Source organism: Anser anser, assembly GCF_964211835.1.
Source record: "Anser anser genome assembly, chromosome: 6".
NCBI lineage: Eukaryota > Metazoa > Chordata > Aves > Anseriformes > Anatidae > Anser > Anser anser.
Window position 1 is genome coordinate 25,159,477 of NC_139726.1, and position 144,179 is coordinate 25,303,655.

At 41.2% G+C, this 144,179-nt stretch overlaps 1 protein-coding gene and 2 long non-coding RNA genes across 17 annotated transcripts; 2 read left to right on the forward strand and 1 right to left on the reverse strand.

The window, feature by feature from the left end:
- Window positions 1-20,464: 20,464 nt before the first annotated feature.
- On the reverse strand, window positions 20,465-32,523 carry LOC310901597. The gene is made up of 5 exons (XR_014585929.1): window positions 32,109-32,523; window positions 31,072-31,130; window positions 25,556-25,704; window positions 23,785-23,942; window positions 20,465-20,754 (listed from the first exon to the last, which is right to left on the reverse strand). It is a non-coding gene; the product is annotated as an uncharacterized lncRNA (long non-coding RNA).
- Window positions 32,524-32,946: 423 nt separating this feature from the next.
- UBE2E3 (ubiquitin conjugating enzyme E2 E3) lies at window positions 32,947-93,980 on the forward strand. Of its 11 annotated transcripts, none has more exons than XR_014585926.1 (7): window positions 32,954-33,185; window positions 34,276-34,478; window positions 36,637-36,687; window positions 59,813-59,837; window positions 88,064-88,196; window positions 89,953-90,100; window positions 91,468-93,980. XR_014585926.1 is itself a non-coding variant. In XM_083841468.1 (7 exons), exons 3-7 carry the CDS (start codon window positions 34,285-34,287, stop codon window positions 91,563-91,565), a joined length of 624 nt encoding a protein of 207 aa, XP_083697594.1. In that variant the 5' UTR covers window positions 33,268-33,328; window positions 33,596-33,656; window positions 34,276-34,284; the 3' UTR covers window positions 91,566-93,980. The 11 variants fall into 11 exon arrangements, 10 of the variants coding, with proteins under 10 accessions (XP_083697595.1, XP_083697596.1, XP_083697598.1 ...); XM_083841468.1 differs by lacking the exons at window positions 32,954-33,185; window positions 59,813-59,837 and adding exons at window positions 33,268-33,328; window positions 33,596-33,656; XM_083841467.1 differs by lacking the exons at window positions 32,954-33,185; window positions 59,813-59,837 and adding exons at window positions 33,278-33,313; window positions 33,575-33,656.
- Window positions 93,981-116,298: 22,318 nt separating this feature from the next.
- LOC310901769 lies at window positions 116,299-141,488 on the forward strand. Of its 5 annotated transcripts, none has more exons than XR_014586125.1 (4): window positions 116,299-117,646; window positions 120,566-120,663; window positions 121,904-123,224; window positions 127,155-141,488. It is a non-coding gene; the product is annotated as an uncharacterized lncRNA (long non-coding RNA). The 5 variants fall into 5 exon arrangements; XR_014586126.1 differs by having other exon boundaries at window positions 116,300-117,646; window positions 121,904-127,309; window positions 127,408-141,488; XR_014586127.1 differs by having other exon boundaries at window positions 116,300-117,646; window positions 121,904-127,309; window positions 130,615-141,488.
- Window positions 141,489-144,179: the final 2,691 nt, after the last annotated feature.

Here is a 144,179-nt window from a genome sequence, read left to right on the forward strand (position 1 = left end):
GCCAAGGTTTGCACCACACCACTTAGACTTTCATTTTTTTAAAGCACAGTCCTCAAAACCGTATAACCAATAAATAAATTGGTCAGTGGCTGTGAGCATACGCAAGGAGAGATTAATAGCGAAAGAGAGAAAAAGAGGTTGCAAAGGGATTTAAGGAAGGAGAATCTCAACAGGGATACGGAAACATAGACACTCCATTAAAATTTCCTTTTAAAATGGTAATAAATGATATTAAGTATAAAAGTGCTCTAAGGAAACAATGCAAATATTAAGAACAAAGTAGCAGCTAACCTTCAGGTTTTGGATTAACGCCTTAAAATTCAACAAAGTCTGTGAAAGCCCATCAACTCCAATCTCTATTCCTTCCCTTTCTCCAGGTCCACGTTTCACAGGACAATTTAATGCTCAGGCTAAGAGGCTTAAGTATTGGCTTTTACACAATGTTACCACTTTTCTGTCATTGGGGCTACAGCTATAACTATTGCTACTACTGGTAAAGAAATAAAAGTTCAGATTTTGCTAAACACTTTGAAGCACTTAAGAAGAAAATAGAGACAATTGAACAACAGCAACAAAATCAAAATTTTCTCCCAAGGAACATTACAGAAAAATCTATCAAAATTCAGCGAAGAGCAACACTTTATAAACAGATGACATACAATTTTATGGATATGACAGAAGAATGGACTGATAAAGCAGAAAGTTCAGAAATGAGAAATATATTTTTGTTCAGATAAACAACAATTTCTGATAGGAACATGGGCACTTAGGCAGTACTAGAACAGAATTATTCACATTTTTTTTCCCAAAGAGAAGAAAAAAACATTTTAAAAGAAAAGTCCAGGCAAGAAAATAAAAAAATTAATTGTCTCCACTGATGGTATTTAAGGCTTTTTGTAACTAAATTTCAAACTACTGTTTAGAGAGTGATCATCACTATCATCTTCATTTTATAGGCACGGAAATTGCTATACATGATCTGAACAAGTAGATTACGAAAAAATATATCCAAGAAATTGCTACCACTGAAGAACAGATTGTGTAACCAGCAGGCAAATTGATATAAAGGAGAGAGAGAGTGCACACAGAAGTCATACTAAGCAGCCCCCGTGGTTGCTGTTCGTCTATTATCCTATGTACATACAATGAACTCTCTTAGAGCAAAAAGGTAGCCAGACAAATCTGTATCTGTTTCTCTCATTGCACAGAATTACTTTCCTTTATTTGATAAAACAGATTTAAATTACTGCTACATTTTCAGATTATGTTTCTCTGGCCTACTTTATCAAATACATTGGCTAAATCTGTGTCAGATGGCAATTTTGCCTGCTTGGATTTACTGTAACTGTCAGACATATAGGCCATTTCACTAGAGCATCTCTAAGTATGTAGGACCATTTCAAATGCCCAAATAGCTGTCAAGTGCACAAAAGATGTATTTTCAGTTCAGCAAACTTGCTACCATCACTTCTGCTTTCTCTTTATTATGCGAACCCAACAGCATTCAGTATTTCTGTACTGTTGATAATTGCTAATTATGGAAGGAAAAGTTATCTGATTGTCAGCCATAGAATCAAATGAATTGAAAACATTCCATCAAGAATTTAACAAAAGTGCAGGAAAAAGACTGACAAAAAATAACAATGAGCATGTTCTCTGCATTGAAAGATCATTGGCAGAAGTAAATCACACAAAATTCAGATCCTTATTGCTTAATCATCTCACATTTCATTAGCCACAGCTGACAATTGTCTTGTGCAATATGAATTGCTTTTCATAAAAAAAAAAAAGTTTCTTAGGCTGGAAATCATTTCCACTAAGATGCAATATTGGAATGCAAATATTCATTTCTGAATTAATTTGTGACAGAGGGCTTGGCCAACCTGAGCTAATCACACCCCTGGGGTCCTATAATCCTCTAAAGCTGATTATCTCATGATTGTCACACCCACTGGGAGTTCCAATTGACATGAGCAAATTCAAACTGCAGTTTCAGTTTTTGGTTTTTGTTTTTCTTTAAAAAAAAAAAAAAACTTTTTTTGATGCTAAGGTTGGGTGGTGAATAGCAACTCCAACTCTAATCCTTTGGCTAGCTGACAGGACAAAACGCACTCTAGTATGTCTCATTGCTTCTTCAGAATTACTAGTCAGAGAGAACCAGAAGCTAGCAAGGCTGGTGACAAGATTACATACTGATAAGACAGCTTTGTATCTCCACAGTTAAAGTAGATGCCAATAATAAATACATGCTTTTTATTATTATTATTATTTTAAATCCTCAGTTTTATCTTTGAGAGTGTGCCTGTTTGGTTGGCAAATTTATATCAAGTCATGAAGAAATTTGCACAACATAAATTGCAAATATGTTGTATGGCACACATTTCATTATGTTCTCTTCAAAATCTGTCTTCTACCAAGATTGCAAAAGTTGCAGGAGGAGCAAATAAGTTCAGAGCATACATGTGAAAGAACTGCTAGTGAACAGGTGACATCCTTTTCAAGCAGGCACTTCTTGATTCTATATATTAAACCATACCAATAGAGAACTAAAGTCAAGGTTTAAGGTTTACAGACGACCAACTGATGGAGCTATTATACATGCAAGCTTTGCAAAACACAGTTTGCACATTAAGCTAAATTGTGTAGAATGTCTCTGTGAGATAATTTTCATTTATTGAATATGAGTTTTTTATGCTGTGAAACTTCTGTTGTACAAACGCTATAAAATTTGCATTTGTGTCAAGCTAGAAAATTGTGCAGGAATGCTTGCACTGAGTGTATGCTCTGAATTATTCATTATACTTGTTGAATTTGCATTGTTTGTTACCAGTATTACTAACCTGATGAAATTTGCTTGATACATTAGCTAACTGCATGTAAATGTATTGTAGTGGCTTTCCACTTCCTAATCCAAACACTACTTGACTGCCATCTGGACTACTTGGATTTCTCATGACTCTGTCTTTTTGCAATTTTTGTCTCTCTTTAAATAAATAAATAAATAATATAAAGAAATTGCAGGTGGGCAGATGTGCGTGTACACTTGCAGGTGTGGGATGTACAAGAATGTAAAAATCAATGAATTTTTGCAGCTGGTATACGAGAAAATTGCTGGTACATGTTTGATGTTCCTAGAAGTACTAGTATGACATAATCTCATGTCATTTATTTTGACTCTATCCATATAGTTAAGGTTTCACTCAGCTGTAGAGCGTCCGATCTATTCTACATAGTGCAGATTGTCTTGCTCAGTGAAATTCATACTGATCCTCCGAAGTTTGTGTTACAGGATTTAGCACTCTTTCTCCATGAAGCTTTTAAGCAGCAACATAACGTGTATTTTCTGAAACATAAGATGTGACACGGAATGTACGGAACTTGGCTCATAATGTTCCAGCAACATAAAGGAGCACAAGATCTGCTGTAAAAGATGAATCGTGTGGCTTGTGATTAATTTGATGAGCAGCATGAAACTTACGCTACTAATTTTTTTTTTTTTTGAATGGGCTGTGAAATTGTTATCGTTCAACTTAAAATGTATTACACTTTGCATATTGAAAGCCTGTTATCTGTCTATTATGAAGTTGTTACCACATGCATACTGCCATTTATGTGAATATTTGCACTTCCCTCAGGTGTGCTGTAGGGACTGTATTAAATGCTCCAAATTGCATAAGCATGCTGAGAAATGTGAGCTACACAATGAGAAAATTTCACTGAGTTTGCCGTGAGGCTAGCACTTATCTCTCCCCCAAGATTTTAACAAAATGTGTATTCTATGAAAATTTCACTGTAAACAGGAGATCAGATTTTAGCAAAGCAAAGGAAGGTAGCACTGTAGTACAAGCATGTGCTTACTACACAGACTCAGATGCACAAACAGACAGAATAATCTTGGAGATTACAGAATTTATCAAAACTCTACCTACCTACAACCGTAGCAAGATTTTTTCTTCAAATCTTTATATGATTTTGCATGAAATTCCACATGGAAATATACTTTCACATAAAAGATTTCATGTACGTTTCTGTTAGAAAGTTTTTACAGGCTTGACAATCATAATGACAAATTTATTGAGATTATTCTGGAAATTCATATTGTAAAAACTTATCTCAAACACAGTGCTGCCAATTCTCAATATTCACAAGTGTTAATATGTATGATGTTTTCACACAGCCCCAACTCCCTGTAGCAAATACTCATGGGAAGACTTTAAACTTTAACTTCAACAAATTATTCATGTTAAAATTACAAAGCAAGAATTGTAAATGTAAGGCTTTTTGCACTTGGACCAAATAAAAATCAGCCACCACTAGAGAAAGCTCATTTCTTTCAACTCCTTGACAATGACATTAAAGCTTCTACACTGGAAATTATGGAGAAATGTGAACTACTAAAGTCATTAAGTTAACAGTCATTATAACTCAAACAAGTTACCTGGCTATTCTAAAGAACAATTTTAAGTTTGCTTTTCCCATCCAATTTCTAGGGTAAGTTAAAGTAAAAAGCTGGAAAATTTAAACCTCTAGGATCGTGTAAGAAACCCATATCAGAACAATTATAATAAGGATTTGAAATAGCCTAAATTTTACCATTAGTAGCAGTTTCTTAATCTTATTTTTAAAGTTTCAAGCAAACGATTGAAACATTGGATGCAAACTTTTTTAAAAATCATATCAGGTAATACAGTGTGAAACTCCCATGGTGAATGCTAACATATAGACTAGCATCATAGAACAGCAAAAACAATTGAGTTGAAAGAACTGAATTTACAAATCTATCGAAGAACCAAAATCTTGCTACATACTTGTCTGTGTTTTGAGTCTGCTTCCACTTTTATTGCAAAAATCATTATTTTCCTGATCACTTCAGAATCTAAATCTTCAAACTGTTTTGATCATTAAAGCTTTTAAATAACTCAGTAATTCTTCAAAATGTTACAATGCAAGCTTAGTTTTCTAGCGGATAAATGCACAATGTGTGCGTGCATGCATGTATACATGTGTACATATCTTCGTCAATGTGTTACCAATAAAAGGAACTGTTTGTCTTATGAAGCATTACTTACTCCAACCTAACTATAGCGTAGAAAAATGGAATTAAAAAAAAAAATCCCTCTCACTTATTTTAAAAACTACCAATATAAAAAACAATATTTTAGCATTGGGAGAGGAAAGAATTTTCATAAATATGACAGATATAGCCAAGACACTTTTTTTTTACTACAGATCTTCAGAAAAAACTTTGCTCAGTATCACTGCAGTGCTCAACATCACCTGTTTGGTATTGCAGACAACTGACCTGGAATCATCTCCAACAGTTCATGGGTAAGCATGAAGGGATGGACATATTGCTCAGCTAAGACGTGACATTTTGTCACAATATGCTTCATGTAACGAAAAGTCTGGTGACAAAACTGAAACATGTCAAAACTGCAGCAGACTGCACGAGTCAAATAGAAATCAGGTGGAAAGAAAGACATCTTCTAAACCTGATATGCACTAGTCACATGTACTTATTTTTACTGTGATAAAACAGGGGCCTTACCAAAAAAATCAGGTGTACTGTGCAAGACAGAAGAAGGGAAAAACAAGTTTTTTGACATCAAAGGAGATGGAACGCTTGATAGCTTATATTGCATATTTTATAGGCAATTATGTGGACCCTATTGGCTTCTATAACATTTTGAAAATGCATTCACAATAATATTCTATTTCTACGCCAGCAATGTCAGTGGGAGTCCTGGTAGTACGTTATTTAGGCACATTGAGAAAATAATAGGATTTACAATAGCTGGCAATTTGTTTTCTACTGCCACAGTGCATGCTTTTTCTTACAGTCTTCATAGCTGTTAGAAATTTCTTTCTGGCTATTCTGTTCATCTTTTCCACAGAAATATTTCTTCAGTGTGAATCACTTTAGTATGAATTGGACTGGTTTTGCTGTCAAAGGTTTTCATTATTAGACTTAATATAAATAGTGCAAACGTTTTTCGAGGAATAGTCATTCACATTTTTAATGTTTTCTAGTTCTGTTTGTAGGCCTGATATATGGCCTTGCCAGCAGCACTAAAAAACTGTTTCAGAAGGTAGTAAATATTGGCATTAAATAGCGGTACCATTTTTTTTAAACCTTAAAAAATTTAGATATAAAATTAGATTTTAGGGGGGCTACCTTTATTTTTATTTTTTTAATCTACCTGCACTATAATCTTTGTTCTGTGAAGTATACTTATTCATTCAGGGAAAATACGCAAGAAAGTTTGACTCTCATCAAAACTAACCAACAAAAAAAAACATTTCAAACACTGACAATCAGATTGGTTGGCTGCACTATTTGCAGAATTCAATGAAAAAAATACTGCCAGTAATCAACATATTAAAGACATTAACAATATCTGATTGGCTGAAGTCTTAGCACATGTTGTAATCCAGTAAAATTGTTCACTCAAATTCAGTACAACAAACGGCCTGGAGATTTGTGTTTTTCAGTCGAGCAATTTTTGTGTAGCTGTACGTCATATACTGCAAAGAAGAGTATTTCCCTGCTGTTCTCAGGTTTGTATATCATCACATATCTATTCATAATTACTCTAAGTGTTACAACTTGCTTTTGATACTCCAAACTCCAGTGTAAATACCACCAGATCTGGAAAAATATTATGCTTTGTTATACTGTAAGTATCCATAATAGAAAACCTTTGTATTTGCTGCAGGGGAAAAGCCAACATTCAATTATGAAAAAAAAAAAAAAAAAGATACAGACAAGTACATTAAAGCTGTTACGAATTATGTGTTGCACGTTGAATTAACTTGGATTACACAGGGAGTAAGAAACTTAAAGCATAATAAACTGGCAAGATAAAAATAATTGAGTTCTCACTTCAGCCTTCTGATACATACACAGTTATGTCCCAGTATGGTGCAATTATCTCATTCAAATATAACTGTATGCTTATAAATTTTTGTAATAAGTTCATTCAATATTGGTTATTTATTTAACTTGCTAATAATAGCATTGCCTAATATTTGCCATGTACCTTTGATCTAGTTCTTCCACCTCCCCCATGCTGTTTCTCTGGATTATCACCTACTGCAACTGCCCCAGACATGTAAATACACAAACATAAAAAGAATAGGACCTATTAAAATACAACTTTTCTACTTTAGCTTACCCAGTAACAATCTGGCAGATACTGAATGGTGAAGGTAATGTGCTCTTCCTTAATCATTCCCAGCTATTGGAGGAAGTCTAGCCATCAGGTTTTCCTTCACCTGCTCCCAGACCATTTGGGGAATTCTTGTCTTTTATATGTTAGTTAGAAGACGGTGTGTGGAGAAAGAAGAAATATTACTTCTTTGTCATATCCTAAATAGAGAAATATAGTCCTAAATTTCTTTTTGAAAGTCCATCCAAGTCCCATAGTTTTGGGATGGAGTGTTTGCTCTGGTCACCTACCACACAAGGATAACACTAATTAATTTTTTAATTGCTAACCATTTCGTTCGGGTTAGTCAGTCAGACCTGCGTTCCCACATATGTTTGCTGAATAATTATTAATATATTCTGTTCTCATATTCTTTCATCCTTGCCGACTGCTAGAGATAGTTCTCCTGCTTTATTCTCTTCCATAGCATTTTAGTTGAGACTAAAGTCTCCTCAAGAAAATATTTTTTTGTCATATCTTCCATTGTCTTGTGAAATTCCAAATGCTTTGTTCTCCTGTCCTTCAATTTTGGGACACCAAAGATTTCAAGATGGTAATCCACTAATTGCACAAGATACCCTCTTTGCCATTACAATTTAAGCACTTCACATACAGACTGTATGCCTTTCAACATCTGCAGTTGACTTTATCCCCCAAGCCATGTGAAATTTCAAAATGGACAATTGTACAATATAATTAGAGACAGGCTTCTCTATTATATTACTGTTTGTCAGTGAAAGCCCTTCACCAAACATGAGCCAGACTTGTGGCCCATCTGCTGCTGTCCACTCCTTCACTCAGTTCCCAGAATGATGCCCATTTCTCTTATGTCCCCAAGATGCATAGCTGATCATTCACAGATCTCATCTCTGGATAGCACAGCTTCCTTCTCCACTGATGTCAGAGACTGACAGCTGCCTTGCAGAGAGAACTAATCATGTCTTCATCAAACACACAGATTTATCTCCTGTTAGAAGGGCCTCCTTATTTTGAATGAATTAACACACTTGACAAGAGCTCACTAGGTCATGTCCTTTCAATGTATGCACTAGACAGAACCTTTTCAACAAGCAGAATCCCAGCTCCCCAGGGAATACCCTCTGGCACAGAAAAATACTGAAATCCCTTTCCAAGGAAATGAATTTCTTTCCTTAAAACAAAGGAAGATGAACTGTCCCCACAGCCTTGGCATTATTCTGTTTTTATATATATATATATATATATATATACACACATATATACACACATACATGTATGTATATAGGGCAAATGCCAGCTTTTTCTCTCTTTTCTCCTACCTCTTCATCATCTGCTACACAGAGAAGGTAAAGGAGAATCAGAATAACTTTACATGTGTCCATAATTTGTGAAAGGCACATCCAGAAGACAAACTCCAACTAGACATTCCTCTTTCAGAGGTTCAAAGGCTTTAGCACACAGTACATGTCTGCATAAGGAAGAGACACTTCAGTATGTTTAGATCTTTCTACAAACTATACTACAAGATCTTAAAGCCCCGGAGCAGAAGATAAATCCAAAAGTGGATGTTTTCATACTCCACATTACTTTGCTGAAAGGTTAGGTTACTAACACTGAATGGAATCTGTCCACAATGACAGGAAAAATAGAGATTTCGATAAAGAAGTTGACACTGTTGGAAAGCTCCCATCTACTAGAAAGCATACTGGTTTTCGTCTGTCTTAGAACTAAGTGTTTCAAAAAATCACCACAGCTGGATTGTTAGGTATGAATGAAGGGACTGGAGAGACTGAAACTTTAGTCACTACACATGAAATGATGTTTCATGCCAAATATACACCGTTATAGAACTCTGAAAATCTACTGTAATCTTGGGAAAAGAAGGATTGTTTGAGATCTGATTTGTAGATCTTTTTGTGCCTCCCCATGCAAATAAGTCCACTCCATCAAAAATTCTCAATGTGAGTAATGCTACTTACACATAGAAGTAGTCTACTTGAGGCTAGATATTATGAGCGACACCATGTTTTGAACTAATCTGATTCTTATCATTTTCTTAACGTCACAGCTATATAGGGGAATGCATTTTCTGGGCCTTAAGGAAGTGGCTTGGTCTCAACTCTAAATGTATTCTTTAAATGCATTCCTAAGTTTTTGAAGTATATATAATATCTCTGTCCTCTTCCTCTAGCCATCATGTTTACAGTTGCTATTTTAATTACACACGAGTTAGGGGGAAGTACAGTCTCTCACAGATATGAAACAGAGACATTGAGTGTTTGATGACAGATACCTTACCTGGTTCAGCACCAACTGACTTCTGTCAAGAATATAGTCTGTTTTAAAAGGGCCTGAATAGCCAGCTTAAGGTCCAGACCTGCAGGGGTCATGAGGCAGTTACCACACATCCTTAAGCCCCTACAGAAGCTGATTAACTATGTATCTTTACATTCCTATAAAGCCCACTCCAGAGCCCAAGCCCTGGGGACTTGGCTAGATTTTGGGCGAGCAGGAGCTACAGCATTAGTTTTCATGCGTCTGTTGGAAGGCACTGTGATATGATCAAGTCTGGTATCAGAACCTATCAACTGGGCAGGTATAGGCTGAACAAGCAAGGATTGCACATAAACATAAAACAAACTGGCCTATGGCTGGATTCAGGAGACACCCAATTTGCCTAAAGGCTGACCTGACATAGACTTTTGGGTAGAACTTCCTTCCCAGCATGCAGAGGTCACTGAAATAAACAAGGATGGCATTCCATCCTGTTCTCCTCCAGCTGGGAGAACTCACTAATTTTGTTATCAACAGAGAAGAAACCTCAGTAAGGTCCATTTCAACAGTGAAACCATAGTACATGTGCAGATCGGTGGGCACATGGGCAGGAGCTCTGATGAATTCTGGAGTAAAAGGAACCAACCCAGTAAGTAATACACCAGTTCCATGGCAAGACTCCATGGGTTTCATTGGATCCAGATGGCTTCCTAGACTCAGCAGGACTTTAACGCATGGATCCACAGACCTAGTCTCAAACTCAGACCCATCAAACTCCATATGCTGACCAAAAAAACGTAGTTGGTGCCTGACTCCTAAAGGTGTGTTTCACTCTGTGGCCTCACCATCTGACTCACCAACCAATTTTTCAAGCCGAGTCTAGAAGAAGCCAAACAATTAGGTGCAAGGCTGAATTCAGGAACAGTCAAGTCAACCGAAGTTAAGACAACACCTAAGTGAGTTAGCACCATGGGACACAGCATTTGGTTCCAGAGCTGGGGTCCAGACAGGGGTCCCAGGGGCACAGTTTCAGTAGCGTACTCTGTGGACTAGGGTTAGTACACTTAACACTTTCTGTCTTTTTATACTCAGATCAGAAGATACAAACACATTCAGTAAAAGATGATTATTAAAGGTTAATTTGCTGTATTTTTTTCCTGCCAAATTACCAATTAATGTAGCTGGAAATAAATATTTTACAGATCTATAATCAAGCCCAGAAAGAAACTGAAGCTTCAGTTAGAGCCTCTAACTATTAATGTATTAAATTATCCTGATATATCTTCAGCTGATTATATCAAGCACTCTTCCAGAATTTGAGAGAGTAGTAATATATTAAATGATAAATGAGTATTGATTATTTTTATTTTTAACTTATGTTCCTCTAGATTTTCATATGGATATTGCCAACTGTTGCTGAGCCACAGGGAATGGAGGAAGTGGTTTCAAACATTAACTGTGTAATAACTGAATATCAGGGTTGCATTTTTTCTTTTGTTATTTCAGAGGTGCTCTAATGTTAAGTAATGATACATTGTGGCTACTTTTTTAAGTCACATATGTATGCATATATCCATCACAGAAAGTTGAACTGAACTGGGTTTTGTTCACCTGTTAAGGATGTCCAGTGGGAGGTACAGAGGAAGCAGAGGAGAATCACAGAAGTACTGTCTCATAGATTTTCATGTCTAGTTGCCACACCATGCCCCTTTTGAGCATCAGACCCTGTCCACCTATTACCAGAGGAACCAGTTAAGTTTTCAAGATAATTAAAGCTTAAGTAACAAACAGTCAAACAAACAAAAAAGGAACCCTATTTCACCTTCTCTTCCCTCATTTCCCTCACTCTCTGACACCCACAGAACAAGCATGTAAGATGCAGGAAGTATGTTCTTTCCCTTATGTGAACAGCACTTGTTACAAAGGGAGCATAGCAGCTAGGTATGCCTGTTTCATTTAAAAAAACTACTACCCGCATAGAACAGTGTTTGATCAACATACATGCTAACAGAGTATGCCTGCATATATACATTTATATAGGCACAACAAAACAATGGCTAGGATTGTGTTTGTCAACATTTAAAGATTTGGAAGTCAGAAATGCCATTGCCAACTCTTTTTGTAATGTGTGATCACAAAAGATTCCTGAAAATGCTACTATTGGCACACAAGTCATGTTGGTAACATTATCCTACACAAAAGAAATATTGTTGTAATCAGCAATTTTCTAGATGCCAAGTGCTTTTTGTTTCAAAAGCATTTTGTTTTTCTATGCAAAATTGCTACTGACAGTAGTTTTTCTTTAACATAAAAAAATTACTAGGAGAGATAATAGCTGCTATGATATCTAAAAAGTAATATTCATATTGAGTACAGTAATTCTAATAAATATACCGTTTCCTAACAATTTGTGGCATAATAAATTCAGTCATTTTACAGCATATAAGAATGTTTTATTGGCCATTACAAAATTCCATTTCCTACCAGATAGCTCCCTGCAGTTTTGTCTCCCAATTACAGAAATATCCTTGAATGCCTTTTTAGAGAATCACAGGCCAAACTACATAAAAAAAAACCAGCCGCAGACCAGCACAGAATCTCTAAAAGCTGTCTGTTGAAAACTTCCAACTACCCATTTCAGTTTTCCTTAGTAAATATAGCCTGGAAATGCAATCCCCAATTTAGACCCCACCAAGTATCGCAATATTGTACTTATCCCAGGGTGTACATGTAATCAACTTTTGATGAGAAAGGAGATGCAGATGCAGAACATGACCCACACTTGAGAGATCTATGTGGCCCACACGGCATCAGAACACTTCAGAGAGGCAGTGGAGCAACTATAGTCGCCACACCAATAGCAAACAGATACAGAGTCCTCCTACAGACTTCACTATTCCACTATCCTTAGTGCAGTCCAGACACACGGTTTTGGCTGCATTAGGTGCTTGCATATAATCAGCTGAAGGATGCAGATGTATTATGACTGGAAATGAAAATGCAGAGGGTTCTGAAATAACAGTGAATGAGTTAATTATATTAAAGGATAGGAATTACATACACTGTGAGTGAAGAACACGTAGGATGCAGCTGGATAGAGCAGTCATTCAGTTAAAATGGAAACAGTTTATGAAGGTTGATCTCTAAAATAAAATCCATTTTGCTGTCATTAAGGGAAGCTTGAATATTAAGTCTGACAAAAAGGCTAAGCAAAGTCAGCTGGAATTTGATATCACGTATACCAGGTCAAATTACACATTACAAATAAGATTCACTATAAGGTTAGCATTCATGAATCATTTGTGAACAGATTTTCTGTATTTGTAGGCATACAGTAAATTACTTCTATGTAAGCATGCCACAATCTTCTGCATTGTTTGCAAATTGCTCATATTGACTATTCATAGTACATAATTGATCATTTAGTTCACAAGCCAAAATTTCTGATCTCAAAGGATGACTTGGAATCTCCAAATAAAATAGAAATGAAATAACAAAGAAAAATACACTTTTGACATGCATGTCCAGATGAATACTCATATCTTTTCAAATGTGTGAAATTTTAGTAAGTCTTCAGAAACTGTGCAAATATGAAGACTGAGAAAAAAAGTGAAATTGAATACACTGCAGTGCTCATCAGCTAAGTCAATAATTGACAACTGATTTTTTACCTCTAATTCTCTGAATTTCAAAAGAAAAAAGAATGACAAAGTATTTAAATTGCCCCTGAATTGCACTGAAGGTAATGGGTAACCTTTAGATTAAACAGTAACTGAAATATGACTTAATTCCATGGAGAAAACAGCATCATAAAAAAGCTTCATGAAAAATGAAAACACACAAAGCAGAATAAAAACTTAGGCAAATCAAGAGAGAATGAACTTAACTGCAATTTAAAATAATTAAGGCTCCATAACATAAATGACATACCTCATAGAAGTGATCATATAAGCAACATCTTTTTCAAAAAGATCTGCCCTCGAGAAATGAAGAAACTACAGAGATTAGACAGAGGGTGCGGAAAACCAACTGAACAAAGATCTAAGAACACACAAGAGCAATTCCCTGAGCACTAGGAATTTTATCTGAACCAGAATCTACTGATAAACCAGGATTATTAAATTTGTAGAAAACTTTTAAAGCAAATCTAAAGAATAAGTATCTAAAGTTACCATAGAAGAAATTTGATACCTGTCAGACAGAAATTCTTCCTTCTTCCTTCTGCAAGTCCTCAATCACAAACATATACCACCTTAGTGATCTTAATCATCAATCAACCTTAATCATCACATGTGCTGATTATTTGGAATTTTAACTTGAAAGCCATGAAGATGAAAATAATCATTTTGCATACCATCACTACTTTATTATTATTATTATTTAAATAGAGTGTCTGATCATCACCTTCAGAAACCATGTGACAACGTCCTGGACATAAGGGGAAAAATCTAAGCCAAACGACAAATTGTTAAATAAAATCACTGAAAAATTCAGTAGAGTGATTTTACTATAAAATTAAAAGAACAGCAATGTTTAAAAAAAGTCTGATCAGTCAGAAGGACATTTCTGAAAAGCTGTCCTGTTCTAAGGAACAGATTTAAATGTCTTCTAGTTAATGTGTAAAATCTTGCAAGACAAAATTAAACACATTTATCTTATTAAGTACTTAACTTTTCAAATAGTGAGTAGACTCACTGAGACTATTATCAACACTATATTCTGACTGCCTGTTTTCAATACAGAAAAAGGTACTACCCTTTACTATTGAGCTTTATGAATTTGGATAAATCAATGAGTCATGGCATGAAGTTTTTCTCTTTTTTTTCCTACTTTTTTTTTCTTTTGCCTTACTTTCTTACAGATGTACCACAGAGTATGAAAAATAAGTAATGAAAATCTGGAAAAAGTGGGCTAGTTCACAAAGTATTGTATTCTAATGGCCACAACAGCAAACATCAAGATTGCAATAACTCCTATGAATAAAGATTGAAATAACTGCTTTTAAGGGCTCAGAACAAACTGTTTTTCTGGTCATGGTGGTCTTTTTGCTTCCTAAAGGACATGATCTCAAAGCAATGGTAGACATTCAAAAGATTTTTGTGAAGAGTGTGAAAAGTTTACTAACTTCTCATGCAGTGTGACAACTCACCTGCCGTTATTCATTATTATATTCAGTAACAGGAATAGGAAATGCTACAGAAAGAAAAAAAAAATTAGATTCTTTGGCCAAAGGTAGAGGAATGCTACTGTGTTTGATGGCTAGGTTCAATTCATTTCCGGGTGGTTAAATACCCACTAGGTTCAATTCAGTTCCAGGGGTTTATGTACCGACAAATACACCGGGAAGGATAAGAATCAAAAGTAAAAAATAAAAATAAAAAATGGCACATGGCATAGAGGTAACAAATCATTTTGTAATTGACATTCTAACAGGGGATGACATAGCTAGGCATCACTTAAAGCAATAAAACTACTTAGGGAACACTACGAACAGAAAAGGATGTGTAGAGCAGGGAATACAGCTGATACATCTAAATAGGAATTCAAGATAGAAGTAGTCTTTTCTGGTCATCTACAAAACTTTTTCTGTTGTACGACACCATTCTATGATGGTTTAATGCATCCCAAATCAAAGGGGCTAGTGTCTTCAGATTCTTAAGCTTGTTACCAGTACTGACATTATAAACTTATTGCACAAATTTGCACAGATTTTTAAGAAACATTTAGGTACTTTGCTATTAATAAGGCACTATTATAACATTGCTATAGCAACACGAGATATAGTTGAGAAGACATTTTCTAAATCTTTCTACCCAGGTGCTTCTAACTTTAAAATCTTTTGCAAAAGCTTTAAAATGCTCACTTGGTTCAACTTAAATATTTCAAGTCTGTTGTCAACATAATAGCAAACAATTCAGAAAAAAAAATGGGAAGGGAAATGTCATGTTTGATGAATCAGAGTATATAAATATTATACTTCCTGTATTAAGAGAGAGATTCAGATGATCAGGCAGTATTCAGTAACAAGGAAGTGTAGATATGATGAATACGGCTCAAAGTTTACATAAACCTAAGTCAGAAAATTAAAAATTATGATATCCTCAAGACTTGTAATGCTGCCCTAGGCATAGAGATTAACATACTAAGCAGTGCACACATTAAATGATCAAAGTAAGCAGTATACACAGCAATACAATGTACCATGTAAGCACAAGTTAAGGTTATTTTGGGAAACAATTTCTTTTCTTATGTGTACAAAACCTTATGGTAACATAGGACCAGATTTACCTTGGCAGAAATGCGGCAGAAATGACAAGAAAGCCCATGAATCTGTCCTTGAGAAGTTTTCCCTTTTACAAGCTGTTTGCAAAAGTAACAAGATCTTTCACCTACAGACCTATACACAGGGCCCAGAGATTAGTGCTAGCTCTTCTCGGCCACTAAGCGATGCAGGTCTACCTTGGCTCTCTGGCATTCAAGAGCTACAACGTTCATTGAAGGAAGCCACACCTGTGCAACAGAATTCTATTGTTCCAACTATGAAAGGACCCTCTAAGGGAAGGTGAAGTACTCTAAGAAGCCTTCATTTTTTTTCTTTCCTGTGTCACCTGAAGACTGTGAAAATAACCATTCTCACAGCTAATGTGTAGTTTCATTTCTGGTTAAAAGAGCGAAGTCAAAACTTCCCACAGAATACAAATGCCTTATTTATTTTTCTTTCTTTTTTTCGGAGCCAATGTTGAATTGTGCTGTTCTGGTCATGACAAGATAATCATGACTAGAATCACAGGAATATATTTCCCTACTCCAGAACAGGATAAAGCTATTTTTGACAGGTATTTTCTCTAACCTCTACTCAGAAATCCTCAGTAATTCCACAATCTCACAAGACATCCTACCCTATTTTTGCTAGGAAGTTTTTCATGATGTCTAACATAAATCTCTCTTCCTGCAATTATGCTGAATTTATCTCTTAAAGATAAAGTAGGAAGTTCAGCAGGAGATGATGTGTGAATGATGATGTGGTGACTTGTGAAGCTACATCATCACTCCTCAATGTGTTATTCTGTAAGGACAAGCAGTTTATATTTTCACTAGAGATCATTTAGCTGAAATAGACACATTCTTTGGGGGGGGTAGGTGGGGGGGGAGGGAGGCCAAATTTTAATGCAATCTCATTGCTACTATGCAGTTTTTCAGTCCTACTCAGGAAACAATATATCTCATGAAAGGGATTTTCATTGAATATGTATGTTTGCATATAATAGAAATTAGATACTGAAAGAAAAATTGCATTTTTTTTATTTTTGCATTTGTAAAATTTTCTGTATGCAAAGAACAATCTACAGAAAAAGTCCCATATAAACAGCAGATATATACTAATAGACATTAAAGTCTAGAATATTTTCAAACAGCTATTTGAAAAATTCATATGGAACAAGTATCTTGATTCCTGGAGAACACACTTAGCATAAAGCTTCTTTCAGAGCATTTGTTAACAGAAAAAGATGATTTCCCATTTTAGGTAAGTTGGATATTTTACATTTCTTAAGGTTAAAGAAGCACAGCTGTTTCTTGTATAATCAGAGAAGAAATACATATGGAAAATACACCGAGAGTTTGTGTTTCTTCCCTGTTAAGTGGGTAGTTTATCATACCATCTGACTTTTCTCGTCAGGAAGATCTGACCACACTTGGTCAAATCCTTTTTGTACAGATCTTATTAGCTGCATTTTATACATCTGGATACTGATTAAATGTGACAAACAATGGATGAGAAATATCAAGAAGAATATACAGGCCAGCACCACTCTTTAAAAAGATTTCAAAGGTATGCGGCAGAAAGGCACTCAGACTAAAGTAAGTTTTTTCACCAGAAACACCGAGTTCAATTTGTACATCAGTCCTCAAAGAAAAGAATAATTTAGGTTTGGTTGAGATAGAGAGGAGGTGATCACAGACATCAGCATAGGATGAATTTAGAAGTAGAGACCACAATCTCATTTTTAGTAAGGGTATCAGTTGAGAATACCTTAACATAAGGGTATGTTGCTGTTGCTGAAGGTCTAAATTCACTCACTGTCGCAACAGGCCAAAGGCAAGTACAACAGCATGTGACATCAATACATTTAAGTAAAATAAAGCTGAAACATCCCCGGAACAGAGCTACATTTCTGCACCAAGACAGGTTGGCAATTTAGTGTCACCGAAAGCTTACAAAGTAGGATAGACAGCAGACATGCACTGCCTTGGAGACCCTTGGAAGTACAACAGCTCCTGGCAAAGACCTTGTATCCAGATCCAGACCTGCTGCAATGTAATTGCAACTCTATGGAAATCACCCACCTCAACTCCGTCTGAGTTGAATCCTTCGGTGTTTTGTATCAGTTTCAAAAGAGCCTTTTTTTTTTTTTTTTTTTTCCCCACCATAACAGTCAATCTAAGTGCTATTAGCAGCATGGCAAGATGACAGCTAGTAACAGCCATTTTGGGATTCTTAATGATTCTTATGTGTTGCTTGGGGAGGTGCTGAACTGGTGATGGTATCATCATTACTTTTGTTTTCTTGCTGAAATGAAAAGGGCTAGGGATTCGGCTCTCATTGTAGTCAACCAGTAGCCCCATAAAAAGAGTTAATATGCTGTGGTTTAATTTTCCACATGGAACATCTCCATCTCCTTTTCTATAGAAAAGGAATCCTCAAATGAAAAGAACCTATTAACTGAAGTTAGGGGCTGAGAATGTGGTGGGCGTGTATAAACAAACATTATATTTGCAAGCATCTGTATTAATCACTTAGTTAACAATGAATCAGAATACATCATGTTTTCTCGTTCTTGGAATCTATTCAGGCCTTTTTTCCCTGCAAGCCTGTCCATGAATTTCTATGATGTTCAAGAATTTTTTGCTGATTTTCTGCTTTTTGGTAAAAAGTCAAAGACAGACAATATTTAGGAATTAAATTTGATAACTAGTCACTTACTGTGAAGAAGGTTATACAGAAATATGTTTGCTGTCAAAAGTGCTCATTTATCACTTACATGACACCTAGGGGACAGAAGTATGCTGAAGCATGAAAATGGTTCACTCAAGTTAAAACATTTTTTGTTTCTCTCTTTTCTTCACACCTTCAAATAAGATATATGCTCTTGCAATTGAAAACCTATTCAGATCTGAAACCAACTCAGATCTCTGAAACATGTTTAACATATTCTAGGTAGTGAAAAAGATAATAAGTAAATAAGGTAAGTCATTTATTTACCGATCCCCTGCAGCTACTGTATTATTTATCCCAGTGCAAACTGTTACCAAATAAGAATTGTGACATTCCACACAGGTGTAAATGATTAATTACACACAAGACACAGAGTGTAGAGCAGACTGCACAGGATGCAAAAATTTTCCCATTCTTACTCAGGGTCATTTTTAACTGTCACTAAATCCACCTAAGTACAATTTCCTTTTATTTATTTATTTTCCTCATATCCTACTTTTTTGGGTCTTTTATCCCTCAGAAATAGTTAGTCTTATAAAATTCAGGATAAAATAGGGTGAGTTACAGAGGTGCACCAGCATTCCTCTACAAACAACTTCATTAAAATCTCTTTACAAAAAAAGAAAATGAAACAACAACAAAAAATAACCACCACCACAAACAAACAAACCACAACAGTTCTTTTTCGTTCTTTTTCTTAAATGTTTTCAGATGTTTCCTGATTACATAGTTCTGGTTAGGAGTGATTCCCTGCCATTCCTCTAGGATCTTGGCTTGCCTGGTGCAAGACAAACCTGTTCTACTGCAGACTCTCACCATCACACACTGCACAGCTACTTTACTGTAATTTATCTTTTTTTTTTTTTTAATAATTTAGCTATTTGCTGCTTTGATTTCAAATTTTTGTATTTCTGAGAAAAGTCTGTATAAAGAATTCCATAGTATTAAGTTAAAACTCAAATATGTGTTAAAACTCAAAGCATGTGTTAAGGAAGCTTCAACTTACCACTGTCAACAGATAGTGCAAAAAAGCATGTGTTTTCTTTAATTCTTCTAAGACATACTTAATAGCAAATAAAGCATGTATTTTCTTTAATTCTCCTAAGACATAGTTAATATACAGAAATGTTTAAAAACTAGAAGAACAATTTGATTAACTATAACCACTGCTTACTATTCTGATACAAAATAGTAGTAAAAAAAACCAGAGATGATCTCTATCCCAAATATTTTTGATATAAATAGACAATTCACAGACTGTAGATTAAGAAACAAGTATCATTAAACAGTAGTTCTGCAAATATTACAATCCATGAGGTCTTCTTTCTGTTAGTGTTTACTTTGTGATTGATTGCTTTGTTTGCTTTACTGAATAATATTAATGGTATACCACGAGTTCACCTGTTATTGGTCAGCAAAGAATACACACAGGAGAGAAAGGCTGCAACTATGGAAAAAGCTGAAATCAGAATTTACATCTGGAGAATCCACAGAGGACAGAAATCCAGACTGAGGCTCTAGCAGCAGGTTTTAAGTGAGATCTAACAAGTTCTAATAATGCAATACCTAATATAACAAGAATTCCACAGTCCTCTGCATGGATTTTCTATTGTCTAGTAGGAATAAGCTCCATCTGCCTTCTTTCCTTTACAGAAGACATTAAACTCCTTTTCTTCTGTGGCCATCTTCAAAAAAAACTTAGAGATGCTTTAAATCCCTCTACTCCTCTTCCAAGTTTGCCATGGTTTAGTACGTTTTTCAAGGTAAAGGATAAAAATATGCATTCATACAGTATAATTACAGAAATTTTGTTTCCCCAAGAAACCAGGCCTGAAACAAGTTGAAGAAAGCACTAGTAAGGAACAGTTGATGTTTTTTTTTTTTTGTCTGGTTGTTGCTTTTTTTTGTTTGTTTGTTTGTGTTTGTTTTTTTTCCCTAGGGTAAGAGTTGACAAGGCTGGACAAGAAGGCATTCAAGAATGGAAAGAGCTGATCTAGAAAGAAAAGTTAAGTGAGGCAATGAGGTGGGTGGCCAATCTACCAAATGAGAAGTTATAGTGATAAAAACAGACAAATGCAAAGAGAAAGAAAGATGAGAGAGAAAATCGGAGGAGAGAGGGAGAAATAAATGAATGAAAACAGGACAATGGATGAGACTATGGAAAGTAATATCAGGCTTGGTGGGGAGAGAAGTTTGACACTACTTAACAAATAGTCCCTCTGGAGGACATCTTCTCAAATTATTTACAAGCAGGAATTCATTAATCTTCATGTACATGAATGATGCAAGCACTAGAACCTGCAAAAAGAAAAAAATCTTTATATTTCAGATGTCACGAGATGGCAGTGACCAGAGGCTCTGGATGTCGTTGATACTCTCCAAGATGGAACACAGGGAGCAAATAAAGAATGCTGCATAGTGCAAACTGCAAGAATCAGAGTGCAGCACATTGATGACATTTGAATGATATTTGAAAATAAACTTCAGTAAAAGAGGGTTTATGCTCCAGGATTGCACTGGAAAAGAGGTCATGGTGAGAGAAGTTACAGAGCTATGACAGCTAATAACTAATAATGAGTAACAATACGTAACCACTGACATGATAATGGGTTTGGAAATGTTATAAAAATGGAAATAATTTTAAAGATTAAAATTAACCTGGTTTAAGGATGAAAAGGTCTTCAGTTTCATTTAGTAATTTATTGAGGGTTTAAAGTTAATTTAAAACCTAGAAATGCAACTGGATTATTTTAATCCTTTCCTGAAACTGGTTTAATAAAGGCCAGGCTGTCTCTTCAGCTCCAGTACTTTCCTTGCTCACAGGAGCACAGTGGTGGGCGGTGCTGAAGATGATGTAAAAGGCAATCGTCTCCATAACTGCCCATCCTCACCATACATTTCAGAAGTACACGACACTGGTACAAATCACATCCTGCATAACTGTGGAAAAGTGGGTATCAACACAGGAGCACAAAAGCTACAGTTTTGTTTGCACCACCTAATTCTACAGAAAGGAGACCTCTCCACTGCTCCCTTGCGTGTTCTCCAGAAGAAGGAATACCATAGTTCCTTGACATAGTTCCATGACAGCAGTCACTGAACAGACCTCTTTTATAGTGCTAAGAAAAGTATGTGGTATGGAAGGGAGAGACAAGGTTGGCGTATTATTTTCAGCTCTTGTAAAGAAATTATCTCGTTTTCAAAAAAAAAAAAATGTCAGTTTTGTTTCTGGAGAACAGTCCCACAAGGAGCCTGAGCAGTGTCTGAAGCCTGGCTGTGCTTGATGGGGGGGAAGTAGAGGAGGGAGGGGGGCACGTACCACAGCAAGCAGTCAGGAGACTGCATTAGTAGTGTTCCTCTGTTTTAAAATTAGATATATTCCATAACAACTGTTTCTCCTCATTTTTAAAGTTGATCATTTTCCAAGAAACACTGAATTGACAGTACCTGTCTTTTAAATGAATTTGGCTGGAATATAATGAGATGCAAAAGACAACCCAGAAGAGAGGTTATTCTGTATTTCCAATTGGTGGTCTCAAAGAACCTTAACAATAAGTATCTATTAATGCTTTCAAGGACCCGAATTGTAAGTTAGAACAATTCTCCTCATTTTACAGATGAGGAAATTCTGACACAGATCAGTTTTGTGACTTCTGGGGTCACAGGGTAGCAATGCTATCTATCTCATCTGTCAGTCTCTGCTGCCCTTTCCCACAGTATATGATCTTCTCTCAAGAATTAATAACTAATATTACAACAGGCCACAAGCCTAAATTCGCTCTTTCCTTTGCCCAGACAGGGTTTATCTAACTTATTTCCTCTTCTCACTCTTCATTCTGACCTTTTCTGCTTTCCTCTTTTCTTCAATGCTGCTTTAAGCTGTGTACATGGTGAGGATAGCAGGGCTAAAATAACATGTTACACTTTACCCTGAGGGCTGTGAAAGTTGTGATCATTCTTATCTGTTTCAGCAAGGGTTTCAAAAGGGTTTCTCTGTTGCCAAAAAAACCCTTGTCTTCTAGTGTCATGAGACTTACCCTTGAGGTTAGGAGAAGTGCTGTTCCTAAAGTAAAGTAGACGGCAGGAGAGAACATTGTCTGAAAATGAGCTGCTCTAGGTAGTGACTTGGAAAACAAAGCTTTAAAATTTAATAATGATATTCTGAAACTGACCCAAATTCTGTGGAGGGCCAGCCTACACAGGGAAGCAAACCTCTTAGATCCCAGGAAGCACGGTAAATGTTAGAGAGCAGGTACACCTGAAGACAGAACAGAAATCTCCCCTTTCTAATGGGTGATGGAAAAAGAAGTATTTATTTGTTACTGGGAAGATTTGTTGTATGTGGAAATGTCAGGACAAATGGTCAAACTCAAGCAGGGTACTGAACAAAACACTGGTTTACCTCTTCAGATATGGTCCTGACAATGTCATAAATCCTCTGTCATGGACTGAAGCATCATGCAGCAGAGGTGGACAGGAACCACCCCAAATCAAAAGTAGGCATTAGTTTAATTCTACATTTCTAGGAAGCACCTTTTTCCAGAAACTTGCTGACATCTTTGCAGGATATTAAGACCTGTGCTTGCTGCATGACTATTGCCTGCCAAAGATGATTGGCCTGTTCTGTTAAGCATGCTCCTGTTTCCTTATAGTATGGTCCTTCTTCCACGGTTCGCTGTGTTCAGCCCAGTGTGAGAAATTAATCTACAGTCCCAAGATACTACAGACAGCCAATTTTAGGACTGTTGAAACCTCAGTGATATAGCTGAGGATATTGCAGGACATCTGCAAGTATTATACCTTCAAATTATTTTCCAATTTGCTTCATTCCTGTTATATCTGACAATACTGTTAAGAAAATAGAGGAAGAGACTGTAAGAAAAGTGAGATAAACCTCCTAGTGGTGGTCACCTGCAGGAGAACCCACATTCTCAGAGAAAAGCAAAACAACAAAAACAACAACAAACAAACAAAACCAGATGATTTTCTCTTTAGTGGATACTTTAAATCACCTGAACTTAAAGATTTTCAGATTGAAGGGCAAACAAGCGGGGTAGATGTGCAACTTTATTTTTCAGGCCATTCCTGAGTTTCTAATTGTGTTTGTGATGTGACCAATACATGCCAAGCTGGTTATCCAAATGACAATCATGTGACTGATTGGAGAGACAATTTGGGAATGTCTGAGTGTGGTCTGTGTGTAAAACCTGCAAACACCAATCTTGGGACCTCTCTCTTGTGGACAGATCTGAGAGTTGACTTGATGGCAGACGCCTTCAAATAATATTACTACCATTTTACCATTTGTGGCTGAATAGTATAGCGTACCTTCTCTCCCTGCTGTTTTGAACAGCCTGGTGGACTGAGTTTGGCTAGCTGGCATCATCTGATCTGGCTTTCTTAATGCAGGTCAGGGTAGAGCTGTAGTTCAGCACTGAGGTCAAAATTCATCAGTTCTTGATCTTTCACTCAACAGCATGAGTTTTCTGTTAATGTAGTGCAAAAATAAACAAACATAATCAATTCACATATAATTACTCAAGAGAATGATGCATTTATTCACCTCTGTCAGGCTTTTTTCTTACATCACAGTGTAGTAGAGGACAACACTAAAGGAAATCTACATATCTGAATCCTGTGGATTGGAAGATGAATGCTTTCTCCCACTTGTTTCTCAATTTCCTTTTTTTTTTCTTCTGCTATTTTTTTTTCCAGAGCAGAAACACGGATTATCAACCATTACCCCTGAGTCTCAGCATAAAAGCTTTTCCAGTTCTACTGGACATTACTTGTATGAACCATGCTTTTTGATAGTTCAGAATGACCCATCAATAGCATATTAAATGCTAAGAAATAATGCAAAGAAAAAAAAGGTGATTTGCACTTTGAAGCCTTTTTTCTGACATACATGTCTCTGTAGGGTAGGATTCTCTGAAGGAAGAATTTTGGAATGTAAATACTGACTTTGCTGCTTCCTTGGTACAAAATAATGTATCATTGCACAGTTTTTTGTTTGCTTCAGGATTTTACACATTCTGAGTCACTTATCCATATTGCCAAAGTTTAATAGCTATTAATTTGATAAAACGAATCTTAATGTCACTGTATTTCTTCATAGAAAGAAGTACATATGACACAAGCGTTTCATCTAGAATTATGTTATACCATACTATTTCAAAAATAAGTTTGAGAAAGATAATTAAATAAGGAAAAAATGTACTCTGGAGACTTAAAATGCACACCGCAAAATGTCCATTATTAAATGGATATGCTTTAACCGCTTCATACTACTGGAACCATTTTGCTTCTCTATCTCCTTTATCCTTGGTTTGATGCTGAGATAGGAAAGTATCATACCAGAATGTCATATCTATATTGGAGATGAGAAGATATCATATGTACAATATCAATGGGAGTTACTAGCTTTTTTTTTTAAACAATCTGGCCACCTGTCTATGTACTGGGATTTAGACACTTCACTTTAAATACCTGTGTCCCAGTTCAATGCTAAATTAGACGAATTTGATTCCATTGACCTCAAAATTTCCTTTTTCCTTTAGTAGGATTAATACAGTCTACTAGCATTACTATTTAAAATCATGAGCAGCCTGACAGCAAAGGCCAAAAGTTCATTCTCACACACAGTTGAAACAGGGACAAAAATAAGCAGACCTCAGGAATGATGATCTCCATTTAGCAAATTAATTAAAACAACGTAAGGTAACATAGGAATAAGAATACCCCTGAGACATTTTTTTTTCATGGCTTTCAAGATCATGGATACAGTACAAAGTAAAGAAATCTTTTGATGTTAGATGTGTGGAAGCAGCTTCCCTGGCATATTTTTTCTGCTGTTTTGAAGTTAGCACCATGTTCATATTTGTTCTGGCATAGTATGGTCTCTTCTGTTTTTATTTAACCAGAAATCACTCCTAAAAACATAGTATATTAATATTCACACTAAGCATTAATGAGAACATAGTAAAGAGGAAGTAAAAGGCAACTGTTAGAGATTCAAAGATGAATAGGCAGTGCTACAGTTAGAGCAATGCAAGCAGAGGTGTCATGAGATAAGCCTGCTTTTTCTGGTTTTCCTCACCTGCATTTCACAGAACACAGGAGCATCATTTCAGCTTCACTCAGGTTGGAAAACCTGAAACACTTTAAAGCTGGACTTCAGCAGACACTCTGACTTCCTCGTGATACTGTGTTCAGTGATACAGAGGAGCACGTATACAGTTCTCCTACCTGAAGAGACGGAGTTAATTTACATGTTTATTAAACATTGTAAGTAGAAGCATGCACAGCAGTGTCACATTGCATTGTGAAGGAGGGCTGCAGGAGCAGCTGGGATTACTGCACTGGAAAACACACAACAGTCTGTTGGCACACACGTGAATAAAGGTAGGGAAATGACACTGTGGGTTTTTGAGAGAAAAGCCACCTGACAGCATTTGGCAGTGCAGCTGTGCTCTGCAGGGGCATGGAGACACCTTTGATTTCTCACTCTCTGCTGGGAGCTCGGCACAGGCAGTGCACGTGGCTGGCCAGGAAGGACACTCATCCATCAGCCGCTACCCAGCCAGCCTAATGAGAGACTCCAGAGTGAGCCTGGTTCAGTTTTCACTTGGAAGAAGGAAGTTGTTCAAAAGTGTAAAATAGAAATGCTCATTACGAAAAGAATCATATGGTGAAACAAGAGTTTACTGTTGAAGCCATGGGACAAAACTAAATCAGACCGACCGCACACCTGCTAAGCATAATTCCTTTCCTGTACAAAGATTTCTGGCTGATGACATTAGAAGAGCTACTTGAAGACAGTCACGTCTTGACATCACACAGATGGGGGTGACAAAATATGACTATAACAATAAAAGCAGCTTATTTCAAAGTCTGCACCACTTCACCACTTATAAACTTCATAGAAACCTTTCAACATACTCAGTGACAAACATAACCCCCCCTCGACTGCAGGATTCAATCTGCTCTTGTCCTTGACTTTTCCCAGTGTGTCTCTAGGGCCTGACTTTCCACCTCCGATGGCTGTAGCTGCAAGTATTTAAGACGGTACTACCCTGGCTCTCTACTTGGATGTGACTGCTCCAGCAGGGCTGCTAACAGAAGAAAATACATGGAAGCTCTTCCGCCAGGGCTGTCCTCCATTCTCAGCCCTCACCACCACCATGGGGATCCCTTCCTGACACACATTTGTTCCTGTTATGACTGCTGTGGGAACATCTCCCACCCACTGGGACACAAGAAAGACAGCTAGGAACTGCAACACCTACTCCTATTACGGAGACTGTGCAGGTAGCTTAGGAGTGCAGGCTGTGGAGCATCAGCCCTGCCCAAATTGAAATGGTGATTTATCATGATAGGCCCCTGACCTGTCTTTCCTGTCCCTTTGTAGGAGTGCATAAATGCAGACAGTAATGCTCCTAGTCAAAAAGCAAGATGCTGCAATACTATTCTACTGGAGTATTTGGTAATCCTGATCTTTATATGCTAAAGAAGACATCGCTTCTTTATTGTACAACAGGCGATCAGCCAAGCTGGCCTTTTATCCAGTGCAGACGAGATAATAGGAAATATGTATGGGCTTTACCCTATAATTAGGGCGCGTTCAGAAGTGTCATGGGTTTTCCAGGCAGGCAGATGTAAGGCACTGTGATTCATCACAGATGGGTGTGACTGCTCCCAGGGATTTGTAAAAATTTTTTAAAATGCTGACCAGTTCCTTCCTCTTTATGGGACGGCAGAAACCAGAATTTGAGGAGCCTGTTGGGAGAGAAGTGTGTCAAATTGCTGGGCAGGCAAGCCGGACAAAGCTGTTTCTGCCAATTGTCACCAGCACTAAGAGTGATAGAGGAAAACTTTTATGCACCTAATCTCAGAGAAGTACCTTAGCCAGACTGAAGGAGCTGTCCAGGATCCTTTTGTATTTAATAACCCCCTCAGGATCAACCAATTTAGTCATGTAAATTTTACTATATTAAAAAACAAAACAAACAAAAAAAAATAACCATCAATCAGCTTATGAATAATGCCCTGCTCCATGTGTACGTTTCTTTCTGACCTCAACTCGGTCAAGTGAGCTTGACTTTGTAATTATCTTGCCTTCTTCTGGCTGGCATGAAAGGGCATATTAGCTCTATTACTACCAGCCTATTAACTTTCTGCTTTCACTCAAACAGTACAGGCTGGTCTTTTGGAGCCAAAGGTTTTATGGAGCCAAAGGTTTCCAATCTGAGCAGTCTGTAGATAGCACTAATATATATGCTTGTGTATATACTTATAGATAATTTAATCTGAGATAGTTTAGGGGTGGAATATCTCTTTGTAACAGGGAAATTAGAAGCTTACAAAGCCTTCAGCAGTATTTGCTACAACAGCTACAACTTTCACAACAGAATATCACACACTGAGAATGATGGCATTATTTTACTACACCCTGTGTGCAGAAACGGGACAGGTTCTCACACAGTTTTCTGAGAATGCTGATCTGCCAGGGTTATATTTGTAGAGCCAAGTTCTCCCTAACTTATGATTTAAACACTACACTGTTGGATATACACTAAAAAAACACTAAAAAAATACTTTTCTAGAGTTTATGAAGTGGCTTGTACATGTATCATTCATACACTTTGGTACAGGTAAAAGGCTGATGGTATTTGTATCTTCCTCTGCTACAAACACTGACGATAGTGTACTAAAACCTGTGTCTGTGTTAAAGCAAGCTGAAACTACCAATTTAAATACATCAAGGATTTTTTTTTAAATTAAAATTTCAAGTGAAAAATTCACTTCATGATATCGCTTGCAGACAAATACTCACTGACGTGACACCTATTTATAAAGACAGAAATACCTTTATGAAGTGCAAATTACTATTGTCCAGTCGACACACCAATCCCACCTGAAGTGCCTCTATTTAATTTTTCTCCCTCTGCTCATTGCTTTCCAAGTAAAACAATAATTATATAGGTTAAAAGCTGACTAGCACAAGCTGCTTTCAAGAAAAAAAAATGGATTTTTTTTAAGCACTGATAATCATTTGACATGCACAGACATTGGATTAATATGAATGACTACAGGAACTCCAAAGGGGCCGTTATGTTTTTTTTCTTGCATCAATAGGCCACACACAAGGAAAGAATTTACACAACAGAATATGAGGACTCCATGGGAACCCTGAAATAAAAACATTTCCACATGACTTTGTGCTACAAAAACATCCATTTACCTGACATGTTTTTTAAGTGCTTAATGCTAATCTGCCCATTAAAACCTAGTACCCAACAGTCCATTTAGTCTGTGTAAAATGTGTTTGCCAAATGCAGTGCATACCATACAGGAGAACTTTCTATCTATTCCAGTGGATTATGATGAAGATTAACTAATGTCTGTAGTGCTTCAAGATGTTAACTATTTTTCTATGGATTTAGGTACAGCAGTTCAACACGATAAAGAACCCTGGCCAACTTGCTAATTCCTGTGCTAAAATACAGTTGGTCACATTATTCTCCTCCTGACTTTATTCAAACATGTAAGGACCCAGAGAAAGTAAAGATACCCTGAAAACTCCTTTAAGTGTCCCAAATTCTAGGCCTTGTGGCAATCTGCATTAGAGCAGTCTCAGGATTATTCCTCAGCTACAAGAGCTTCCAAAAAGTTATTCTTCAAACAAGAGCAACTGAAGCACAGCAGTGTTCTGGCTCTCGCCTTCATTTCTTCCACCCTCCCTCCCTCCCTCCCCATCCTTCCTCTGTCACATTCCTGAGCCACTATTTGGAAGGTGGCAATGCAAAACCAACAGATGGGCTAAACACTAGCTGACAAAGAGACAGGGAAGTGGTTTCCTAACAGTTGGATCCTGCCCACTGCCATGCTTACTTCACCTCTTGGTTTGGGGACAAAAAATTACTTCTACTTTTCTTATGGATTCTTGAGGATATAAATAAATTGAAACACAGTAGGAAGACTGTTCTTTAGGGGCTTATTTTGCTTTCATAAACCCAAATGAACCTATAGCATCACAACATAAAAATAATCCTATTTATTGTAGTGATTTTAAGTTTAAGGCACCACAGGATGAGCTGTAATTACTGACTTTGTAACAGGCTTCCTGAGCTCCCTTCTGTAAATCACTACATCTCTTCCCGGCTCAAGGTTTTGTTTCTAATCTAACCTACTCTACTAGCTCTCTCTGCTAAAGCTGTAAATTATTTGGGGAAAAGACACACTGGATATCTGCATGTGATCTATCTTACAAGGGTCAGCAGTTGCTGCTGTGGAACTAATTAATAACAAAAACACAATCTAAATTTTATCACATCACATCTACTAAAAAAAAAAAAAAAAAGACTTTATTCATTTCCTGGCTCTGCAGTTTGCACACATTCAGCCGTAGCATCACTGTAGAGCTCCAACAGGTGCTTTAACAACACAGCCTGGTATGGGAACACACAGGACAGAAAGATGCATTGGTAGGTGGAGATATATTTACTGTCAGGAAACAATGATTTTGTGATAAAGAAGATGGAGTATATGACTGTAAACATTAAATAGTATTTTCAGTTGTGCTGCTCTTAATCATGAAAAATGTTCGCTGGCCTTATTTTACCATCTGTACACCCTTAAAATGGTAGGGGCAAGGAGATCAAGCAATGATTTTTCCATCCCTTGTAGTTCACTTGTGAGAAGCGGAAAAAGCCTTTCACCCTAGTTCTGGTGCCAGGCATTGAGCTGTTTGCTATCACAGCATTTCATGTCAGATGGAGGAGACTGAACTGTGAATTCCTAAACCCAGAAAAATATTTTCAGATGTCTGTGCAGCCCAAAGCAGCTGTTAAACCTCTGCATGTTGACAGTAACTTCATACCTGTGCTCTGACAGAACAGGGATGGAGACATACCCAAAGAGATACTGGGCTTCTGATAAAACACCAACAGCCTTTGAGAGTAGGGCTTGCAGGGAAAAGAAAAAAAAAAATAGGGCATCTGATCACAGAAAAAAAAAAAAGCAGGCCTCACCCATGCCTGAGTGCCCGGGACTATTCAGACAAGTCTGAACTTAGGAAGGCTCTGCACCTCACAATACTGGTTGCACTTTCACAGTTCAAGTACCCAATAAACTGGCAGAGGAAAAGCACTCATGAGAGGTACATCAGTTAAAATTACACTGATGTCACATCACAATGGGCATGAAAAGTCAAAGAGATCATGATATGTAGCTTTGTAACTATGGCTATTAAAATCAGCATTTTCTCCCTCTGCTTCCACTGCACCAGATCTCAGTGCAGTACTTTTTCTACAGTTGACAAGATAACAAACATACCCTATGAAAATACAACCTCATAAGAAGAAACTGTCATCCTTTGCACCTTGATGTCAAATGAATGAATATGCATTCAAATAAACACCTGTTATATCCACAAGTTGCTGTAGTAAATTTGTTTTAATAAGGTACAAAAGGCTGGGGAAAAAATACAATCTAGACTGATTTTTCAATTAGCCTCTGTTAAATGGGCTTTATTTTCGTTTTGTATCCTAAAAGCCACAGAAGCCACACAACGTGTAGCTGTCACGGTGAGCAACCCTTGACCAATCTACTTACACTCTGATGTAGATGCATACTCTTCTAATCATTTTTTGGACTCCTCTGTTGATTTTCACCTGAAATAAAATAAAAGTTAAACACTTAATCCTGACTTTCAAAACACCAGCAAGCCTTATCTTGGGCATCATCAACAGAATAGGAAAGAGGAGAAAAAAAAAAAAAAAAAAAAAAGCTTTCACTGCTGACTGACAGATTTTTGATATTGCCATGCTTCCCTTTTACTAATTATGCCCAGATTGCTCATCATGCCAGATACTGTTTATGCTAGGAATTTTCTACAGCATACCTCAGGGGCAAATTGCCTGTAGTGGTGATCTGGGAATTCTCTATAGCCTACTTTAACAAACAAACCTCCAGTATTCCTCTACATCACGTCATTCAGCTCTCTCACCAAATCTTCAGCATACTTTTCAACTGAGCTAACTTCAGCTACTGACAGAGCTGTACTCCCTGACACACTGGTTGTGTAGTCCCTCTAGAGCACGTTATAGACCCTTTGGCCCCATGATCCTGCTAAACCTAAGAAAATACAGTAGTTTTAAGTCATTAGGCTGTTGATAATGAAAGCCCTTGAGGTAAAAGCCATCGAGGTGCAAGCCCAAGTGCTGGACAGCGGTTTCATGTAAATTTCCCCTTTTAGTGTTTACACAAAACTTCACAAAAATTGTTAATTTCACCTCTGCTGTAGCCAACTATTCACAAGCCCGTCTGCTTTTCACAAATAGAGTAACTCTTCTTTTACAAGTGGATATTATTGCTGGCATGATCGGACTAAGTTTGGAATATTTCCGTCACTCCAATCTGCGGATGGCTTTGGCCACACTGCGCACCCTGTAGATGTAGAGTGAGACGCTTCTCAGGTACGCCCCAGAGCGGCACATTTGTGATGGGCAAGAAATTACATTCCCATCCTACAGCACCTTCCCGTGACACCTGCTGCAACAGATTAGCCCCTTTCCCCTCAAAACCCCTCAGAGCGTGGCACGCTGCCTGCTTGGGACTCCTAAATGTGCTTTTACTCAGGACTGCCGTACCTGTGAGCAGCGGGGCTGCCCAGCAGCACCTCGGGTGCCCTTGTTCTCCTCAGGCTGTGGCCAGCGCTGGGCGGCCGAGCGAGGTGGGACCAGCTGCAGCCCCTGGCCCTGCTGTGCCAACAGGCCAGGCGGGCATCTTCTGCCTCACCCCGTGCTGAGAGCGGGGATTTCGGAGGGGGATCGGACGGGAGTTGATGAAACGTTTTGGTGTCTGTCCGTACTGAGGTGAGGGGCACGAGGTGAGGCGGGGCGAGGCATGAAGTGAGGCGAGGCATGAGGGAGGTGCGAGGCACCAGACGCGAGGCGAGGCGAGGCTTGCGCTGACTGCGGCGACCCCGCCGCTCTCCTCAGGGCGGGCCCCGCGGCGCAGCCGTCGGTGGGCACCGGCCCTGCCGAGAGCCCGCGGCGGCTCCCGTCGCGCTGGGGGCGGCGGCTCAGCAGAGCCCCGCTCCCGGCCAGGGCCGGGGCCGCCGGCCAGAGCCTCCCGCTCCCCCTCTCCGTTCTCCTCCGCCCCCCCGCCCCGTGCGCGCCGCCGCTTTGTCCTTGCCCGGCCCGGAGAGCGCGCGCGCCCCCGGCGGCGGCGGGAGAGCGCCTGCGCGCACCCCAGCCCGGAGGGGGGCGCGCTCCGGCGGCCGCCAGGCGGGAGCGAGCGCCCCCCTCGCCTCTCCTCTCCTCTCCCCTCCCTCCCCCCGCCCGCCGGCGGCCCCGCGGCGGGCGGGCGGGGGCGGGCAGCCGCCGGCGCCCCCCCCCCCCCCCCGTCGCTTCTCCCCCGCCCCCGGCGGCGCGCTCCCGGCCGCCCGCCGCCCCCCGCCCCGGCCCCCCGGCCCGCCGCGGGAGCCCGCGCCGCAGCGCCGGGGCCCGCCAGCGCCACCCGCCGGCCGCGGGGCCGCACCGCGCCTCCCCCCGTCCCCCCCTGCTCCGGCTCTCAATGTTCCACACCGCCCGGCCACAGAGCCGCCGCCGCCGCCGTATAGCCCCCCGGCCGCCTCCGTCCCCCTCCTCGGGCGCCGCGGGCCCGGCCCGGCCCCCCGCCACCCCGGCCCCCCGACCCAGCAGCGGGACAGGACGCGGGCGAAGGTAAGGGAGAGGCGGGCGAGGTGGCTGCGGCGGCGGCGGCGGCGGCGGCGGCTGGGCGAGCGCGGTGGGGGGAGGCGGGGAGGAGCGGGGGGGGGGGCGGCTGGAGGAGCTTTGTTCTTGTTTTCGGCGCTCGCTGCCTGCCGGCGGCCGGGGCCGCGGGGCCGGGCCGAGTTGACGCCTCGCTCCGGGCACACACGCAGCGGTGCGGGGCGGTGCGGAGCGGGGCCGGCCGGGGCTCTCCCTCCCCACAAAGCGCGGCCCCCAGCCCTGCCGCAGCAGCTCCCCGCCGCGCTCCTCCTCGGCGCCCCCCGCCCCCGCCTCGCCCCCCGCCCCGCCGCCGCAAAATGTCGGTCTGCCTGCCGGCCGCCGGGCAGGGGGGGTCCGCGCAGCGCTGCCGCCGGCCCTGCGAGCCGCCGGGGCTGCCCCTGCCCGGGTCGCTCCGCAGGCATCGCGTGCGGGTCGGGGCTCGGGGTGGGTTTTGCCACGGTTTTTATTTTTCCCCTTTAAAAAGCAGCCCACGTTCTCCCCCCCCCCCCCCCCCCCCCGGCGCCCAGCCCTTTAAATGCACAGAGCAAGTGTATGTTTCGCTCTGAAAGCAGCCCAAGTCTCGCTGGCAATGTATTTTCTCCGAGAGAGGGGGCGAGGGGGGAATCTGGCGTTTGGACCCAATAAAATGCTCTGCTCCAGTGTAAATATTTACAGGGTATTAGTGACTTTTTAAAAAACATTTTCAGTGAGGTCTGTTATTTACAATGTGTCATAAGTTATTAATGTTGATTGCCTAAGTACCCTGCTAAATCTGTCTCATGCCTCAGAACAAAGTCGACAATTGGCATATTGTTTAAAGTATGAAAAAAATGCGAGTGGGTTTAAAAATGGGAAATATCTGTATTTTCAGAAGTGTAAATACTGCGTTGTAGCTGTCAAGCTGCAGCCCTTGCGAAGGAGACAAAGAAGCGGATCTTGGTCAATTTCTCAGTGAAATTGACTCGTCTCCAATTTAAGTGTTCCTTGGAGCTTGGGGAATGGCGAGAGACTGTCCTGCCTGTTGTACTAACTCTGCCTCTTCTCTTCTCCTTCCCCAAAAAAGTTCCCCACGATGTCCAGTGATAGGCAGAGGTCAGATGATGAAAGTCCAAGTACCAGCAGCGGTAGTTCGGATGCCGATCAGAGGGATCCACCAGCACCTGAACCCGAAGAGCAAGAAGAAAGAAAACCTTCTGCAACCCAGCAGAAGAAGAACACCAAACTCTCCAGCAAAACTACTGCTAAGCTATCTACTAGTGCTAAAAGGTAAATGCGCCAGTAAAGCGTTCCGTGGTAGTTTTGCACAGTGCGTGGAGTCACGGTGTTCACCTCGCGCTTTTCGAGGCAGAGGGATTCTTGTAAAGCTGTGTGGGAAATAGTGAAGTACAAACTTCTGTAGTGCGGGAGCCTGCCAGGAAGTATCTTCGGTAATCCAAGTCTTATTGGGGTGGCAATCACGCAGGCTGGTCGTACTTCTTTTGAAGAGTTGTTTGAGAACTTGGTAACTTACAGGCTGGCTCGGGGGGCACCTCCGTGCCTTTCACATTTGTAGAAATGAATGAGAGAGTGTCAGCTTCAGGTGTCTTTTTTGCAGAGTTGGTTTTCCATCCCTTATTGGTATAGGGTGGAGTCCTCCTGGTGTGTTTCAGCCTGCAGCCTGATGACAAGCAGTGCTCTTTAATTAAAGAAGTCGCAAAACCCTTCTGTGGGCCTTCTGACTAGCTTCTTGCGTCAATGTACGGTAGAGCCTTGCGCACCTTCAAGTCACTGTTTTGTCCTGGAGTTCTTTTAGGAGAAAGTTAGGCAAGTTTTCTCCCTCAGGATCTGCAGATTCAAACCATGGGGTTCTTCAGGTAGCCTCTACCTTTAAGTATCAAAATCTTAAGAAACCTCGCTCGGTTTTATCTGTTACGTTTTTATTTGCATACAAGTTTTCTGACAGTCCAGCTCTAAAGACATGCGCGTTAATCATTTTCTGTAAGTTCAGCTGTGTGACATAAAGCAAACTTTAAATCCCTTGATTCCAGTTGTCTTCTGAGAAGAAACATAACTTTCCAGTCTTTTCCCTGGAGATCCTTTTCTGTACAAATATTTACAAATACACTGTAGCCAGAAGACCTGTGGAGTAGCTATAGTAGCTTTGAGTTTTGCTTACTTGGTGTGAATACAGGGGTTCAGACTTGTAGGAATGTTTTAGTATTTTTGCATTGTACTTAAATTCGGTAAATACTTTTTGAAATGTGCTAGAATTGCTGCAGAATACGACTGGGTGACATTGATGACTTTTCATCTTGTTAAAGAAACCCTATAAAAGAGGACTGGCTAAAGAAGGAAAAGTTCTGGAAATGCTATGTAGATTTTGCAATTTATTGTTACTTATCTTTTTTTGAAATGCCTGAGGTCCATCATGTAGAAACCCAAGACAGCTTTGTCCTCTTGCTTTTATTTCAGTTAATTATTGTAAGTCCAATTCCATACATCTCAAATAGTTCAGTAGTCTGATCAGACTTAACGGGAGTAGTGCAGGGGCTTTCAGGGTGGTTTCTGTCAGCTCGCGTTTTACCACTCGCTATTCGTATGGAAGAGCAGTCTTGCTTATGTGAGCCTTCTTGTCCAGAGAATTCTTACTTGTGATTTTAAAGAGGAATTTGCCATGAGTCTTTTAAGGTTACACCTTGTATGCGTCTGAATAAATTATTAAATCCACCAAAAGTTTTCAGTATTCCTTTTCTGGACTGTAACACCTTGGGAATGGTTGTTACAATGTAAAGCTAAGCACAGGTTATTTCAAGCTATTATGTCGCTTTTTATCATGTAAAATACAGCTACTGTATAAGGCTGGGGGAGGAAAGGCAGGAGAAGGTGTGGAGAGGAGCAAAGTTGATCTAGAGAGATCATTCCAGTAACAGAGACAGCCTGGCAGATCTGCAAATCTACTTTTTAAACACCCTGAAAAGCAGGAGGTCAAAATATTGTCAAACGAATGTGTTTGCTGACAGCATGGTTCACTTCTTCAGCCTCGATCACAGCTCTGTTGCGCTGGTTTTAAGTCATTGTCAAATGTGCTTGTACAGCCTCCCCCCCGCCTCATTTGCATATTAGCTTGAAAAGAAAATCTCTCTGGTAAAAAGTGCTCGGATATGAAAAAGAGTCACTTTTATGAATACTTGTAGGGAATTTCTACCAAACTCAGCCGTGAGTGTTCTGTTTGTGTACAGTATCGAGCAGGAAAAAGCTGCAAAGTTTCTCAGCTATGGGATTTGGGTTATGCCTCTGAGAACAAAGAGGAAGCAGCCATGTTAGCATTACTGAAGGCAAAGCCAATCTTGCATTTAACTGCATGGTGGTAGAGGGCAGTGTAATTCCCTGATTTATTCTATAGACTATCTCAAATGCTTTGTGTCTGTTCTCATTTCACCAACAGAATCCAGAAGGAGCTAGCTGAAATAACCCTTGATCCTCCTCCTAACTGCAGGTATGTAACAGCTTCTTAAATTGTGGACAGTGGCAGGAGATTAATCTGCTCAGGCTAACAAATGGGAAAGTTCGTGTTTACAGCTGGTGACTATTAGACAAAAAATGCGTACAGTGGATTGAACAAGCATAGGGCACGTTTGATACTGAATTTTGGTATTTCATCTGCATGTTGTAGGTGTAGTCATTTGTGATTTAAGTACATAGTAAAATATATTCAGTTTATTTTTTGTGGCTGGTCACTGTCTTTGTGAAACATTGATTGTATGAACTTCAAAATACATGGAAGCTTTTTACTTAATGTCTGCATGTAGTTTGAACTGGCCTTTTGAGTGCCGGGTTTATAGAGTTATCGCTTTGTTCTGAAGCAAAAGTAAAGGAACTGTGTTTGATTTTTATAGGCGTTCTCTTAGTACGTTGCTTGGTAGTTAGATGAGAAGTATTGCCTTTAAATTTATGTTCTGTTGGTCAGAGTTGTAGTCGCTTGATAAAGGATGTTTTTAAGGAGGTTCCCAACTTGAGAGACATTTCTGTTGGTTTTTAGAAAACAAAGTCATAGGCTTGGAAGGCTGAGTGATAGGGTCTTAGTTGAAGCGAAGGTAACCCGAGCACTTGATCTGTAGGAAAGTTAAATAGTAGCATAGCTGGCTAATTTCCTTAAATCTTTTACATGTTTTACTTTTGTTTAAAAGATGCATAAAAATTCTCATTAGCTGTGAACATCCAGCATTCAGATTTGTGCTAAAACTGCATTTTAATAATGTTGCTTTCATTTGATGCACCTCAGTAAGCTTTCTGACTGTAAGGTTTCTTCAGATTAATAGCTCGTGTGTAACAGCAAGCATTGTACACGTGTTAAAAAAATGCTGGGAGTGTTGTCTGATTTTACGTTAGAATTGTTTGGCATTTTGAATAGTTGGAAGGGGTTGGTGCAGATCTTGTGAATTTGGTAAAATGTGAGTTGTTCTCCTATCTTAACAAGCTGGGAGAGGCAGGGACTAACCAGAGCTGCGTTTTACTGTTTTTGTGGTAAAGGTGTCTTATCATGAGGACTATGCTGTAGATTGCCTGTGGCAGTCTGATGTATTTGCATGCAGGGTCAGCGGGATCTCCCTCCTCTTCAGTAGAGGCAAGCTCTGTAAAGCGAGAAAATGTGGGGGGGTTGTTTGTTTGGGTTTTGTTGTCGTTGTTTGTCACTGTTGCTTTTTAATAACTGTCCTGTTACTGGGATCTAGCTCTGTGTTTGTCATTAATTTTGTTCTTGGCCCCCTAAATGGGGCATGGTAGGAAAGAAAAATATATGGAGGAAATAAAACACTAATGCTTTTCCTTGTAGATAAATGCTGAAAAGATTACTGTAGCAGTTTCAGGTACAGCAAGTTACAGCTTGGCTTTTCGAAACAGAAGCCTCCCCCCTCACACTTCCCAATAGCATCTGATGTTTAGCTCCTTGGGAAAGCATGTTCCTCTGGTATTAGCACAGGAGTGTTGCACAGAATCTTTCTTGTGAGCTGGTGCTACCAGTTGCCCAGGAATGCTGTTGAGAATGATGAAAAACCTTCAATGTGTCTAAAATTATTCTAACTTCTACAGGGTGTAAGGGAAAAGATATATATATATTGTCAGTGAGGAAGCCAGTGCTTCTTTTCTTGCAAGTATTTTTGAAGAGAAATTCACCCTTTAATAAAGAGCAGCTATATGATGAATGTATTTTTACCCTCCACAGACATATTAACAAGAGACATTAGCTTCTTTAACAGAAATTCTGGGCTTTCAGGATGAACAGTTTGAACAGTTTCACTGCCCAAAGGATTACCATTCCATTGGAATTTAACATTTAGAAGGAGCCTTTTCGGTATCAGGAGGTAAATGCAGCAGTGCAGCTTGCAGAGCAGTTGAAGCAAAAGGCTTGCAACATGATTTCTTATAGGGTGCAGTAGCACAGATTAGACAAACTGATGCAACAGGCATTTGACACTCTTCATGCAACAAGGAGCAGAACGTTACTTTTTACATTTCTTGTAAATGTTCTTTACTTTTTTTATACACATTTAAAAGCCTGTAGAACGTGGGCATATTCATGTGTGCTTTAAAAATTAAAAAGCCCTGTGTTGTAACTTCTCCCAAGGGGATTTCTTCATGCCAAGCTGTTTCTCCCGCAGTTCCAGAACGCACCCTTATCATTTGCAGTCCACATGTTGCAGGCTTCCCAGGAATATAACCGCTAGCTGATGCGGTTGATAGTCCTTCTGGTTGCCCAGTTATTCAAGTAATTAAAAAAAAAAAAAGGCATTTTTTAAAATATGATATTGGCACACAAAAAACAGTAAATGTAATTTTAATTGAGTACAATGCAAATACTGAAGAGTGTGTTGAACTCTCCTGTAGTGAAGTACATGTTGGTGGCTGCTGCTGCTTCTCACCTGCCAGTGTAACTGCACGTAGAGTTGCTCCCTAATCCACTTCTATCAGACTGATCTGAGGTTGAGTTGGCAACTTAAAAATGACACCAACCGGTTGCACTGTGATTCTCGCACAAAAGATGTGTAGGTTTCCTCAGCAGTTAAATTTCCCACAGTCGCATCTATTACTATAACATCTGTTTTATTAAAATGCCAGAGCCCCAAGAGAGCCCCATTCTTGGGTGTGCTGAGCAGGCCTGGGCTGCACATTAAGTTCTATTTTAGGCACTGGGATAGCAGAATGACAGGCAAATTAAAAATGTCTAAAAAGCATTTTTTGCTTGCTTATCTCAACAGTGGAGTTTGGTTTCTGATTCTGTTCAGTTAATTGGGCAATGAACTGTTAGAAAAGTCACGTTGTCGTGTTTGTGAGTGGTAAACACAAACTGCATCCTGGGGGGTACCACGTATAAAATCTTAATGCTGACAGCTGTACTCTTTAACATACAGTAATACTCAAAATTCTTGTGGATTTTGGTGAGATTTCCAAGAAAGATAGAGCTTCGAAAACAATAAAACTAGATTTGGTCTTAAGCCACTAAAGATGATGGGAAAGAAGTTAAGTACTGCTTTCTCCTCGTGTTTTCTCCTGGCTAACAGAAGAGTACAAAATGAGTCAGTGACTGTCCAGCTGTAGCACCAGGGCAGATAGGTAAACCCAGGTCACAGGTATCTGATCCTGTTTTTTCTTGCTTTTGCTAGCTTAACTCTAAGTTGTATTACTTGATGCAGTGTGCTGTATTTAATTTCTTTTGTGCTTTTAATAGCATAAAGCACAGCTAAAAAGGTCTTGGCCCTATTGCTCCTGGGCAGCTCAATTTCAAACCATGGCCAAGCGCTTATACATGCTTCAAGGTATGGAAGTGTGCCAAAACCCACCATTGCACATTCTCAGAAAAATATTGCAAAGATCTTGCACGTAATGCGTGGTAAATCTGTGCTGCAGAGATGCTCTTAAATAGGTTTGACATATCTGGAATAACTATTTTCAGTTCATGGCATAAAACTGCTCCGAGCGGAGGGCAGCACGCTGTAGCTGAGGTTAGATCTGAGTCTGCTGTTCTGACCTGCGAGACTTGGAGGCTGCAGCTCAGGTGGAGCAGGGCACAGCTGGCTCCCACCCTCCTTGTGCTCCCTGGATTGTAGCGTTGGCACGAGTGAGGCTGTTCCCAGGGACACTGTGATTTACAGCAGCTTCCTTTAGCTGTTCCTGGCTGCTCTGCTGATCCACATTAGCAAAACTACGTACTCCCTGTTGTCTTTTTTCACTCCTCATTTCCACTCCAAAATTAATCATTGTTCGTCTTCATGAGAAGGTTGTAGAAGTTTGACCCAATATTAAATATATTTGGTAACACCCATGCCAGCGTACTTTACAGTTTATGTTCCATTTTGCAACAAATTGAGTTTGGTGTAAACTTCGGAGAAAATGAAAGCAAACACTAAAATCAGTGTATCCACTGAGAGCTTGATTCATGTGGTTTAGAAAGAAATGAGTTAAGATAGTGTGCCTTTCCCATGTCAGTGTGAGAATTTGAGCATTTTACGGTCTATTCTGTCAGTTGGCTTTAATCACTTCTCTTTGTTAAATTAAAGATCAGACATCTGAAAGCAAGTGGTTAAAAGAAAAAAAAAAAAAGGCCAGACAAAGCACGTGCCGTAGAGCCCCAGTCAGAGGCAGCTTTCCTCCTCTATAGCTGCTGGGAAATGGGATTTCTTACCAAGACAGAGGTTCTTGGATCATCCCAAAGGCTCTCTGCTCTGTCTCATCCTCTTGCTAGTGAGTGCCTGACTGAACCTGATCAGTCTGCTGAGAAGATTTTTCTCAACAGGGATTACTATCTCTATTTATTTTCTGGCCTCATACTCTAATATATACTAATGTGATTTCTCAAGCGGTACTACAGAAGGTAGCAGTTGATGATTTTGCTGTTTGTGCCCTCTCCTAAGCTTGCAAGTATGTTGATAATTTATGAGTAGCTCATTTTAAAATTACTTATTTTAAAATAACACTCCAGAGTATGTGTACTGAGCACAATGGGCAGAAGACGTAGGGGTTTTGTTTCAGTACCGCATTCTTGTGCTTCCAAAGGACTGCATTTGCTACATCTTGGGCTAATTCTGTGCTGCAGAGTTTTGCCAACTCAACCCCATGGTCTGGAGTTTGACACAAAGAGAAATGCTTGCAAACCCCTGGCAGACAAATGCTTTTACTGGTTTAGTTATGGACCCACGAATCCAGACGTTTGTAACTGTCTCACTGTGGTTATTACCCCATCACTGAGGAAGCATTGCAGTATATATTTAACGCAATATTGTGAAGGTATTCTTCAGACCAGCAATTTAAGCTCTTTCAATTGAGCTGTCTGAAACAATGAGAAGCAATGAACAATTGCTCCGGTGGTGCAGGCTCCTTTATGTGCAGAGAGAGCTTTGGGCTGAGCACCCTTTCACAGCCTTGTGTTAGTGAGGAAGGTGCCACAGATAAGCTGGTAGAAGCCTTCCTTTTTGTTAACATACTCTATCTACAGTAAGGTTATAGGCAAATGTTTACTCTGCAAACAGTTGTGGCTATTGAAGATGTTACTGCACAGCTGTGGTTTGCTCCAGTTCTGCCATGGGGGGTGAGTACTCCAGTCAGCAAGTGAAGCTGGCTCATCTGATAGTGCTACCCACGGGGAGGAAAAAAAAATCATCCAAGTTTGCTTAAATGGTTTAAATAGGTGATTGAAATGAACTCTGCTGGATTTTTCCTCCCTCTCTTCAGAGTAGGCATTGTTCACATGAAGCATTTTGTCAGACACATCAGGATGTGAATAAGTCAATCCGTTCCTTTGTCTCTCAAATGTAGTAAGTTTCCATCTCTCCTTTGACAAAGCCAGGCGTTAGTTTTGTTACTTTTTTGAAATCAGTAGGAGGAAGAATATTCTGAGTGTAGTCAAATACAGCAGCACAAATGCATGCCTAGGTCGTCACATGTACTGTTGTGGTTTTTTCATAGAATAGAATTTCAAAGAATTCTTCCAATCAAGCTTCTGGCTTTTCAGATCAATGGCAATCTCTTCAGTTGTGCATTTGTACTGTTCATGTCTTATTGGGCAAATGTCTCATGTTGCTAAATATTGAGTCTCAAGTATAAAAAAAAAAAAAAAAATTCAGTTTGGCTTGTTTTCACCTCTGTAGTGAAAACCCCAACTGTGAACACTAAATGGTTCCCTTCAGAAGGAGCTGTTGATTGAGGTAGGTAAGAGACAATATATTAGGAATGCATGCAAGAATGCCCATGCTGAAGTTGAAGGAGCAAAATTTAAAATAATGAAAAAGGCATCCAAACCCTAGTTGATAATGTATCTTCTGCTAGCTATGTTGCACTTTTCTGCCTCTTCTTGCCCCAGCACTTGCTCGCCACTAAATATAATAAATCCATGCTACAAGAAAAGAAAGCTGAAGTTTGCAGAATGATTCTGAGAATACAAACCCACGAAATTATTTCTAACACTTCCTTCCCTGTACAGAAGTTTGCAGTTGCAGTTACAAAAATACCATTAAGAGGGTTCACAAATCGTGTAAGAACATGTTTGAAGTAGTTCTCAAGTGAATATTCAAATACTGCTTTTTAGTATTGTCCAGCTTTGAACATAGACTTGCAGTTCCTTCATTGTTAGTCTCTGAACGTAAATCAGTGGCTCATAGTGATTTAAAGATCTGTTTATCTAATGATAACCTTGATTTATTTAGAGCTATTTCTACTAAGCAGCTTCTTCCATGCTCTTTTTTCCCTCCCCTTTCCTACAAGAAGAGTCTAGTCTAGGTCAGGCTAGCAAGGAGTGGTGTAATTTAGCACAGCAATCAGAAGTCGGTATTTTTTGTCCATTTGTAGTAACAGCCTCATTCTGCTATCTTTACATGTGCAGAGTGGCTTTTACCTTATTTGCCAGTAGTCAGTGAAACTGCTTAAGGAGTAGGGATGAAACAAATTTAGAAAGACATTTCAGTAAAACATTGAAGTGTTAAGTTTTGCTAGAGTGCACTGTTATTTAACGTGCTTTTATTAAAAAATAATGCGGCAGTGGAAGATTGTAACTCCTGAATGTATTGAATTGTGAGAATATTTAAATTACTTTCTTTTCAGTTGAGAGTGGATGAGAGATCCACGAACTAAAATTGCCTCAAGTGTGTGTGTGTTTTTTTTCTTCACCCTGTCCTAGTGTTGACCTCATTTGAGCTCTAAACCTAGTTGTTGGTTGTGTTGTGTTTTTTTTTTTTTTTTTTCAAAAAACCCCACACAGTGAATTTCTCATGCATGGCATAGTTAAGACAGTGTTATGCAATACAAATAAACTTTTCTACTCATAGGAGTAAGTTTTTATGCCTGCAAATCTGCAGATTAGGCCCTTGCGTAAGCAGTGTCCACAGTGCTTTCATACATGCTCTTAAATGTCTGTATGTTAGTCGTAAGGTCTTATAAATCTTTCACCAGTTTTCATTAGCAGTAGTCTCAAAATGGAAAAAAAAAATCGGCCATCTATCTACTCTAGAGCTGCAAAAATAGTTCAAACGCTTTTCACTCAGCTACTGGTGTTACAAAACTGACCCTCATTATTTCTAAGTTTTGTGTGGAAACAATAGAAGAGCCCAAGATGGGCCAGTCTGTTTAAACAATTCTTTAAGCATTGTTGTGCAAAAATTTGTAAAAACCACAAAGTAATATGTCCTTACGCGTAAGGACAAATCTGCTTTTTAAATATCCATTTGTATAACTGCACAAAGCCCCTTCAGGCTCTGTGATAAAACTAATTAAAGTATGCCATATATATATATATATATACACACACACACACACACATATATATATTTCTTTTTACATTCAAACTGTGCCTTGCTCCTCACTGCCAACCTGTTATATTTAATTTGTAATAAGCAGTGTACATGGCAAGGTCCTAGCGCACTGAACGCCTTGCCATCAGATTGATTTGTCTGTGTGTATCAGTTACCCTTCTTTGATTTGATATTTACTTTTACAGCCTCAGGACACCTAATTTTAACTCAAATTAACAAAGTGCAAGTAGATGAGAAACAGCTAAACTATGTTAAACCCTTTATTTAGAATTTGTCATCTACTTCATGTAAAACTGATGTGTGGAGATTTCCTGCAACAGGTGTAACTAGGCTTTGCAAATATGTGGAACATTCTGAAACAGGTAGTACAGGCATGATGGAAAATACTGTAAGCGTGTTTTGAGTTAGGCTAAGCAGGCAGGAGCAAGGATATCTAACTACTGGCTGGGACAGGAGCATGCGGGCCATTAAACTAGCCACGAACTACACTGTGACATTAAATTGATGCCTTCTTTGAGCCAGTAACTGCTAGCAATGAACGAGTCCGAACCTGCTTGCATTAGCTTGGATTAATTTTCTACAGTGTCCCCATGCAGAGAGCGTTCTATACTATTAGCAGGTTCAGAGCTGTGGTTGAAGTGGTTGTTAATTTTATAACACTTACTGTAAAACAGACTGGTCAGATCTGTTAGGAGCTCAAATCGAGATTTACTTGACAGTGTTGAAACTGCTGTAGTTAGCATCGCTTCCAGGAGCAAATGGAGCAGAGATTGCCTTGATGAAACACCACGGAGAACTGCAGTTACCAGTAGCTCGTGTTCAGGTTGGAAGGGAGTGTAGGGAGGGTCTTTAGAGGACCATCCTGCAGTCCTTAGTCACTGATGTTTTCATTATTGACTTGGATGCTGGACTAGAGCCTATAAATGTTACATTTTCAGGTAACAGCAAAGAGGAAGTGGTTACAGGCACTTTGGAGGACAGGACTGGAATCCGAAGTGACATGGGCAAATGTAGGAAGTGACCTTAAATACATGCAATAGCACACAATTTAATAATGAGAACTGCAAGGCACAGCCCTTTAGTAGGCATAGTGAGCTGCACAAATCCATGGGAAAAAAAGGCTGGATAAGGAGCAGTTCTTCAGAAGAGGTGTAGCAGGCCTGAGGATCGTGTGCTTTTCAGGAATGAACAATACTAGGCCACAGCAAGAGAAATAAATAGAACAGCAGTCACAGTAGGGAGATGTATTAAAAAAGGAAGAAGTGCTGGAGACATGGTGTATAAACTCATCCCATTCAGTTCAGCAGTAGTAAAGGCCAGCTGGAGTACCTTATCCAGTTTTAAGCACTACACTGCAAAGCGGCATGGGCTAGCTGGAAAGAATACAGATTAGAGGAAAGAAAGAATAATCTGTGGATGTATAAGAAAGTTGCTGCAAAGGAGATACAGCAATTACTGCTACTCTTGTTGGGTGGTTATGGGAGCAACTTAAATTGCCATAAGGAAGATCTACGGTAGACGTTTGGAGTACCTAGCTATAAAGGCAGTATGCAGAAGGAGGTGGTGGCTCTGCATCACCAGAGGTTTTTAAGAACAAAGGTTAGTAACTGTCAGGGACTGTATGGGTATAGCTGATCCTGTGTTTAAGCAGGAAACGGACTAAGTGACCACTTAAGGACTAGTTTGACCAAGCTGTCTGTGGCAGTGGATTTAAGTGACAGTGTTAAAGGAAGGCTCATCAGGAAGTGATTTTCCCCTCATTTAAAAACTCTGTTGTAATATTTCTCTCTATTGTAAATGATAGAACTTGGTTCTGTCATTTCAAGCAACAGCAGTAACAGCAATTATTTAAAAGGTTGCTGGAAACAGTTTTAGTCCTGTTGTCAATTAAAAAAAAAAAATCACCACAGCAAATATCTAGTGATTTTTCTGCTAATTATTTTTTTTTCCATGTGGCTTCATTTTCGGTTTGGGTCCAACCCTACTTTCCTTGCACAGTCAGCATATTCTGCTGATAACTAGAAATAAGCTAGACACATCTCATGTTCTCCAGGGGTGTATCACCACTGTGAGAAACTAATAGCACTGGTTGTGCAGTAGATCTTGATTTCTGTTGTGTCCTGTGCTCCGTGCTTGAATTTTCAGCTTTTGTTCCACAGGCATATAAGTACATCTAGCACTGAGACAAACAAAAGCAAGGGACGTTTTTTTCCCTGCTTTACAGAGGCAAGATGCAGTAGATACGCAAGCCTCAGTGCATCTGTGCACATGCATACCGAGTGGATCAAGTGCGTCAGAAAACAGTTGTGTAGCATGCTGCCCCTGACCAAGAGTCTACCGTGGATCCTATCCCTAAGCACCCTCAGGAGTCAGGGCTCAGAAGATTGTAGTGAAACTGTAAGCAGCCTGGCAGGTTTCCAGCTGATGAGTTAATGCTGCTATAAACTTCAGTAGTTCCTCTTTGAGGCATGCAGAAGGGTGCAGACACTGGGAAAGTAGCCAAGAAAGGCAAAGAGCAGACAGCAAAGCTAAAGGCCAGCCTCAAGGATTCACAACACAATTGTCTTCGAGGTGGGATCCTCCCATGCCAGAAGCCCTCTCTGTAGCTCCAGCGGCAGCACGGGAAATTGGTAAGCAAATTAAGGTATGCATTCAGTGCAGAGCTAGCCTGACTTGTCCGTGCTTCGCTAGCATAGCTTGAGCAAAGGTAGCTGCTATCTGTGCCCAACGCTCCTGCCACCCCAAGACTGGATTAGCAGTACAGGGCGCTGCAGGAAGCAGTGGGCTCGCAGTCATGCCACATTAGTTCATTGAACTTGAAGCTGCAGGCAGGCAGTTTAGTTTTTAACTCAGGTTAGCACTTCAGTCTCAAGCTTAGACAAGGAAGTCACCAAAATATTGAAGACTGGGTAAGTCTGTAGAGCAGAGCATCAGCAGGTCAGACTCCATGGCACAAATGAAAAACAAACAGCAAGCAGCAACATCAGGGTCTTCTTTTCTGTAGGGAAAGCTAGCAGCAGAAAGCTATTTTTGTTTGAGATTTAAGTAAAGCATTTAGCTTGTAAATGCTTTGGGCAGAGTGAGTTTGAAAAAAAAAAAAAAGAAAAAAAAGTGTTGCAATAGATCAGTAGGTGCGCAATAGGAGACCTGTTCGGCTGATGATGATCCTTGCTGTGAAGCAGCAGCTATTGCAGCAGACAATGGGCAGCTAGATTCCTCCCCACGCACATGCACCTCTTCTGACAAAGGACTTGTCCAGCCTGCAGTCACTGCCTGGGGTGTGCTTGCACTTTAACCAGCTTTTGTCCTTCTGCCTGGTGGCAAAGAACCCATTGTGGCTGTGTTTGTGCTCTGTGGTGGAGGTGTACCTTGTGCTTGTCCTGGCTTCTGCGTGGATGCCTTGAGTGTGCCTGTGTCCATGTCAGTAACGCCACTGTCAGGAGCTGTGAGGGGCGTTAACAGCCATGGTGGGACATCAAGGTTTTACTAACGCCTCCCTCAGCAGGCACCTTAGGGGCCCAGGGAGCCAGGCCCACTCCAGCACAGCCCACTTAAACAGTTTCATGTTTGGTGTTTTCAACTTCAGCATCTTGGGAAAGAAATGAGATTCAGTTTAATTTCTAGTCTATAAAGCAAAAGCAGGGAGAAGTCTTAAGAGACTAAAATCTACTTGTAATGAGCACTGTAACAAACACTGTATTCCCATAGAAGCAAATTTAAGTGATCTAAGTTACCCAGTACAACCTACTGCACATTAACCATAGTCTGAGTGATTAAACTGAGTTCTTATGCCAAAGGAAAGAAATACAGTACCAACTGAAGTTCTGCAAGCCTGATTAAACAGTAATCAAATCTGAGAGGGTGATCTTCACATGATAAACTGTGTGAAGAGCAGTCTATGGCTGCAGAAGTGTTTGCTTGCCTGGAGTAGATACTTTGTATAGAAGTAAAATCCCTACAGATTTTACACTGTCAGATAGTGCCATGTGGCTTCCCCTTCTGCCACAGAGTGCTGTGGTCATTCAAAGACTTTGAATAGCAACCTTGCTGTCGCTTCTTCAAGTCTGGTTTGCTTCTATTTATTTGTTTGTTTGTTTATTTCTATGAAGTGACTGAAAGCCATAGTCACAGATGGTGTACTTGCTTCTGCCACAGCAAACACGCCACAGCTCGGTTATTTAAATAAGAAACAAGTTACTAAAGTAAAATGGTCACAACAAAAGCAGAACAGTAGGAGTGCAATGATTCATTTGATAATACACAGTATCAAATCTTAAATCAATGTGGAGAGACCAATTACTTTTCAAATACTATAAAAGGATTTCTTTCCAAGTACTTTGTTTGTTTTTTGTTAAACCAGTTTGGTTTTGGAGTTGATTTTTTTTTTTTGTCTTATGAATAACTGAAACAAAATAATTTCTTATCACTTAGAAGGCAAGCTAACGGTAGCAGTTGTTGATACTAAAACAACCATTGCAGGCTGAGCACTGTGTGGTTCTCCTAGATATAAAGGGCATTCCGGGCAAAGTTCCCATAAAATGGGTGTGCCTTATTAGAAATTAGTGAATAGGGGGGCAGGGATGGAGGAAATAGAGATACGAGTTGTACTAACTGCATAAACGTTCTGTCATCGCTTTATTTTCTTTTGGTAAAGAAAGCAAGCTCTGTAAGGACATGCCTGAAGTTTGACAATGGTAATTCTGATCTGGGTAGAAGGAACTGAGAACTGTTATTTCTTATGAATTGCACTTGTTTGTCTTTTGTGTGATTGTTCTATGTTTTACATAAAATGTCGAACAAAATATAGAAATGATTATTTGCTTAATTTAGCCTAACGTTGTGTGATGGTGATTTGTACTGTTCTGCCTAGTGTTTTAAAGAAGGCAAAAAGGAGGAGCTGATGCTGCAAGATGCACCTATATGAGATTTTGTAGTTTTCTTTGGAGCCATGACATAGCACTGAAGTTGTACTTACCTATGTAAAATTCAGTAGTAGATTCTTTAAAAAGATAATGTTGAAGAAATAAACTTTTTTTTTTCCCCTGTAGACTGAGGCAGATGAAGCTTTGCTAGCCTAGAAATCATAAGCCAAAATTTCTGTCCTCACACGTACCCAGGCTGCATATAACATCAGAAAATACGTCTTTGGACTTGGGACCCTGTTCAGGGGCAGTGTGGGGATTTTGTTCCGGATTCCTTGGCTGCCGGCTGGCGTGGCTGCGGGCACGTCTCGCCGTGCATCTCCCTGGTACAGAGCTCACGGAGCACCTGGCTGGGCTGCGCTGGGCTGTGCAGAGAGCAGGCAGTGCCAGCAGGCTGCCTGCCTGCCGTGCCGGCTGCCCGCGGGACGGGGTCGTGCTGCGGAGGGATGGGGCTCCTCGTCTTCTGGACATTACTTAGCCGTTTGTAGCTCCTCTGAGTTGCTGTGTGTGTGTTTGGTGTTGTTAACTGAGGAGCACATGGTGTTTGATAAGCTGTAAATGGCTACTGCCTAATTTTCATGCAAGCAAGATCGTACGAGAGGTTTGGGTAACTCAAATGCACTACTTTTGGCCAAAATCAATTTTGAGATTCCACCAGCAGTAGCAGCGTTACACATGGATTTGGCACGCTTAACTTTTCTTTACTCTTGTGTTCAGATTCAGACCTTTGAGGAATAAGTGTTAATGAAATCTCTGATCTGAATTATCAGACTCTGCTGCGCTTGCACTTTCTTTTGTTTTTAAACATGGCAATAAGAAGACAGGAGTGACAGTGAGCAGAGCTCTTCCTGCATCCGAGATAAGCTGGATGTCTTTCGTCTACAATCTGCCAACCAGGCTGGGAAACTTTCCAGTAAAGGTGGCCCGTGCCCACCTCAGTGATAGCAGCTAGTTTCAGGACACTGTTTAACAAATCCTAGTGCACCAATATAAAAATCACTTTGGCATTCTGCTTCTTAAAAGTCAGTGAAGAAGAGCAGATACTTAGGAGAGGCCATATTGCCCCAGGTCTCAGTCAAAATCCACTGATGTCCAGAAGCATTCCAGGTTTGAGTTTAAAAGATCTATGGACTTTTGAAGTCTGATGGGGGGGAAAAAAAGGAACAATAACTCATGTAGAGAGTACTCCATGTAGCACAGCGAATGCTGTTTCTGAAAGTAACTGTATTGATCATTTTCTGAAGTTGGTTGCTGATCATGAAAATGAGGAACCTGTTGCAGTTAGTTCTGCAGCAGATGTCATTAGTGGTGCATGCTTGATGAGCAGTGGCTGTGAGACACCGTGCTGTAGCTGCTTATGCAGAATCTCTGTTAGGTACAAAGAAAGCTGGCAGAATATACAGCTCTGAGTCATCCTGGCACTACTGGAGTGCGTAGCCATGGTCTTTAAGCTAAACCCTGGATTTTATTCCATCTGTATGCAGAACAGGGCAGGGAAACAAACCTTTGTGCTTCGCAGTCCTAGGGCTGCTGTAGACTATATAAATTTCACTATCTTGAGTGCTTTGACATTGCACCACCTGCACATGGTCCTAAGTGACCTCAGCCTTGGATAGGAGCAAATGATTTTCCGAGGTGCCCCAGCTGTGCTCTGAAGCCAACAGCGCGGCACGAGCTGGGGTCACCTCTTTCTTCCAGGGAAAAACTCTATTAAACCAGCATGTTAATTGGGTAGCCGTGCATCGCTCAAAGCATGGCTCAAAATGAGTGTGCTAAGCAGTGCTGCGCCTCTCTCAGTTAGCAGTTCCCCTGATTTTTCTAGTCTTGTGCTGAGTCTCGGTGGTGGAGTCTCCAATGTTGTTAAAATAGTTATTTGGGAAAAAGATCTTCCCAAGTGAAGTGTGAAAGACGGAAGCTTTACTCTAAAACCTTTCTGTTCTCATTTTTGGTGTCTGCAATAAGTTGTTCCCTGCATTATTAATTCTTCTGGCAGGTGGAGTTAATTTATTTGTGTATTAGTCTTCATGCTGCTGGATGAATTATAGATTTAATTATGGTCCAGGTGCTCAGAGCTTTGCTGTTCTTCAAAAAGTGAAATATAAAGGTAAAGTAAGTCTGAGTAATTTTTTGGCTTGTTGAATAAATGTAAACATTGGGAAACCATGCCAGAGTATAAATAAAGAGAGGATTTACTTTGCAGAGAATGTTGTTATCTACTCCAGGGTATTCTGCTTGGTGGGGAGGATTAGTGCTCTGTGTTATACTGGGACACACCTTTTTGCAGTTACTACTGTATGCAACAAAAGATTAAAAACTTCTACCTATAATTCCTTGTGCTTTTAGACAAAGTCTTTTTTTCTGCAGTTACGGCCAACTACAAACTGCAACACTACTTATTTATTTGTGTTTGTTTCTTGCCCTAAAACAGTTTTCCGTCATACTTTCCTTCAGTCTGTATGAAAAATTACTTTTTGGATGACATTTAATTCCATGAGAGCCCTTTTCATAACTGGTTGTTCATGGTCAGGCCGGAAAACAAGAGCCATGAAAAAGTGTAATTTCTGCACTTTGCAAACTTATTTTTTCTGGCAGCTGTAAAGCTACTTTGAAAACTTGAATTTGTGTGCTCTCCCCACTAACATTGGTCCTTTAGCATTAGATCCTTGGACGCTGGCTGTCGAAGCTGCATTTTCTGGTGCGAGATCTAAAGCTTTTCCTTGGCAGGTATTTAAATGCCAGCAGATCAGAGCTTTCTTCCTGGTGAAGGGCGGTGATGGGTAGATGCCTTCCTGCTCACTACTTGACGTCAGGGCTGCAGAGCCGCAGCCCCCCGGCCCAGAGGGGCAGCGCCCGCAGTGTGGGCAGGTGCTGGACAGATGCAGCTGCTCCCCGGTTCCTGCGTGACTTCTGTGCGTGGCTGGGAGCTACTTCAGTGCCCTGGGTCCCGAACAGCATCCTCTTCCTGCAGCACTCGCATCCTGTCGTGGTCGCTGTCCGCTGCCCCAAGACTGCAGTCAGGGCGCTTTTATTCCTTGATGTTACTAGGTACGTGGGTATCTTGATTAAAGTCTTTGTTTTTTTGTTTTTTTTTTTTTTAAAGCATAACTTCAACTGTATATATATCTGCACATGTGTGAATGTATGCGTGCATACAAATAAGCTCTCTACTCTGTGAAGAGAAGAGGTGTTTCTCTTTTACTGAGATTTCAAACAATATTTGGGCAAGGGGCAAGTGTATGAGCTATGCTAATTCAGTGGGACTCACTTCTCTACATTATTCATTTCTGCATTTTTAATTACTGCCTTTCTGGTTTGTGGCCTTGAGTCAGAAAAAGCATACCATGCCTTCCTCACCTTTTCCAGGAAAACGTGTGTGTGTGTGTGTGTAACAGCTTTTCTGAAGGGAGTGTGAATTGGCCCTGTTTCAGCTGCCACTAAACATCACTTGGCAGTGCCTGTGGAATAATACACGTGTCTGCTGCTGTACCTGGGATAAAAAATAAAGACTCCATTTCGTAATAGATTTAGCTATTTTAATATGTCGTTATATGTGCAATAATATGAAATTTTCAGATGAAGATAAACTGTCTAATTTATCCTTGCAATAGTCCCCTTTTTGCTCCTTTTCATTTTGGGGGTGGAAAAAATCATATGATGATTTCATTTTTCTTTTTGGTACTGCATGACCAATACCCTCAGAAGTCTGCTCTTCCTCAGACAGAAAATGTTTGATGTGTCTCCTGAGAAAGCAGCCAAAAGTACACGTTGTGACCTCATCTTTAAGCTTTTTCATTTCCTTTACTGACACTTAATGAAGTTACTATCACAGCCATTAAAGATAATTTTATAATACATTGCAAAAGTAGATTATGTAATTATTACAGTTTCTTGTTGTACTGTTTAAGCATGAAGTATTGATGCTGATTCTTCATTTTGGTCTAGTATGGCAATGTCAGTTTGCTCTGGTTGTTAGTTATGAAGTGTGTTCAACATCTGAGGTGGTAAGGAGCTTGTTTGGGGGGAAATCTGCATGTTTTAGAGCACCTTGATATTTTGGGTTTGACATAAAAAGTTAGTGAAATTTCAAGTACCACTTTGTAATGTGTCCGTATTTCCCACTTTTTCTTTGACGCTTAGTGCAGGGGAACGTTTCCAAAAGTTTTGCCAGTGTTACTGGATTCATTTCTGCTTCATTGGTATTGGCATCATGAAGAGCTGTACAGCCATGTGCTCAGCGTGGCTCGTGCTACTGGGCCTGGAAGGGGATTCTCAGAGTCAAGCTCTCTTGGTAGGTGGCAGCTTTTGGCTGGGAAGGTACACATACCGTTTCTTAATTTGAATACATCTTTAATGTGGCTAAGTTTAGAATAAGATTAGGGAGTAAACTCTTCATACGGATTTTCCTATTACAGAGCCTAAATTTAGATTCTCTTTTATATAAGGATAATGTTAGATCATGAAGTACCTGCGTTTTGTGGGAGGTTTGGGAATGAGTGGAATAACAGTTCCATTCACATATAGGCTTCAAGTCCTTTGCTCAAGAAGGAAACGCAATTGGTGTCAGCATGTTGATTTGATGGAGTGCAATTATAGGAGGCTTTACATAAGTGCTGGGTGTTAACTCAGAACCCTGTCTTCCTTTGGTACATTTGTTCATTGTCGTGTCCTTAGGTTATTTAATAAAACATGCAGTGAAACAGTAGAAAAGCTCCTAGACTTTGTCTTCCAAATAGCTATTGCTGTCAGTGTTAAGGCTCTTCATGTCTTAAACCAAACAGTCGTTTCTTTACAGCAAATGTGTGATTCTGAAGAGTTATTTACTCTTCACATGTTACTATGTATTTTTATTTAAAAAGTGAATTATATAGATTGGGACTTTTCGCTTTGGAAGTCAAATCGAGTGCACTGTAATTTCTGGGGATAAGAGTGATACTGTATAAAATTATTCCTAATATTAGAAATACAGAGGAAAATGCAAAACAAGCTGATGCCACACACTCCTCAGATTTCCTGTGTTTCTGGTGTTGACTGTCTTAGTGGACTTCACACATTCATTTTTGTATTTGTATATAGCTGCTTAGAGTGGTGTGGTGTATTAAACAAGGTTGGCTTTGCACCCCTGAATTGTAATCGGTCAGATCTCAGTACTGCTCCTAAACGTTGCTTTGCTGTAAGCACACTACGGATGATCTCTGCTTAGTGCTGAGGAACTCTTTCCCTGAAAATTGTGTGCCTTTTCAATGTGTCATGGCTCAATTATCACGTTCGGTTTTGGCTGCCAAAATAGCCATATATATTGTCTAGCAAGTGACAGCCTGGGCCTTTATCTCTCCCTGGCTGTTTGCCAGCTGTTTAATTGAAGCCCTGTGTTTGCTGTGTGTCACATCTTATGGTGGTCTATTATACCCAGCTAAAACAATATTTTGAAAATGTTTCAAATGTAAACTAATTCTGTGAGACTTCACATCCTGTTATTTACACGATCTGTTGAGGATGCAGTGTAGGTCATTTTTTCCTATGAATACAGACGTTCGTACCTTAGGTCATCTCATGAATTTCCAGGGCAGGGAGAAACAAGACGAGGATGCAGAAATGCTATCCCAGCCCCTTGAGAGAAGTAATTAAGCTGTACGTTCATCATGTAATTTTTCATTTGTTGCTTCAGAGGCATTTTTAAAGCCAAATGTTTTCTTTGTTCTGCCCCTTAGAAAAAAGCACGGCTATAGATATAGCTGAGATCTCAAGGGATCAAGGGTTGTGTTTCTTCTCAGATGTTCTGGGTGAAATCGGTGCTGGACTTTGAGTGAGCAGTGTCTGAGAGAGGCAGCGAATGATGCGGCTGCTGTAAGCAGCACATTGGGTTTGGCAGCCGTCTGCTTTCCATCAGGAAAGACTTGAGGCTCACGTTACTCGTGGCAGAGCTGAACTACTGATTTGTGTCTTGGCCCCGCATGGGCTGGGGGATGGAGCCACACGGCGCAAACCCAGGATGTTGGAGGACTGAACACACCGTTATGCCTGAGTGCGGGGGGAATCCTCGGACAAAGTACAAATCCAGGAGAGCTCTCCCTGCTCACCTTTGCAGAGCTATTAATCTCTTGCTCAGTCTCTCTCAAAAGAGCATGTGTCTTGGGGAATTACAGCTCCTGGGTGAGATTCCGATGTTTTCACCTCAGAAGCCATGAATGTGCATTAGCTGACATTCTTGGCTATGTAGATTTTTTTTTTGGCAGAAACTTTTCTTTTCCGCTGCTTTAAGAAATCAGGATTTGTTCTATTGCTTGTTCAATAAGAAGACTTATCTGTTTAACAAGAAGGAAATGATAAAAGTCTTAGGAAACAGCTTTACAATTTTAGGTCAGAGGAGTACAGAGCAGAAGAGAGCTTAAGATAGATCCCATTTTTGTGCTGAACTCCAGACTTATAATTAAGTAGTAAGTGTTGACATTTTAAAAAGGAGATAAAAAGATAGCCTGTAGGCAGGATTAGATCTACAGATTTTTTTCTTCTTAATCAGAGGGGAAAACAACCCATTTGGATAAAGCCATCTAGCATTTTGGAAGATGTTTAATATTAAAATGGGCCTTTATAAAAGGAAGTAACATTGTTGGAGTGCTCTTAAACCTGTTCTGTGGAAACTGTAGTATTGTGTGTGTGTGAGTAAAATACCCAAGCATGTGCGTGCATGTTTTTTTCTCGTTAATCTGCTAGGAAAAGGTTCTGGTAAATGCACCCCCTGCCTCTTTCAGAAGCTGCCCTGTTTAAGTAGGGTAGTGGAGCATTAAACAATACCCAGGAGAGCGCTGTGCACACACTGGGCAGCACGAGCGTGAGTGGTTGTGGCACTTCTGCTGTGCTGTCCCTGTGTGTCCTTTCAGGAAGCACATCACAACAGCTGCTAGCAACATGCTAGCATTGTGGCAGGACCTACATAATTCTGGTAGTTTTACTATGTGACCAGTCTATCTAGTGTCAAAAAAGGTCACTTTCCCATGCCTGAGTTTCTGCCTGACTAAACTCTTCCCTGTGCCTTTAAGCTTTCCCGTGAGTGCTGTATTGAGTATATTTTACAAGTGAGATTCTTATGTCTTGAATTGCAGTACTTGCTGGGGAATCTAAACACATCATCAACTAAGTTTTTTTAAATGTGCAGGTAGTCGGTGCTGAAAGGTAACCTGACAGAAATTCTTAGTATGTACATGCCACTTGGTTGGTAAGGCGGGTGCGCTGCTGAAATTGAGATTTTAGGCAGCCTCTAAAACAGGGGGAAAGCACGGCCTGAAGCAGAGCGGGGGCAGAGCAGGTACCTGTGCAACAGTTGCTGCAGTGCTGTGGAACAGTGCAGAACTGTGCCATCAAAACACTGAACTGGCAGTGTGAGCTTGGGGTGAGTCTGGACCGGCCGCGGTGCTTGTGCCTGAGGGTTTTGCTCAGCTTTCCATGCAGTGGGCTCTGTTTCTTCCTGCAAGTCTGCCTGTGCTTACACCTTTATCCTCAGTTTCTGACTTTTCGCATCTTGTCCCTCCCTCTCCCATTTTCACAGTTGTGAAGTGAAAATCACTGGGGCTGAACACTGGATTTTTTGGTGGAATATTTGTTGTTTGTTTGTAGTTGCTTTTTCTGGGGATTCAAAAAAAAAAAAAAGGAAGAAATGAGACATCCTCTCCAGGAACGTGCAGAGTGTTCAGGGCTAAAGCAGGCCATGAAAAGGGACACTTCCCTTTCTTGTCAAATTGGCTTTGGTTTCTCAGATCCATCACGCTGGAATGCAGCCCTGAAACGCCAATTTTCTTGTGAGGAGGAAGCAGAGCCAATTGATTTAAACTTCTCCTTGCGTCTGCTGGCAATTTCCACCAGAAGCTAATTACAGCTAGCAGCTCTCACCAGCAGCTGACCAAGTAGTCCCCCCCTCCTTAAAGTAAGCAGTGAGTTTAAACCTGCACAGGGATTGTTTTTCGCCTTGAGATTGTAAGGCTGGGGTTAAATTCTTTAAGCAGTTATTTTACACACGCCAGCAGAGATCTTCAAAAATTATGTAAATCATTTTATCATACAAATAATATCTGTAGCTGTTGCTTTGAACTAGAAGGTAATTTACTGGGCTTTGTGCTGTATCTCTGTATCATTTCAAGACTACATGATGTGCATGTTTAACTTCTGATGTGACTTCCCAGCTCTCTCTCTGTATTGTAAAATACATAAATTACTTTGGGGTAAATAAAATGGTTCAGACCTTTTTGATAAATGTAGGTTTGAAAGTGCTTGTAGGTACTGGAAATGTTATACTTATTGAAACTGTAGTTCCACTGACATGAATTTCCTCCTGCAAGAAAACCTTTTAATAAAGGATGAGGCATGACTTTCTTTCAGCTCTCATCACTAGATGGCGTTGCCTAGTAGTCTAACAGTCGAGTGTTATTGTGAAAGTAGCTAACATTAATGTAAATTGACAGAGTAATTCCAAAATATTTAAATCTTTCAGTGTGCATGTCTTGGTTTTCTTCCTTTCTAAATCACACTTCTAATTGCTCAGGAGAGAGTGCCTCTTGTAAGTATTATTTCTGCATGTACGGCTCCTAGGCAAGCAGTCTGCTGTAGTTTCTGCTGTGTTTCTGCTCTCATCCTTGCCTTACTTGAAAGCTTCTTGAGGTCTCTTGCTGAGGGACTGAGGCTCAGCGAGACTCCATGCCATGTTTTCATGCATGGTTCTCTCTTTATACAATTAAACTCTTCTAATTTTGTGCTGAAATGTTAACAGAGGGAAGGCTTGGAAGATGTTGGATCAGACAACAACAAGCATTACATTCTGGAAAGCTCCTCAGAAGGCATATTTTTGTAAAGTATGATGTCTGCTGTTATTGCAGGGAATGTGAAATCAATGAAAGCGTTCTTTTTTTTTTTCTTGCCTTTTTTTTTTTCTGTTTATTTTCATGTGTTAACCACTGGGTGTTATTTTTCTGGCTGGTTTCCTGTGCTTTGTTAGTGGTCAGTCGTGCTTCCTGGCTGCAGCACTGGCATGAAAACACCATGCCTGCACGTGGGGCATGGCCATGCCTTAGGCAGGTCAGGTCACTGGCTTGCTTTTTCCCAGGCAAGGCAAGAAGTAACTTGCCTTTAATGCCAGCTGCATGTTTAGCTGAAAGCAGAAAGATGACAGGTAGGTGGGTTTATTCAGGGAAGATGGCAAAGGGAAAGGATAAACCCAATCAGCTTTTGTGCAGTGCTTCCTGTTCAACTCCATCATCTACCTCTTCTAAAATGTAAGTGGAAATTCAGCATCATTTACTTCCTTTTTCTGGTTCACCAGCATTAATTTTAAATGATCCTAAATGCTTAAAACTAGAATGATTTTTAATTATTTTTTAACCCATTGCAGTTGTATTTATTAGTCTACTAAAAAGTGAAGAATTGTTATTAGCAGGAATTCGTATAACTCACTTGTTTTGTTTCTTAGTCTAAATGATGTTTTTTATCAGTCAGTGTGCCAGAAATTCTCCATTGAGATGTAGAGTGTGCACTCCCCTGGTTGCTCTCACACCTGTATTTACAAAACAGTACTTAAAAATGCTTAGTTGTAGGATAATGTTGCTGATTTGCATTAACAGCTTGGAGACCTATAAAACAGTATCAGACTATGGAAAATAATGAGAAATATGAAAGCCAAATAAATGGGGAAAAAAAAAAAAGCGAACCAAGCAGACAGTTAGCTTGTACCATAATATATTGTGATGACAGTGGGTCACCAAAGCTACTGTTTACTTCAGAGATTTGCAGCTGGGTGCTAGGCCTTACTTGAACAACTTCTTTCTGAACACCCCTGCAGTGTGTTTCTGTAGGTTAATGTGGTTTCTATCAAAGTCTCACTTTTAAAAAAAAAAAAAAAAAAAGGTAAATAAGATCTTGGGGGAGAACAAGGTTGTTGGAGAGCTCTGCAGCACGATGGCTAACAGCCTGCTCTGCTCGTGTGAGGGGCGAGTGGTGTAAGACTGCCTGACAGAAAAAACCTTAATCTTCTTTTACATGCCTATATATTTATAAGTCACAATGAATGGGAGTCGCTATGAAGTAATCCAAGCATTTGCAGGCTAATTCTTCAGCACTTTACATGGGGTAATTGGTAATAAAGGTACAAAAGTTACCAAAGAGTATCAGTAGCAGAGGTCTACGTTCATTTGAACACGCCATTCAGTAAAGCACAGAGGCATGTGCTTATCTCCCTTTGAAGCTGGTGAGTTTTAAGCACACACAGAAGTGCTTTCCTGAATTGGGGTCAGAGGGAAGGGAGTCAGCTAAACGGGGCCACGTGCAGGCAGAAGGAGGGGAAGGCAGCGCGGGGATCAAGACCTGGAGTAGCTATTGCCTTCGAGTGCTGCGGGAAGTATTTCACAAGAGAGAGCTCCGCCTACAGCTCTGCGAAGCACTGTTAATATTTTTTAACACATCTCAAAGCCTTATCTTCAAAGATGCCTGATCCACTGGGCGCTCCAAACGGGGCTTAGCCCTATGTCAGGTCAGTGCATTTGAGAAACACAGCCCTCTGTGCCTGAGCAGGGCAAGTGGGACCTGCCTGCCGTCCATCCCCACATCACAGCCTGGCCTTTGCCAGGTTTCTTGTGGCTGTTCCAGAAATATGCCATTCAAAGGAATTACACCTCCATCCCAATACGCTTTCTGGAAGCAGAGAGGGGAGGAAATCTGAAGCCAGGGATTGTAAGGAACTGCTCAGTCCATCGCTCCTAGGAAGACTCAGTTTCATGAGAGTTAGGAGAACCTAAGTATGCATTCAGTGCCATTTTTTCCTCCAAATTTTTACATGAGGGCTGAATGCTCATCTAACCCCGTTTATTTTGGGGGCATTCAGCACATAATACTAAATGTGCTTGATTTTTTCTTTTATTTGCAGGTCACCTTTTAATGGAGCTGTAAAAGTAAGTGTAAACTGCACCTTCTTTTGTTGTCAGTAAGTGCTGAAGGGTGTAACACTCAGAGCAGGAGTGTCTCTGGGCTCAGATGTGGGAGAAGGGTGGGGAGCCCCTAGTGCTACCCAGTAAGTACGGGGGTTGAAAGGTAGTGTGGGCTCTTGTTCGTTTCCACTGTCTGTTTGTACAGGCCTCCTCAACACTGCAAATACCTCCTTTTTGTTGTTGTTGTTGTTGTTTTCTTTTTTTAAACAGTTGTTCTTGGTGTCCTGTTAGCACCTGAAAATGCTTGTCAGGGGACCCTGTTGTGCCAGTCCCAACACAAGCACGCTCAGAAGGACGGATTCCTCTCTGCCAGCCGTAACTACTGGTTTTGCTGCTTGGTTGAAACAGAGGTCTGGATGGCTTGTCTTGATGACCTCCAGGTCAGACAGTTAGGAAGCAGAGCTCAGGCCATTATCCTGCTCAGGGAAGTAGCACTCACCCCTTTCAGTGTCTTACAGAGGATCTTGATCCGTGGTAGAAGTCAATCGAGCACATCCTTTAGGTGATTTAGGTGATTCCTGTGCTCCCTATCTAGGGTGAAGAAAGCGTGATCTGGATGCAGTTTGCACATATGCCAGAAATACAGGTGCAAGCCAGATGAAGCAGTCACAGATCCCAGCCCCCCTTTTGCCTCTGTGCTGCCTGATGTGCAGCTGATATGTTCGTTAGCTGGGCATGTAAACGGGCAGCAGCCCAAGCTGGGGGACAGGGGGAAGCAGTACGCTGCGACAGCTTTGGGCTGCAGTCTGAAGGGGAAGGTGGTGAAATAAGTCAGCTCTGCAGTCAGTGTCTTTCTGAGCTGTCCTCTATTGCGAGAGCAGCTTAAAGCCCCTAGCAACTGCTGCTGTGAATTCTCCTCGTTTGCTTTATTCCTTGGCAGCTCTGGTTTGAATAGGAGATGTCTGCATATCCATGGTGATGAGAGAAGATGAACCTTAGATTGTTTTGCCCCCTAGAAGGCTGGCCCGTTTCAGGCACCGTGCAGGAAGAGGCAGTGCCTGGAGATGCTCGGAGGGAGATGCCTGCCCCCTGTCAGGAGGTTTGCTCCGCGTGTCTGCCTGTCCATGGCTAAGCCACCTGGGCTGGTGCTGAGCAGTGCTGGTCCTCTAGTGCTTGTGCAACCACTGGAGCTGGAATTAAGTTCTCATTTTCAAAGGAGGCTTTGTGTGTTTATTTTAAATCACAACTTTTCAGGGAAAAAAAAAAATCAGTTTTACCATTTGTTTCCAGGAGGGTGGGAAAATGTCAGCTGGCAGAAAATGTATTTTTAAGTGGTTTTGAGAAGAAAGTTTGAGGATTTGTTGTACAAGGGGCTGACATCACTGCAGAAATCATCTTCCTCTATGCAGAGCTGAGCTGCAGGGTATAATGTCACCATTCCAGGAGATCCTATAAAACATATCCAATGTCTTACCCTGGTGCCTGGCATGTGAATTTCTCTGCTTTGCCTTGAGTCAGTTGCAATAAAAAATCCTCTAGCTTGTCCTCAGCATCTGAAACACGCTTTTCTGAAATTGCAGTTGATTTCATCCCACTACTGTTGTTTCAGAGAAAAAGAGCTTGGATAGTATTTGTTGGATCTGTTCTGCGAATGTGGAAAAAAGTCAAGTGAAGTGCCAGAAACCTGTAGCTGAGAATTGCTTCAGCCCTTGCGTGGACAGGACTACAGTGAAGTGCGAGGTATTGCGTGGAATATTGCGCATGTTTTAGAAGCGTAGACAAGGCTTGCAGGCGCCAGGCAGCTGGCAGAGCGGGATGTGGAGGGCTGCTGCGCTGCTCTTCCCCTTGGGAGCTGCTCTCTGTGCGCATCGGGGTCTGGCTCCCAGCAATGGGAAAAGCAACACCACGCTGAGTGTGGCTGAGAGCTTCCCTTCCCGTGCTGCCAGGGGAGCGTCAGAGGAGCACAAAATGCAGGTGAGCTGCTGAGCCCAGCAAAATGCACTGCGGGAACTGTCAAAAGGCAGAATCCTATGGAGGAACAAATACTACAGAGAAAAATCAACTGACCTGACTTCATCTGGAAGGCTGCCTGCTCGGTGCAGAAATGCCATTGGATCCTGGGAGGAGCTGTCTTCGTGCTCCAGAGAGCAACACAGTCGAGACGAGAGTTGGTGCTTCAGTGAGAGACCACCTCTATCCACACCGTTTTGTGCTTACGTGGAGAAGATGACAAAAGTGGCCTGGAACAGGAAGACTAGCAAAGTATTTATCAGGAGAAGCTCTTCCCTTTTCTTTTTTCTTCCAGTGCTCCAAGAAAACCATAGAATTGAAAGAAAAATAAGCCTTTTTGCATAAAAGCAAAGTGGTAAAAAAAAAAAAAAAAAAAGGTTAGACTGGAGTTTGCTGGGAGAAAACGCTCAGGGTTTGTTTGGGGATAGAGCATTCCGCGTGGGACATTTTGTGTATAAAGCTGTGAAATGAAGCTTGCATGAGAGGCTCTTGTCTGCCTGCCCCCAGCATGGTGCTCTGGTCTGTGGTCCTTTTTTTTTTTTTTTTTTTTTTTTAAGACGCTGCGTGAATCAAATCGGGAGCAGGAGGCTGAAGCAGCAAGACAGCTGTTATCCTCTCCTTAGAGACTGGAAAGTATCAGCATGCCACCAGACCTGCTTATATTACATGTACTAAACACATCCAGTTCCTTTCTTCTGTCTGTTTTTCATCAAAAGGTTAGAGCGCAGACTGAAGTGAGAGGGACTTTGAAGGTCAGGGCCCCCTGCCTAATTATGTGTTAGGCACCTTATAATAAACAAATGAGCCGGAGGCGGTCTCGTAAGTGGTCTAATTCCTGTTGTACAAACCCACAAAGGAGTGGTGGTGTTTACTTTCTGCTTTCTCTTGATAGGGCCATTCACAGGTGCTCCACTCTTAAGTGTCGCTGATCTCCACAGGGAAGCCTGCTCTTTGGCCAAGGTTGGCTCTGTTGGATGTGAGAGGAGGAGGAGGATTGCTGTTTCCAGGAAGAGTACATCTCCTTGGCAGTGAGACGTCTACCTGGGCGAGCCAGAAACAAGCTGAGGTGCCTGCCAGCAGCTAATTCCAGGGCTGTGACTTGGCAAACATGGGGCAGTACGAGGGAGGGCAGCCAGCAAGGATGTAGAGAAACGGACCTAGAGGCACGTTTGTCCAGCTGTATCTCCTAGGAGTAGCCTGGGCTAGCTGAGGCCCAAGCATTTTGTTTCACCTGCCTGCTGTGTCGCAAGAGCAGCAGGGAAGGAAGGGCAGACAGCTTTCTGCACCACAAGGTTTGCTGCAGCTTTCGTCTCTAAACTCTGCGCTTGGAGGAAGCCCATCCACTTTCCCCTTTCAGAGCTTCTTGCAGCCTTTTCCTGTTAGGGTCCCCATCAAGGTGTGTGCCTTTGGGAGCGTGCTTGGAGAAGTGCTCTCTTACGGCAGGCTTTACAGCTATCGCAGGACCAAATCAGCATGTTTTCATTTCTAGCTTTACATGGTGAAAAGCAGCCCACCTCTCCAGCAGTCTCAACTTGTGCGTGTTCCTTCTGGCAGCTTCCACCCTGGTACCTGTTTGCCTTGAAAGCATCTCGCGGTCCTGCTCGTGGCCCAGTGATGGTGGCAAGAGCCTGGTGCGGGCGGTAGGGCTCTGTGGTTGGAGGTCGCTGCCAGCCGTGGCCCCGAGCAGCTCTTGCTTTGGCTCTTTCCCTGGCTCGTTCTCCAGACAACTTTTCTCCAGCATCCCAGTGTTACCGAGATCTCCCTTACAACCCCCAGCTTTTAGCTGGAGGCTTCGGGATTTATTTTTTTAGTTTATATTTGCTGATGGCTTTTCAGATTGTCCAGAGGTGCTTCTGGCATTCTTGGCTGGCTTCCAGGTCAAGCATGAAAATGACTGAAATTTCCCCTCTCTTCCTTTTGCTGCTCGACAATCAGATTTCAGGCAGGCAGCACCTCTCACTTCCCGTGAGAGACCCCAGGGACGCAGGGCAGGGGCTGAGCAAGGACTTCTGTGGGAGCAGAGCAGGAGGCAAAGTGCCCACTCAGCTGGCAGCAGCGACACAAGCTGAGGGGGCAGCGCCTTCTGTATATGTATATGGGAGGACAAGGAGGCATTTCCAGAGAGAGAGAAAAGCACGGTCTAAATATATTTAATACATTTTTGAGTTTAAAAGCATATGCATGTTTATCATCAAGTAGATGACTGAAATTTACTAACACATTTTCAGCAAGGAAATGTGTCGAGCTGAGGGGTTTGTGCTAGCTGTGTTGATAGAGAGTGAATGTTGGCGCGGCTGTTAGAGCAGCGACCTAGAGGCTGCCTTTGCTAGCAGGGCAGGTGAGCCTGTCCGGTCTCGGACAAGACAAAAAAAAAAAAAATGGACACAAGGAAAGGTGAGAAACCAGTGGCAGCTTGTGATGTTGAATGAGTGATCTCAGGTGGCCACACTGATATTCTAGGTTTAAAATTAGATATGTAAGGGAGAAAAGGAAGAATTCATTCAGTAGACAGGATAGTGGCAGCCAAGAGAATTAGTTTACATTTTTATTAGGCATTTTCATTAAGGAAATGGGAGGGTAGGATTTATCTCCCCCTGTTTCATAAGGCTTATATGGGATGTCTCAATACCAGAATGCTTAAGCATCTCAGGCTAATGAAAAGATTACTTCAGGGCTCTTGAACTGTTTTATAGCTTGTGATAACTGAAAAGATATGTTTATTTCAGGAAACATTGTTTAACTGGTAGAGAGATGTGTGCTTGAGTGCTGCTAGAGCAATATGCCAGAGGTTGTCACATGCATATGTAACACAGTAGCTGTGTATGTGGATCTAATCTATTTATGAAGAGATTCAAATAATAAGATCATGGGGTTTGCTTTTGCACAAAAGAACAATGAATTAGTATGAAGAGATTTTGTATCTTATTTTAAGAGATTGGAGACATCCTGAGAGAGATTTTTCTGTAAAATATTAAAACTGAACAAAGCAGAAAGCAATTTTTACTGAAACCATTGAAGGTCTTTCATTTTCAGTTTTTTTACCGCTTTTTATGCTGTTTATTAATTCATTAGCTGTACTAATTCATTAGCTATATATTATTAATGTTAATTATTGCTAATTGTTAAATATTAATTTTTAATGTTAATTCATTAGCAATACATTAAAGCATTCTTTATTTTTATGTATGTGTTTTTTAGATAAAAGCACACGTTCCTATCTTCTGAGTTAAGTAAGTTAATTCATGCTAGCACTTGGTAGTGTCTAAAACCCAGTGCTGTGTTGGTAAAAGCACCTTCGTTAACTTCAGGGGCATTAGGCAGGGCTCAGAGAACACTAGGTGAGAACAGAGTTCAGTCAGAGGGGCTAAGCACATTTGTGCACATTAAATAATGCTCTACATATCTAATGCTAGCGTAATATTTCCTATACCAACCAGATATTACTACCCATTATAAAAGACTCCTATCCTGCATATGTCTTGTGAAAAGTTACAGATTAAAATAGGTCTGCTTAAATCTTTGTTTTTCTACTGTCTCCACTAAATTTGAGGGGGAGCATCTATCCAGAAAACGTTTCAATAGAAAAATGTCTTGAGTTTTGGGGCCTCAGTGGTCTCCATTGCCACTCTCTCCTTCCTGGTTGCACATTTCTGGGATTGGAAACTGCAAGCCATCACCAGCTCCAGAGCTGGACCTGCTCACCCAGCTGGTTGTGACTAGCTGAGAAACCAGCTCCTCCTGCTAGGTTCCCCAGATTACCCAGGATGTGTTTAAGGGCTCTGGATTTCCAGGTTTTTCTTTCCCTGCTTCCCCGAAGGGGACAGTGCACTCCCTGGCTGGTGCACCCCACACCCTGCAGACCTGCAGCCTGGCCACGTCGGCTCCAGCAGCTCCTGCAGCTCAGAGTGGCTCTGAGAGGCAGCACCGAAAGCGAGTAAGGACGGTAGCAGAGCTGAGCTTCTGGGCGATTTCCAGGATTATTTCCTGTTGCAGTAGTTGAACTGTTTTATGCACTTCGTGAGTTCCCTGCTGTACTGGCATGCGTGGGAATTCTTCTGCAGAATTACCCAAGGTAGTTTACACTTCAGATATATTTCTGTCAGACTTTATCACAATGTGTAGAGACAAAGTCTTCAGGAAAGGGGAAAGCAGAAAATCCTCCTGTAATGCATTTGCCATAGGATATTTCTAAGGTTACTTCAGCCAACATAAAATATCTCTGTTCAAGAACAGAAGGTAATACTGTGTTTTACACTGATCTCATTTATCATTTTAGGGCTCCTTTTAGTTGAACCCTTGCTGCTGACATTTGTAATGTTTCCCAGATAATAAAACTGAGCTGCTGTCTGACTTGCCGTAACCACAGGGAAAGTGGTCCTCTCCTCTCCACCACATCCCAAGAACCCGCTGCTGACAGCTTCTCAGCAGTAATGTGAATTACCCTTTTGAGTTTGGACGTGAACGCATTGCTTTTCATTCACTTTTGGACAGGCTTTTGAACATTGCTCTCCTAAGTGAAAATCAAGATTGCATCCAGCTGCTCCAGATTATTTAAATTTTTCTGAATGTGTGTTTGTTCTGGAACAACCCCGCTGAAATGAACAGAAAAGTGGGAAGTGCCAAGTGTATCCTTGGCTGCGTTGAAAAAATCCCTGTATGATAGCATGTTTCAGTTTGTTTTTCAACAGTGGAGTGATTTTATTGAAATTTCAATGATTATAATTAGCCTTCAGAAGTTAACATAGAGTCAGCATACAGAAAAGAAGTTGAATGCCATCCTGGAGTTGTTATTGCAGACTTTGTGTCACTTGTTGCTGGGTTTGAGGGATTTCTGTCAGAACAAAGGTATCTGTGGCCTCTCTTCCAATAGGTATTTCCAATCTAAAACCAGTAACAGGTCTAGTGTAGGACACGCTGTCAGTCCTTTTGTTGCAGAACATAAGGGGCAGCCCTCCAAGATGAGGGAACACCGCAGAGCCCTTTTACCAGATGGATTTTTCTTTCTTTTCTAATCCTTTGCAAGCACCTTCATTGGATTATAATTACTTTTCTAGCAGCAAGTTTTCTGACAAAATCAGCTTTGCTTTTTCTAAGAAACAAATTACTCCCTACATCAGTAGAGTTTATTTTTGGCATTTCTGAGGAAAGCATGATTCTAAAAAAAAATAGTTTGAGGTTTTAGTTCTGGGGATTTAGGTCTTTCTGGTTTGTTGTTGTTTTTTGTTTTGTTTTGTTTTTATAACACACGTGGGATCTGTTGATGGCTGAAGGTGGTGTTTTACTTTGAAAACTCCCCTGAGCTGTGGAGTAGGGCACAGCACAGACACTGTCAAGCTGGTAGAGACTGAATCATTAACCATCATATAGATAACATTAACTTCTTGTCAGCATTACATATCTTAAGATAGGAGGGGAAATGGATTGATTCTGCATCCAGACAGCAGCTGCCTTGTTTTGGAGCTCAGTTTGTAGAGTCATCACAGACAAAGGCATCTGATGCCTCTCTCACCAGTGTATACTGATGGGGTATAGACTCCCAGAGCAGTGTAGCTTGGTGAGCTTTGGGAAAAGCAATTTTAATACTCATCCATGCTAGATATGCTCCCCATGTAGTTGTGGAGTTTTTCTTGCGGTCTTGTTTCTTACTGTTTGCTTCTCTCTGCTACTGAGGTCTGATTGTGCTTGAAGGATTCTGTAATGGTTCTGTAACTATGCAGAAATCTTGGAGAATGTTTTATAGGTTTTAACTCTTTTTGGGTGCATTTGCCAATGCATCTTTGGTAGGCGTATCTGTGCTGTGAAAGTAGAGAATCAAACCTCAAGCTGGTAAAGAATTTTCTTTGTCCATTAAGGAGAGCTGGTTTAGGATTAGACGTGCTGTTCCTTGATGTGTTTTTTGTCTTCTTCAGTGATACAAATATATTTTGAAGCTGTGCCCTAAGCTAAAGTAAAAATGAAATGTTTGAGGAAAGTAAATCCAAAGAAAGCAGATGTACTGTATGAATGTGGCCGTTTATTTTCTCTTGTGTACATGTTGCAAATTTTAAAGAAGAAATGGACTGTTTTATTTATTGAATGGAAGATAAGATGATTTCTTCACAGATAAAAGTCATTCTTACTCTCATGGGTCTGCAGAATATATTATTCCATCATCTGTCTTCTTTATGGATACTTGATTATTTGAGTATTGACACATATTGTCTCAAGATCTTTGAACAAACAAGCATCTTATTTAGCCATAAGGTGCAAAATAGTATCAGTGCCATGTAGCTGAAAGAAAAGAGGAGGCAGGAAAAAAACAGTCTTGTGCTTGACAAGTATATAAAATGTAATGGCCAAGGGACTGTAAGCAAGCAAGCTCTTGGAGCGCTTGGCTGAGAATGTACAGTGAAGAAGTCAGGCTTTTTTTAATGCCTTACCATTTTTCAGTTTCCTTATATATAAGAAAAAAAAAGGATTCAGAAGGAAAGTTGCTGCTGCTTTATAACTTTACAAATGCCCAAGTGTATACATGCTCATGTTAAGCAGACTGTGCAGTATCTCTAAAATTGTGTGTACAACCACAGCTGTCCTATACTGTATGGTTCCTTTTAACTACTGTTTTTCAAACTGATTGTGCTTTTTTGTCTGTATTTTAATACACATTGTATTTTAATACACATTTAATAAACATAAAAGGAGTAATTCAGGTGCCCAAACACAGGAGTCTGGTGCTATTTTAGATCCCCAAGAGTGTCGAGCCTGGCCTTCAGCTGCTGCAGGTCCTCTTGGTCCAGCCAGCCCACAGAGAAGTCTGAGCTATCTGAGGAGATCTGAAGTGGCATTAGATACAGGTATTTAGGACTCTGAATCCCATCCCCGGTGCTGTGCTTATTTACCCTTCTAGTGGAAGTTCATCAGAAAGAGAGAGTCTCTGAATCTTGTATCCTGTACAGCAGCAAGCAGCACATACTGTAATATGTTACTTCTTGTTTATTTGCACCATTTTTATGTTATAACACTAGCATTAATTTGACATCTTATCTATAAAAAAATATATATATATTCTCCAATACTTTTTCTTTACTATAATCATATAATTCATAATTCACCGCAGTAGTGGAAGTGTGCTCCTAGTAGTTATTTCATGGGGTATGTTACCGGTGAACTTGGCTCAGCCTGTGAGCCAAGGTGTTCACTAGGACTTCGGTGTTTTTGACTGGCAGGATGTTGCGTAAGGACAGTCTGCTCTATAGGTTATAGATGCAAAATATCTGTCTTATTAAAAGGTGACATCTCTAAAATTGTGAAAAATGCATTTAAGATAGAGTGTATAGTCATGCAGATAAAAGAAACTTTAGGAACATGTAGGAGAGATTAGAATTAAGGTTGCCATGTTTAACTTCAAATTTAGCATTTCCTGGTTTATGAATATTTAATCCAACTCCTCTAATATTCCTTTGTCACTTTTCTTTCTGATCTCTCTTCTTCACTATTGACATATTTCTATATTAAAAGGAAAGATTTCTAAGGCAAAATAAAGGTTGACAGTAGGAACACAAGCACTGTAACAGATCAAAGTATTTCAGGTAACTATAACAGATTTGCATCAGTATAGTTGTTTGAGGTTAGCAAGAAAACAGCTAGAGGCAGTGTATCATCCTGTTTGGACTTAGTTTATAGTAAAAACAGGATAGACTATTGTTATATCATTATGCAATAGACATAAACCAATTAAGAAGTCTTGTGAACAAAGAGCATCTTTGTTTTAAAAAAGATTAGAAATCCAGAAATAAAGAAGATTGTAGCTTTCACTTGTTTCTGGTTGTTATGTGGTTATCACAACATGCTGAGCAGAAAAGTTTTAGTTTTGTGGACCTAACCTGTCAAAATTAATCAAACAGTAAGTAGGTAAAGGTGGAGGGGGTCGGTATTTGAAATTTGGGATTTATTTTTCTGTTGGATGCTTTCTGATGTGAAATAGACAATTATGTCTAGTTTATTTCTGCTTGGCATGGCCACTGAGCTGATCAGAGAAGCACAGAAATGCCAGTCTGCGGAGTGTATATATAAAACTTAAGAAAAAGGAGAGAAAAAAGCTAGGAAGTATCATCATGGTGCACTCTACTTCATGTTGCTAATGGTCATCTTTCTGCCTTCAGTGGTTTAGTGCCTGTTATTAAAGGTGTACTGCTGCTGCTGCTGTCACGACTCGGATGAGCCAGCGGTCCGTGAGGTTGTGCTGGGTGCTGGAGGTCTCTCTGGGGCAAACTTTTAAAGCCAGGTGCTCTGCTCTGAAGTGTTTTGGGACACCTTCAGGTGCCTCTAGATTTACCGTTTTAGAGCATGTTAGAATTATCTTTTCAGAAAGCCACTCTCGTAAAATTGCCTGGAATTTGTTAACATTTAAATAAAAGAAGCACTCGTAAGTGTTTAAGGTACGTAGGATAGCACGGATAGCCAAGGGCCCTGGAGGAAGACAGTGTAAATATTTTTTTATTTTTAACGCACAAGAGTTAGGATGGGCTCCTTACAGCTGACAACAGTGACTGTTCCTGTTGAGTGTAAGTAAAGCATATGGAAAAAGTCAGATAGGAATTACTGGTGTCATCACTTCAGCATTGACTCTCAGCAGCAGAATAGTACCAGATTTTGCAGTACTTCCCTTCCTAAAATATATTTTGAACAGTTTATTGCTTTTAGTCTGATTGGAAAAAAAAACACTGCTGCTGCCTTAGCATTACATTTTTGGCTCACATATGGCATATCCATGTACGCTTGCAGTTCATCACATTTCTGTAGTTCAGGATTGTAATTTTACATCTATAAAAGGGAGCAACTCTTCTATGTTGTTACCCTGAATCCTTTCAAACGAAGGAGACCTCTGGCTTCCTTTCTTCGGAAGGCACCAGGAATGTAACGTGGCAGAAGGGTCTGGTCTTCTCTCACTGAGCTTTGCTGGAGTGCTGGGAATGGAGGGAGCGTGTACGGGCACTGCGCCTGCCGAGCTGCAAGGTGCAACGGGAGCTTCGTGCGGCCTCAGCCCTCCCGGGTGGTTGACCAGAAGGGAACACAGACACTTCTCTGTTGTTCACAGTAGGAACACGCTTGAATTTATTTAACTGTACAGATCGTTTTAGAGTCAAAGTCCCATTTCCAAAATAGTTTTGGTCCCACAGTCCCAGCACAAGTCATATTACAGTCAGGTGCTTCTGCGCTTTTACTTCCAGCCCTGACTTTGAAATCTGTGAAGTTAGTTAACAAACAGCAGTTCCCTTCAGTGGATTTTGGACATTTGTAATGTGAAGACCGTTGTGTGAGTGCCTAGGGTTGGTGCAGTACAGCAAGTAACTAAGTACCTGCAGTACCCACACACACCGGGTCATTTCGGGCACTGCACTAACTTTCAGAGAATTGGGTTTGTGTGGCAGAGTACAGTCTTGAAGACACCTGAGATTCCTCAGGAAATATTTAGTAAAAATAGAAATGAGATTTTAAAACAGACTTAGCCTTCTCCTGCGAAGATCAAAATCAAGTAATTAGTTATTCTTCTGAAGGAAAATAAATAAAAAGCCTCCTTAACAGCAACAGGTCATTTTTTGTGATGAGCCGAACGTGAATCTTGGCTTCAGACCATGGCTGGTTTCATGTGTGACATTGATTCATACAGCAACCATACCTGTCTCAAAAGCTGCCTGGCATTATTCCCTGTTGAAGAGCTATGTACTCATGGAGTTTTTTATGTTTGAGTTCTGTGTCATCTGAGTGGTGAGGAAAATGTCAGCAGTACCGTGTCACTTTAGTCACTAACAGTTGGGTTTTTAGATCCGACAAAAGGAGGTGATATTCGCAGAACAATGCAGTTTGAGAACAGTCTTCAGTTTAGAGGGGAACAGGAAATCCCCCCTCTGCACTCGCAGAGGGCGAGCAGCTTACTGTTCCTTCACAGAATACTTCAGTGTTGGTATTTAGGCTGCACCTCATCCCCGCACGAGGAACCCAGGTTTAATGACACTGTCTGCTCTGGGAAAATTGAGATTGCTGGCACTGGCCACCGCAGTACGGGACAGACAGCCTTTGTGCAGGTGGGAGGGCTGGCAGCCTGCAAGGCAGGGCTGTCGGGGTTGTGTGCTCCTCCCAGCGCCCGGGAAAGGGGCTACTCAATGCCAGGAGCCGGGCATCGTGCACTTGGCAGCCGAGGGAGGCCTGGCAGGGGTGGCAGAGGCAGCAGGGGAGGAAGACGCCAGGCCTGTTACTGGGATGGAGCACGGCTCGGTATTTTTAAATGGGTGTGAGTGGGCAGCTTCAACTGCGGAAGCCTTTCCCCGTGGGCTTCCTGTCAAAAAATCAGTTCTGTGGATGTAATTTGGGATCTTCTCTTCTCGTTCTCTTCTCTTTTTAAGGTGGAAATTCTGAAAGTGTGCCTTGAATCAAGGTTTATTTACTTTTAATTGTGAAAGTTCTTGTTCTTCCTTTTTTTTTTTTTTCCCCTACAAAAGGATGGAGAAAGAAGGAAAGAAAAGTATGTAAATCCATTCTCCTTTCAAATATTTCCTTCCTTTACCCTCTGTCATTCTTCTTGTTTCCTCTTGTTTGGTTGTTTTGGTTATTTGGTGGTGGTTTTTTTTTCTGTTTTGTGCATGTGTGGTTTAGTGTTAAAAGGAGTGAACTTACGGAAAGGAAGCTCTACAAGTGAAGTCTCAAAGTTTTTGCAGTTTAACTGAGTGAATGTTTAAGCAAAGCCAAGCACTCCTTATTTTTAACACTTATGTTGTGCAGTCCTGTTTTTAAGCTAATTCTGGGCTTTTCATCTTTGTGTGATTTAGGGCAGCAGAACCTTCTTTCTACATAAATGGTGAACCTTTAAAAATGAGTTTAACTTGGGTTGGGTTTTGTTGGTTTTTGCCCTTTTTTTCATTACGTATTAATCATCTTTTTTGCTAAATGCAATCTTATCCTGTTCTTGTGCTTCCATGAATATACTTTGCTGAGAAAAATATTTTAGGTACTTAAGTTAGTATTTTGAGGGGAAAGATGCTGCTTGTAGTGGATGCTTTTAAACTAGCAAGAAGTACACAGTGTGGTAGGCTTATTATCCAAAATGCATGCATCTAAACAAGTATAATATTGAGTGCTGAAAAGGGTATTTATCTTCACGTAAACGAATCTGCAACATCTACAGGATAGAATTTGTGCAAAATAAAAGCAAAACTTCTTCAGTTTTAGTCATGACAGACTCTTTCCAGAACATGTGGAATCCAGCAATCTGTGTTTTGCCCTAGGTGAAAGTTGTTGCTTTGTTTCTTTTGGCCAAAGAGGTTTAAATGAGGTAGCTTTGATGTTAAAGGGGACGTTCTTGCTATACAGCTAGCAAAAAGCCATAAGTCACCAATCCTCTTAGCCCTTGGCATCAGACAGGTTCCAGGGAGACAGCAGGGGTACAGCACAGTGTCAGTCTTAGACGTAGCAGCACTGGATGTAAGCTGGAGCGGTTCTCTGGCCTCTGAAGGCTGTGCCTGGGGGCTGTTTGGCCCCCAGCTGCCCTAGGTAGTGCGGAGACATCTTTCCTTCCAGAGCATGGTCAGACACCCCCCATGTTAGCAGCCTGCTCCTGCGGTGTTTCAAAGCCCTCCCAACTCTGTCAACCAAAGGATTCCTGTGCGTGGGGGTGTATGTTCCTGCTTCACGCTACATCCATGTGGTTGATACAGATCCCACTGAAATGGATAAGGAAGAACTGACAGTCTCCTTTGTCAGCAGTGCTGACCGACCAACTCTTCGCTCTTCATCTTTTTCACTATTCCGCCTCAAGAGGAGGCGATTGAAAATCATTTCCATTCATGTAAATTGTAGATTCGAATGCTCGATGCTCTGCAGAATATCTGTGCATTGCTGCTAGCAGTTATTTGGAGTAAAACTTTGTGGACAGAACTTCTATCAAGCAAAATCAGAGGAAATGTCTGATTTGGTCCACTTCTTATTTTCAGCCTCCTGTAACATTTTTATTTAAGTTGTCCTCAGTAAGTGTAGTATTTTAGTGGCCATATGTTTGGCAAGCCACATAAATAATTTACAACCATTGTTTGTATTCATTTTTGTAGTTCTAAAGTTATTTTAAAGAAACAGCCGAAAGCACTGATTCCAGAATTAATGCATTTTCACATAAATACTTCTGTTCAGATCTCCAGAAAAGTGCATTTAATTCATTAGTTTCATGCTGAACTGTTAACATTTTAGGTTGTTTTATTAGGAGAGAACAAAGAACTCCTGGCTTGTTGAAAATTTGTTACAAAAAAATAAGGATGAAAAGGTTCCAGAAGAGCTGATGTTAAGCATTGCGGACTGGATGAAGTTGTGCAGATTGGAAAGATTTACAAGACATCTGGTAATTAGCTTCCAGCTCCTATGGAGTTTTGCCCTGTGAAAGCTACTGCTGCTGCTTGAACTGGAGGGGGAGCAGGAAGGAGGTGAAATGTGACCCTGAGAAGCTAGGTCTTTGTGTTCACAAATTATCAGTGGGCTACTGAAGCCTCTGGGTACAGTTTCCGAAAACTGCCTCCTACAAAAAATAAAATTAAAAATGACCGGCATCTTTCCATTTGGGGGATTGTCTCCTGCTGCTATTTGCTTAGTGTGAGGGGGAAGGGGAACAGGCCATGGAGGTGCTGTTCATGACTTTCCCCATTTGAGCCTACACGTGCCCCCGCAGGGACTGTGTGGCGGCTGGGGGCTGCAGGAGCATCCCCCTGCCCGGCCCAAGTGCCATGGTGCTCCCGTGGTGCTCGGGGCTGGCCCTGGGCCTGTGTGCCCTGTTGGGGTCCCCATCAGGGAAGGCACAGCAGAGCTCAGGGGCACAGGCAACCCAGGACCAGGCCGCAGGACTCAAGCTTTTCATTTGTATCATCATTATTGCTATTGCTACTCCTGCTCTTACTTTCCAGCACTGTTTTTTAAAATCCACTAAGGAACATTCAAACAAGAAAGAAAATTTTCTTTTTGGATTCATCTTGTACATTGCCTCTTGGGAGCACCTTTCCACACTGAGTCTATAGGATAAGGTGTGTTTGTGTGGTTTCTGAAATTCGGGTGTATTGAATCCTGAAGCAGTGAAAGGGCACTGCTGTGACCTGGTGCTTTGGTTACTTGTCAGAGACTCGGGAGACTTTTGCTTCTGTGCCCACTTCTGTCCCTTTACTACACAATCACTTTCAGCAAGTTATTGCCCTGTCATGTTTATTATTCTGTCTGTAAAACAGAATATTGATCTTGACTTAGAGACCTATAATAAAACTAGTTAATATCAGAATGATGTGGGTTTTGTTTTTATTTTTGGGGGGAAGGGGGGCAGGGGGCGTGTTGAGGAATATTTTATCATCTATATATCAGGAATCAATCCCAGCAGGCTAACTACTAGTAAAAAAATAAAATAAAATTGTATTTTCAGCTCTGAATATGTTAAGTACAATGTGCAGGCAGTCTGTCTGAAGTTAATTCTCCTAGTATTGATGTACTTTAAACTTGAAAATAAAACATTTGCATAAAAATTAAAAAGAGCCTTATTGAGATGAATTGTCAGAAAGAATGTTATTTTTCTTAGATTGCAAATGTAAGCAAGTGTGGTAATGATGTTCACCAAATTATGTAAGTGACTGGAAATATTAAGGAAGTAGGGCTATATATCAATATATAATTTTAGGACATGCTGGAAGAGATTAAATATAAGTTGTATATAACCTGATGAATTTTGCAACGATAGCAGTCAAATGTATTCTTTCTACTGGTAAATCATGCTTGCAGTCACAAATGAACAAACATACACAGTCTGAGCCTTTGTTTTTGAGATTGCAGCCACTCTGCAGCCCATGCTGTAGCTGGATCTAATTCCTGAACGCAGCGCAACTGGTGCCGTAACCGTATCTATTGAAAAGAAAGGTTTAGCACGTCCACAAAGAGGTCGGTGCCATCCGTGTGCTTTTGCTTTGCCCAAGTCTTCAGTTGCTGTATCCTAGCACAGGCGGTAAGCTGCTGTGTTTTTAACAGCTGCCGTGGTTGACCTGAATCTTGGCAGTGGAGGAAAGTTATGTTTCTCTTTGATTGTAGTTATAAACAGAGAGTTGTCTAGAAAGGTGAAGTTGCAGTACATCTTAGTCCATGTGAACCAGTAGTTCAAGCTCTATGGCAAAGATCTGAGCAGGTCTCTTATTTCCCAGCTCATCCTTAGTGGCTGTCAGCTTCTTGGAGGAGGCCTATAAACATTCATTGGGAAGATCTACTCATCAAATTAAGATCGTTAGAGGGAATTACAGTTGGGATGAATCTGTTTTTTCAATAAACAGATTTTACTGAGACTTGTCTCACTTAGATGTTTATTGACTTTTTTCTGGAATGATTCTTATTTTCATATTTTTCTCTGCAGTACCCTTTTTGTACAGTAAAATAAGCTTTCATATCAGAAATTGATTTCTGTGTATGTATGGTGCTTTCTCAGTCTCATTGAATTGCTATGCTTTTGGAGTTAAAACTGTTATTCACTTTTTTTTTTTCAATGCTTTTAATGCACACTGCATTTATATCTTACTCTATACAAAATGTTGGTTCAGTTTTCCTCTATTTCTGCTGTATACAAAACAGGTTCCTTTCTTCAACTGCTTTTAGTTTGAAGCTCCAAACTGATGTACTCATCTAAGAAATTGTACAGTGGTGCTGGGTTTGTATTTTAGCACCCACATCATTCCTGCCTCATGGCTCCAGGACGGTTACAGCTCCCGGGGTTTGGCTGCTCTGTACACTACATGCTGAACAGACAAGGAGCAGAATGGACAAGAGATTGAGGGAGGATCCTGTGCCTCTGCTTGTATAGACAGGAGACTCTGGATCTGGAAGTGCACTCTCATAGTATGAATCCCACTGTCTTTTAAGCCCGCTTTTATGCCCACTGCTGCCCTAACAGATCAGATACATAAAAATTGTTGACAGCGATGAACTTGTGCACAGCACTGTATGGAAAACTTGTCCTCATTTTGCTTTAAGCAGAGGTTAAAGCCCACAGTCACAGCTCTGAAAAAGTTGTGGAAAAGCATAAACCATACATAATCAACCATCAATGTTGCAAATTTTGTTAAACGGGATTAAAGACAGGCCTGAACGTTACACTCTTGGCTTGAGCAGGGTTCTTGTGTTTTGGTAACCAGATTCACACCCCTTCAAAACAGTAAAGTTTTCCCGTGCAGTTGAAGCAGCTAGTGACAGAAGCCATTTTGCAATCACAGCCGTGTCCCGAAAAGAGACAGACTTGAGGACTCATCCTTATTGGCATGACCTAAAACTTGCGTTGCCTACAGTGGTATGCTGAGTAAGTGGAAGTGATAGCGGTTCTGTTTCTTTGCACATCTGAAGGTCTTTCAGAGACCACATCCCTACGGCATGGGCTGTAAAAGCAGACTAACTGCTGAGGAAAAGCCTGCCTAATACACCCGTGCTGTAAGTCTTCAGTGGAGAAACAGAGCATTTGCTTTTCAAGTACTGTCAATCTGCCCACATTAAGCACTGAATTTACTTCAAAATTTATTGCTGCTTTGACAGCTTTCAAGCGCTCTATTTTTGTGTCTTTTTGAGAAGAAGAACGTTTTTAAAAAATGTGTTGCAGTGACAAAGGGCACTTCGAAGAGCAGAGCATCCGTATCCCCTACTTTAGGCTCTTGCTTAGTGTCTTGCCTTGAAGGCTGAGGGGATTTCTTTTAGTAGAGAACATCAATGCAACAAAACTGAGAATTTAAAGGCAAAGAAGCTGCTCTCTAGACTTCAGTGTAACAGAATTTGACTTGACACAGCATTTCTGTGTCTGTTTTTGATGGTAATGAACTTCAGGAAACAGTGAGGTAGTCTGGAAGCTCAGAGACTCAGTGAAGTGGCTAAAATGTTGTCATTTAGCAACTGCCAGCCCCTGCTCCTCGCAGCAGCTACAGCCCTTTCTGACTCCAGCTGCAGTCTCCTGCCTCTTTCATTTTAAACGTCTGAGCTGCAAACAAAACCACAATTCTTACAGTTGTTTAAACTAGGAGTGCTCTGTCTTCTTGGTAGCCAGGTCTGCATGCTGGTTTTGGAGAACCTCCTAGAATCAGTCACACTGGTGTCTCTGAAAAGAAGGAAATGTGAAGTGGGTTTGGGAGCTGATCGTGTGAGCGTGGGCTCTGTGAGATGCCCAACATCATTTGAGAGCATGGTGGAATGGCTTTGTTGTCCAGATCCAACTAAATGGCACTTGTAAAGTAAGCAGCAGAGTTATTCTTATGATTAAACCAATATGTAAACATATTACAGGTACGTTTGCCAGGCTTCGGTGTTTCTGTTACCACCTTTCACGTTTTTTTTTTTCCCACTGTGGAGCTTTCAGCAATGATGCGGGAGAACTGTGGATGCAACAATTCCTGACAGTATAGAGAAGGTCAAGCTGTGAGTGAAATTCACATCACTTTGCTGATCGGCTGAAGTAGTTGACTTGTGTGTGGATTCAACAGAGGTGGAAGACTTTTCTTCAGAATTTCTACATGGTTACCTGCTTTAATCTGGTGTTGAGAATTGCATTGTACAAGTGTGAACTTTTCCCAGAAAAAGTCTTCCAAAAGCAGTTAATTAAGCTGTTTTTACCACTATAAAGTCTGAGTTAAAGAAGCATAGATACAGTTGGGGAATGTCTTTGTGTATGAAGTGAGAAGGGTCAATTTTATTTTTGAGAAATAGAGCCTTTTACTAGTTACAGAGGTTTCTGTCAGACTTCTGTGATTTCAAGTTAGCTATCCTACACAGGGAGCTATGGCACTACTTTTTCCTGTTTTGTTAGTCTGTACGGCCTTTGATGTGGAAATGAATGGAGGCAAGAGGGAGGAGGTATTTAAAAGGAATAATAGAATTACATTAGGAAGAAAGTATATTCTGGATGGTTAGAAAGGCTGAACTGTGAGCTGACTTAGAAAATGACAATACAGGCTTCTTTTGAGGGAAAATATTCAGTGCTTGCTATTTAAGAGCATGGATATAGGGCAGCATTCAGGAAGTTAGAGTGAAACAACTAAAAGCATAAGACTACTATGCATATGTTAAAAGATAATTAGATCTCTAAGTGGATGCTCCTTACACGGAGTATTAATGCGTTTCAGTGTAGGCAGGCTATCTTGACTGGCTGTTTTTCTCCTCCGTGTGTGGGCAAGCTGTAACTTCATTGCTGAATTTGAAAGCTGATTTCTGAAGAGGGAAAAGGGCAGCAATATTCCTGTGAAGTAGTAAAGAAGCCCAATCCTTCACATGCCAGGAGAAGGAGGCAATGCCACACTGACACCAGAGCATTGGGTGCTCGTTTGGACGGGTGGCTGCAGCAAGTGTGACTTCCCAGCAATTCTCTCTCACTTGGTCCTTCCTGAAGTCGCTTTGCAATGTTAGAAAAAAAGTTCTTCCATGGCATTGACACCAATCCTAGAGTTTGCCTTTAGACTTGAATTGTTAGACTGTGACAATTCTCTAATGAACTAATGTGCTTTCTTTGTTCAAAGACACTGTTTATAGGTAGAATTCTTTTGAACTTTTGGCCAAAGATACATTTCTTAAGAAAGAAAATAGATCCACAGAGATTATGTGGAAAAAAAAATAAATACATTGGTCAGTATTTGAAATTGCTTAACTGTGAGGTATTTGGGGCAGACAGCTGGGGACTTCATTTTTAACAGCTTTAATTGACTTGCAGCCTCAGTCTGTTGAAAATTTCCCAGTTATTGTTCATAGGCATGAACCTCTGTAAGCTGACTACATTTTTAAAGCCAGTTGTATTTTTAGATCAATTAGGTCCTGCAGTGGAATTGATTGTTTTAACTGTTCTTTCTTCCTAGGTCTAAGGTGTGTGTGTAAGGATGTTGAGAATAATACATTTTCATTTTTGACAAAGTTTTATTGAAAGTACTGTTAGGAAATCCTAAACTTGATTCCTCAGTGTCACTTAACCTCCTGACTTGGAAATTTTGCAGTGAATGATGGGAGTTGAGTGATGTGTGATATATGTGGGTGCCACAGAATTATTGAATGAGATACTAATAGTATGGTCTCAGTCCAGCATGTAAGGGAATATTCTAGGATTTGGGAGATTTACCCTGCAGTCATACTCTGCAGACTTTCTGGATGAAATAAGGCAAACGATCCTGTGTCTGGTGCCTCAATTTTGTGTGTTTGTGGGTAGACACCTTAAACTATGGCTGTACGAGTCCTCAGGTACTGTATGATTCTTTCAGTATGGATTGCTAGCATCAGGTTGGATGGAGGCTATAATACATTACAAAAAAAATACAAGTGTATACCAGATGAGTTTTGTTTGTCTTAGGGAGTTAAGAAGGATCCTGTCTCACGGAAGATGAGCAAAATTTGCCATGTTTCCTAAATACTGATTCATCAGTAAGAAATTCTGAGTGGAAGGAAAATTTGAACTGTATACTTGGTAGACTAATTTCTTTGGCAAAGTGATTTGACCTTAGTACAAACTGAGCTTTATACCAATAGGAAGAAAATAGCACACATTTTACCACTAGTGCTGCTAGTGTTTCAGTTGTGATGACAGGGAGCTCGTCTTTTATTTTATTCTAAACTATGAATTTATTATGAACACATGTTGAAATAGCAGATAATGTTTCCCTTTACTGACTGGCCTGCTCTATGTTTTAGTAGGGAGTATGGGTAGTATTTGTGGTGTATGCGTGTGAAAAGGAGTTCCATGCAGATTTCAAGATGTTTAAAATAAGCCTAACATTCAGCACGGACTTCTTCATGCCATTGAGCCCTGTTATGTCTCCCTTTTTTAAAAAAACTAGTCTTATTTAGAAAACTTTCTATATATTGCCTGCATAGTAGGTATTTATTTACACCTCCTCTGCCAAGAGCATGGACAGAATCAATCCAATAAATTTTGTTACCTGGTTTAAACCCAGTAATTCTGTTTTAGTTTATCAAACTTCATTCTGGGGATAGTTATTTTTCAAAACAAAAGGTGTGGGAATTTGACCTCTGTAAGTGGCTATGTTTGTTCTGGAAAATGGAGGGAACCTGAGTAGGCTTCTAACAGCAGCAAGAAAGGTCCTAGGAACTATCAGGAATACAAATAGGAAAGTAGAGTTGAGCTATTGTAGCAATTAACTAGTTTAATGAGGTTTTTGGCGTTGGAAAAACTATCTACTTTCCGAAATGCATTACTTGAGGTATAACATCTGTGATGGAATTATCCAACGATTTGTTATCCATCTTTCTTTAGTAACAGCAGTGTATATTCTTCTACAATGGCAAGTTTAGCACTGGAGGTTTTAATAGTCTAAAACACAACAGTCTGGCATCTTTCTCTTTAGGGTGATTAATAGCTGATCTGTACTCTGTTTTAGATTCCCCTAACAGTATGATTTGATGTGAACCAAGTAGGAGCACATGATTACATTTTAACCCGGCCATGCAATCAGAACTTTATGCTCTTTATGCTGGCAGCAGGAGGACAAATGATACCTGAGCAGGCATAAAGCCTGGTGCTGCAAAGCGAATCCATTGACCTTTTTGGAACGTGTGGTTTGGCAAAGTTGGTTGACGTTGGATCAGTTCTTTCCTCTGAGTAGCCACACTGCTTTTGATCTGGTAGTAGGAGCTCTAAAGTTGGATTTACTGTTGCATCGAACCATGGCCTCAGGCACAAGTTCTGTGCTGCTTCACAACCAGCGGAATTAGCAGGGGATCCCTAAGTTAAAAATAGGCTTTTCTAGCAGTAATTTCTAGACTTCAGTCTTAAGGGCATGATAGACTTTAAGGACGTGACAGAAGCAAAGGTTTGTACAGTGAACTAGACTCCATGTATCTTCAGTTACGTGGAGCCTCTATGGATTGTTAGAAGCAGTAAATAACCTTTTTCAGCAAACAGGTGTAACAGTTCAGTGGCAGATAAAATAATAAAGGTTATAGCTATATACAGAACACAATAGACTGGAACTTCTTCTGTGTAAGAAATTGCACGTAACCTGGGAGCCTTAATAATAGTGAGTACCTTATCAAAAAGCAATATAAATGGGAATTTCATATATTGCTGTAGACAACCCACATGTGTCCTACCCTAGCAAAATACTGTAATCCAAAAATTAGGGTTATATTTGAGGCTCTTGCTAATGAAAACAGTACACTTTCTGTGCATACAGGATGTACTGCTCAGATGCTGGAAGAACAAGTGCTAAAGGCACTGGCACTGATCTTACGAATGCTTGAGAATAAGTACTCCAGAAAGCCTTGTAAACTAGGCATTGAAAAACAAAAAAAATGGAAATTGTTGTCCGTGCTTGTTAGTTTTTTAAGATACTTAAAAACAGTACTAGAAGCCACAAAAGTATGCCTTTTAATTAACGTTCATTTAATTTGTTGTGCACTGTAAACAACACAAAGGAGAACCTCCAAAACTGGGAAAAGAGGATTGAGAAAAATGCTAATGGACAAATATTCTTCAAAATGTTGAAAATATCAAAGCAGGCAAATAATCTGAGCAACAACAAAAATGACATCTTTCCATTCCCATGTTTAGCATTAAAATGTAGCTACTGGTATGTGATTTGTGCTCTCTCCAGGCTTCACAGAGTAATGCTATGAACTGCGCTTGCACTAGACAGAGATCCTCTGATTCCTTATGAGATTTTTTATTTTATTTTATTTTATTTTTCTCTGAATTACCAGCAGCATGGCAGGGTGTATCTAGATAAAAACCTAGTGCAGTACAAGGTAGTGTATGAATACAGTGCTAGACAACCCTTTCTCACTGCATGGAGGTTGAGGAAGGTTTTCAAATGTACCGAGCCTGGAGGTTTGAGTTAGGAGCTGAGTTCCACATACGGTCAGGGAAAAGCAGATGTCACCGGAGGGAGATGGTGAACCTGTACATTAGGGCGTATCTGGATGCTCTTTGTAAATTTCAGTTCCTGAAGCTGCATTGTAGATTTTGCAAATCTCAGTATGTAGATTTATGAAGTGGATTTTTCAAGTACATAGTTGCAGAGCATATTTAAGTGCAACAGTTGTTCTTTAATATCTTCACTTGAATTAAGGAAAAAACAAAAAAGTTATCTTACTCCTTTTGTAAGTAAGCACTGCCTGTACTTACATTGCTGTATAATTTATAGTTAAACCATTGCAACAGACTCACTGTGGCTGAGCAGTCTGTGAAGAGCTTAAGAATTTTTACTTTTGCTGAGTCTTATCTTAAGATAAGAGTTTGAGGAGGCTGCAGCAGGGGCTCCTTTTCCTTACATAGCTCTCACTCCATGCACCCAACTTTGTTTAATTTGTTAGTGGCTGTCTACCTGGGGAGCCTGAGGAATCTGTAATGGTGGAACCTTTGAAAGGCAGACGCAGAAATACTCAGTCATTCAGAATTTAGTCATCCTCGAGTCAGTCACTCCTCTGCCAGAGCTTTGTGATACATCAGGATTTGCACATGCTGGGGGTCTCCCACTTCAGTCTGTGCTGTGGCTGCCAGGCACCCCTGATGGTCATAGACCAGGTTCTTTTGTTCTGTGGTACCAACCATGTTTCTCATAATTTTGCTATCCGGAAGCTCCCTACAGAAACAGTTTTTATCCCTTCAGTTATGTCCTATTACAGACCCAAATTGTTTCTCATAATAAAGCATAATACGGAATCAACATCAAATCTAGCTAAATTACATTTTCCTTCACCCTCTTTCCTTGTAATTATCACAGCCTCAGTGCTATGAAGTTACATTCTGTCACCAAATTTGGAGCACTGTGTTTTAGAAGAGTGCTGTTGACAGTCAAAGCACAGTTAGTGAGTACAGAAAGCAGCATGCTACTAGCATCATGCAGATTGGAAATTTCTCGTCCTACTTTCTCATCCTGCAGCTGGTTCCATATGGGCAGCCTTAATGCATTTTGATTTAGTGAATTGTAACAAATGCTGAATTCTGATTTCCGTAACCACCCTGTCAGGAGTCTAACAGACTCCTTACTGGTATAAATGCTGCTGCATCTGTCTGGATGCTCATAGCACTGTGCTGGAAAAGCCATTCTTCATCTTCGTGAAACCTGAGAGTCAGGGTTCAGTAGTGTTAGGTTTAAAGGACCTGGTGTGACCCCATAGGCCCCTAGAGTTTAACCTCACATCTTCTCAAATTCGCCTTCTGAAGTCACACTCGTAAATTAAATCTGTTCAGCTGACTAGCTTGGATGGAGTGCTGTTATAAATCCTTTGTCTTATCTTGATCAGGTATAGATCCCTCAGTGAAGCACATAATGAATATTTGCTTAGGAAGCAGATGTAGCTGGTTAACTTTATTCTGTCAATTTGTCTACTTTAAAAAAAAATCAATGCAGCTTCTATGTATTAAGTAGAAAGTCCTTAATTTTGTAAAGAATATTTTGTCATTTAATTTGCTGTGTTATTTTGTCTGATATTTTTTAGCCTGTATTTAAAGAAAGAAATTAATTGACTGCTTCTTTTGTTGAGAATATACTGATGGTCCCTTTATGGAATTTGTGATCTTCTGTAGCTAATTTCGGAGGACAGCAGGCTGGTAGCAGTCAACTGAATGTGTGCTGTGTAGCCAAAACATTTAAGTCATCATCAGATCTGTTGCTCCATTAGGATTTCATATTTTAAAGGGCAGACTGGAAGAAGATGCTTTGTCAATATTGATTCATCTGGGGGAGTCACAAGGAACTGGGTCTTCCAGTGATGAAAAAAACAGGAAAGGAAAATGTCGTATTCCCCATCACAGTGCTCTGCCCTGTGTGGCAGACAGTGAGAGAGACTTCTAGGCTGTCACTCACCTCGAGTGTAAAGATTTAAGGTGAGATACTTGAAGCCTATGCTTGCAATAGGAGAGTGAGTGTCTGAAATAGCAGGAGAACTTCCAGGAATAAAGAGCTCAAATACAGTTGCTAGAAGCACTTCTTGTACCAGCCTCTTCAGTGCCCCCAGAAGGAAGAGAGTACTTTTTCTGGATGTGAAGCATCAGTGAAATAGGAAACTGTCAACAGCGTGATGCTTCCTCATTCCCAGCTTTCAGCCCAGGGCTTTACCTGCCCTCCACAGGAAGGGATGAGCTGGGCTTGCACCAAGGAGTGGCAGTTCTCTCCGTGTGGCTTTCAGCAGTGCCCAGGCAATGCTCTGCAGTGGCAGAGAGTCAAGGCGCTGGTCCCAGCAGGGCTGCAGTGCTGGGGGTGTGAGCGGGGCATTGCTGGAGCCCGGGCTGCCCATCTGCTCTGCTCGGCGCTTGTCCATGTCGGAGTAACCCCACGCTCCTGTCGTCAGGGAAGTCGCTGCAGAGGCTGAGGCAGCTCTGAATGGCTCTGCTCTGTTTTGCTGAGCCTTAGAGAGGTTCTGAGAGAAACAAGTGCTGTTGTGTTTGCTTCCTAAAGAGATTACCTTGGTATGTATACAAAACACAAAGTAGTCTGTGGCTGTCTGAATGTGGTCCGGAGTGGAAATACACAAGTAGTAGAAGCCAAGTGTGGTGTCTTGCCTCTGCTCTTTAATCTCTTGTCTCCACATGCCAGTAATATTGTAATTGCTGGGATTTGGGGGTTCTTAATGAAGCAGGTTTATCTTTAATACTACTGGAAATAAGACACCACTTCAGCAGTTAAATAGAAATTTCACAAACCTCAATCAGGTGTAATGAAATTGTTCAATTTAACAATTTTCTCCTTTATCTGAGTGCGTTTATTGTTACCGCTTTGTATTATTACTTTTGACATTGCAGCAATCTTTTCTCAGTAGCAAGTTGAACACAGCGTTTTCTTCCTCTTACAAGGAGAAGAATCCCCCTTCTCACATTATAGCCTGATCCTTTTATATATTACTAGTCACAGCACAGAAGGGGACAGCAGATAGTAACAGGCAGAGAGTTATTGCACTTAGCTTCTGGCTATTAACTGATAGATGCCCTTGTTCTGACTGGGTGAGTGATTACCAGATAGTTTGGCACCGGCCCGGATGCTATAGCTGCACTTAATTGTGACTGATTCATTGGGCTGAAATATGTCACTAATTTAACTCAGCTATTTCATTAATCTGATTGAACTGCATCCAGCCGTTAGAGGTGTATGAAAGAAAGGTATCTGACACACGAGGCAAGAACAGTAACCTCTGTATTAAACTATAAAACAGTCATTAGGACATCTAATGCCGAAACTGAATTGCTCCATAGAAACTTGGTTTCCAAGCATACTACTAATTAGCTATAAGCTTGATGAATGTCAAGAATTAATTAAAACATTTCAGTAGCCTATGTGGGTTTTAAATATTGTTATTATTGCCCCAATATTTTCAGTTCGTACACTAATTGTTTTTTAGAGAGCATACATGGAATTACCTTCTGGAGTGACTGAGGGTACAAATGGTTCATTATGTCATTGAAGGTGCACCTCCTTGCCTCTGATTTTCCCTTCTTTCCTAAATTGTATCTACAGTTTTTCTTCCACTTTTGTGCATGAATTGCACATAGAAAGGTAAGATCTGTGGTTTTGGACCCAAGCTTTATTTTGAAAGCACTTTTAGTCTTTCTTTCTTAGCTGTACTCTGGAGGCCAGCACATTGTTGTTACCTACTTTCATTTTGGCAACAGGAAAATAGCTATGGTTCCATCAAATGATTTTTTGTTTTTAATTAAATAGGATGTCAGCCAAAATCCATGATTATTTTTACCCTGATAATAAAAGGCCTGCAACAGTTTAGACATTTAGTACATGAAGCAGACACAAGAAAAAAAATACATTATGGGAAATTATGAATTGAAAGGCAATTCCTAATCAAAATCAGTTTTTGGTCATTTCTTGAATATGATCTTAATGAAAAAGTAGCCAAATTTTTGATGGGGGAATAGTAGATGCGTAGTGCAGACTGCTCATATTCCTTTTCTCTGATGAATGTCTCCACATGTTTGGCTACGTAGTAAGGATGAGTGTCCAACACGCCATGTTGTAGACTGCAGCCAGCCAAATGCGCAAGACGACATGACACGGGAAGAGCCTTAACACTAGGAAGGCTCCTCTGCGTGTTGAGCAGCGCCAGAAACACAGACTTGCTGCCTGCAGCTTAGTACCCTGCTCCATGCGCAATCACATGTGACAGTCCTCAGCGCCTGTTCCATGGACCACAGAGGGAGAGAGGGAGTCCAAGACAAGGACACTTCACCATGTGTCTGCAATGTGTAGGTAGTGCCTGGGAGGCTGCGAGGCACGGAGGATTGAAAGGATCTTCTACGCTGCCGGGTTACTGACTTGTCTGTTTGGGTGTGATGGACCCACAGTGCCTCCATGAGCTCAGCCGTGTTATTGTCTGCAGCAGTCAGCTTGGTTCTCAGCAGTTTGGATTCAAGGCTTTTTTTTGTGGGAGCTTAGTTTAGTTTTTACACTGAGAGTTGCTTACAGAAATTAGATTCTGCTTTGATTTTTTTTGGCTACTGTGTTATAATAGCATGAAGTACAGTCTCTCAGAAGTCAAGAAACTACTTGTTCATTATCCCTCCTTTCAAAGGTTTAATTAATTATAGAACAACCCTTTCACTAGTGAGAAATGTGTTCAGTATGGTACTTAAAATAAACTGGTTTTGGCTAGTTGTCTAAATGCTGATAGCCCGGAGGCATAATACACATATCTTCTGAACGAAACTTTTGCATTGACAGCGTTGTAAGAAGCTCAATTCCAGCTTACTTAAACCTGCCTCTCCCATCCCCAGTTGGAAAAGAGTGTTGCATTTCACTCTGTAGCATGTGAAAAAAGTGGGAATAAAAGTGTATCAATATATTTGTAGGTTACGTTTTGTATGAAAATGTGATCAATTTAATACCTGGAGAAGATGAGTGTGGTTGAGATACACAACTCCTTTCATGCAGGGATATCATGTCATTGGAAAAATACAATGTAAAAGCTCAGAGCATACTACATGCTTGAGGAAACAGATGTGGGGGAGTGTTTTGGACTGACAGTCCAGCTGCTCATGGGTTCTCCATTCTATGTCCAGAGGCATGAGAGCCCAGGGGCAGCGGAGTGCCCAGCTACTGTGTCTGTTTAAAACAATGAGCCCCGTGAAATCAGTTGGAAATCAAGCAGATGTTGAAGATATGCCAGTGGCTAGTATTAAACAAAACAAAATGAATATAGAAGGAAATCCATAAAATACCTGTCTCAGAGGTAGATCTGACACTCTTTTTTATCTTCTCTCTCTCCTTTCCTCTTCTTTTACGCAGTGCCGGCCCTAAAGGAGATAACATTTATGAATGGAGATCAACTATACTTGGACCTCCGGGTTCTGTATATGAAGGGGGCGTTTTTTTCCTGGATATCACATTTTCATCTGACTATCCATTCAAGCCACCAAAGGTAAGGGTAAGGTTTTCATTGTGTTTGGTTTTTTAACATATGAGAAGAATTTAACTTGTAGTAGGTGAGTACTCAGCACCTTCTGAAAATCAAAAATTTTATGGTCACTTGAAAACTACAGAGTTCAAAATCTTGGCTTGCAATTTCAGCAAATCACGTCTAATTTATTTCCTGATTTCCACAATGAATACTGATTTCCAAGCCTTACCCAGTAATAAATGACATAATAATTCTGATCAAGAATAAAGATACAAGAGACTACTTTTAATAGAAGACAGCACAAGACCTTCTTATGCTTCCTTCATCTCGTTCCAGCTACTAAAGTATATGTGAAAGAAACATTTTTCTATTATAAACCAGATTCTATATTATATATTTGTGCATTAGTGTTAGCAAAATAACAGAAAGATAAAAAGAAATAACGTTAGACAGACAGCTAAAGTATTATATTGTGACATGGAGTTGAGTAAATTATTGTGATGACTTCCATTATTGTAGAATGTCAAAATATTTACTACTTGTTAGATCAGCAGCCTTGTTCGATAGTATTTTTCAGCAAAATTTCTTTTTATAAAATGAAACCAATATTAACTTTAATTAAAGTTTAATTTCCTCGCTTAGAATTGGTACGGTCATTTAAGAAATCATAATTTCCTAACAGGTGTCAAAGAAGTTAGAGGTTGTTCCCTTTTTCCCTCCCTTAATGCCAAATTACAAATCTTGACCAGGGCACCCAAAAGGACGCTGCTGACATTCACAAACCGTAAATACATTCTGTCACGCAGCATTTCTACAGCTTGTGGTTCTTGTGACTGTAACATTTGTTATTGTAAATCCAGTATCTTTTCCATTCCCAAAAGGATTACAGTATAAAGAATAATACATCCTCTTATGTATTTCACACTTGCCTGAAACTTAAAAAATTTAGTGTTCTTTAATAATGTTATAATGAAGTGATGCAGAGATTTAGACAAATTCCTCATAATTTTTTTTAAGAGTTCGGTCATTTTTGAACATTCAGTAGTTTCAGAAACCATCATGGATTTTTTCCCCCTTTCAGACATGTGAAAAAGAAAATTTTCCTCATCTTGTGCTGTATATAATTAAGGCACTTAAATGTTTCAAACTTTTTATTTGTGCAGAATAATACATATTTTACCGATATTAGTATGAAATAATGCAAAAATGAGGATGGTGTCAGTTAGAGAGGTAGTGTTGTTTTAGATGTGTATTATATCCTGCCTAATGAAAAGGTACGGCGAAGATTTCATTGCTAATTTGGACATGAATATTATAGCATTCCAATTTTAAATATTCCTTTTTGTGGTCTATATTTGGGCTTTTGAAAGAAAGTAAAAGATCAGCTAATACGGCACATGCAGTCAAGTTCTAACTACTTCTTCACCTTCAATAACCTCAGTAAAGTTTTGTCTGTGATCAGACAGTTCTTGACATGCGATGTGTGCATGAGCCTAGCATCCAGTACTACAAAGTAGGTCCTAATTTTTGTGGGTACCCGACAAAGGGCTTGTGTGAGAGCAGTCTGTGCACTGAAGATCTTGGTAGGCTTCTTAAAAGTAGCCATGACTACAATAAATGTGCAATTTTCTGTTCCAGAATGTTGCCTTAGAAAATGAGCGGAGAGGAGCTGCCTCCCCAGAAGCTCCGCAGCTCAGGGAGTGCCACTCAGGGACTAGGGGCAGCATTCCTAGGCAACACTGAATGACTTTTTCTGTCTCTTTTGCTGCAATTCTAGGTTACTTTCCGTACCAGAATTTATCACTGCAACATCAACAGTCAAGGAGTCATCTGTCTGGATATCCTGAAGGACAACTGGAGCCCTGCTTTGACTATTTCAAAGGTCCTGCTGTCTATTTGTTCTCTTTTGACAGACTGCAACCCGGGTAAGGAGCTGATAGTTCTGGGCATCCACTCTTAGTCGTTTGAATTATTTGCCATGGAATATATTTTGTATATTTGATTATATTTAGATTGAATCAAAGTTATTATTTTTAAAATCACGGTTGAAACACTCCTGCTTGGATACAGTCCCACATTTAATGGTGCTTCTCAGTCCTGTGATCCAACAGCATTAAGCCCATTTATTTCAAATGTGTGGTGGAGAAAATGAAGTCAGTGTCTTTGAAGGTCTATATCCTAAAGGCTGTAGCAAGTGAGTGGTAGATCCAGGAGTACAGCAAAGTCCTCTGAATTACAAACCCATAAATCATTCAGGTTGGAAGGGGGCCGCAGGAAGTCCCTTTGTCTTAGGACAGCAGTTGAAATGTTTCATCTTGCCAATGTGCAGGTGACAAGGTTTAGGGAGATACTACGTTTTTCAGAGAGAGTTCCTTATTCCTGCTGGGAGGGGAAGAACTCCACTGGCATCTGTAAAATTCTCAGGAACATCTGTATGACCAGTGCCACTGTGCTATGAATGCTAATTGCCTTCGGTCAGCACAGGAACTGAGAGGTAGTGCCAGGATGACAGGTCATTCGCAGGAGGCTGGTAACGAGCAGGGAGAATTAGATTAGCCTCTTTGATACAGAAGTCTGATGACTCTTGACACAGTACAACTGGTGGGTGTATCCTGGAGTTAGGTGCATGGAGCTTTTCAGCTGCAGAGAGTAGGCTCTGCTTACAACGATCTTGATTTCTTTGAAGTTAAGGAGCTGTATTTTTCTGTGGCCCACCAGGAAATTGTCGCACTTGTCTGTTGTTTCACCACCACCAGCTGGCAGCAAGTCTGTCTGTCCAGGAGATGTTTACCCTCCTTTAGCAGATTAGATCTTCTAAAAAATGGAAGACTTTTTGGGAAGGTTTTTATTTTCAAAACATCAGTTGTTTACAAATATTGAAAAATTGTGCCTGACGAAATGGTATCTGAATTGCTGGTTATCTTACAAAACTTCACACCAAGCCTTTTGTCAAGTTTTGGCTGAAAAGAATAGCTGTGACATTTGAACACAGGTGTCTGCCTGTCACGTGACACACTAATACACAGATAATCAAAACTGATTAAAGCATTTTTCTGTTCACTGTGCTTTGCGTGCTTTCTCTTGGAAACGTCTTGTATGCTAAGAGCCCCACTACATGTCACAGCATTTTCAGGCCTAACAAAGACTATATTTTGGAATAGATTCTGTATTTTAAATCATGGTGGGGTTGGTTGGTTGGTTTTGTTTTGATTTGTTTCGCTTTTTGGTTATTGGGATTTTTTTTTTTTTATTGTGAAACGGTTTCTAATGCATTTTCTCCTGCCCTTTACAGCTGATCCTCTGGTTGGAAGCATAGCCACTCAGTATCTGACCAACAGAGCAGAACATGACAGGATAGCCAGACAGTGGACCAAGAGATATGCAACATAAACAACAAACTACTTGTGCAGTGTGAAGGTGCAGAAGGCAACTTTACAGTGTGCAACAAATCTTTATAGCCTTTACAATACGGACTTCTGTGTATATGTTATACTGATTCTACTCTGCTTTTATCCTTTTGAAGACTGGGATACTGCCCCCCAAAAAGGTAAATGCTATCAAGAGTAGAAATTTGTAGCTGTAGATTAGTTATGTTTAAAATGCCTACTTGCAAGTCTTGCTTCTTTGGGATATCAAAATGTATTTTGTGATGTACTAAGGATACTGTTCCTGAAGTCAACCAAATATTATAGTGCATTTTAGCCTAATTCATTATCTGTATGAAGTTATTAAAGGTAGCTGTAGATTACTAGGAATTATGTCATTTGTATTAAACCCAGATCTATTTCCAATATGTGGTACATGCTGTTGTGAAAACTGTTTTAACTTTTACCTTTGTCAGTTTGTAATGAAAGGATTTCCTTTTACCCTTTGTAGCTCAGAGAGCACCCAGTGTATCATCTCAAACACAATAAACATGTTCCCCAAGGAGTAGTTTCTTTGTTTTCCTATTTTAAATTAATATTTGAAGAAATTTAATTATAGTAACAAGGCAGGGCCAATGTATCACAGATCCCTGTGGATAATCTTTAAATTAATATACATAAGCAAAGGCTTGCTATTAAATGTTTAATGCACCTGTGGATTGTTTAAGTTTTCCCTGTTTGTTTTTGTTTTGTTTTGTTTTTACAGAACAAGTGTCATTTCTACAATTTCCTTAAATTTAATACTGCTCAGCTGTTTCTCAAGTTGGAATGAGAGCATTGCATATGCTTCCTCCAAAAGCTAATGTAGCTGGTTGCTTCAGGGCCAGACCTGTTCCTGTAACAGACCGAGTCTTGCTACAAACTCTTTTTGCAGGACCAGGGCCAAGTTACACACAGTCTGGTGCTTTTGTGTCAAAGTAAAGCAAGTCGGACTTGCTCTGGAGAACTACAGTTGTCCATTGAAAATGGTCTTCCAAAGCACGATTAAACACTATCTTGTCTATCCAGAAAAGAAAGGAGTAGAATAAATTTGATTAGATAGTTATAACAGAAAAACAGTTGTGGGGGATATTAACTTTTCTTAGTGAAAATGAAATATGTAAAACTTTTAGACTACTTTTCCCCCTCCCCTCTTCACTTTCTGGCTTGCAAATTTTGTAACATCTGTAAGTAACAAAGATACAGCTTTATAGTACATACAGTAGAGTCACTAATAGTTTTATAATTTAAGCTTTTGTAGGTTACCAGTCACACTATTGATTATACAAAAAGAGATTTGATCCCTTTAAATGATTTTTAAAATTACAATTAATTTTAAACTTCACTGCCTCCCTTACTACCTGGTGTTTTTGGAGATAATGTAGCACTTCCATCAATAAGATGCTCTGCTCACTTAATATATGAAAAACGAATGTTAAGTTTAAATATTAAAGCAATAGAAAAAATGGTAAAGATTAGATCTAAAGTTAGCCATCACTATATAGATCCCTGTTTTTTGTATCACATAACCTTTGACCATGAATTGCCCACCCTACTTTAAATATTTCTACAGATTCCTGAAGGTGGCTTGAAGAACTGCGTATCCCAAATATCTCAACCTAGAAGCCAGTCTCTCTTGATAGCTACAAGATAGCTTTAGAGTTCAGGTTTTAAAGTGCAAAAGGGAATGAGAAACAGGGGATCTGGCAGGTGAATATGCCTAAGTCAGGTAACAGACTAATGCCAGGAGATGAAGTGCTGGAAATCACTGCTGACGGTGACCAGAGTTTCTCATTTTGTCGTTGAACATGTGAGAAATAGCACAGATTGGCAAAGAAACAAGGGGCTATCACATCCGTGTTGGACATCTACAGACTGCTCACTGCTGTCCACTAGTGCACTGGTGTGTTATGCAGTGCTCGTATACCACTCCAGTGACTTTCCAGTGAGGAGCAAACTGTGTATTTCACATGCTAACTATGTTGCCTACAGAATTTACAGATATTTATATCATAAAATATTATGGTATAAAAATACTGGTTTTATTTTAATTTTAATGTATTTTGGTTTTGTATTGTACTGACAACTTCAAAGACCTAGGTGTACAAGTGGGATGCCTTGTTAGCGTTGCCCCATCTTGCCTTCCTTGCAATTGGATCCTTTACACTGAATTCCCATCCTTTTTTTTTTTGTTGGTTTGTCATGATTCTGTTCTTTTTTAATGTAGGTTTTTTTTGTGTGTAAATTTTATATTTACTGAAGTAAAGGTTGTTTTTGTGTAAACATTTAAACTTAAAAAAAAAAAGAAAAGCTAATTTTGTTTCTCAAGTTCTCTCTGCTAAACCATGCAGTAGAAAGAAATTTGTATTGTTAAATAAATCAATTAGTTGTTAAATGCGAATGTGTGTCTGTTTTCATGGGGAAGAGATAAATCGCTGCCTGAAATATATCCAAAATGCCAGTTGCAAAGAGCATCTGGTGTTTTCAAACCGTTTCCTTTCCTGGCTGTGCCAGGGTAAATGTCGGACACTACCCCGTCACAGTGCTGATCCTGTTTTACAGTTCAATTTTTCAGGTCCATCTTCTATCACCCATCACCAGGCTATGTATTCAGGGGAATGCAAATTTAAATGATACATTTAAATAAACCACACGCCCCCTCTTGCCCTCCGCTTTGGATTGGCCTTTGGATTGGCCTTTGGCTCGCACTTGCTGATCTGCATTTGAGGCCCGTAGCTGGGGAGGGAAAGGAGTCACCCAGGGCCAGAAAGCTTCAAGTAGCCAGCGCAATGGGCTGGGCTGGCCCAGCCTTGCAAGGGGAGCAGGAACCGAGTCAGCTGGGGGCTGTGCTCTGCGCCTCCCTTCCTCTGGGGGAAGGGGAACGTGGCCCCACGATGCTGCCCAGCAGCCCGTGCCCCGTGTGGGATGTTCTGGGGCAGTGGACAGTGTTAGCATGAAGATCAAGCTCTGGATGCTTACGTGAAAGCAAGAAGGCCTGCGTGGGCATCCTGAACCATGCAGCTTCAAAGGACTGCAAGGCTGGCCTGACTGGATGCAACTGGGCCATGAAATGGCATTGCATATTCAGCCCATGCTACAGCCAGGGAAACATGCACTGGAGAGCCCAGCACTGCCTCGCCTACATTATCCCTTTAACCTCTGCACGGTGGCACTGCTTGCATTGATATCACGCTGTAGCTCCTGGGGCAGACAGCAGCTCCCCTTCCCTCCCTGGCCACTCAGGCTGCAGGTGGCTGCAGAGGAGCCCAAGACCACAGGAGAGATCAGAGTCAAATGTGTGCTAAAGGGAGGAGTAAGACAAGCACAACTGCTTGTACTATGGCCTGACCTTGCTGAAATGTTGATGATAATTAGATACATTTAGCTGTGGCTTAGGTGGAAGAGCAGATAATGAACTTGGCAAGTGACTGCTGAAATGTTCGCAGCGCTTACAGGCTTTTGCTTTTCTATTCCTAAAGAGGGAAACCTGCTCTAGCTTGTTTTCCCCGAGTTCTCTGTGTGCATCTCTGCAGAGCAGTACTGTGAGTAGCTCTGTCACTGGGTAAAAGAGAAAGCATCTGCTGTGGCAAGAGTTGGGGAGATCCTTAATAACAAAAGCTGCCAGGATTAGGTAGAATAAGAGGAGTAGTATGAAAAATATACATATCTCATTCCCTCATGGTGACTACATCCAAGCACAGGCTCTGCATCTACAGTGATGGAAGATGTTGTGGGACCACGTGCACGGGTAACACGCGTATGTTGTCTCTCGTTGTTGCCCTTGCTCTTCTCCTCCAGGCAATGTGTTGACAGCCCTTTCTATGTACTGTTTCCCAGCACTGGGAAGCATTTTGTAACTTTACTGTCTAAGATAAACATATCTTTGCATGATCCTAAATTGTTACTCTCCACAACATTCTTTGATAGTGAATGCTAAAGTTCAGTTACAAACTGTGTAAAAAATACTGTTTGTTGTGATTTTTTCATTTAACCTGCTCATTAACATTTTATGTCACCTAGTTTTGTACTGTGAGAAATAATGAATAATTGCATCTGTTCTCCTCCTCGATCCCATTTATGATTTTATCTATCATCATTATTATCAGCCCCTAGTAACCACTTTTTCCAGACTCAAAAGTCCTCATTTATTTAATCTCTCTCTGTACGAAGGTATTCTGACCATCCTGGTCACCCTTGTCTGAGCAGTTTGTAATTCTGCTCCAGCTAACTTAAGGGACTGAGAGCTGTGCATTGCCTGCAAAAGGTGAACTCAGTTCATCCAGAATCGTGTGTTCTGCTTTGGTCTGATTGCCTAGTAATTCTTACTGCTCTGTTTTCCTTGTTGACCACTGTTTATTGCTTAGTTAATGTTTTCATTAAGCTATGTTCAGAATCTCTCTTTCTGAGCAATAGATAGTTTACCCCTCTATGTAGGTCTAACAAATGTGTCTTTCCCAACATCCACTGCTTGGTATCATCACTGAACTCATCTGTGATCTAATCTCCCCATTCTCAGCATCATGAAATCCTTTACGACACTTCGCAGTCAGCTTTAGTTTAGCCTGCCTTGCATATTGGCTCTCCGCGCGCGGTGCTTATGATAGGGGTAGGAGGTAACAGCAAAAGTAACAGCAAAGTGCACTGGACGGGTCTGTCTGCCAAGAAGTGATGGGTCCCCGAGGACAAATTATCATCTGGCTTCTGAATGGCACAAATGAAAGCAGCTGCCAACTGTTTTCATCAGGCTGGGCTTTGTCTCCCTCTACAGAACAAATGTCAGGTCATTATTTAAAGCGGATCTCAGAGCGGGTACATTTTCCAGAGTGCTGAATGAGCTGTCATCCTAGAGATTAGTTTTCTGGGCTATCATATAGGTAGACAGGGGTGAATCTCAAATCTTGGGGGAGACCATCCTTCTGAATGTAGCAACTGGATGTATCTCTGAAGCGTACGGGTGGGTTAGAAACCTGCAGCCTAACACTCGTTCAAGGGAATGGGCAGCAGCAAAGGGGCTGGAAATGGAGAGGCACCCAGGGGAAGGTGAATGAAGTTGTTAAAATGCAGGGGCGCGTGATGGCCTTGCTTGTACTGAGGAAGGCAGCCTCTCATGAGTGCAGACGTCTGTGGCTGTGTGTATGTATTCCAGCATTTGAACCTGTCTTGACAGGTGAAAATTTGGGCCAAGCTGGGACCCTGCTGGCTGCATGCTCAAGGAACAGGATACCAGTGTGTGTGGTTTGTGATTTACAGGTGGTGGAATTAAGGTGACAAATTATTTTAAACTTTTCAGTTTCTGAAGGTAAACATTAACACACCCTATTCTTTTCCACTATTGCATGGGTGTCTCTGTTAGCTGTGAAGCTAACATGCTGTCTTCTCACAGTTGGGATGATTAGTTATTATACATAGGCAACATTTTTCATCCTATTCACTGTTTGTTGTTGCCGCTTCCAGCCGAATTGTTTCATAAGTGTGGCCTTAATGAGGAACTGAAAACACCGAGGTATCATTTAAGCTCCATTCAGATTTAGTCAATATTTTACTGTACTATGGACTGAATTACCTTTCCTAAAGTACAAGTAAGAACTAAATCACGCAGCAGCTCTTCTGGAAGACCGCGCTATGAGCACGTCTGTCACCTAGGCCAGCTCCACATCAGTAAATCATGTATTTTACCACCATTTTCTTTTACCTGCTACATAATACTTGATGCAAGCCTTTCTACACGGTCAAACGGAACCAAAGGCAGGAGCTGAGGCGGGCTGGGCCGCGCGGAGCGGAGGGGAGCGGAGGGGAAGGCCCGCTAGGTGTCAGTGCAGCCCCGGCTAGAGGGAAGGGCCGCGCTGTCGGCTGGGCGCCGCTAGCGCCGAAGGGAGCGCGGCCGATAGGCAACAGGGCTCTGGGGGCGTGAAAGGGGGCGACAGCCGGGCCCAGCTGCCCCGGGCGGGACGCGGGGACGGCGGGGCCGGGCCCCGCCTGTGAGGCAGCGCCGCTGGCGGGCGGGTGCCGCCGTGCCCCGGCGCTGAGGGCGCTGCCGCCCGCTGCCTTCGGGAGCCCCGGACCCGGCCCGCTTCGTGGCGCTGCCCCGAGCTCCCTGGGCGCCAGGGCCGGCTTCTGGAGGAGTTTAACTTCTGCCGACGTTAAATCTCTGCGGATGGGCGGGTACAGCCCAGATGGAGTGAAATGCCGTGTTTTGTTTCTGTTTGCCTTCTTAGATTAAACATTATGGTCCTGACATTTGGAAGTCCGTCGTCTTCTTATAAACCATACTCATTCATAAGTCCCACTCTGAAATTAGGCTGAGCAGACAGCTGGTTGTCTTTAAATAACAAAGGATTTGGATGTATCATAGAATCATAGATTCATAGAACCATTAAAGTTGGAAAAGACCTTCATGATCATCTAATCCAGCCATCCCTCTACTACCAATGTCACCCACTAAACCATGTCCCTAAGTGCCAGGTGCAACCTTTCCTTAAACACCCCCAGGGACGGTGACTCCACCACCTCCCTGGGCAACCTGTCCCAATGCCTGACTACTCTTTCTGAGAAGAAATGTCTCCTGATTTCCAACCTAAACCTCCCCTGGCACAACTTGAGGCCATTGCCTGTTGTCCTATCACTAGTTATCTGTGAGAAGAGGCCGACCCCCAGCTCCCCACACCTTCCTTTCAGGTAGCTATAGAGAGCAATGAGGTCTCCCCTGAGCCTCCTCTTCTCCAGACTAAACAACCCCAGTTCCCTCAGCCGCTCCTCACAGGACTTGTGTTCCAGGCTCTTCCCCAGCTTCGCGGCCCTTCTCTGGACACGTTCTGGGGCCTCAGTGTCCTTCTTGTAGTGAGGGGCATAAAGCTGAAAACAGTGCTCGAGGTGAGACCTCACCAGAGCAGAGTACAAGGGAACGATCACCTCCCCGCTCCTGCTGGCTACACTATTCCTGATACAAGCCAGGATGCTGTTGGCCTTCTTGGCCACCTGGGCACACTGCCAGTTCATGTCCAGGCGAGCGTCAACCAACACCCCCAGATTCTTTTCTTCTGCATGGTTTTTGAGCCACTCTGCCCCAAGCCTGTAGCACTGCATGGGGTTGTTGTGGCCAAGCGCAGGACCCAGCCCTTGGCCATGTTGAACCTCATCCCATTGGCCTCTGCCTATCGATCCAACCTGTCCAGGTCCCTCTGCAGGGCCTTCCTACCCTCTGCCATATCAACTTTCTGAGCAAATTCTGTCTGCTCAGAAATAATGTATGGATAAATATTTTAAATCCACCCAATTGCTAATGATTTCCAAGGGCTTTCGTTGAGTGATTAAAGTAGCCATTGATCATTCAGGCCTCAACCTACGCTGTAATTCTGACACTCTGCAAAGAAAGCCATGCGCAAGCAGATTCAGACGGTGTTCAAAGAGAGGCCTCTGCAATTACCATTGGTAACATCAGGTATTGTGTTTGCCTTATTAGATTACATTAGGAACCTGTAGTGAAGCTGTGAAATAGCAGTTGTCCTAAGATGTTTCCCGTGGTAGCATTTTTATTAAAGACAGTTACAGAGCTGTAAACTGCAAAGGCAAACTGATGGGATTTAAGCTTTGAACAGGATGTAGGTCTGCAAATGTGCTGAGAATCCTACAAAATTACTGTCAAGACCCACAGAGGAACCAGTACTTCCTGGCTATGGATTATTTAAACAGTGAACTAGTTGAACATTCCACAGTGGTGCTTAGAAAAATGGCTAAAATTGACCAGTGCTTAACTGCCTTTGGCAGGAGAGTTGGGGTTTTTTGATTTCTCTGTCTTTGTCAGATCTATACCCAGCCACCACCCTTCTGTGTTTTCTCTGTCTTGCTTCCTTTCTTCATTCTTCATGGTTGGATTTAGAATAACAGATTTGTGAAAGGATAAATGGTAAATGTTCATTGTTCTTCAGATTTGGGAAATTTCTTTACATTCAAGCATCTGGGTGGGTCAAATTCAGGATTTGATCTCCACCAGTGCACACCTCCATCTATTCCTACCCCACAAAAGGCTTTTTCCTGCCAGACTAGGCTTCAAGATGGGAGTTTGGCAGAGGCCAGGATCATGGGGAGCTCCCGTGGCACCAAGCTCCCACCCCAGGCACATCACAGCCCATCTGCCCCATCCAGTACAGTGAGGCTTCCTATAGGCAACTGCTACTTCAGGAGAGACCTTCTTGGTCACTCCTATGTGGTGGTGGACCTCACAGCTGCTTCTTAATCCAGTTGGCCTTCGGGAGCCTTCAAACTTTCATTTACAAGGGGAACCACCAAGAGAGGAGGTATAATGTGTAGCGCAGCCTGATTTATTTGTATAACAGCAGTTATCCAGAGCAAAGCACCCTGTAAAATGACACTCAAAAAAAAAAAAAAAAAAAAGCTAGAAGCTTAATCTAAAACTACTAGACCAATTTGAAAACAGTGACAATCTAGTTCTCAGTATTCAACCAAGCTCTTCAGAGGAAGGGGGAGGATGAGGACTTTACAGTGTCCTGAAACCCCACGATTTGGGGAAAGTTGAGCTCTGGGAGAAGGAAAGATACAAAGGTCCCAGAGGATATTCCCTGTGCTATGCCCTGCTAGAACTGACTTTAACTGTGAGGATCTGGCTGTCTCTTGGAATCTAAGATTTAAGATTTTTTGTTTCATTGCAGAAAACTAAAGGATCGAACTTGCTGTTTTCAGGTCTTGCCCCTGTTTCATTCTTTCTTCCATCTTAAGCATATGGTAGCTTTTGCTGTCCCGCTTGTGCTGCCACACCAGTGACTGCTGTTATGTGCCATGGTTAAGGACGCACAGAGAAAGCAGCTTTGGGAGCTGCTTCTGCTGGTTTAAGAACAACCGAGGTGCTGCAAGTGCCAAGCAGGCTGCAGGCACCAGGCGAGCACACCTAGCTCGTGGCCTAGGTAACATGCCCCGGCTCTAAAGATTTTTCTTCCCAGACCACCGTTCCAAACCTTGCTATTGCTTTCTTTTCCTAAAAGGGTTTGGAAAGAAGAAGTGATTTCTGTCACTTTGTTATTACGAAAGACTGGCTAATACGAATCTAGGGGTTCAGCCTTGAATTAATATAAGGTTAACGTTCACAGCAGCTGAGTGATGGGGAAGCAGAAGTGTCTCTGGCTTACGCTGGCGTGCAGAAGATCTCTGGAGGCCATCGCACTGGCAAGAATTATTGCCTGAAGGGCAATTACATTGGCAAGCCTCAGCTGGAGCACCGTGCACCCTACTTTCTCACCTCATCATGCCAATTCATGCCGCCAGCTTTGTTCTGACACCCATCCTCTATCAGAGGAGCAGGTGGCGAGGAGCCAGCCATGCTCAGCATGGGGCTGCTCCATGGAGAGCCGGCAGCTGAGGGCCAGCTCAGAAATCCAGCACAATGCACAGGGCAGAAACAAAGCCTAACTGCAAAACGAGAAACCAAAATCTTGGACTGGCCTGCAAGACATATCTGGTAAGCAAGAGGAGCGAGGCAGTGGGAGAGGAGAAGACAAAGCCAGCATGCTGGAGGTAGGCCTGATTGGTGGCAAATGAGCAGATGGACGGTGCTCCTCAGCCTTCTCCCAGGGAGAGGGATGGCAATTTGATTGCTGGACAAAAGACGTGTACAGGAAGGTGCTGATCTCCCTGCCCCAGCTGCCTTCTGAGGCGCCTTTCATCGCTCTTACCACGTTGGGTCAGGGCTGGGCTGGGAGAGGGACAAAGCCTAGCACTGAAAACACAAATACTGCAGCCCTGCCTGTTGCAGGCAAATTCTGCCTCTGCAGAACTACTCTGTCATAGGGCCTAAAATAAACTTCTGTTCAGCATCCGTACTGGATCACCAGAAACCAAGACATATTTGGAAAAAGAAAATAAAAAAAGAAATACATGAAAATGAAGAAGCCTGTTCACAGTACCCTAGCAGTACATTCAAAGGAATAAAATCATTGTAAGCAGACTGGAAAGTATTTAAAGAAGCCCATTTCTGCAGAGAAGGCATATTGGGTCTCAGAGCAAAGCTCTTATCAGGAAAGATTTTTTAAAATATGAAGAAAGAAGCCAGCTACAGGATAAGGGAAGCTAATAAAAGCAAGCAAGAAATAATGGGCTGAACACTAAGGGGACAAAGTTTGCTGCGGATTTGTAGTTATTCAAAGCACATAGGAGAAACACTGACCATGAAGAACTATCAAAATAACTTAAAGTGACCAGATTTTAAAACAGTCAATAAATTCAATATAATTAAATGTAAAGTGATAAGCAGGAGGAAAAGAGTCTTGCATTATGTACACAATGGGATCTGAGCTCATTCTTTAGCACTCTGAATTCCTCAAACGACGCAGCAGAGAGAGAAGGGCTTTTAATACTTCCAAATTTTTCCTATCTGTTGAAGGTAAAGGCAGGTCTGTACATTAGCATCAACACAAAAGCCTTTGAAATCGAGTCATGTGCTGATAATAGGTTAACATCATAAACTTTTGGAATACAAATTTTGGACATTTTGGTTTAAATATTCTCCTGCAGATTCTCCTGGGATTCCTGTAGGTGGGTCAGTATTGCTATGTTATGCTAACTTCAACATGTACGTTAATCAGTCCCATATTTCCATCTTTTACAAAGTCATAATTGTATTAAACCTGCCAAGGGCCTGGGATACCTCAGGCTATACTGAGAGCAGTGCTCCAAGCTACTGAGCTATTTATCTTTAGTATTACTCAGCAGTTTCAGGAAAAAGACACAGCGAAGGACAAGAAATAGATTTAATGCTGGGCTGATGCAAGCAGTGGTGCAGGTGTTTTAGGAGAGGAGCACTGCTGTTGCAGAGGTGGGAATGATGCTGGCAGAGGAACGAAACTGATACACAGTTCTAAGTACCAGAGACACTCACCATCCATGCAGAGAGCGCTCGTGGCTCTCCACAACATGGAAACACAATGTGGCTCTCTACACTGCTGTCTCTCGAGACAGCAGTGGGTTTCTTCTCCTCTGCCTCACAGGGAAATCCAACTCCTGCCTTTTGCGTGAATTCAGTTACTCCTGCTCCTTCTCTGCATCATGGAGAGCATCCCTCACTGTGACTCAAGTTACCCAATGCCATGTGTCAAAAACACGTTAAACTGAAACACCCCATCCCGCACAAGTTGCCAGTTAAGTCTTCATGCTAATGTGAGCTGATGGTTCCTCCAGGAACAACTTATGTCAAATCCTCCTTACCCTTTCCTGAGCCCCAGCTGACAGTTGCTGGCACAAAAAAAAAGCAGGAAAAAGACAAAAGTCTCTCAAAACCTGAGGATTTTCAGAACATGCTTCAAGACTCCTGCTACTAGCTCAAACCAGGGGGTTGCATGAGCAATTAAAAATGAGAAAACAACAAGACAGCCAAATCTGCAGTCTTAGCCAGGCAAAGAAAAACTCCATTTCAGGAACACACAATACAGTTTAATAGTGAATCTAAAAATTATCCACTGACAGCTGATGAATAAGGCCATATCACTAGACATGGGACAGCCTTGTGTTTCTGAAGCCACGCGTGCAAGGGTGTAAAGCAGAAACATCTGCCCCCAGGCATGGAAAGTAAAGACAACAGCCTTGCAAAGAGCATCTTCCCACCTGCCCAGTCAGCATTGCAGGCACCAAGCCCTGATCCCTGACACCCCGCGCCAGGCAGGGCTGGTCTACCCTGCCCCTGAGAGGGGAAATGGGAAACGAAGAGCTTTGGGTGGGGGAAGCTGCCAGCAGCTGCAGGCTGATCAGAGAGTGACTCAGGCAGCGGTGGCCACAGGCAGGCTGGGGTTCCCAAAGACACAAATCCCCAAGAGACTGTTTGCTGCTTGGCAGAAAAGTGAATGCCACGATTTTAACCAAATTTGAAATCGTTTATGTGGGAAAAACTTCTGTCAACAGCGGGAGGAATTCTGCTCAAATAATGTTCCCCAAATAAGGCACTTCTTTACTGTGAGTTATCAGTGCTATGGTTTAGGCTGCGTCCCTACATGTAGATGCACCAATCGCTGGCAATTTGCTTGCTCTCCACATCCTTTCTAAATGCCTCCAGCATTAAGAAATGAATGCATTTTTCTGGAGGAACTCCATCTTTGCTGAAATTATAGAAAAAAGAAAAAAAAAGAAAGTGACAAGAAAAGAAAAAGAGAGGTTTTTTGATTCTGCATGTATGGAAAGTGACTAGTCCAGATGTTTTGCACAAAAGGCTTTGAAAGGTTCAGACATCACCAGCCTCGTTTTTTGTTGGGCCTGTACTAGCTGCACTGAAACCAACAGGTGTTGCACTGGTGCAGATGGGGGGAATCACCCTACATGAAAGAAAAAAAGGAAATATGCAAGAAATCACCTGAAGATGAGGGATTAATAGCATATTTGAGTGAATTTGGTACTGCTGGCAGTTGCCTGATGTAGCAGCTGACACCCCTCATGCTAAGTTTGGCTGAACCCAAGTGCTGCAACCAGGGCTAGGAGGTTTCCTCCAGCCCCTGCCTCTGGGCGGCTATGACGCATGCTGGGCACCCAGAACTGGACTTACTGGGAGCTGTAATTGAGCTACCGGCCAACCCTGCTCATTAAACCTGCAGTCAGGGGATAGAGGGGAAAAAAGACCTAGCTTTGGGCAGCTGTATTCAGGCACCTCTGCTCAGTTCAGGGTCAAGGAGGTGTGGATGAGGCTGCAGAGCCTGGAGCTGGAGCAGAGGCAGGGGGGCGAGGAGAAGCCTGCCCTGCTCAGCGGCAGCAGCGAGCTGCCCTCTATCCCTGCAACACACTTGGCAGCTCGCTGAGAGCTAAACCCATCCTAACCTGGGGGCTGCAAGCTCTGCGGGATGGAGATGTTATCTCCTGACTTGGAGCTGCTCTGCGCTTAACAGGAGATTACAGGAGACTTCTTTCCATTTGTGTTGCTTTCTGGTGCTATACAATGCATCCGCTAACAAGTACCCTTGGGAATCTGGCACAGGTAGCTCCTCACGACTAGTTACCAGCAATGTCATATGAAATACTATATTATCTCCCCTCCCTTAATAGATAAGTCTTCTGTCTTCTGTCAGTGGCTGGCCAATTTTCCTCTCTATTGAATGCTTCCATTTCATGATGGACATGCCAGACTGTGCACTTTTAGGGCTTTATTTATTACCTGTCTGTGGTGCTTGCACTCTCTTATCGTTTAGACTACGTGACTCATAAATGCACTCAAGTTATGTACTGATATAAGCAAATTCCCTCTCTGCATATAAATCCTGTTGTATTTCATTATTTCCATATTCATAATGTTTTGTTTACCCTTATTCAGACACAGAATGACTCCAGCAGAGCTTACTCTGACTACACAAATCGTGTCTATTTTTCTTTCAGGTCTTTAGTGGGCTTAGATGAAACCACAGCTACACTTTTTTCTTTAGGCTGTGAGTTGCATATTCTTTGACAGCAACAAATGTTTGCCCATGTTATACCTATAGCCTAGAGAAAGACTAGCAGCATTATCTCCCATCTACTTTAACTTCAGTCATGTCTCTATTATTTAAAAGCGCCTGCAGTGTATATACAGGCATGAGCTCTCACTCTTGTTGACTCTCAGGTGGAAAGCATTTCCAGTGCCAGTTCCCCTCATCACTTCCAGCTATCAGGTGGCACGTCGCAGTGGGCAGAGGTCAGTACAACGCGCTACAGCTACCTGTAGTTCACATATTCACCTATTCTTTTCTGCTAGCCTGAGGATAGCATCAGGCAGCCAGCCCCCAGCTGCACTGCCAAGCACGGAGGTGACATACACAGAGGTGCTCAGCACTAGGGTACAAGGGGGCAGTTTCATTATTTCATTTAGACAGGCATTTCATGAAAACTTCATGCTCAGGTCCTGTGTGCTCAGCCTGCGAAAAGCACGAGCTGGCAGTGGGAGCGGGCTCAGACAGAAGCGATCAGTTGTGAGGGATGGCATGGGCAGAAGTCAGCGTGGTTTCAGGGTCGGTGAGCACCTGGGGAACATGACACATGGATGGGTAACATCAAACCACAAAGTACCCTCCAGGCCTATGCCCCAGGTGTGGAGTACAGGCTTTCCTAAAGCTCACATTAACATGTTTTTTTTTTTCTCAAGTTCCTCATAATCTAGCTCTAAACATGGATCTTGTGTGAGGTCCTACTCCAGACTATTTTTTCAAGCCTGGTCACACCAGCTCATTGGGGGAATGCTCTAACAGGTTTTGGTTTTTGAGGTCAAACTGCTGAAAATCCTCCTGAGCACGTCTTATGCCCCAGAGGCAGCTCGCAGCAGGCTCGCCTGGAGCACAGGGAGAGAACCTTTGGGGAGGTGCAGCTGGTGCAGGGAGCATTTCCCAACTGTACTTAGCATAGCTATGTGATTTGTGGGGAACATTGTTATAAATATTCTTTTCAAAAGAGAAGCATGGCTAAGCAGAAAACCTTATCTAAGCTTGCTTTATGCCACTTGCCATATTAAATGTATTGACTGCTATCATACAGGATCCAGATGTAAGCATGCTGTCAGCTTTAAATGTATACTAATTTTATATATAAATATAAACCCTATGGCTGAAACATCCTTTCAGTTTTCTCTTCTCCCTGCAGGATTAACACATCAACAGCTGCAAATAACCAATGGCTTCAACCGTGCCACAGAATTTTTCATGTTAAAAGTTTGTCCAGACATCATTTCAAGCAGAACAGAAATTTAAACCTTGCTTGTTGTCTGCTTCTGCTCCATGCTTGTGAATAAGCGACAATCCTAACATTTCAGATTTTTTTTCATCCCATGACAGAATAAAGTGCTGAAATTTTGAAAGCTGTGAAATGGAAAAAAAAATGCATTTGGGGAATATTAAAGGGAATTTATTCAGGCATTTTGCTAGGGTAAGATCAGAGTGCTCCATTTGGATATTACTACTTGCACAGGTGTATTCCCAAACACAACTAGCACCCCCAGAAAGGGCAGCCAGAATGCAGTGGCTTCAGCTGACTAAAAATGCAGAGGAAATTTCTCAATAAATTCCATGAAAAATAACTTTGAAACCATGTGTTCTTGCAGAACTTTTGGTTGCATCAAGCCTGTGTTCCTCAATGAGGAAACAATAATAGATTTTTTTTTTTTTTTTCAGAAAGATAAGACAGAAATAAGCTCATTGTGTGGGGATGGTTAGAGGCCAAAGGTTTTGCAGATCTTGCAAAAAAATGCAGAGTTAGACTGATGATAACCCTTCTAATTTTTTCAGTAAATGCATATATCACTTTGTAGGGCGTTTCCTTTCACAGCTGTTTTGTTCTCATCCACACCTATGTGAAACTAGAATCACTTCCCCCGAGCTGTTCTGCTTTAGGTATTTTCATGCTTCTGTGCTTGAATTTCTGATTTCCTTTCTTTACGTTTTGCATTTATCTACTTCTTTAATTGCACTTATGGAGTCTTCCTTTCTATGCTTTTTCAATGAGGCTGGAGATTTTCACATCCTGCTATTGCAGTCAAAAAGTAATGCCCTTCTTTTTATTCTATTGCACTGTATTGTTGAACTTGGAGCTACGCTTGGGGTAAGATGTGTTTCACAGTTCTTTTTAGCTTAAAGAGAGGTTTAGAACTTTTCTTCTTTTTATGGGCTTTTCATGTCCAGCCCATCCAATGTCTTCAGGCTTGAGCTGCAGTGACCTGTGGGGCAAGGTCTCTGCTCTGCTGTTCTGGCTGGGGCCGGAGCACTGCTGCAGCAACAGCTCCATCACCTTGGCTACTCCCCACCATGTCCATGGAGTTCCCCGCTGAGACCCCAGACACCCCTCGTTCTTCAGCCGAGCACTGCCTAACCTGCTACTGCCTGCGAGGCACCAGCTGCACACAGTTATGGGCTGTCGCTTATCTGCTTTGCGCTCTTTTCTTGGGTCCTCTTTTCTTGGCTCAGCTCATATTTTCAATATAGACTCTTTGAGCTTTTGGGGACAGCTTTCTGGGAGAGGTTTGTTTCTCCTACACTGGGTATATGAATAAAATCTGGGTCAGCTGCGTTCTGGGCCCTGGAGGAGAAAAATCCTCTAATTATAAGACAATCTTCCCCTCTTCCCCTCCACTTTTGCAGTCTGAACAAATATGACCCTGAACCAGGAAAAATGCTGTTACATCTCCCATCTGATTCAAGCTTTCAGTATCTCTGGCTATGCCATTGATGGCGATTCTCAAAGCAGCCTATTCCTGCCGAATTTAACAGGAAATAACAGGGTACAGCTCTTTGCAGTTAAGGCCTTGTGTCATTCAGTAACCTACTTTTGTAACTACTTGTTTTCCATGATTGTGCCTGTCACAGCTGCTTGTACCTGTACAGAAGTCCTTTTCTAATCTAGAGGAAAAAGGACTACACAGCATGCAAAGGCGAACTATTGACAGCAACATCCTTGAAAATGAGGCCATTCTTGGACCTGTGCAGAGGCTGAACGTGAGCCAGCAGTGTGCCCAGGTGGCCAAGAAGGCCAGTGGCATCCTGGCCTACATCAGAAATGGCGTGGCCAGCAACACTAGAGAAATGATTGTCCCCTTATACGTGGCACTGGTGAGGCTGCACCTCGAGTACTGTGTTCAGTTTTGGGCCTGTCACTACAAGAAAGGCATCGAGGTGCTGGAACACGTTCAGAGAACAATGAAGCTGGTGAAGGGATTAGAAAACAAATCTTGAGAGTGACTGAGGGAACTGGGGTTGTTTAGTCTGGAGAAGGGGAGGCTGAGGGGAGACCTCATCGCTCTCTACAGCTACCTGGAAGGAGGCTGCAGGGAGGAGGGTTTTGGTCTCTTTTCTCCAGTGACAAAGGATAGGCCATGAGGAAGCGGCCTGAAGATGTGCAGGGGGAGGTGTAGATTGGGCCTTGGGAAGAATTTCTTCATGGCAAGGGCGGTCAAGTTTTGTAAGGGGCTGCTTGGGGAAGTGGTGGGGTCCCCATCTCTGCAGGGATTTAAGACCCAGGCAGGGCTGCCTTGGGGCAGAGAGGAAGCATGGCAGTGCCTTGCTGTGCTGTGCTGTGCCGTGCCAGGCCCACCATAGGCCCGGCCCACCATAGGCCTCACCCACCTAGTGGCAGTGAGCAGCACGCTCTATGCGCTGGTGGGGCAGGTTTGGTGGTTTTATGCTAGTTAAAAATCTGAGAATCAAAAATAATCCTGCTGTTTCATGTTTTGGTATTACTCGCCTGTATTTACATATTTTCATGTGTGTAAAAAATACATTCCTACAAACAGATAAAAGAACGCCACTGTCTTTACGTTGGCCCTGCCTCTCTTTCTAGGCTGACTTGCCAGAGGTTGGCAGCTCTCAGGTGCTGGAGGCTTCATCAGGCTGGCGGAGCCCCCACCGCCCCCCAGGGCAGCCCGTGCCAGTGTCAGACAGGAAAGGTTTCTCTTGGGCTTAAATGGAACACCGTCTATTGCAGTATTTCAAATACCATTCCCGAAACGCATTGCTCTGTAATGTTGGCAGCGGTGCGCGGGACAGGCGGCAGCACCCCAAGGAGCACCGCCTGGCCTACCCCATGGTGTACTGCGGGGTATGGCTGGGCACCGCGCACTCCGCTGGGAGTTCATCTGCAGGTGGGTCAAACGGAGGATAGTTCTCTTGATAGGATCTACTGTTTTTTTCTAGCCTTTAAGCAATTCCCTGTGCTTCCCAGCAGCTCAAAATGATGCTGAAATGAGATGATATTTCTGTTGTCAGGCTACTACCATGTTTTGCTATCACCGTGGCTACTGAATAACTTCAGCGCACCTGGTACAGCACTGTAAATACAAAGATAATGTTTCATAACATCAGTGTCAAATCCTGTAAGCTCACCACTTGCCTGACATTCTGTTCCTTTTTTCCCATACAGATTTCATAAACCACTGAGAAAGAAAACACATTATTTCCCTCAGCCAAACAGGCAGAAGTTACCTAACCTACCACTAAATAAAAATAAGTGACTGTCTCTCAGTTACCTCAAAAATACTTAATTTTCCTTTTTTATCTGTCTTAAGTCATTTTAACTCCGAGGTCTCTATTCCTGGCTCACCCAGGCAGACGAGCAGGAGGAGCAGACCCAGATGCCAGGAGAGTGACTGTGCCGTGGCCGCAGCCACTCACGGATGCCCTAATGCCCGGGGTCAAGTGCTGCCGGTCTCTTTGTTTCGCTGGGCAGGATGACAAAACTTTCCTGAACAGCAGTATTTAAAGCAAGTGAACTATGTGAAATCTCTCCCCTCAACTGCTATTACACAGCTTGCAACCTTTCGTTCAGGAAATTAAGTTTGCATCTCTTCACATTATCTCTTTGTAATTGGAAAACTTTCATTTTGACAGAGAAAATGTGCCAGCCTCCCCGTGAGCCTTGCTGCGAGCCAGTGCTGAGCGCCATCTGGAGAACTGATGCCGAAGTCAAGCAACAACATCCTGCCATATTTTATCTGGAACTTTGCAACAGAACAACTAATAACATCTTAAACTTCATTTGTCTGGGTCTCTGGTGCTCTTGGCAGAGGTCATAACCAGTAGTGACTTTGCTGATTTGCTGCATCAAAACTAATTAGGTTACAGTGCTCACTGACACAGCCTCTGATAATGGCAGCCTCTGGCTTTAACTTCGCTCATTATGTCAAAATAAGCATTACAACCCATAAAAGTTGCACTTGTATCATGTTCCTAGGTGTAAGCTTTAACATTATTAAAGGTGCTTGTTCAGCATGACCAACCCCCTTCCGTAACTTCATTTTTTCCTTTCCTCCTTTAAGCATAATGTGGGTGAGAAGGGGGTTCATGGCATGAACATTTGCCTGGCACTGCAGGCAAGGATTTCCAAGTCTGGACTCTGCTTCTTGCCTTCTTTGTGGCAACAAGGCCAGCTGCAACTTGCTTGGTTGGGTCTGTAGCTGAATGAACCGAAGCTGCCTGCCTGCTGCTCCAGAGGAAAACGTGGTGTCGGTGACCTTTTTACCGTGCTTTTTGGAAATCTATTCTTTTACCAGACACTTTCATAGTATGTCTAATTGAATGAGTCACCTCTAAAAATCTGAGTAAAAAGAAGATAACGGTTACACAAGGTTAAAATTAGGGCAATGCTCGGGGTAAAAGCCAGGGCAATTCTTAACGGTTCTTAGTACAAGTGAGAAAGCAGCAGGAAAGAAGATTTCTGTCTGCACAGAGGGAAAAAAAACAGAAGTAAGGTTTAACAGTTTCCTGCTTAAATGTTGTAAAACAAGTCAGCAGGGGGCTGTGGCAGTAGGCAGAATTGTGCTTTCTCACAGCAGGAAAGTGGCGCTGCACTAGACGGGCTACATTGCTTATCACGATGAGGCCATCTTAAAGAGCTAGTACAGCTCTTAAACATATAACATGCAGAAGAATCATGATTTAAAAAGACAGCATTGTGTATTTGCTCTCAGACTTTCCACCTGCTACAGTTTGCAGGGGCTGTGGTAGTGCTGGATGCTCAAGGAACTTTTGGTTTTGCGCACCTGATGAAAATTTCAGCTGAGTCCTAGCAATGGCTGTGAATGATGCGCCTCGGTTTGGACAGAGCCTGGATTTTGTTGGATTTTAATGTCGGGTAATCTGTGTTTGAGAAAGGCAGAAGTATGTGAGAATGAGGGTTAAATAAGTATTTATTTGAGTATTTAATTCATCCTGTGCTTGAGGTGCTGTTATTTAATACTCTTATATTTGCTATTTATTTATTCCTTATTTTTGTTTGTTTGTTTGTTTGTTTGTTTTCCATTGGGAAAATGCCATGAAACTCTAAAACTTCTAGTGCTTTTCTTTAAGATAAAGGCTTTGAATTACATTAGATTAGGAGTCCAAGTTTAGAGCACTGCAAATAACACTGCTCCTTTTGAGTTGCCTGCTTCCTCCTGATACATAATGCCCTGCTCTGCCAAATCACCTTACCCTTTCTGTCTTATTTAATGCATCTCTTGCATTATTAAAAAAAAAAAAAAAGTACTTTTTTTCTGAGCAATGCACATCCATGCCAGTGTCATGAAACAGAACATATGCTGTTTAACTCCAGGAGCATTTCTAATTTGGACCTGTATCTTTCTAAACATGGATGTACATCAGTGGTTGTGACACACCATGGGAATGAGGCTTTATGATAGTGGACAGCTCTGAAGGAATCAGACCTGGAATGTCACATTCATATTGGGATACCTAATTAATGAGGTGACTGGATATCTAACAAGGAAACATTACTACCTAATTTTGCAGTTTGGATGGATTGCTTTCAGAAAAGAAACTAACTTAGGCAAAATATGTAGATTGACAATGCAGCACTTAAGGAGATTATAACTGTCTGAGTTGAGTCAACAGATACCTGAGGAGTGTGAACGCTGAGGTCCAGCTCCCCAACACACTATGCATGTGCACACATTCATGCTTTACCACCTTCACTTCAGATTCCCTGTGATAACAAAGTTAATCATGTGCATAAATATGTGCAGGACTACTGCCTAATGATGGAGAGAAATTAGTTAGCATGTCATACACTAGTCCAATTAAGAAGCTGAAATTAAAGGAAAGAAAACTGAGACTGGAAATCAAGAGAGCCCTTGTCACAGAGGATGTCAGGCTCTGAACTGTTTTCCTTGGCTGATGAATGAAGTTTCATTGTTTGGGTCTTAAAACCAGAACAAAGCAGCCAAATTATTAATAAAAACAAAGGAGCAAACAACACACCCTAAATGCGTTCAGCATTCCCAGACTGTAACACCTGTACCCAGATGTGTGACTCCAGAGTGGCGTTTTGCACTGATCAGGACAAAAGCAGGATCTTAGTGCGCGTGCTTGGCAAGAACTGCAGGGACAGACCATTTAGTCTGTCTTGAATATACCTGTGTGGTCACAGGGGTAGCACGGCAGCTACCGTTTCTGGTCTGGGAGCTTAACCAGCCAGTAATCCTCGCTGCACATAGCCTGAACTGCTTTTTTTGATCTATTTGATTTAGGATACTTAAAATCCTAAGGCTGCTCTCTTAGGACAGAAAAATGAGCTGGGAGAGAGCACTGTGGACAAATAAATATCTCCTTATTTCTCTGCACACATTAATATCACTGAAGAGTCAGGGAAAAAAAAAAGACTTGACAATTGAATACTCATTTAGTGGATTTTTTAAAGCTGAGTTTTAAACAGGAATGATCACACACACTGGAACTGTACATTCAGCTCAAATTTTGAAAATATGCTGTCAGAAGATAGGCATATTTCATTTCCTATTTTCTTACAGTGATCAACTCAGCTGATGTATGAGCTTTAAAGCTGCTTACCTCAGGGAAAAGGGTGTTGCCTAAATTTTCGTACCACATCTAGAGGGGTTTCTTGTGGCAGAATACAGCAGAGCCTGGGTTAGCCTCCCACCCATCACTCACTCCCTTTCCCAATGTGGGAGTGCTGTGAGGACCATGTGTTACAGCCGCTTTGTCCTACGAGGTAGCTTAAAGAGGGACATAATCCAGCCATAAATTCACAACAAAGAATCCCCTGCTGTAGAGGAACGCTGCTGGATATAAATGTGTCACAGTCAATCTGTGCAGGGACATAAAAGCATGCTGAAGAAGAGGGAGTGGGACGGAGGCGCAGGGGATTACACTGCACATCTCCTCCACTGCTGCTGGGCACCAGGGAGCTTCTGCTGCCCGAAGCACATCCCGCCCAGAGCCGTGGCTGCTCTCCGAGGGGTGCAGAGAGGACTGCTGAGGGGAAGGCTTTCTGCAAGCCCAGAGGCCAGGACACTGGGAGAATCCTCCTCTGCTTGCCTTTTCCCTCGAGTTCTCCTGTTATGCAGGAACCACTCTGCCCATAGTTTATGTCTTATATGCCAATGATGTGTGCCAAAATTCCCATTTCAGTAATCTTTGTAACTCCCAGGTTTTCAGTTAAATTGATGATGCACAGGGAAATAGATTTAAGCCATGTAAATTTGTTGTGAAGCTGAGTTAGTGCAGCTTTGCGATCCTCCATGGTGAGGCTCAGTATTGATTCAGTTGTCACGTACCTCTTCAGATAAAAAAATTGTAAACCATTAAGAAGCTGGCAGTGGTCACAGCTGGGATACCGCAAAGCGGGTCCAGAGTAGCAACAGTTACTTATAGACCAGCACAGGGCAACCAAAATGGAGCTGCCAAGAGGAGCTGTGATGTAGGCTCCAGGGTCTGGGGACGGAGACCATCAGGTTTCCTCGGAGGCAGCTGTAGCCACCGTCTGTTTCTTATTTTGCAAAGAAATAAGTGTCTCCACAGTTGGAGATCGGTACTGAGTAGGCATCACAAGTACCCAGCCTCTCTATCAGAAGTGTGATTGTTGCCAGCATTTTGCAAACTTGATTTGGCCTCCTCTGAGTATGCTAAATCATGCTTGCTCTACATTGGTAATTTTCAATTCTAAACTCTGTGTGGATTGCATTTTATTGAGGGATAGCTCTGAAAGTGGGAGTGATAGGGAATCACTTGACATTAGAGGGGTCAGTGCGGGAGAAAGAGGCACCCGTGGTCCTGGCACGAGGTCACGGCATGCACATGGAAGCTAGATTAATATCGGAGTTTCATATGTATTAGTTCCTACTGCAGTGAGTTGTCTAAGCCCACTCAGCTGACACCATTATACACCGAGGAATGTATTAGCAAACTATTTAAATGCAAAAGGATTTTTTGCAAATGTATTTGTTCCATGGTCTGTTGACACTGTTTAGCATCTTGTCAGCAGTGTTTGGAGCTCACTGTTTTCCCACGTTCAGAGAGTACAGGCTTTGACTTCAGCTAACATGTTGCAGAGGTACCCTGTGTTAAAAAAAGGACAGTGCTCCCCCAGCCTGAGTAAGGGGAGGCACTTAGCAGAGCCAGAACTTCAGAGATTTTATCTGCCACATATCTTCTGCAGGATTTGTAAAGAGATCTGAAACAAGCACCAGCAAAGGCAGCCTATCTCTGTTGCTCTGAGGAAATGTGATTCCTCCGTCTGTTTTTATGTTCCAGAGTGCTGCAGCCCATAACACTTATCTGACTCGGGTCCTGTGGCTTAAATAGGAGAGCCAGGCGCTTGGTGAAAGGAGGTGTTTTTTAGCTCTGGGCATTTCTTATAAAGACCCTATCATTTCAAAGCATCTTGCAGACGTTGTCTTTGGAGGAGAAGCTTTTTTTTTTTTTTTTTTTTTTTGGCTTTGCCTTAGGTTAGCTGCTACCCAGCTACCAGACCTGTGAAGAGGCGTGGGTCGATTGGGCCGTTTGCAGCAGGGAAGGTCCCTCAGCAGTCACCGACTAGGCAGAGGCACTGAGGGTGCTGTTGGGAGCTCTGCCCATGGGACAACTGTCGCGCTTATCGGGTGCAAGCATTAGCTCCCATATTTTGTAGTGGAACAAATTACATTCGCAAAGACCTTCCTCTGAGCCCATGAGGGCAAAGGAAACTTTTTTTTTTCCTTTGCTTCTGCCTCCTGATTAATTTAAAATGTAACTTGCTGCTCTTTTTAATCCTTAGTTCCCTTTAGCTGCTCTCCCTCCGCAGAATTAGTTGCCAAGTCCTAGCAGCAGGGGCCACTGTGGATTTTGCTGGTGGGCTGTTCTCACTGTGCCTCATTTTCTCTTGCACTGAGGAAAAAGATTCAGAACACTAAACTGAATGAAGCTGTCTTAGGGGTACACTGAGGAATTATATTGTAGGTAAATCCCTGCTAGAATTGCATAAATGCCCTTTATGTAAGAAATAAAGTTGCAGCATGCAGTGTAAAGCTTTATCTGCGTTTGCCTTCATTCCCCTGTGTGTCCCTCTAACACAAGAGCACGCTGACAAAAATATGGAAGGAAGCCACATATTTTGCCTTCAAAAGGCAAGTGTAAATGTTGTCATAGCAACACAGGAAAGCAGAATGCTACTTTATAAAGGTGGTGGTGGTGGGGAAATGAGGGAGGGAGGAAGAATTAGGGGGTTGCAGAACATGAGAAAAATGACAGTTCTACGATGAGTGCATGAACAGAGATGTGACACGTGACATCTCCAGCTAGCGCAAGGAAGTTTGTTTGTGTCTGAAACACAAGCAATTCCAGTGGACTAGGTAATGCATCTAAACAAATCAGAACATTTTCATCTCCAGTGTCCCTTATGACAGAAACCTGATAAGCCAGGGGTCATCCAGACCCTGAGCTTACCCAGCTCCGTGCCTGGAAAAGAGACCGATGACTCACAGCATCTTTCTTTTGTATAAGCAGCTTGTGACATCCCACAGCATTGTCAAGATTTGAAAGGTTCCACTGAAACTGCTAGATATTATAGATTATGAAGAGAGAGAGATGGAGGGGCAGATGATAGCGTCTCCGTCGCACAGCAGACCCTTTGTTCTGAAGCCTTTTCTTCTGATCACGTTCTTTCTCTGCTGATGTAAAAGATGGCCCATTCTGATGCCCCAGAGCTGAGTTTTTACTAGTTTCATCGGGGAATGAAATAAAAATGGTTTCACTAAGAAAACCAGGAAGGAACAATTTAGTAAATATACTTGTTACAATACAAATATTCCTCAACAGTTTTACTGTCATCCTTTAAGAAAGAGCTGTGTTTATTTTATTTCCAAAATGTAGTTCAAAGACTCTTACTTTGCATGTTTTGTGTACATCTGGTTGTGTAGGTGGTGCATCCGTGTGCTGCAGACCTGGTGAGCTGTTGTCAACAAAGCCAAGGTGACAAAAAGAGCCCCCGGCCCTTTGGTGTCTGACAGGTTTGGTCACTGTACTACCGAGCCCAGAGCTGAGGTGTGAGCAGGCTCTGCCTCACAGAACAGTGGCAATGCCATCAGAAAGTTTTGTTGCTGTAGCTTGTCATTTAAAAATATCATCCGTCTGAGGACAATTCATTCCAGGGACTTTACATAATATGCCAATACTGTGAAGGGAATATTTTTAATGTAGCTGCAGTTTGCTTGAGTATCAGAGAGCAACAGGAATGTCTTAATAAGCTGCTTTCCCCCACTCCTGTAGTCCTACTATAGGCACAGATAATACTATTCAAGAGGGAACAGAAGGTTGTGTGTTCATTTGGAGTTGGCAAGTGGCACATCAGTTCCAAATTTATGAAGGTGAAAAGCTGTACAAAAATAGAAAAAAAAAATCTGCCATATTTACAAGAATAAAATGCTGCTGCTAAATGCCTTGGAAACAAAGAGAAAGAAATATCTCTGTAAAGAAATCTTTCAGGCAGCTTTTGTGCCTGCCTGTATTTCTATCTTTGTAATGAATCTCAGCAGGTCATAGATCCTTTTAAAACAACAGCAATTGCAAAAGGATCTGGAAGACCCACAAGGATCTCCCTAGACCCTCTGGTTCTTGTCCTTTAACAGTGAAGTCTCCCCCTGGGTACCTGCTACTCATCAGAGCAGGGGAGTGAAGTTGCCGGCAGGCAGGGTACTGCAGGTGCTTTGGCTAGAGCCACTTGTCATTTCCCTTCTCACTCTTTGCAAGTATTGAAGTGGTGATGGCTACAGATAACAGAAGTAATACTGAAGCAAAACTAGCACAATGAAAGTTGAGTGCAAAAATTAATAGCAAAGTGATCGTCTCAGAGTATTCCTCCCTTTTGCAAACACAGTGACACGGCTGTAAAGCCACACAGTGTGTAAGATGTTTAGAAATATTGGTGTGAACTTTGTTCACCTAGCAGAAAACAAAACTTATCAGATTCTCTAGAAAGTCAAGAATTTGCTCTCTTTCCCCTTTTGTTTCTATGTAAACAGATTGATTTTTCATTAGCACTAAAATAGATTGGGGGAAATAATTTTTACTTAATTATTGTCAGGTGTGACCAAGACCAGATGCCAATTTATAGTCCTGGCCTGGATCACAAACACAAAGCAGTATTGGTTAGTCATGAATGAGGTTGTTAATGGTTCAAACTCACCATGAGAACTTAATTAAACTTCCACTGATTGACAAATCAGCATAAATCCATCTCAATTCAATCCTCCCCTCTTTTTGGGGGGGAGGTCAGGTGTTGCTAGAAGATGTACCACCAATGCAGGAGCACTGCAAGGCCAAATGAATGCACGCACAAGAAGAGCAAGAAAGGAGTCTGTTGATGGTAAGCCATAGGGGAGCAAGCAGATGAAGTGTCCCTCACAGACTTGAGTGACGTGCAGAACCTGATGTGGGTCTAAGGACGGTACTCCTCCAAGTGCTTTATTTGCTGTGTTAAATAGTAATTGATGTAAGCAGGCAATTCCTTCCTGGGGAATGCACACAGGACAAGCTCGTCAGCCCTAGGCCAGTTTCACAGCACAGTGGAGCCCTGCAGAGCCTTTTTGTTAAGTCACCCCAGCACAGGGATGTATGTGGGTGTCCTGGGCAGCCCTGGCTGAATTCCTGCATACATGGAGAGGCTGTAACCAGTGCTGCCTCGCTCACCAGCGAGCTCCTGCTGCTGAACTCCTGGCTTGTAGCTACTTCTGATGGGAAACCTTACATGCATTGTAAATGCTGGACAGGTCTGGAGCATCTAGGCCTTGACCCTGCTCAGGGAAGTTAGAAATGATGATTCCCAGCCACAGGGGGACTCTTTCCGACAGTGCTGCAGGTTAGGAAAGAAAAAAGAGGAGAGGTGAAAGGCAAAACAAGCCTCTGCAGCTCTCTCTACCTAACCACAGATTGTCCCACTTGGTTTCCATTTAAATATTGGGCAAGGCTGTGGTGAGTTGTTCAGTTCCCTAGATTTTACAGTTTTAAACTTTGCACTTACAAATTTCAAGCATTTTTTTTTTATCATTTTAGTTTTTACTCTGAGTCTTGCTGAGGGAATTAGACCATGTTAAGAGTTCTTTAAACCAAAAAAGGGACTTTCTTTTAAGAGTACTGGGTATGGAATCAGACCAATTTAAGTGTTTTTTTAAACTTCACCTTGGGTTCCCAAACTACAGCCGTGCACAGAGGGGTCTCTAGCAGGTAGGTAAGCGTTGCTGTCAGAAACCACACCTCTACATGCATATGTTTATGACTGTGGAAACCTGATCATGTTTAGGGTTACGTGTGTCTTCCGTAAACTCAGTTTGAAACTTTCTAAAATTGCCAGGAAAACTAACCTACCACCAAAATAGCAAGGCTGAAGCAGAGAAAGAAAAGCAAGATCACTGTATACACACTCTGCCATGTAGGGGGAAATTCCCAGGCTGTGTAAAGCAGACATGTTTCAGTGCCACTCCTGACTTGTGGCAAGCGGGTGCTGTGCTCCCGCAGCTGGGGCTGCGCTGACCCCGTGGTGCGTGGCAGGGAGCAGCAGAGCCCCATGTGAGGCGCAGGGACGGGGCGCTGAGGGCAGCGCAGCCCTGCTCACTGCCTGGGCAGCAGGAGCCAGAGAAAATCTGCTCCTGCTCCATCAGGTACATGTGCCTTAATCTTTTTTTTTCTTGCAGAGATATCAAATATCTTTGTAAAAAGCGTGTTCAGACCGTTACATGCAAACGTACATGTGATGCCATTATGAAATATGCAAAATATGATGCGCTGGGCTATGATCTGATCTGCATGTGTATTTGAAAGCCTATTCCATGCTTTGGTTCGGGTACTGAACATTTCTGACAGTTTGTTTGAGGTAAACAGAGCCAATCTGTCAGCATGATTCACTACCAGCACATCTGATAAGTATGACTTACTTGCAGCAGGCTGGTATGTTTTTAGAGCACTTGCCTCCTTTGCAGTTAGCAAATTACTGCAGGGCAAAGCAAACACAAAATGAGATAACAAAAGGAATGACGGATTTGATCACATTACGGGGGAAGCGGGATGATGAAGAGAAGGCTTTACCTAGCTCAGACACCTGGAAAGCAGAATGTGTGTCTCAGCTGCGTCAGAAGTGTGATCCAGAAGCCCCATGCTGTGCACAGGCACTGTAACAAGAGGCTGTCATCACATAGTGTCCCACATTCCCTTTTATATGGATTTCCCTGATTAAGTTTCTGTTTTGACAGCTTTTGAACAGTAACACCTTTCTCTTTTTGCCTCTGAATTTCCTCCCTCAAAAGGTGCAAATTACGGTTTTACTGTGGCCTGTTAGAGGTGCAAATAAGCACAACATAGCCAAACAGGGACAGTCTTGAAGTAGTAAAATATCGGAGCTGAATCCTGTTGAAAGACATGCATGTATATTTTGATGAGCTGAGGCTAAATGGTGGCAAATGTATGTGTGAATTTTCCGGGTGGTGTTAAGTGCTGCATTTGCACAGCCTGGGAATGTGGCAATGCCAGGGATGGGGAAGGGAAGAGCAACCAAAGTGTGGTTATATTTGGGGAACCAAACGGCTTTCAGTGGCAATTGCTACAAGCAAATAATGGCTGTATCCTTATTTCACTGTGCTAGGACCAAGTAAATTCCTCACAGTGTGAAAGGTGAAACTCTATGTACTTGCTTCTGAACTTACTTTGACTTCTCGTTCTTAGTATTATAGAAGTTCTGTGCCTGATGCGAGCTGCACCGCTTGTACCTGCTGTTATATGGAACAGAAAACCACTTCCTTGACCGCAACTTATCACTAGCTATTTATCACAAGCACACATAAAACTATCATTACTGTATGGCAACTTCTTGGTACAAAAAAGACAGAAAAAGAGAAGTGGTACCACATTTTCTTCTCTATTTTCTTTAGAGACTATTTTGGAAATAAGCTAAAAGAAATTGATGAGTTTGTGAGGCTTTGTTTCTATATCTTTGCATTATCTGGTTTTGATCATCAAAACCAAAGCAATACCAGTTAGAATATAAGGATTCAGTAAGAATCCATATGTTCTGATCTGCAATCAGGAAGGAACAAGCAGCCCAACACAACACATCCAGTTACATACTATACATGCTATTTCCACTTGCATGGAGACTGAAGAAAAACTCCCTTTCAGGGTCAAACTCTTGATGTTTAAGTGCAAGTAAAAGTGGACGATTGCTCTGGGTTGAAAGGAACATGTTTGCTTTCATTCTTTTCCACTGCAAAAACAGCAGGGGTTTCTTTTGTTCCAGAGCGACAGAAAGGGCTGTCTGACAGCACCTTGAACAGCGAGGTCCTTCTGTGAGGTGCCTGCTGACAAAGCTGAAGGGAGGCTGGACAGAAAGGAAAGGTAACCGACAGGTTTTCTGATGTCTGTAAGTGACTGGAGTATGCTGCTTTTGCCTTGCTTTTTACTGGGAAGTTTAACGTGTGATTAGAACACCTCCGAGAAATGTTTAAAAAAAAAAAAAAAACTCTGTGAAGTGGACAAAAATGCAGGCGCGTGAACCCTTCCTTGGGTTCAGTTTAACCTTACATTTGTGGGCTTGAACATGTGTCCATTTTCACTTGCTGGTTGGGGCTGGTCTAACAAAAGGTGCTGGCTCTGCCTGCAAACCATGTTTCTCCTGTATTATCTGACTCCGGTGGCTGGTTGTAACAGCTTTGCAACTCCCCGAGTTTTATTACAGTGCCATAAAGTCCCTCTGCATGGTGGTGTCCTGTGCCCCTGCTCAGGACACGGGAAGCCCTGGGGCTGCAGCTGAGCTAATTGCAGGCAGGAGCCTGTGAACAGCATGGGAGAGCCCTCACAAGGAAACACTGCCACGTGAAACCCAGTGAAATAATGCCGTGAATGGAGAAAAAAAATGCAGAGTTCCTTCTCATTTCTACTGCATGTGGGGCTCGAAGATATATTAGTCTTTCTTTTAAAAGAAGGTTTTGGTTTTATGATTTTCAGTTACAAATATAGCCCGACCACACCATATTACTGTTTACTTCCAGCATTTAATTCAGCCCTTTGTGACAGTTCTGGGTACTTCCGGAGCAGGTATTTCAGTGATATGTGGGCTTCAGTGGTCAGCTGGGGTCTTTCAAGTATTTTTAATACCCACAGGGTTTTTTCTTCAAAATGCTGAGTGGAAAAACAAGCGCGAGGTTATGTTTAACAGACAAGTTCTGCAATCCAAACAACATAAAGTAAATGAAATTAAATTTCAAGATTTTAACAATGAGTGTTTGAATGTGTCCATTGTACATTACTACAGCAGAATTGAAGTGTGCATTCGTATACATGAAATGCAGCCAAATGAACAATTTGCAGTAAAAAGCCTCCAATATCCCAAACCTTTTGAATTACAAAAGCACTACTTCTGTTTGATTGTGTTTCTTTTCTCTCCCCTGCTTAACAAACTCCAGCTCCTCACTTCATAGGGAGCAGATATAAGCAGGACAAAACAGTTGTTTTGCTAAGGCAGCATTTCTGTGAGCAGAGCTGTCCCAGCTGATGCTCTCATAGACAATGCAGCAAATTCTGCTGGGTTCCTTGGCTTGCTAGCTATTTTTAATTCCTTTCTTTTGTTCACTTTAAGTCTGCTTTGAGGAAGCTGCTTCTGCAGCCTGACACCAGGTTACGGAGCACCACGTGACGTGATGCATGTTGACACATCCAGATGCAGCATGATGCATATGTCACAAGACATGAAGCAAAGCAGAGACATTTAATTTTTTGGCTCCTCAGTAGACCACCAGATATCCACAGGTGGCTGAGTCCTTCCGCCTGCATGCCCCATTGCCAACAAGGCAAGAAGAATGGCACCCCATGTCCTGCTGGGGTTTTACAGCAGTGACTGCAGTGCAGCTCAGAGCCCCAGCTCTCCAGCCCCATTGCGTGTATTTAACTTGGTGCCAGATGGAGGTGTGCATTGCGTTAGACCAAGGTGGTGTTGGAGGAGTTATGTGGGGTGCCAGCACCAGGCGGACAAGCTGTCATTGCCCATGATGGGTGCATCAACGTCTTTGCACATGTCGGTGGCTTGGTCCTGAAGCTGTGGGGATGGAAGCAGGCAGGGATGGGGACGGGCAGGGGCAGGCACAATTTAGTTGCTCTAGTTGTCTGTGCTGCCCCAAACAATATAGATGTAGTCTCAGCACTTTGTTGCTTCCTGCTGTGTGGCAGAACCAATAGGAGTGTGTTAAGACAGAAAAACCTCTACGTAAATTTTTCCTTCAGGTACCAAATTTGAAGCTGAGAGGCAGAGGTGAAAAGTGCCAAGTGGGCACACTGAAATTTTGTTCTTTTTAATAGAAAAAGTGAGGCAAAATAAAACTTTGTCAGCATTTGAAACTTGTTACTGAGTGTACAAGTACTGGCAATACGAACAAAATCATTCTGCAAAGGATGAATTTGCTGTATTTGTTTCTTACTGAGCACACCAATGTGTGAGGGGAAGGAGGAGCTTTTCCTCTTGCTTGGACGACAGCTAGCAGAACTCACAGCATGACTGGTAGCCAACAATTTACTCCACTTTTCTTTCCCCATGTGGGCCCTGAAGTACAAAGTTGAACTTACCAGCAAGTGAAACCGGCAATTTTTGTTCATAGCCGGACGGCTGCACTGAGGCAGAATGGAGTGGGAAAGTGGTCGCTGCTGCAGCACTGTTCCTCTCCACTCATCTCAGCAGTCCCCTTCCCTGCAAACCCACAATTGTAACGCCTTATCACAGAACTTCAGTATGTACAGGAGTGATAACAAAGGCTGTTACATTTTTCAAACTGAGGGTTTGCCTGCTAACACAGCCTGAGCGCTGCCAGCCTACAGCTTCCTGCTGCTGTTGCAAGCAAGCACAGACCACGACGGTTTCACTCAGGAGGTTGATACCAGGCCTGGATCTTCTGGAAATTGTTTTTGAGGTGGGGTTTTTGTTGTTTGCTTTGTGTTTTAAAGGCAGAAAAAAGCAAACGTATTAACTGCTATAAAATGAATGACATTTGTTTGTGCAGGCGGAAGGGGATGTGTATATATATGTATATTTTGCTGCTATCAGTGATACTTCAGCATCCTATCCATGATACATTTGTTGTTAGATTTTATTGTTTATCTTTCAGGAATAATTCAGTCACTTAAACTGGAGAGAAGGGGTAAGGTTTTCACTGGGACTGAGATTCTGAGTTGTTAAGATTCCAGGTTGAGGGCTGAGAAGTTACTTCATGTCAAACAGGGATTTTAAAAGTCATTTTGAAGAGCATTTTTTCCTTTCCGTTATTCCACATAGAGAACCTTGAACCTTGTTATTTGCTTGAATGATTCTTTAAAGCTCTTTTTTCCTGGGACATGCCTGGGTGGCTGATTTTCAGGGAAATTTGATCTTAACCCAGATTTTTAATCAACTTCTTAAGTCATTACTGTACAGATGTTAAACCACAAAGTCAGAGCAGAAGACAGCTTGCTACCTTGTGTTTGTTCTTCATATAATAAAAAGAGGCATGGAGCTGACCGTTATTTTCTCATCATGAGACCATTGATATGTGTATAAAATTAGTCAGTTTGCAAATTGGATGACCAGCAATTGGCTGAAAGAAGTGAGACCATATATCAGCTTGATGTCATTTTTCCATGTCTGTTTTCTCATCAGCTTAGATCTTTTTGAGGTATCATGAAATTAATTTCATAGAATTTATTTGAAAAGCTAAGTAGCTTGAAGAGGAAAGAGGGACATCCTGCAGATGAGGCCAGCTGAGGGGAACGACATCTCAGGCTGAGCATGAGTGCCTGGCAGGGCAGCAAGTGGCACAGGGAGCGTGACCAGCAGACAGGAAGCCTGAGCCCAAAATTCGCCTGGGGCCTCTAAGCCTAACAATAATGCCAGATTGTACCCTGGACCAAGTTGTCATAGAAGCATGTGGATCTTGATGGTTTGGCCTAGTATGAAAAGATGAGTGGTAATGATAGACACCAGGAATCTTCTTCAGTCACTTCCATATTCTCTTGCCTCTAGTCTGCTGTTGATTTGAGCTAGGTAAACAGCTTTATTCCATGTGATTAAACATTTAAGTGCTACAGCAGAGGAAGGAAGAAAAATGATATAATCTCTGGATATAATCTTTGTAACAAATTCAAACAAGCCCTACTAATTCCTCTGGAGAAAGAAAACTAGCCAATAGAAATGCTACAGTCAGTATGGAAGTCTAATGAATGACAAGTAGGCACAGGAAAAACTACCCAAATAATACAAAACTTTGGAAACAAGTTAAAAGAAGAAACCTGTATTCCAAAAATACCAGGATGACTTAGATGGCTCTGCAGTACTCAGACAAGAGCTCCATGATATAGCACAAAAGCAAAGCCTTTGGGTTAGTTGAAAATAAAACCTCTAACCTTAGCTGAAATGGAGCAAAAGCAGCTGCTCCTTGACTTTTACAAGGAGCAGATTTGAGCCTACTTCAGAACAGATCTGAACAGGTGATATAAATACCGTCCTTTGCTCTGCATTTGAGTTGTGAGTTAACACAATTTAACCTATGTGTTATTTGTTAATACAACAGACAGCCAAAGGAAGTTAGTGCAACATGCTATGCACGCAGTGAATGCAGTATATTAGGAGAGATTTAAGAATGATTTAGTGGAATTTTAATTTGTAAAATTTGGCAGGAATTGAGAGGGAGCTCCAAAAGGTCTTGAAGCACATGTTATCAGCCTCAGATTTAAAACATTTCCTTTGGAAGTTGATGATCAGCAGTTAGTTGATAAGGAAAGAGCCATCTTGACTCTGTTGAATTCAGCAAGCTTTCTGTTGTGAGCATTCCTTCACTGCTGTTTGTGGACAGCACCAGAAATATTAATTTCCATTTTCCTGGATTTTATTCACGTGTCTCTAGAAGCATTCTCTTCCCTGAAATTTTAGCAGATTATAGCCAATACACCCAGGACAAGGACAAGTCCTGTAGAAAGGATTTTCTTTTTACACAGGAAGTAATGTCAGCCTGCAAATCCCTGCTCTGTTCTCAGAGATGTTTCCCATATGTATCTGAAGACATTTTAATTTCTATATGGCATGAGATAATTTCTTAGTCTCTGATCCAGGATATCGATAGCACAGACAAATGTTAGATGGAATATGTTTATACATTTTGGTCTTGTGAAATGCTTCAAGTGAACTTTTATCTAACAATTCAAATTTTCTCCTTTGCTCCCAATACATTTCAACTTAATTTAGTGTACCGGCTTCTTTCTGGATTAAAGTCTTCTCTACATTACTCAAGGAAACATTTCAAAGTTCATAAATGAAATTTTATGAAACTTGTGCTTCCAAAAGTATTTCACCTTTGGGGTTTTAGCAGGAAATTTATCTGCGTAAATAATCTTGAAACATTTTTATAGACAACTATATTTTGAATGATGAAACACAAATACCAACACAACAATTTCAGTTATGAGGATCATGTACTTCACAAGGTTTTAAAAGAAATGAATGCCTGTCAAATTTTAAATGAAACAACTAATATACTGTGCTTGATCCATAGATGTAATATGAATTGGTAAATCATTTTGTGCAACCTTGGAAAAATGATCAGGGAAATAGTCTAACCATACAAAAATGTTCAGTTGCAGATCATAAGATGAAAAAGCCATTCTCTTCTTTTAAAAAGGTGTTCTGGGCTGATATCAGATTTGGTAATTTGTTAACAAATCTGAGCTATTTTTGGGACTATGTTTTTGGAAAAGTGTTTGATATTTTGCCAGACAATGTCACAGCTGTTGAGAGAAAAAAAATAAAAATAAAAATTCAAGACCCTGCGTTGGAAGTTTGTCCAATGGGAACCAGAAAGGTGAGCAGAGGTGAAACAATCCTAGGACATGTGCCTTGATCATAATCTGAGACCTCTTGATAGTCATATGGGAGAATGACTTAGGAGATGATACTGGGGAAAAGTTGGCATTTGAACAAATGGAGATGAGTGATGGCTGTGATGATTGACAGCTGTAGAAATCTAGTTGCCAGCACACGGCATAAAAAGATGGATCTGGATTTTGAACATCCAAAATCAAAGCAAACTCAGAGATGAAAATTAGCATAAGACAGCACAGGTGCTTTTCAACATTGAAATGCAGAGCAAGCTCTTACTTTCAACAGAGATCTTTTCGAGAATGTAAGAATCATCTTCATGCAATAAGATAGTCACAGCTGTAAATAAATCATCACAAAAGCAAATAATTAAGTGGATATAATTCATAAATTGAAACTAAATGGTGATAAAATTCCTCACTAACCGAGGAATGACCTTCTTGCCAATCTGTGCTTTTAAAAGGAACCAGAGCATTTCCAAATGTTTCCTGGAACCTTCTTCTGCTTCATATGTTGCTCTGTAGTTTGAAAGGAGCCTGTCATCTCCATTGTCTTTTTATTTAAGTAGTCAGAAGAGCAGTATCTCAAAAACCAGTAATTTCATTTTTCAGTTATTGATCCATTTATTTGTTTTCTGCTTCTGAACATGAGATGTCTTTTAATAATGTATGTTTTATAAAGGAAGGATGCTGCAGATGTACTATCCCAGTGTGGCTTTCTCTTGGAGCACAGAGAAGCCTAGGGGAGTAAATAGCAAAGACTTCTCCTGCATGTAGACGCATCTGGTTTCTCTACGGATTCCCAAGGCTGTTCTGTTGGTGGCTCTGGAGGTGCCCTCAGGCCTGTTGTGTGATGAAGCCACAGATGGTTGACTGGGCTTCTTTAGTCTCCCAGTTACAATTTCTGTCAGTGTATCCCATATTCTGAGGAATTTAAACACTTTGGAAAAGAAGATATGCTTCATTTTGCTATCAAGAGACATATTTTTGTTTTTAAGAACAAATCTAAAGGCTGCAGCTACCAGGATTTCAAGAGCTGACCCACCGAATCCAAAGAAGGTACAGCCACATGGAGCTCATGGAAGAGATGATAGCAGCAGGGAAATTGAAGCCGTGTTCCTGTGCAAGTTGTGTATGTTTCCCTTTGGGTCAGGTATGTGATATGCCCTGTCCAAAATGTGCTGTGCAGAAGAGTCAGGGTACCCACAGCTCACACACAGTAAGAAGCTAATGCTGCATCTCCAATTCCAGAGTCTTACAGTCTTCATCAAGACTGGGGTAGAATCTGAAGAAAAGGAGCAGTTCAGCTTCATAAAAGACAGCTTGACTTTTTCAGAACCTAAGGAAATGTTTGTTTTGAGTTTTTTGTCATGCTTCAAGTTGCAACACTATGGCGTCTGTTCAAAAAGCAGCTCCACACATTCATTATGCCATTGTGCGCTCTGCTGATAAATATGCAGAGAAATGCTATCTGTTTAATCTGTATAGGCATTCAAACCTTGTGTAATACTCGGTAGAAATAACTGGGCTGAATAAAGATTATATTTTTATACTGCAGGAAAACAAAGCAATTCTCACAGCAGCTGTTGTAATCTTGGTAGTAAAAGCAGGAGAGTTTGTGCAGATGCTCCAGTCTTGGGAGCCATACAGGCAGATGTATCAGAGGAAATACCAATACATGGCTTTGCATATTTTGCTCTCACTAATCAGAGCTGCAGTAGCACCTAATTTTCTCTCCATCACCCTTTTCTTTCACTACAGCTTCCTGTAGTGCATCAACACCAGCCAGCTTCTCCCTTCTATGAGCCGGCTACACTGTACAGTAATGCAACAGTGCTGACATATATCCACATTATTCCAAAAAGTGATTTTTTGCCAATGAATCTTTCTTCTTGTGAACAGGACACAAGCAATTCCGTTATCTTCTGCACCATCTTTGTATCTCAGCTAAAGAAATAGGCTGGGGGCATGTGTTGTGATTTATTGTAGCAAGCAAGACAGAAGCAGCTTCTTTGAAGCAGCCTCTTCGACCCTACTTTGAATTACATAGATTACCTTTGTTTCACAGGTCTGGACTAAGGTATCAATACATAGAACCTCCAAATGATGGCATGCGTTGGTCTAGAAGTGTGTGCATGAATGACTCTATTCATTTCTTTACCTTAGGATGTGTTATCTTTCAGTGAGCAGACAGGAGACAAATAATCAACAAAATAAAATTCCCTGTTGGAGCTAGACACAATTAATTCTTTTTCTCTAATCTACAGTAACTGATAACACAAGGAAATTATTTATTGTCTGACATATTCTGCCCCCTGATACAACTTGTCACTTGTAATGTAAGCACCTCAGAAAAACTGCATTTCAAGAGAAGAGTTTTGAAGATGATAATCTAAGTTAACTCCAATCTCCAGGAGAGGGAGGAATTGTAAAAACAAGAAGCATATGGAAGAATTCACAATAAGAGAACAGTGGGAGAGTAGAAAGTGGGGTAGGAAGAGCAGAAGGAGGAAGATTAAGGAGGAGGGAGGACAGCTGATCCTTGCCAGTGGGTAGAAATGATTGCCATGCTCTCATCACGGTCCAAATTCCCATTTCACTCCTGTGATGACTTCTCACACGCTCTGTGTTTTATTCACACATTTTGTAAATAGAAACAGCATTTAACTCACTTACAGGAAAATGTTAAAGAAGAAATGGCTGATTCCCACTTTATTTTTTGAGGTGAATTTTTCAAAGCAGATTATACAAGTTTTAACACCGTGCCTACCACCGCAGTATATAAAAAAGTCAAAGCAGTGTACTAAGTAACATGACTAATATCTACCACATGCTGTTCTTTTTGTTGTTTTTCTCTCCCTAATGGAAAAAATGAGTGCTTGGGAGTTTTCATCTTTTTTCTGTCGAAACAAAACTCGTCCATCCTACTGGGTCTGTAATAGAGGAGACAGGTCACAGAGCTGCACTTTTCTCCCAAGAAGAGGGCAGCGAGGTCTGCAGTGGCTGTTCTGCTTGGTGGGGATTTGTCCTCTAATCTGGGGTTACTCAGAGCAGCTCTGACTTCTGCGTAAGCGAACTTTTGCCCTATGGTAGAGATTTCTGCAGTCAGCCTCAAGTCTCTTTCTGGGTTTTCCAGAGAGGAAGGGAAGGTGGAGAGAGGGAAATAGGGTCCCTGGGAAATGAGTGGTTAGGGGACCACCCTCCTCTGCTCTTTGTTAATGTTTCCTAAAGACTCGCAGTTTTGTGCTCAGACATGTTGTTATTTTCCATGCAGCTAGAGAAGAAGACACTTATGCAAGGTGAGGCCACCATTTGTCAAGGTGGGACACATTCCTTTACCAGCCAGAGACGGCAGAAAGTTTTACTTGAGTGGCTTGTACAATGATAGATGTAATCACTAACTAATATGCTTGTACCAGTAAAAAACAGGACTGCACCACATCTGCAGATTCTTGAAGTATCTCCTTCACAGATCAGTGACACCTCTTTTTCTGAGGTCCATTTTCAGACAGCTATTTTTGGCCCATCATCTGATCTTGTCCAACACTGAGACCAACTGAGACTGTTGGTATATAAGATATCTTTTTGTTAAATCGTGTTTACAGGAATATTGCTGGTGCTTGCTGTCATGGCATCTCGTGTGATATATTTTGGGCTGCTTGAAGATATTGATTTGGGCTGCTGAAGACACTGGTCATTGTAAAACTGTAAAAATACTCCTGCCACTAGAGTTAGTGGTGGGTGAGCAATATGATGAAAAAAGCAACACCTGAGTCACCTGCAATCACCTAAAACTGGTTTACTTATGGACTGGATTTAGTTGAAGGATTATTCAAAGTAAAATGGAAGGTTTAGTTAAAGGATTATTCAAACTGAAATGGAAGGTAGAAATAAAAATTAAATCTATAACATAGCCTTTGAAAAACATTGGCTGTGAACTATCAGTGGATGGGAAGATTTTCTCAGCAGAATTTGGGGGAGGTTTCACCTGGAAAATGGTGAGATTTATGACATTCATTGAAGACAGTTTACCAAGAGTCAGGCTGCCACGGCTGGATTAGCCCAGAGCAAGACTCCAGCAATCACCTCTATTTGGAAGCTCTACAGGGAATTTAACAAATCCTAGGCTGATTAAACTGTGCTGAAAATTTTCTGCTAGTTTCATGGGAAAAATAATTTTGTTCTCCTTGATCACACTCCTGGCTCATACCATATTCACCAGGGAGATGACCAGATCTCCCAGAAAATGAAGGAGTAATGCAACGGAGGTGGGTGGGCTGGAAAGCAATCTTTCCTTGTGCGTCTTTACTGGATAAACTTGCCCAGTACCATTATTTCCTGATAAGAGTGCATGAACCTCTTCTATGCACCCTGTTGAAATTAGCTCTCAAACAGCATTACTCATAATATAAGTGATTCTCAGACTTTTTTTTTCTTACATGTTATTGTATTGCCCAGTGCTAAATCTACAGGGAAGAGCACACACCTGAGCTGCTACATCATTATGCGGAATGACTTCCAGAAATCTGTGTTTCCAAGAACAAGATAAACTGGCCTGCCAATTTTTCAGCTGTTTGGATAAGTTTTCTGTGATGTCTTGGCTAGTCACTGAAGAGTAGTGCTATAAAAATATACATCATTGGAAGATGGCACATTAAAAAGGTGTTTTAGTTTGTCATAAAATATTGTGCTTTTTCTTCTATTCTTTTCAAATGCTTTCTTAAATCAAGAGCCTGTAATTAGGTAAGTTAATGTAATGCAATGCAATGGAATAATGAGATGATGACGGTCTCAGGCTCATAGCCAAAGCCTATAGTCATAGACTATATCTATTTTTATTTCAGAAATGACTAACAGCTCAGTTCATGTCTTTCCCAGCTGTGGTTGTACAGCTGAATGGGGATAAAACAGATGTTCGTAATATAAAAACTTCCTCTGATAGTTCATGAACTCACAAATGTGGATGGTAGGAGAGTTGCCTGTTTCTATCACAAATAGGAAATACCACCAAATACAGCTGGAGACCCAGGCCAGAAATTGTTTTACTGCAGAACTGTTCTAGGGGCACTTCCCAGCACGCGGGCAAATCCCAAGACATAGGATCATACATTTCTATTCACGTTGAAGCTGGTATGATTTTGCTTTATAAAAATATGTTTGTAAATGACAGTTTCTCTTACACAGCTCACTAAAAAGTCTGTGACAGGGTTTTTTAAAAACTCCGTTGGATTGCACAATTATTAGAGTTGTTATTATTATTGTTCAGGTGCAGAAAAGGAAGTTGGAATTAAAATGAACTCCCTTCCACATCGCATCTTCATATATGCTGCCTACCACAGTCACTTGCATGTAAAACTCAGTGATACGAGACTTCACAAAAGCGAGCAGTTAGCAGTAGCACGCTGTCTAAGTAACATCAGCCCAGACTCAGATATATGACTCATAGGCATCGGGTAGTTACTCTTCCCGCTGACCTTGCTCACTGCTATTTGAAAATCAGAAAAAATGACAGATTATTTCTCTTCTAGTGAAGTGTGTTTGCAACAGAAACTTTTCCAATGGTAGAACTTGGGTGATTCCGCCAGGGCTGTTTTGGAGACTTGCTCAGGCAGGAGCTCTGGTGCTCCTGCCCCAGCTGCCCATGCCCAGCCACTTTTCTCCTGTGGCTTCCAGAGCCATCAGCTAACCGCAGAGCCCCAGGTTTGCCACCGCAGGTAGACAGTCTTTTGCCAGTGTGGGGATGTTCCCTGAGCCCCAGCATCCTCCTCAGGGTACACCAGTCTCCACATGATGCAGTTATTCCCCCGCCACATTCTCCTGGGATGCCTCATGCTACTTTAGGTTTCCTGCTATGGATATCAGACATACTGCTTTTCTGTTTCCTTTAACACATTTCCCTTGGTTCCAATTTCGGGTCACTTTTTCCTTCAGTTCCCCTGTTATTACAGCCTAATTATTTTCCTCCTACATGACACGTCTAATGCTTTACTTAAATGTTTCCCCACACTAAGAGGGTCTAATCTTATTTCCAGCTTCCAGTTTTCCAACTTTGCTGTCCTGACAGCTTTGCTGTGAGTTAAAATGGCATAACGCCAGTGACTGCACATGTAACAAATCCTTGAAATCCTTGACTGAAGAGAGACTGAAGAATATAGACAAAGATAGGCTCCTATTGGACCTAAAATGCGGTTCAATTTCTTTCTTTAATTCTCCTCTAAGTTTAGTTTTTCAGGAGAGTTGAGTGGAATTTGAGTTGTTTTTTATTTGTTCAAATTTTTTTTGACTGTAAAACTTTTTTTCAGGTTTGTTCTAAGTGGCTTGGAATCTCTTCACTTTGCAGAAGTTGCCTCAGGTTACTTCAACCCAAAAGGTTGAGGAGGTCTATGTGTTTTAAGCACTGACACAGGGGCTGTGTAGTTCTCCAGTCTCCCCTCACCACCTATCACTCCTTGTCATGGGAAAGGCAGGGCAGAATTGCTCAAAGGATGCCCAACCTACCGTTGTTTTTCAGTCAAGCATATGAAACTTCCTGCTCATTTGTGTCTCTTTAATTATTATTCATCACATCTGCCACCCTCACCAGTTTCAGCGTTACCAACACTTTAATGATCTGTCTCCAACAGGGAATGTGCTTGCTAGTGAAACGGATATTTTTATAGCCTTAGATTGTATAACATGGGAAAAAGATCAGCATGTTAATAACATTTTTGCTTATTGACTTCAAGAAGCTCCTTCTGGATAGATTACCCTGACCTCACGCAGTAGTAAGCCATCTACAAAGTCTGGATACACTTCCTTTCCTCCAAGTGAGTTGGGTTAAAAGTGGCATCAACTGGTAAGACAGATTTACACTAGTGTAAAACTAGAATGAATTTGAAAGTAGATGGACAAAATAAGAAAAGAGTTTTCAACACAAGCTAACATCTGTTACTGTTTAATATTTTTAAAGGAAACTGAGACAGACAGGTTATGCTTTTTTTTGCACAAAGCACTGCTTTTAGATAATTTTGGTTAGAAACAGCATGAGTGCTGGTTCCATAATTGTATGACTGACCAGACTTGTGGTCTATTGTATACCCAATACTGGTCTCCAAAATTTGTCTAATCAGGTAATTGCTAGTTTATCAAGTAGACAATATAGTCTTAAAAGGATTGTAATTGCATCATTATCGTCCACAGTGGGCTATGAAAGAGCTATTATGGAACGAATAGTCAGTGTTTCAACCCAAGGAAGTATGGATGCTCCTTTATTTACAGAGAAGAAAAGAAAAAAAAAAAAGAAAAAAAAAAAGGTTTTAGTGTTTATTTGCTCTCAGCAGCCTAAAGAGATTTAAGTGGGTGTCAGTTTAAAAGAACCCTAGGAGAGAGGACATTAGTTTCCCTGCATGAATGCCTCCTAATCCCTGTGGTTTTTTTTTTTTCGGATTTTTTTCTGTGTGAATTAGGGTCCTGTTCTCTACCCACACGACAGCAATTGTCAGAATAAGAAATATGGAAATTTAAAGCAACAAAAGCCTACACCAAGACAAAGCTCCAACAAAAGCCTACTAAATCACACAGTGAAACCCTCCAAGTTATGAAGCATGGATTTTATGTGTACTTAAAAAATCATTGTCTAATCTCACAATGAATGTCCCTTCATCTTCTTGTTAAATTGAATATCCAAAGGTTGGAACTTCTAATATAGAGAATAACTTTGGAAAATTCCTGGTTAAAAACAGTAATACTGATTAACTCGGTATACAGCTATTTGGGTTTACTTTACTTGTATACCACAAATGTGGTTTCTAATACAGAGCAAAAACCCTACACTGATTGATTCAGCTATTGTGGAGTACATAATGGGCTATATTACTTGGTTTCTGTTAAATAAAAACTCTCTGTAAAAAGTTTTATTGTTTCTTCATTTTAGGAATTTATATCTTCATTCAAATGTGAATGTTTATGAGCTTTAAACACTTCTTTTTAAAGATATTTCACTGGCACTCTATTACTATTTGCGGCTAGAACTGAAATTTTCAGTAGAATGTGTGAACAGATGATCATGTTGTGTTTCCTGCATGTCCCGAGCCAAGGTACACTGAGATCTTGCAAAATAAATAAATAAATAAAATTGTCTTTTGTGAAATGTTAGAACAATCTTACACATCACAGAAGATGTAAAATTGCCTTAGATTTGATCAGAAACCCCTGTAATCAGACACCTATAACTTTCAATGTTAATTTGTTAACAATAAAGATCTAGGATTTGCATGCTGTCTCCTCTCAAAACTCTGTTGATCCGAAAAGCATTTTAGTTTTTGTGGCATTTACTTTGCATGGAACTGTATCAGCTTCTGGGTGAAAAGCAGAAGGCAGATACGACTTCTGTTGGTTCAGCTCAAAAGAAAAATGTGAAAAGATCTGTAGGAGTTTGACTTCACTAATCCTAGAGAAATGTAGGGATGAAGGAAATCCCACAAAATAATGATCCAGGCAGATGTACTGTCCTATCTTTGTCTTTGGATTGGTTGTGGATGTGCGATGCTGACTCATGTAGATAAGAGTTCTCAGCAGACTCTTTTAACCGGAAGAGAGAAGGGCAGGACGAATTAGGGGTGAAACGCACTGCTCTAACGCATTGCTGCAAAATGCTTCAGGTTGCACCATTGCTCCTGCTGCAAGCCTTGAACAACTAGTCATAAATGTCAACTACTCAAATGATATTTCATTCAGCATAAATTTATTCTACTTAGAAAATCACTGTGATGGATAATGGAAAATGAACCATTTGATTTGGGGTTAGTGTTTGTCCATTCTATTAGATTGGTGATGATTTATATAAGAAAACAAGACAGTGCCAACAAACAACATGACTGTATGCATACACACTCATAAAAACATATTTCTTTGAACTATGTTATATATGCCCATGTGTATAGACTGTCTAGTATCTGAGGAAAAGGAGAAAAATGAGAAATATTTATTCCAAGAAAAAGAAAAGAGAGCATTTGTTTCACTGGAGAAGAAAAATAAAAAATAAAAATGAGCCAATTTGAAAAAAAAAACCAAACTTTTGGAGTATGAAAACATGGTACAAGAAGCTAGAAAGCTGGCAAGCAGGAAAATGTTAAAAGTAGCAGAACCAAGAATAATCTTAAGAGCCCTCTCACAACATTACTCAAACCTGGCAACAATGATCCAAGAAAGGCAGAGCTTGACAAATACTGCATTAAAGGTAGGTATAGCCCTTTGATAGCTAAGGGAAACCTTAGACACAAACATGTTGAAAGCAGCTCATCCAAATAACCTCTGGTGAAGACTTTTGCAAGCAAGGGATGCTAAGTGGCCCACAACTTTGAGGTGGCTGGCAGTCAGGAGCTGTTTTGCTCGTTCTGGCTCTGGAGGGCTCAGGACTGAAGTGGGCTTCAGTGAAACAGCTTGTAGATCTCTAGTGGGCTTCCTATTACATTTCTTATTGCTCATTACATTTAACCAAGGCTTATTTCTTAAATCCACTCAAACAGACATTTACCAATGCTGATTAAACTCAGTAAGTGTTAGCAAACATGCTAGTCAGTCATGCTGTCTCCACTGAAGGATGCTCAGTTCTTCCCTTTCTCTCCCTCCTCCTCTGAGCTGATAGCTAACCTTTGCAGATGGCTTTTTCTCATAATTTACACAGGACTTTTTTCAGTTACAGTGACCCTCTAATTTCATAACAGCTTTAAGAGTGAAATATTGAAATCACATAGCCACAAGCAGAAGTGTTATCATACTCGTAGACTGAGACTTAAAGAAAAGAAAAAAAAAAAAAAAGACTCCTCTTCAGCCTTCTGGAAAATGTCCATATTGTCCCATTACTTCAAGAAACCTGATTTTAGTCTCTGACAAACTTAAAGATGTGGCTGGTAAGTACATAAAGGTAATAAACTTCAATCAGACTTTTGGCATGCTGTTCCTATCGACATCTATTTAGATTTGTCTAATAAAGCCATCTAGTATGTGATTTATTGATACAGTAGAGCATTAACTTTTCAGCTGGGACTTAAGTAGGAGGGGTTTTTTTGCAGGATTTACAAGGATTTGTACCATTCCTATCAGTACTGAATATTCACATCAACAAACTGCGAAGTATATATAAAAACATGGTGAACAAAATTTACAGATGACAGAAAGATGAATAGAGTGGTGAATCTTAAAAAAGACAGGCTTGGCCAGCTGAAGCAAATATTCAAATACAGCTAAATGCAATGTGTGTCTAGGGCCAATGAATGCAAACCACGTACACAGGATAAAGGACTATTCCTACAGAACAAAAAGTGACTTTCAAGGAGAATTAGGGTGAAAGTAGACAACTAGACAGTGGACAACCCTTAAGCTGTCACCGAATACACACGTGGGGGAAAATGAAAGGGAAACAATTTTAACTGTGAATCTGGTGTTTACAAGGTTGATACTGAAATGATTAATTCCACTTCGGTATCCACATTTTAAAAGAATACTGAAAGCACAAGGAAAGCTACAAGATGGGATGCAAGAAAAGTTGCTTTCCAATGAGAGAGGAAGGAATTCAGTCTGTTCATGGAAAAGGGTGATTTGACTCCCATGCACGTGTAGCTGCCACATAAAACCAAGAAATTCATATCACGCATTCTTTAACCTAGTGGAAAAAGCCATAATAAGAACCAGTGCCTGGAAGCTGAAGCCAGGCGAATCTAAATGAAGCATGCTAGATGAACCTTAGATGAACATTAGATGTTATCTGATGAATCGCTAGACTGAATTGCCTTTGGAGGTCATATTCTTATAGTCACGTTTCCCTCAGATAAAGAATGGATGATCTGCAGGAGGATAGGCTTTAGTTAAATACAAGTTACATATTAGTACATCTCAAAACCTTGGGTAAACAGGTTTTTAACAGGTTGTGAGAGAGCAGTATCTGATGGTCCTTTCTGCTTCAGGCTCCATGGATACATAGACAAATTGGAACACAGAGACTTGCTTTTTTAAAATCTACTTTCTAATAATTTTTAGTTGATTCCTTTTTAAATATTTTCTGCCGTGTCCAAACTAACCTGGCAAAATATCTTTGAATGTGCTACCGTAGGATACAGAAACCTGGACACATAACAAATGTGTAAATGCAAAAAAAATAATAATAAAATAAAATAGAATAAATGTATTTTTCAAGATCCAGAGTTCACTACAAGATCTTTACAGAAGGCATGAGAGAGGAAGTGTGACTTTGTAGTCATTAATACTGTATTGTTCTGGCTTACCACACAGAAACATACAGCACAGAGGAACACCTAAGTCAGGGAACTCTTGCTAATTCATTCTAGACTGTTCCTCAAGCTGACGCCCTTATCTGCATTTATATATTACTTCTGAAAGGTGAAAAATATGGATTTGTGAATTTTAATAAAATATTGCATTCAGCATTTCAAGCACTGTAATACTTGCTCTCACAAAGCAAGATGATTTATAGGTGCACTTCTTCATGAAGAATAGCAGAGGAAAGGCTACCTGTGAGAAGAATTCATCATAATGTCCAGGAATTGCCTGACTGAAAGGACAATATGGTTTTCTCTGACAAATTTCTGAATTGCGTCCTATTTCACCTGGCTTTCACAAAAAGCTTGTACTTGAGGGAATTTTATGAATCTTCCCTCATTCCCAGTCCTCCTTTTGTAGGACTGAAAGTCCTTCAGATACATCTGCGTTGCAGCTTGCACCACTTCTTTTCTTTCCCTGTGCTCCTCTAGGTATTAACAAAGATAAATTCTTCTCAGTCTATAACTACTGCCAGAAATGGTCTGTATCTGGTTATCTAAAAAGACCTTTAGTTTTGTTTCCATAGGTTTCAGTATGTACTTTCACCATTGCAAAGATTATTTGTAAAACCAGCTGCTACACTGATACTACAGAAAACTCGTATTAGGTCAGTATGTTTCCAGGAGAGAGTACTCTGGTCTTCCATAAAGTCATGTACATTTTACCTGCTGGAAGGGACACTACCAAGTAACCCAGCTGCAAAGATCACAGATTCCAGGCAGTACAACACCAATTTCACATCACACTGAGCTGCAGGGAGACTGTCCATACTATGCAAACTTCCCAGCTGATCAGCTGTTTGTGAGAGTTGGTTTAAGATTTCCTTTCCTGCTGTCCAAGTCTCTAGTTCCCAGAGCAAGCCAATTCCATCCACGATTCTGACCATTTTCCCCTTGGAACTGGGGCAATGCTGCAGCCCCCTCCAGCACCCACAAAATCCTCCCCTCTGGGCAGTGCTGCCCACTTGGGCTTCCAGTGACAACCTCACTGCTTCCCACTTTGTCCAAAATACCCACAAGCATCCACAGACTCCCTTCATGTGGGTTTTGAATTCCTGATCACGAGGTCACTGTTCTTCCCTAATCTATCCTGTCTGCATTTAATACAGGCTGACTCACACTTGCTTATTTGAAGTCAGTGTTCTGCCATGACCATCTGCTTCAGTATTACTTTCTTCTGTTTCATAAAAAAAAAAAAAAAAAAAAAGAGAGAAAAATAACTCCAAAAATAACTCAAAATGCAAAAGGAGAGGTTGCCTCAGATTTGTCTATAAGGCTGATCATGATATATTTATTTAAAATAAAAATTTAGGGCCATTCTAATTTCCCATATCCAAAAAAAACACTTTCAGGACAATGCTTTAACACAACTGATAATAGAATTTGCACTGGCTTGTATTAATTTATATTGGTGCTTGACTCAAATATACCTTAAGATGTAGCTTACTGCCTTGATGACCTACTCTGTCTGTATCATGCTTATACTGTCTCGATAAGAACACACTTTCTGTTCCCTAGATGAGTGTTAACACTAACATGATTAGCAGCATACTTGTGTTATAGCATGTTTCAGGGGCATATATCTGTTTGGGGTCACTGATACCCTCAGGGCCAGAATCTCCCTCACTGTAAATGAGAGCTTCACATCTGGCCCTACTGCTGGACAGGGTTGCTGACGTGGAGTTTTCCCTGTCCCCTTCTTTATTCCCAGGGGAAGGGCTCTGGTGTCAGCAGCCTGGAGTTGCACAGGAGGGTTTTGGGAAGTGCTAGAGATTGCTCAGCTGAACAGCAAACCTGTAGCCACAGAGATGTGCCTGCAGTTTGTGAACCAAGAATTGAATGTCATGGGTTGTTCTCCCCTGTCTCTTCTTACTAGAACAGCTGTGTAGATTGTCACTAGGGGATTCCTAATCATGAGGGAGAATCTGATTTTCTACTTATAAAAAAAGAAAGTATGCAAGTACGGTCATATTGCTGATTTTCAGGAGGCCCTGCAAGAATTTCTGTTCAGGATGGGAAAAGATTAAAATGCCATTTACGTGACTGATGCTAAACCTTCTATCTTGTAGTCTTGTAAATGAATTTCTGCCTCACAGGCACCTCATGTTATGAAAACATTTTACATTCAGATGGAATAATTGTACATTTAACTTCAAAGTTACAACCTGCCTCAGGTTTTAATTTGTCAGGTCCACACTAGAACTGTAGAAATGTAAAAAAAAAAATGGCTCAAGACAGAGCTGTGATGCGCTGCAAACTATTCCATCTTCCCTGAATTCTCTACTTCAGATGCTGAATCAAAATTTCTCATAGTTCAGGAAAACTCAATACTTGCCAGTCACTGAAGACCATTTAGCCCGCTTGAGCTAGACTTCTGGGTAGTATTATAAGATGAGGAGCTATTACAGACTACCACTGCCAGCTTGCTCTATTGCTTTTAAATTGGTTTTGTATGCACAAATAGCTATGGAGCAGGATATATTCCTCATACAGACAGTTATTTAATCTCTTTTAAATTAAAAGAAGGCTGTGAAGTTGGTTTTATTTTTGAATCACTGCAGTAATAAATGCTTGCAAAGAGATAACAGCCCTGGTAATACAAGCGTGTGTAATGCCCAAGTGATTTCATTCACAGACTGTACAACGTTCCTGCCAGTTATGGCACCATTTGGCATCGAGATTGTCTATGCTTCATAGGGTCTACTGAGAAAAGTGATAAAACACCTTACAGTATGTACCAGCTTCAGATGTTTGCAATTCAAAATCAGTGAAAAAGTGAAAATGTCACTAATTTCCTTTTTTAAAAATGATTATTATTATTTTAATACCAACAATCAGAGTCAGATGATAACATGTGGGCAGTTTAGAAAAGCAAACTGAGCTAATCCATACAAAGTTACACAGCACCTGGGGACAACCTCCTTGAATTTGCTGAAGGCTTTGCTGTTCATAAGGTTCAAGTAGCTATCTCTTGGTTTGGCAGGAGCTATTTCACAAAGACAAAGGCTGTACAAATAAAACTCATCAACTCAAGTAATGCATTAGTTTATACATTATTGAGTCTTTTGATCATGACAGAAACTTGATTCTGCATAATGTGTTCTGCAGCTGAAATAATTTGCCGGAATAAAATACATGCAGAGAACTAATATGAAAATCAGTGGGGAGGTGGTAGTTGATTCTTGATATTTACTGAATAGTTTTCTTCCTGGAATTTGATAGTGTATCACTTCAAATATATTTTTATAAGATGATCCTTTAAAATTGTGGTGACATGGGATTTGCAGCTAACTTTAAATTGTATCTAACCTCTAAATTAAACTTGTTAATTTGTTTGTTATTTTTAATGCCATTGTTTCAAAGTTATTTCATTTGTTCAATCTTTGCATTTTCCAATTGTATTTATGTTTAACATGTAACTAAATGAGCACTTTTTAACATCCTAACCTAGATTCAAGGAGAAAAAGATGTAATTGTAATTCAAATCTGGTATTTCTGATTATTTCTATATAGCTCATACATAACAACTTGGAATTACGCTTGAAATAGCTCTGAAATATTTGTGGGCTAAATATCTCTGAAAACATACATTAAACAGGAAACTGGTGCTATCACCATTATTGGAGTAAAACGTTCTTGCTAAATCTTTCCAATAAATCAGTCAATGAGGCGGTTATTTCATTTCTATGATCTAATGTCTTCTGCTACTTTTAATTAAAAATGTATCTAATCATGTAAACATTATTATGAGCAAAACATTTTCTACTTATGAGTTTTTAAGTGTCAGCAAACACATCTGGAACTTTGCTTAATAGATAATAGAAAAAGTGTCTAATTTTGCCAACAACAAAAATATAGACAGCAAATTTCAGGAGAAGGATGGGGTCTTGCGTTTATTTGAAGCAGCCTGTAGAGGTGATAGATAACATAATGAAGGCTTCATTTAACCACCACCAGTAGGCCATTAATTAAACAAGGTAAGTACGTGTTTTTAGAGAAGACGACATGCTGGAATTTCAAATGACCTGGTTTCAATGTTTTCAGTGCTTTCTATAAAAATGTGCAAACAAAAACTTCCATGTATGATAGTATGTAATGACTGCATCTGCAGCAAATTGCGCGGTTATTGCTCAGTCCACCAAATGACACCAAGTCAGAGGACGAGGCTGACTTCCCACAAGGTTGACTAACTGCTGTTGATTCTGTTCAGTGACTTCAATGTGCTGAAATGTGCTAATTTGCGAGTACATTCCAGTGGGACGTTAAACTTTCAAATGAAGGGAAAGAAATATTTTTTGCCACAAGTGGTGTGCATCAGGGCCTCAGCTCCCTGCTGTTTCCCAAGTATGGATGAACAGGTGAAATCAAGAGGTGGGAGCTGCCTGTTGTCAAGAAGCAGCAGCACATTTAAATCAAAATGACCTTTCATCTGGCTCTGCTTCACCTGGAAGGCTGACCTCAACCATGAGCGGGGCCATGGATCAGTCCCACTCAGCACTAGGATTTTGCAGGAAGCTCGTAAATGAGGATCCAAGATGCCCTGGGCTCTCTGTGCGGCTATCAGATGAGGGGCATGTCCAGGGTGTGACTGAACTAATCCAAACCTAAGCAACTCTCAGGATCTGCAAAGTTGTATTCACATGCCTCACAAAGAGAGGATTGAAAAAACCAGATACATAAAATCAGGTTCCTAAACCTCTTTTCATTTTTTTCCTCCATTCTTTTTATAAAATCTCACTGAAGTTAGTGTTTCAAATGTGATGTCTTTCATCTTTCATCACCTAAGGATAACAGCTTTGATGCCATTTAAAATTTGCCATTTAAAAAAAAAAAAAAAGCTCAGTTAGGGTCTTTAATACAGTAAGAAATATTTTGAATGGACTATTCAACATATGACTATTCCATTAATATATTCCCTGTCAGTCATTCTTTCACTATCCTGCATAGAAAACCTTTTGCTGTTAGCTCATGTTAGATACATAAAATTTCTGCATTCTTGGTCTGTCTGTTAAGAAATTAGAGGGGACAGCAAGAACAATAATGAGATAGATCCAGCAGACATAATAACATTTTCATTTAGATATCATTCAGGCTGTCTATCTGTAGAGTGGTGCTCTATAAATGATGTTTAACAGTTAGCTATATTATTAACTTTTATGAAATATCAAATTTGGATCCTAAAACTCAGTGTTTGAGAAAATCTTCCAAAACACCATTTGATTACCTGCAATTATATTCCTAAATTAATAATGTGTTAGCACTGTTTTCTGGTGAAAAGGGAGCTTTGTTCAATGTGCTGATAGACAGCAAGGTATCGTGGATGTTGTCAAACCAAAAGCATGCAACCTTATCAAACAGAAAGTAAAACTCTGTTGTTCCTGCCCTGTACAGGAATGTCTCAATGGGAACCTTTGTTCAGAGAAAGGCATCTCAAGGGCACCAAGAGGGCTTTATACACCAGCATCAAAGTAAAGCTGCCTTTAATTTACAGACTTGTTTGGTTTTCTAGAACAGCTGCTAATCTGTTTCTGTAGGATTGTTTTCTGGTATACTGCAGAGTGCTTTTAGCCCGCACTAACACGTCGCACTTATGTTCACAGCCATGATCGAAGAAAAAGCATGAGGATGGCTTAGGTTTTGCTGACAAACAACGAAATTATATTTTGGTGTTTGTATGGGTAGTTGGACATTGACACCAATTTGTAATGTAAAATTTCAGCTTCTCTGCTGTTCCTGTGGAGTGCTCTTCAACCAGGTGATGACAGCCCTGACCCTCCTGCCTGTCTCTAACAGGAACCACCACCACGCTCTGGCCCAAGAACTGCTGAAGGGCCGCAAAGGGAGTCAGCTCCCACGTGGTGTTGGTTTGCCATCTAGATGATCTGTGCTTGTGGGTGCATGCCGGAGCTGTGGACTTCACCCCAGGGACCTTCCCCGGCTTTTGGGTGTCCCTAGTTCAAACGCATAGGCCTCACAATTAGCCTCATTTGGCCTAGGCACACTAGTTTGCTCCCATGAGTTGCATCAACAACAGAAATATTTTGACAGTTTATTTCTTCTGAGGCACATTTCTTCTTGTGATAAACAAAAGGTATCCTAACAGCTAGCATGACTAGTTTTCAGTGAAAGAGGAGGAAATCAGGGGCACACTGTTGTTTGCTTTGACCTTATAGCCCTTGAAGTTTCATTTCAGCAGGGAGTTAAAAGCAGGCAATGCACACCTCTGCACTAACCCAAAAATGAGCCTACAGTCTGACAGATATATGTGTAACAATTACCTTATGATAGACAATCACAAACTTTACTCAAAAAGTGTGGACAAAGTGTCACCTTGTCCACTGTGGACAGGAGGAGCAGGAAGACCAGGGGACCTGAACAACCAAAAATCTCATTGAGTTACTCCTGTTGTTTGCCATGCAGATTCAGCACACAAGTAAAGAACGATGCCAAATCTAATCTGCTTCAACGACAAAAAAAGACATCAGAAATACAGACAACACTGGATTCCTTTAAACTGAATTTAAATATAATTGCAACTACAGTATCTATGAGTTTATATTTGTGTAATTACATTCACAACTACTAACTACAAATTATATATATGATTGTTTTTAACTGTTTGCTTCATCTAAATAATAGAGAACAGTATACTGATAAGTAGCCATGACTTGATGAGGTGAAAAAGAACACAGTTTTATTTTTGTGTTT

Excerpts from the sequence above, each read along its gene's own strand:
- UBE2E3 (XM_083841465.1), top strand. The coding sequence starts at position 33,859 with ATGCTCTGCTCCAGTGTAAATATTTACAGG. Across the intron at positions 88,197-89,952 it reads ATCCATTCAAGCCACCAAAG|GTTACTTTCCGTACCAGAAT; the intron begins GTAAGGGTAAGG and ends CTGCAATTCTAG. Across the intron at positions 90,101-91,467 it reads TTTGACAGACTGCAACCCGG|CTGATCCTCTGGTTGGAAGC; the intron begins GTAAGGAGCTGA and ends TGCCCTTTACAG.